The sequence below is a fragment of the Rattus norvegicus genome, chromosome 20 (assembly GCF_021556685.1).
Source record: "Rattus norvegicus strain SHRSP/BbbUtx chromosome 20, alternate assembly SHRSP_T2T, whole genome shotgun sequence".
NCBI classification, from domain to species: domain Eukaryota; kingdom Metazoa; phylum Chordata; class Mammalia; order Rodentia; family Muridae; genus Rattus; species Rattus norvegicus.
In genome coordinates, this window is record NC_141553.1 from 34,792,501 (window position 1) to 34,910,000 (window position 117,500).

Sequence of the window (117,500 nt, forward strand, 5' to 3'; positions counted from 1 at the left end):
TAATATTACATTGTATTTCTGACATTAAAGGAAGTGATTTCATTTTAATGGCCAATTTTTGGCACAATGCTTGACACGTGGTAGCTGGCTAATACTGTTTCTTACAAATATTAACAAATGAATTCAAAGGCATAAGAAGCCCAAGAATCAAGGTGTGAGATTGGAGCATTCACAGTGCTAAGATATAGTAGGTCCAAGCTAGCGACTGCTTGAGTTTGGGAAAAACTGTTGTGGAAACAAATTTATGGACAATAATGTTAAAAATGTGAGATTGTTGGATTATGAATTCAGGTTTAAGAAGTTTGGATCTAATCTTGTAAATGTAGACAATATTAAGCAGAGAGTAACAAGATTAGGAAAGTCTGACTATAGCAGACATAAAGACTGGAAGGGAGACACTGCAGAAGCATAGAGAGTCTTAAGAACGCTACTGCAGGAGCTCTGAGGAGAAATGATAGAATGATGGGAGTTTAAGTCAGGGCCCCACAACACTGTAAATGTCATTGAAATGGAAAGGATAAAATAAATTGAGAAGAAATTTTAGGATGAGGTTTTTAATGTTTATACTCTATCTCAATCATGGTTATACATAAAAAATTTCTATTGGAGCCTATAAGGTATCATGGGTTGAAATGGACTTTTCTTCCTTCAAGAGATATGTTTAAGTTTTACTTCCCAATGCTTCAGACTTGTTAAAGAGATAATCAGTCTTATTTTTGAAACACACCATGGCTGGCATCTTTACTGAACAGGGAAATGGAGACAGAGATAGATGTACAAAAGAGAAAGGTGGCTTGGATACACGGAGAAGAAAGATGACCATTTGATAGGATGCATGAGAAAGTAAAAGAATGTTCCTTGCCACACTGGAAGCTAGAGAAGAAAATGAAGCCTGCTTCTCCAGAGATAGCAGGAGCAGCCTGCTCTGTCAACCAACACCTTGGTCTTTGTCTTGTAGCCTGAAGAATAAAATAATAGATATTTGTGTGTGTGTGTGTGTGTGTGTGTGTGTGTGTGTGTGTGTGTGTGTGTGTGTGGTTGTGTGGTGTGTGTGTGTGGTTGTGTGGTTGTGTGGTTGTGTGGTGTGTGTGTGTGTGTGTGTGTGTGTGTGTGTGTGTGTTAAGCCACCTGGTGTTTGTTACTGTAGCCCTAGGAAACATATATAACATAAAGTATACAAAACATACTATTTCCTTATATGATAGGAAATATGGAAATATAGGAAATATAAGGAAATATTCCTTATATGATAAACTGTATGAGTATGCTCATAGTAATATGAGAAAGTATGAAAGAAAAGCTCTTAATACTAATTCCATGAAATGCTTACTAAAATATTTTACTCAGATTTTCAATTTTCTTTACACATTTTCCAAGGTGCAAATGAAAGTGCTACCTGTCTGGCATTGGCCACCATACCTTGTATTTACTTGGCTAACCCTTTGTATATACAAGTTCTAAATATTGTAGTGGCCACAATTCTCTTTCCTCTTCAGCCCTCACAATGCTATACTTTGGAGTGACTTAGTCTCAATATTCTAACATATTTCTTCTCAATGTTCTGGGAAATGTTTTCACAGTTTAATTTATAGCATATCACAATATGAATTGTGTCCTTTGAAATAAACATGAAATTACATTTATTTTCTCATTCCACAGAAGAAGCTTCAGAAACTCGTGCCTTAATATCTGTCATAATGTTTCACCAATAGATATAATCGGTTCCTTAATGACAAGTCTTCATGTTGTTTCTGGGTTTTATTTTTACTATTATTAAAAAAATGTGTAATAAATGCTCTTTTGTTTTACAGAAATGTGTTTATATTTCTGGTTATGTCCTTGGGGCATTTTCACTGAAGAGTAATTACTTGGAAAAGAGGAAATAAGCAATTATGAAACTCAATGCATATTGCCATTTATTACTTTCTGAGCTAGTTGTACCAATTTTTCCTCCTACAAGCAATGCATTAGGGACTCTAGCTCATTCAACATCATTGTAGGATTTCATTTAAAAGTCCTTAATTTGACAAGAAAAACAAAAACACATTATTTTATTATTGCTTTCATTTACCAATTCTCTTATTAATACTGAAAAATGTCTATTTTCTACGTCTTACTTAGATATTTGCTGCTTTAATTTGCTTGCATTCCTTGTATATTTATGCATTTCATTTTGAGTTTTTCTATCAATTCACTTTAATTTATTATATAATGTAAATTATCATAATCATATGTATAAATTATTTATGTTTATGTATAATTTATAAGTATACATTGTAGAGGAATTTTAAACACAGCTGGCTGCTCCACAAGAGATCCCCAAACCTTCCAGGTCTATGTCTTCTGGCTGGAATACATCCTTAGCACACACCCTTAATCCCTAACAACGAAGGCGAAGTTTGAAGAAGGAAGCAGCCATGTTTAAAAGTGATAGGTAGCAATGAATAGCCTAGTAAGAGCACCAGTGGAAGGGGAAGCCCTTGGTCCTGCCAAGACTGAACCCCCAGTGAACGTGATTGTTGCGGGGAGGGTGGTAATGGGGGGAGGATGGGGAGGGGAAGCCTATATAGAAGGGGAGGGGAGGGGTTAGGGGGATGTTGGCCCGGAAACCGGGAAGGGGAATAACAATCGAAATGTAAATAAGAAATACTCAAGTTAATAAAGAAAAAAAAAGTGATACACAATTGAGGGCAAAGTGATAAATCAGAGAAAGATTTGACAAAATGAGTCAGAGATAGGATACCCATGAAAGCAGAGGAGGAAGGAGAGGTGACTTAAGAGAGATCAATGCACAGAGAAAGGAGAGGAGACCGTTTCCCTAGGACAGTTTTACAGAAGCAGGTTGCAAGTAAAGACTGAATGGGCCAGAGGATGAGCAGCCAGAAGACGACAACAGCCTGCCAGAGTTAGTTTGAGGCCAAACAGAGTAAATCAGTAAGAAGCTAGAAAAACTAGTTTGCATCAGTCAGTTTAGAAGATTAGATTGTGTGGAGGCTAGAAGTTTCTAGGCATAGGCCTAGTGGTAGAACAGAGAAAGCGATGCTCTGGGCTCATTCTAAGCTTTGTATTTGCAGTTAGGAGAGGAGTTGTGAGCCAGAATGGCTGAGTTGAACCAGCCAGCCAGAGTTCAGGAAAAACTAGAAAGGGCGAACTGATACAGCAGCAAGCATCTGAGACGCTGAGATGGCAATTGCATCTGATGAATCAAAGTTACATTTATACTAAGAAATATAAAATTGAAACAATATATATGAAAACCTATATCTTCTGGTTAGTTTCGGTCAACTCACACATTCTGTGTGTGGGACATTTGATGAGCTGCTAAGTGGGCGAAATCAGCCAGTTCACTGTGGGTCCTATCAACCATGCCCAGGCAGCTTAATCATAGTAACAGAGAAGTGAGCTAGAACACCACTTTTTTGCAATATACTTCTACATGTGTGATATTTGAATCCTGTTACAATACAAAGACAAAGGGACCCATAGGTATAGAAAGAGATGGACATGTGTTCCTGGTTTAATGTGGTACAACCAGGAAGTCCAAACTGTAAGTGAAATCTATATTCTTTAAAGTATCATGACCTTTAGGGTCATGATATAGGAGGGAAGTGTTGACCAGCACATTCTATGAGCGCTGGCTGTCAACAATTCTGATTTCAGGTGAGGAAACAACATGGAGATTGAATGGAGTAGAGGTTCAGTTTGCACTTGAACATAAAAATTGAGACTCCCTGGTACTTTGGGGGAACAAATGTGTACTTTGGGGGAACATGTGATGTTTAGGAAAAACTAAGCAGGTTGCAAGAACCAGTTTCATACCCAGATGGAGAAGCTAATTTAGGGTTAAAAGTCCTCCCATTTTCCAGAAATCTGTTTTTGATTCGCTTCATTCTTTATTACCTTCTTGTCCTCCACTCCTCCTGACAATGCCCCTTCTCTTCCCAACTAGTCTTCCTTCTACCTTCAAGTCCCAGATTTGTGTGTTTTGTTTGCTTTTTGATTTTGTGACTCTGTTTCACCAGGGCTTTTGGAGGATCACAAGTGAGAATGGTTTTTACAGAAACATGACACATTTCTACTGACTACACTACTAAAATGACATCTCTAACTTTTCTTCTCTATGAACTGTTAACTATGCACAGATTATTAACCTCGAGGACTCAGAGAGTGTCTGTGGGCACACACACACTTGATCTTTCTATATTAGAGCCCAGAATTATTCAGGGGATCATAGCTGCCATGAATTAAGGAGTGCAATAGTCACACACCAATGTCAGTGTTCTGGAACTTTCTGGGTTTTTTTATATTCGTTCTGTCTCATATTCTGTAATGAATGTTCCTTGAGCTTTGGAGTAGGTAATATAGATATTTTATTTATGACTTGACATTCAACAGTCATTTATCCTCCGTACTTTGGCCAGTTGTAAGTCTCTGCAGTCAGAGCTGACTATTGAAAAGGATGCTTTTCTGACCAAAGTTGACAGTAGTACTATTCCATGGGCACAAATACAGTTATTTAGAAAGTCAGTTTGACAGCATATGAAGTACATTTCAAAACCAACAACAGTAACTTCCCCACCAAGGCTTATAAACTTCAAGCTGAGGGCTTTTAACTGGTTTTGTCGTAACAAAAATGATATCAAACTAATAAGAACACAAAATGGTTACTTCTATAACAAACTTGCCACTGTACACAAATAGAATCTTCTTGCCAAGGCAGTCAGAATTGCTGCACACAGGGTGGAGAGGTGAGTAAATGTATTGAGGACAGTTCTCTCCCTGTTGCATGCATGACACCTTTCACTACCTTATAGAGCAACCAACAAGGAGAACTCTTCCAGCCAGTTAACAGCTCGATTTCTCTGTCTTATAACAAAGTTCTGATGGGCAATCAATAGCTGTGACCATTGCTTGTATTTTTTTGGAGGTCCTCAGAAAACCCAATTACCAGTTACCCTAAGGGTGTAGTCCATCCCTGACACTGAGATTTTTTTTTTATTGTTGTTGTTTAATGACTTTTGGGTTCTGAGAACAACTTTATTTACTCACACTCTTTGTTACTCAAGCTCTTTGTTGTTGACTAGCTTACCAAGTATTTCTTATGGTTTTAAATCATAAAACATTAGTTTTACTTAGCATTCCCCTCTCGTGTTTTCCTCTTCCCAATCTACCTGCCTCCTCCTACGTAAATCTTTTGTCCCAGTTTTTTTCCCTTCTATTTTGTTATACTATGATCCCTCTTTCCCCACATGAAAAATCTTTTCTCCTCCACTCATGGTCCCTCTATAGTTTCCTGGGGCTCCACACATAAGTGCTCATATATATGAGAGGTACCAAGATCTGCTATGAGACAACATGTGGCTTTTGACTTTCTGAGGTAAATGAAGTATTTTTAAATTCCATCTATTTTCTTGAAATTTTAATAATCTCATTTTTCTCTACAGCCAAAAGGAAATCTATTGCATATATAATATATATATATATATATATATATATATATTACATATGCAATATGTTCACCAACTTTCTTTGTTCTTTGTTTACCAACTGGTGGACATCTAGGCTGGTTCTATATCCTTGATATTATGAACAGAGTTTTAAGAAACAGGGGTATGCAGACACCTCTGTGGTATGATATAGAGTTTTTGGGTGTATATATGCCGAGTGCAATATCACATGGAAGCTCTTTTTTTTTTTTTTATTTAGGTCTATGACAAATTTTCATCCTGATTTCCATCGTGTCTGGACTAACTTATAGTCTTAGCAGCAGTGAATACTGGCTCCCTTCCTGTTCTTATGAGGCCTTTTGAAAGTTCATTACCTGGACTTAGTCACTGATTACTTCTGAGAGTTCATAAAGAAAAGCACATTCTAGAGAAAGTTTAACTTTAAAGTTATAGGTAGATTCTCGCCACCATCTTTGTTCCTGCTCAACGGTGTGGTTCATACTGGGACCTAGAAGTTCAGTTAGAAGGAAGTTCCCAAGGAACTTTGAAATGTAAGTGATGTGGGTAAAAGTAAAACACATGAACGTAGAAGAAAAACCAGGGGTAGGGGCGGATAACATTTCTTCATAGATTTATGTAGTCTTTCTGTAGCATTCATTCTGTAACATTCATAGAAAAAAAAATAACTGTGAAATTCACAGAGCTTCCAAGTCTTAGTTTCATTTCCTAAGGATGTTTCAGCAGAAGGAACAGGAAGAAGCAGGTCGCAGTGGGCTGAGGGACCAATGTGAGGAGAACTCTAGATGTATAATTCACAGGTGAAAAGACAGGAACATTTTAGTCAAAATGGGATAGAGAGTCCCTGAGAGTCATTTAATTCTGGAGGGGGAAGGCATAAAAAGGGGAGGAATTATACTTATTAAGTGGCCAGGACTGAGCACTTGACATACGATATCTAATTTAATTCTTTCCTAAAACTTTTAAAGACATGGAGAAAACTTGCTAGAAGGTGTACCCAGGTTACAGACCTAGAAACTGATGTTGTATCTGGGAGGATATATTTATTTCAAAGGTCTCTCTGTGGATATAAAGGAAATTAGTGTATAAGAATGGTGGACTGCAGAGTGGAATCTGGGCCACACAAGTTTGCTATGCATGTGAACATCAAGAACTGAGTTTGATTTCTAGAACCAGCATAAAACTCCAGGTTCAACGGTATTTCTATAACTGCAGTTCAAGGGAGCAGAGATGGGAGGCTAGATGGAGTTTAATTGCCTGTTCAATTAAACCAATGAACCATTGGTTCCATAATAAATCTTAAATCTTAGAGCAATAACACAAAGAAATGATTGAACCATCAATGCAAACTTCTGGCCTCCTAATATACATACATACACACATATAAGTATGTAGATATGTATACACAAACAGTTAGGTGGCTAATTGATGGGAAGGAATACTGTAGCTTGTAGAAGAGGAGATCCTTCTATATGTAGGTGGCTCACAATTGAAAGAAATATACCATTTTTCTCTGACAAGCCAGGAGTAGAAGATGAGGGTAGAATTATATAAGAAAGAAGGAAATAAGGAAGAAGTTTGCAGAAATTGGTAGTGATGTCCTCTGATTTTCATTAGGATATTTCTTCTGTTTGTAGTCAGATTCTGGAAGCTATGGTATAGTGCTATGAGTTGTTCTACCAAGTTAACAGAATAACAATTCTGAATCTTAATTACTTATGAATAAATGCCTAGGCCATAAGCTTTGGCTCATTCCCCAAGTAATCAGTAACTTATATAGCTTGTTTTTTTTTTCTAGTTTATGTCTGCCACATGGCTACTTATCTTACCTCAGTTTCTTGCATGTGCTGGATGTCCCATCCTCCATTTCCTGCCTTGGCTAATAGGCCAACAACTCTTTACTGACAGGTGATGCATGTACACAGTACACGAGAGACTGTCTCTACAATGATAGGTGCTTTAAGAAAAGCTTAAAAGCTTGAAATAGCTCCATGGGGCATAGTATATACCACAGAGTAGTAAAAGTGATGAAACGCTCAGTTCTAGCAGAGACCCATTGAGGCTGGGAACTATGTTTAGATTAGTTTTAATTAGTTGTGTTTGGGATCATTCATCAGCCAGGTCAAGCAACCTGGGACTAAGAAGAGATACTTTGTTTCCTCCGTGTTGATGATCTACAAGAAAATAGCTTTAATTTATCCACCAGACATTTACTGAGTGTTAGTACCTGTCCTAAACTACTGTCATATAAGCACACATGATTTAAGAGTTCATCCTTTGTGAGTCCAAGCCCAATGGAGGGAAATAGACATTTGAAGATATCATTACAGTATCAGACATTGAGGACTATACTAGTGCTACAGTAGAGGTAGGAAATGACTTTAGAGATGGACTTAAAATGTCCTAGAATCCATTATAGTTGTGTCTCTATACCTCTACTGTTTTCTTGGATGACTCTCTCCCTGACCCTTGTAACAATTTATTAGTTCCAAGCAGCCTGACCATGCAAAGATCTTTAAAGTACACTTGGTCTTCAAAGATGAAGACTCCTTTCACACTCTGGTATCTTGAGAATTGCATTTACTGCTTATTGGAAAGCTCAAGTATTCCATTAAAATCTACCCCAGGCCATGGACGATCTAAACTGAACTACTAACTCGTTTTAAAAACTAGAGTGAAATAACTGAACACCCATAAATTATCCGGGAAACTAGAATGGCTCTTTGGATATTCTCCAGCTACATCTGTAACAGAAGGCCCTGCTGCCTAGAGAAAATGTGATGTCATAGTTCTCTGCCAATGAGCTGGAAGAGGAAAAGCAAACCTGCCTGAATGCTGGACAGCGAACATCTTCCCGTGTTTTTTATGGCCGTCTCTAAGTATGTTCCAGGGAGAAGCCATAGAAATGAGGATTGACATACCTTTCTAGGTCAGACAGGCAGAAAACATCCATTCTGTGTCATGATAACCAAACATCTTTAAAAGCTAGCCTTGAACTGATGGGAAGAAACACTGAGTTGAATAGCTGTTTCTCCTTTTCCTTAACTACAGGGCTAATATTCTTCCTAAAACTTTTTATGTTAATGCTTCAGGATATTCCCCTTCTCTCCTCTCCGAGAATGAGCATTTTCTAGGCTAAGCTTTAACGGGGGAAACTGACTTCAAGCTTCTCATTTGCATTGTTGTGCTATGCTCTTTCATAGCTTCATGAACAATAACCTCCCACTTCTCCACAGGCTGATAGGGTAATTTGCTCTGCTGAGGAGATGAAAACCAAAATGCAGAGAGGTATTTTTTAAAGACTGTTGTTCAATGGAAAGGCCTCCAGCCGTGCAGGCAGAGAAATTTTAGGTCTCTTAGATTATAGGCTGAAATAAAAAGGGCTTCCGGTAAGGAAGACTACATGCATACCATGTGATTGATATTTTAGGCTTAAAATAAAACAAACCCTTTAACAATATAGCTTCTCCCCCTCAGTGTCCTGGCAATGATGGTGGGATAGAGGAAGGAACATGCTTAGCAGGTCAATTGTGGTGCACTTGAGTTCTGAAAGCGTGGCTAGATCCCTTCTAATTTTACTGTTTATAAAGTCCTTTGTGGACTAGGGTTCTAATGATCAAGGTTTGCTCTTGAGAGGACCTGACAACTGCACTGGGTGGCCCGGTTGGTGGTGACAGAGAGCTGTAGCTACAGCATAATGATCACAGCATTCTCTCAATCCTACACCCAGCAGGTAGACATGGAACTTGTTGGTGTCCTGCCTGGATATATTGCCTGCGTTACCACGCAATGGATAGTTAGTAGAAGGATTTTGTTTTGTTTGACTTTTATATCTGAAGTGAATGAAGAACAGGTATGGGATCCATTGCCTTGTTGCTATACTTTAATGACTGCTGATAGGTAAGGAGAGTCTTGCTTTAGATTCTCTAACATGGTCGTTTACCTTCTCCTGAGAGAGAAAAAGTGACGAGTCCCGCTAGGATATTTTTATTAGGGCTGGGAAGAGAGTCTGAGACAGCCCTGGCAGAGTATAATACTAGGGAGAAGCAATAATGGATTATGCTTTATATTAACTTGGGGTGTTCAAGCTTTGTTTTGGTTCCGAGTGACTGATTCACAGGGGATTCTAATAGAAGCATTTTGTAATCATTACTGTTGTGCTTTCTGAAGGAAATGCCATAATCCTAACAGATGGCATTCATAGTCATGGAAATGCCCAATGCTATTTTTTAAGATTTGCTAAGTCCCATCGTGGTGCCAATAAACTCTACAGGCAAGCATGGGGAATAGCTTGCTGTCTTGCTTAATGTCTTTAGGCCCAGTTAGGGGACTCTGCCACAGGCAGGAAACAGATTTAGGAACATCCCCTGCTCACTTACTGGATTTTCTGACCCCATTTCTTTAGACCTGGGAGATTGTAGTGTTTCAACGGAGTCTCAGAGGGGTCAAAACTGAAGCTTCACACATGGCCTATTGTGGCAGGGATAGGGTAACTGCTTTTCTCTCCTCACCTATTGTCGAAGAGTAAAGTTTCATGTTTGTGTTTGTTTTCCGTGTTTGGTTGATCTTTTCTTGGTTGCATGCTAGAGAGAACAGATCTATTTATTTTTGCTTCCTTTGCATTTCTGGTGCTGGATCAAACCTAGGGCCTTACACATGTTAAACAAGTACATCCTCAACTGCTTTCGAGTTTCTTGTTGCCCCTTTGATTTTTTTCTGTTTGTCATTTTTGTGCTTAAGTGTATGAAGCAAAAGGGAAAACTTAAGAAATTCTATGTGATGTTGTTTAGAAGTTCTGATAGTCCCTAGCAGGCCTGTCCACTCTCATTTTATAGTGATACACACACACACACACACACACAGACACACACACACACACACACACACACACACACACACACACATTCTTTCTTGGAAGAGTTTTTTTTTTTTTTGCCCCACAACCAGAATAGTTGGGGGAATTATGTCACTTCCATCTTCCTGGAAGAGTTGTTTTTTGTTTGTTTGTTTGTTTTGTTTTTTGTTTTGTTTGTTTATTTGTTTTATTTTTGTTTTGTAAAAAGCAGTTAGTTCCTGTTTTTTATAACTTCTTCTGAAAGTATATTGCCTAAAAGGATCATATTTAATCCTTTTACATATAATGCAATGACTCACACAACCATGCATCTGTTGTTTTTCATTATTTGGGGGTTCAGTATTTGGGCATCCAACCATAGATAGAAGACAATTGGGAAAACGTTTGCAGAAAGTTCGAGAATGCAGGACATGAATTTTCCAAGTACCATGTTCTCAACTGCATCTGTATGACTGGAATCCTGAACAGATGTGCTTGGAGTCCACTTGTGATAACTGTGAACCTAAAACAACACAGATAAAAGCCCACAGTACCCCCAGCATCCTTATATATAATGATGTGGTATTTGCCTTTATAAGCCAAGCAATTTTCTTGTGCACTTTATTTCTCTACAACTAAGACATAATACAACGTAAATTATGAGTAAATTGTACTTACACTGTGATACATAGATACACTGTGGCAAGAACTGATACAGTCCTTGTAAACCTAATTTCATTTTGGTCCATGAATGGTTGAACTAATATATATGGTACACACACTTCAGAGGTCATTTGAATATACACCCCATTTGCCTATGAATTTCATGAAGTCATGGTTTTTGATAGCTGAATAGTATTCTGTTGTTTAGACATTCCACTTTTTCTGTATCCATTCCTCTGTTGAAGGGCATCTGCATTCTTTCCAGCTTCTGGCTATTATAAATAAGGCTGCTATGAACATAGTGGAGCACGTGTCTTTTTTATATGTTGGGGCATCTTTTGGGTATATGCCCAAGAGAGGTATAGCTGGATCCTCAGGTAGTTCAATGTCCAATTTTCTGAGGAACCTCTAGACTGATTTCCAGAGTGCTTGTACCAGTCTGCAATCCCACCAACAATGGAGGAGTGTTCTTCCTCCTCCTCATCCTCACCAGCATCTGCTGTCACCTGAGTTTTTTATCTTAGCCATTCTGACTGGTGTGAGGTGGAATCTCAGGGTTGTTTTGATTTGCATTTCCCTGATGACTAAGGATGTAGAACATTTCTTTAAGTGTTTCTCAGCCATTTGAAATTCCTGAACTGGGAATTCTTTGTTTAGCTCTGTACTCCATTTTTTTAACAGGGTTTTTTGGGTCCCTGGAGTCTGACTTTTTCAATTCTTTGTATATATTGGAGATTAGCCCTCTATCAGATGTAGGATTGTTAAAGATCCTTTCTCAATCTGTTGGTTGCTGTTTTGTCCTAATGACAGTGTCCTTTGCCTTACAGAAGTTTTGCAGTTTTATGATTTCCCATTTGTCGATTCTTGGTCTTAGAGCATAAGCCATTGGTGTTTTGTTGAGGAAATTTTTCCCAGTGCCCATGTGCTCAAAACTCTTCCCCACGTTTCCTTTTACTAGTTTGAGTATATCTGATTTGATGTGGAGGTCCTTGATCCACTTGAACTTAAGCTTTGTACCGAGTGATAAGAATGGATCAATTTTCATTCTTCTACATGCTGACTGTCATTTGAACCAGCACCATTTGTTGAAAATGCTATCTTTTTTCCAGTGGATGGTTTTAGCTCCTTTGTCAAAGATCAAGTGACTATAGGTGTGTGGGTTCATTTCTGGGCCTTCAATTCTATTCCACTGATCTACCTGGCTGTCTCTGTGCCAATACCACACAGTTTTTAATCACTATTGCTCTTTATTACTGCTTGAGGTCAGGGATAGTGATTCCCCTTGAAGTTCTTTTTTTGTTGAGAATAGTTTTCACTCTCCTAGGTTTTTTGTTATTCCAAATGAATTTGCAAATTGCTCTTTCTAACTATATGAAGAGTTGAGTTGGAATTTTGATGGGGATTTCATTGAATTTGTAGATTGCTTTGGCAAAATGGCCATTTTTACAATATTAATCCTGCCAATCCATGAGTATGTGAGATCTTTCCATCTTCTGAGATCTTCTTTCTTCTGAGACTTGAAGTTCTTGTCATACAGATCTTTCACTTGTTTGGTTAGAGTCACACTGAGGTATTTTATGTTATTTGGGACTATTGTGAAGGGTGTCATTTCCCTAATTTCTTTTTCAGTTTGTTTATCCTTTGAGTAGAGGAAGGCTCCTGATTTGCTTGGGTTAATTTTATATCAGCCACTTTGCTGAAATTGTTTACCAGCTATGGAAGATCTCTGGTGGAATTTTTGGGGTCATTTAAGTATACTATCATATGTGCAAATAGTCATAATTTGAGTTCTCCTTTTCCAATTTGTATCCCTTTAACCTCCTTTTGTTGTCTGATTGCTCTGGCTAGGACTTCGAGAGCTATATTGAATAGGTAGGGAGAGAGTGGGCAGCCTTGTCTGTTCCTGATTTTAGTGGGATTGCTTCAAGTTTGTCTCCATTTAGTTTGATGGTGGCTACTGGTTTGCTGTATATTACTTTTATCATGTTTAGGTAAGGGTCTTGAATTCCTGATCTTTCCAGGACTTTTAACATGAAGGGGTGTTGAATTTTGTCAAATGCTTTCTCAGCATCTAATGAGATGATCATGTGTCCCCCCCACTTTGGATTTTTGTATATTGAACCATTCTTGCATTCCTGGGATCTCTACTTGATCATGATGGATGATTGCTTTGATATGTTCTTGGATTTGCTTTAGAAGGATTTTATTGAGTAATTTTGTATTGATATTCATAAGGCAAATTGGACTGAAGTTTATTTGTTGGGTCTTTGTGTATTTAGGTATAAGTGTAATTGTAGCTTCATAGAAGGAATTGGCTAGTGCTCCATTTCTTTCTATTTTGTGGAATAGTTTGTACAGTATTGGTATCAGGTCTTTTATGGAGGTCTGATAGAATTCTCCACTAAACCCATCTGTTCCTTGACTCTTTTTGGTTGGGAGACTTTTAATAACTGTGTCTATTTCTTTTGTAGTTATGGGACTGATTAAATGTTTTATCTGATTCTGGTTTAACCTTGGTACCTGGTATCTGTCTAGAAAATTGTCCATTTCATCCAGATTTTCCAGTTTTGTTGAATATAGGCTGATAAGTTTTTTAATTTCTTCAGTTTCTGTTGTTATATCTCCCTTTTCATGTCTGATTTTGTTAATTTGGATACTCTCACTGTGTCTTAGGGTTAGTCCGGCTAAGGTTTTATCTATCGTGGTGATTTTCTCAAAGAACCAGCTCCTGGTTTTGGTGATTCTTTGTATAATTTGTTTTGTTTCTACTTGGTTGTTATCAATCCTGATTTTGATTATTTCCTGCCTCCTACTCCTCTTGTGTGTATTTGCTTCTTTTTGTTCTAGAGCTTTTAGATGTGTTGTCAAGCTGCTAGTTTATGCTCTCTCCATTTTCTTTTTGGAGGCACTCAGAAGTATGAGTTCTCCTCTTAGCACTGCTTGCATTTTTGTCTCATAATTTTGGGTATGCTCTGTCTTCATTTTCATTGAATTCTAAAAAGTCTTTAATTTCTTTCTTTTGCAAGTTATCACTGAGTAGAGCATTGTTCAGCTTCAATGTATATGTGGACTTTCTGTTGTTTGTGTCGTATGGACCATTCTTAGTCCATAGTGATCTGATAAGATGCATAGGATTCTTTCAATCTTCTTGTATCTGTTGAGACCTGTACTGGGAATGATTATATAGTCAATTTCAGAGAAGGTAACATGAGGTGCTTAGAAGAAGTTATATTCTTCTTTTTCTTTTTCTTTTTTTGGATGAAATATTCAGTAGATATCTTTGGTTCATAACTTCACTTAATTTCTCTGTGTCTTTGTTTAGTTTCTGTTTCCATGATCCGTCCATTGATGAAAGTGGGGTGTTGAAGTCGCCAAGTCCTTTTGTGTAAAATGTAATGTGTGCTTTGAGCTTAATAAGGTTTCTTTTATAAATTTATGTGCCTTTGCATTTGGAGTGTAGATATTCAGGATTGAGTGTGCATCTTGGTGCATTTTTCCTTTGATGAATAAGAAGTGTCCTTCCTTATCATGCTTGATAAATTTTGGTTGAAAGTGCATTTTATTAAAATGGCTACGGCAGCTTGTTTCTTGGGACCATTTCCTTGGAAAATTTTTTCTACCCTTTTACTCTGAGCTAGTATCTGTCTTTCCACTGAGGTGTGCTTCCTGTATGTAACATAATGCTAGGCCCTCTTTTCATATCCAGTCTGTTAATCTATGTCTTTTTATTAGGGAATTGAGTCCATTGATATTTAGAGGAATTAGGGGCCAATGATTGTTGTTTCCTGTTATTTTTGTTGTTAGAGGTGCAGTTATGTTTGTCTGTCCATCTTCTTTTGGGTTAGTTGAAAGAAGATTACTTTCTTCCTTTTGGTTGGGTGTAATTTCCCCCCTTTTGTTGGAGTTTTCCATCTATTATCCTTTGTAGGGCTGGATTTGTGGAAAGATACTGTGGAATTTTGATTTTGCCATGAAAAATCTTGGTTTCTCCATCTATGTTAATTGAGAGTTTTGCTGGATACAGTAACCTGGGCTGGGATTTGTGTTCACTTAGGGTCTGTATTACATCTGCCCAGTATCTGCTGGCTTTCATAGTCTCTGGTGTAATTCTGATAGGTCTGCCTTTGTATGTTACTTGACTTTTTTCTTTTGCTGCTTTTAATATTCTTTCTTTGTTTTGTGCTTTTGTTGTTCTGACTATTATGTGACAGGATGAATTTCCTTTCTGGTCCCATCTATATAGAGTTCTGTAGGCTTCTTGTATGTTATGGGCATCGCTTTCTTTAGGTTATGGAAATTTTCTTCTATTATTTTGATGAAGATATTTACTGACCCTTTGAGTTGGGAATCTTCACTCTCTTCTATATCTATTATCCTTAGGTTTGATCTTCCCATTGTGTCCTGGATATCTTGTATGTTTTTGGTTAGGAGCATTTTGCATTTTGCATTTTCTTTGAAGGTCATTTTCTCTGGTATCTTCTACCCCTGAGATTCTCTCTTCTATCTCTTCTATTCTGTTGGTGATGCTTGTGTCTATGACTCTTGATCTCTTTACTAGGTTTTCTATCTCCAGGATGGTCTCTCTTTGTGATTTCTTTATTTGTTTCTAGTTCCATGTTTAGATCCCTGATAGTTTTGTTGAATTTCTTCACCTTTTTGTTTGATTTTTGTGTTTTCTTTTTAAGTGCTTCTACCTGTTTACCTATGTTGTCCTCTATTTATTTAAGGTAGTTTTTTAGGGCTTTTTTAAAAGTCCTCTAACATCTCCATGAATTGTGATTTTAAAGCAAATTCTTGCTTTTCTGGTGTGTTGGGGTAACCAGGGCTTGCTGTGTTGGAGGAACTGGGTTCTGGTGGTGCCATGTGGCCTTGGTTTCTCTTGCTTAGTTTCTTGCACTTGCCTCTTTCCATTTGCATATTATTTTTAAAATAATATTTAAGATATTTAATGCATGAAGGAGACTCATTTCTTTTCAACAGAACTCTGTGCCACATACTCGACATTACAGGTCAGTTTTCATCAGTTCTATCTGAAGTATATTCCTGCTATTTTTTCCAGTACTTGAGGTTTATTTATTACCACTCCTGCCCTGGTTTACCAACTCCTTCTTTATGTAAAGCCTTCCAAAGCTAATGCAGTGACTTCTGTCTATTGCTTATTCCTGAAGCTGTGTTGTGCTATCCAAAGAACAAACACAGAGAGAGTAAATAAAAATGCCTCTCGATATACCTTTGACCCATATATATTATTTTGCCAATTACTGTCTTCCATAAGTTTATACTAATGTTGTTTAGTGCCTTTAAGAAATGATAACACTCACTAAAATATGTTATGATGCCATTTCTTTTAAAGACCAAAGTTAAAAGAGAAGGCTGAGTTGATTAAAATGTTAATTTGTAAATCTTTAAAGTGTGTCCACATTTAAACATGGGCATGTGTAAATTTTACTTCACTATAAGATTTTATGGCAGCATCAGACTTATTCAGAACCCTGACGTATGAGCCACTTAAACAGAACTTAACTGCTTATGGTAAAAACTTGATGTAACGTCTAAAAAGATGGCTTTTCAAAAGCCATTCATCACTTAATGCTCAAAGTTCATTCATCAGGAGTACTTTATGTCATTCTTAAAAAAAATAAAACTTTATCAGAGATTCAGATGTCTGTAGCGCATTGTGATGTGTCCATATGGCGCATTTTGTAACCAACAAAAGAAGGAAATAGCATCCTAATCTGTTCCGTTCATTCATCCGCTCTCTTTATTCCACTCAGGAGGGTTTTCAGCAGTGTGCTTCAGTGATGGCAGAAGCTGAAGGAGTGATGCTGGGAATGCTTTAGTGGATGCAAATTTCTGAGAAGGGAGATCAGCCTGAGTAATTCTTCTTGCTTTGCTCTGCATAGCTCAGCCTATATTGCTATTGAAAAAGTCTGAAGACCTTCTATAGAAAACAAAGGAAAGAAGGGGTGTGTGTGTGTGTGTGTGTGTGTGTGTGTGTGTGTGTGTGTGTGTGTTGTGTTATTTGCCAGTCAAGCTTCTGTTTAAAAGTATTGTAACAGTTCTGGAGTTATAGGTCAGTGGTAGAGAGCTTGTCTAGCATACATGAGACACTGAATTCAATCCTCAGTAAAATACCTACACGCCCCCCCACACAAACACACACACACACACACACACACACACACAGACAGAGACAGAGACAGAGAGAGACAGAGACTGAGACAGAGAGAGACAGAGACAGAGACAGAGACAGACACAGAGACACAGAGATGGAGACAGACAAAGAAAGCCGGAGAGATAAAGAGACAGAGGGAAAAGGAGAGAGACAAAGAGAGAGGAAAACAGAAAATATTGAGAGAGATGCAGATAGGGAGTGGGGAAGATGGAGAAGAGAAAGGGACAGAGGGAGACACAGAAAGAAAGTCAGATGGGGGAGGACTTCTAAAGTTATTTGATTACTTCAAATTGATTAATATTATATAATAGTTATAGAACACAACAAAAATAAGATAAATAAAAATATGGCTATCATGATGATTCAAAAGATCAAAATACTCGCTGTCAATCTTGGCAATCTGAGTTCCGTCCTCAGAATGAGATATGGCAGGGGAGATATGGTCCTTGTAAACTATCTGGGTTTATATGCACGCATACCAGCATGACACGTGTCCTTCCCCAGTGAAAAATTAAATGTAAAAAGATATAAGAAGTAAATGGGTGAATCTTTTATGTTTTACTTTATATTATATATCCAAAAGAGTATCATTTAGAAAATGTAAAGAATTCCACAATTTTAATGAGACATTATATATGTGAAATGTGTAAAAAAATTTTTCCCAGAATTGTCTAACTCACTTACTAATATTGAAAACACTGTTCTGCATTTAGACGCCATCACATAGACAACAGAGAACTTGAGTTGTTCTAGAAATTCGTTTTCTGTTAACTGAAATGAATATCAAGTCTATACATTAAATCTCCATGAAGGTTCTATAAAATTAGGATTACACTAGCCACATTTCATGTGTCTAAGGGCTTTGTGGAAAGCACAGGAAGAGTGAGATTTAAGAACTGAACTTTTATTTAGGGCATACGAGTGAGCTTTACGCCGATGTGACTGCTGATAACTCAGCAAACTAGTACAGTTTATATGAAATCCCATATTTTTTATAAATTACATAACAGTTTACTTTGTGATTTTTTTTATAGTGATCTGTCCTCGAGACCCAAAGTTCTATGGCTAATTTTGGCATGGGCACACAGGCAGCGATTGCTTGCTCTAGATTCGCTGTTTCCAGGCTTATCAGTGTCAGGACTCACAGTCAGCAATAACAAAGCAGAATCCAGGTTACAGGCTGCTCTGGGTCAGAGTCCTGGAGGTCAAGGTCCAGGTGGGGTGAGACCAAGGCAGTGAGGTTATAGAGGCAAGGGCTGGCCTTTTGTCTCTGGAGTTCCAAGGCTCTTGTTAACCCCTGCTGCCCATGTAGCCTCGTCTACTGCCGTATTGCATCCGAGCGAATGTCTGCCTTCCAGGCCAGTAACCAGCATTGCTCTCTAAAAAGCAATTGGTCAGATAAACAAAGCGATATACTTTGCCATCAAGGCTTTCTCTTAGAATTGACTGATCAAAGATCACAGCATGCAGTAGTTTTGAATGTCAAGAAGTAAATACACTTCCCCTGAAAATAGACAATTTCTTTAGCTCAGCTACTGAGCAGACCAGAAGAGAAGTTGCTATAGGGAGAACATGTTTAACTTTGTTATCACACAGCATTTCTTGCCTCTTCATCTATGTGGGCTGTGCTGCAGCGGGCGCCAATTTCTTCTCAGATAAGATCTGGCCATGGTGGAAGTGAATTGGGATTCCGTCAGCTACTGTGCTTTTGCTGAGCTTAAGAACACAGGAAGAACTACACTGCCAGTGTTGGTATTTACCCCCAAAACAGTTTGTAAACACCAGTCTTTTCTGTTTCTTGAACTGGCCTAAAACCTTGCATGTCTCTTCAGAACCCAGGCCAACCCATGTATTCATGCTCTGGTCTCTTGGTGACATTTCATAGACATAGCACGTAAGTTTTAAATGTTTCTCTTTTCATAATTGTAACTTTCCACTATAACAGGGTTTGTATGACGAGCTTAGAGAAAGACCTCGGGAAAGAAGTTTAATTGAAGAAGTTATTCATCTCATCACCTAGTAGAATGGACATTCAAAAGGCAAGTAAACTAAACTAAACTAATGCCATTTAGCCCCCCATCACCCCCGCAAAACCCATGTTTGAAAATCTTGTTTCTTATTTTGACACTATTGAAGTGTGTGTGAAAACTTTAAGAGAGGGGTCCAAGTAAGGTCGTTTGCCTCTTAAAGCAGGCCCACAAAAGGGAAAAAGTGGGATGGAGATTGAGGGCCACAGGATCCTGCAAATCCTTGAAGAGTACTCATCCGCTGCATACGATATTGATCTAAGATGGCTCGAGGCACACATAGACCAGTGAGTGAGATAGCAAAAAGGAACAAGGCAAGGTCTCTTTCCCAGTCTTCAAGGAAGTCGTCACAGGTGACAAGACTTCCCCCAACTTCTGCTGAGTTACTTTAGTAGGCAGGGCTTTCATTGGAGCATGGCAATAAGCTGGCAGCAAACGGTTGGCCAGGATTTAGGGGCTTGGGTTTGGGTCAAACATTGTATGTAAGCTTATGGGCTGGACAATAAACTCTGTGATTTCTGGATTTGGATTTCCCAGTGCTCTTTAGATGATTCCATTGTTTCTCACCCTCTTGGTCCTGTTCCCACAGATACCTTCCATAGTATCCAAGATCCTCCCTGACTCCTAGTTCTGGACTGTACATGAATTATAAATCCAAATCAACGGCCTGCAGGAGTCTTACCTTGTGACGCGCTATTTGCTATGCTGTTATGGATACAGGAGAGACATCTAATCTGCCCTTGTACATGACTCTGAAGGGGACATTGAAGAGGAAAAGTAGACTTCACTGAAAAGTTTTTTTTTTTTTTTTTGTGTGTGTGTGAAAGAGAACTCAGAATGTCCCAATTGCTCATTTAAAGGAAATCATTGCTACAGGGAGCTTGCAGATGAACTATTAACGAGTTTTTGAAAGGTTCTTATTGACTCTGAATTGTCCACCTCACAATCTGTACCTGGCAAGGGACACGTCTTTTTGGCAGTCCCAGTGAAATCAACATAACACCTAAACTGTAGTGAAAGCATCAAGCTGAACATATAACTCAGTTACAGAGTGATTTTTCTCTTTTCTAGAAATTATTTTCCTCCTTGTTCCTCCTGTACCTAACATAGAATTTGTAAAGCACACATAGCATCAGGGTGAGCACGAAAACAGAGAAAAGGATTTTTTTGAAGTGGCAGGAGTTGAAAAACCTCAGTTGTTTATTTGTCCAAAGCCAAGATGGTACAAGGTCTGGTTACACACTGCATCGTGAAAGAACACATATTTTATTAGTAAACCCCTAATGTTCTGATTTATATTTTTCAAATAATAAGTGAGAATTAAAAAATTAAATCATAATGGCCATATAATAATATGGGTCCTATTAAAGGGACAATATTTCTACCCATCCTGAACAGAAACTTGGAGATCACATGTTAAGATGACATTGGGTTTAACAATTTGAAAGAGAGGATATAGGGTATAATGACCAAGAGATTTTGAAAAATGAGACAGTGGAATTTGGAAAACAAGTGAGGGACTCTACTAAGGAAACAATGAAGATTTCAAGAGTTTTGCATTTACCTGGTCTGGCCACCATCTGCAACAAGGACGGCTGAGGCAGCAGAAAGCTTTTGAAGAGGGAATGTGGCTCAGTGACTTGGTCTATGGTAAGATAATTATGAAAATGCTTTTGGTTATCAAAGTGATTTGTGGATGAGGTTGGCAGTGGGGCTGGAAATTCCACACAGACACTCACTAGCTTATCAACAGTGAGCACATTAGTTAAGTCTCTTGTTGCTGTGGTAAAAATATTCCAACAAAGGTAACTTACAGAAGGAAAGGTTAATGTTGGCTCACAGCTCGAGAGTTCCATCTATCGTGGCAGGAGCTGGCCCACTGTATCCACAGTCAGGAGGCAGGATGTATTGAGTGCTGCCTTTCTTTCTTTTATATTAGATCTGGGAGCTAAGCCATAGCGCTGTGCCAACCACACTTAAGGTGGGGCTTTCCACCTCAGTTAATCTAATCTAGAAAAGCCTTAATAGACATCCTCAGATATTTGTTTCTATGATGACACTAAATCCTATCATGTTGACAATTCGGATTCACCATCACAGTGCAGAAGTTCTGAGCCCACATAAACCTTCCAAAAAAGTGAGGGTAGACAGGGAAGAAGGAGGGAAAGGCTCACAGGGGAAGGCATTCCAAGCTCTTACCTGTGTGGAAAGACCCAGTAAAGACGATGAAGGAGGAACAACTGTGAGAGGAGAGGGAATCCACACCCACCCAACCTCCTCTGCTCTATCATGTCTATGCCCTGGTGGGGCTGTCTGAATGACTTGAAGGAAGAATATTTCCTACAGGAAAAGAGGAGGAAAAATGGAGATATGTTGCCACCCCTTCCCTATTCCAAGTCTACACTGTCAATTTCTTGTAACTGTCTATGAAATCGGAGGCTCACTGTGTCTGTATAAAACCCTTAGGCCTCATTCAGCATCTGCTCTTAGCAGATCTGGTGCTTGCTCTCCTGCCTGACTTCTCCATGAATCACTGGAGTAATTTTCTGTAGAATGGCTGAGAGTTACCCATAATTCAATTGCAAAGGATGAATATTTCAATCTTCATCTTTTGAAATTGTTCTCTTCCTTCATTTCCAGAAAAAATTTGCAGCTCTACTTGAACTGTCTCTTGTCATGAAACTCTCTAAGTATCTCTTTCTGGAGGACGTGCGTTTGCTGTTTGTGTTAATTGGCTTTTGCCATAGTGACAGAAATACCTGAAAAAGGTCGCTTTAAGTGAAGACAGAGCTATTTGACTTATGTGATAAAGATTTCAGGCCATGATTTCCTCTGTCCTCCGCTTAGGACCTCTGGTGAGCTGCAGCCTCATAGCAGCAGGAGCAGTATGTATTTGCAACCAGATAACAGGGAGCAAAGAAAGAGAGGGAGAAAAAGAGGAAGAGACAGAAGCAGGAGATGAGGCTAGGAATCAGACAATGCCTTTGAGGGCAGGCTCTTGGTCTCCTAATAGCCCAGTCAATATGAATGTTTCAGTAGCTTAACCTATCAATGGAGTTAGTAACTCTCTACCTGCTAGGGACCAGGGTTTTAAGACATCAATATATGTGTTTGTTGGAAGGGCCTTTCATAGTCCAATGATAAAGCCATTCTTGATGTTTTTTCTACCTTGGGAATAAACAAACTGAAGTTAAGACAGGTAATGTTTCTCATTGCTTTCCCTTTGTAAGAACTTTTTGTTTGGCAACATTTGAATTCTCTATGTCAGCAGTCCCGGGGGAGGGGGGGGGAGTGTCATTAAGCCTCTCAGGTTAAGTATTGGATTTCAATATTTCAAAGAAATAAGATAGTTTGTTGAGGAAATAAATGGACAGGAATCATATCATTTAGTATATTAAGGAAGATAATTTTATCTTTCATTAAAGATCTATATCTGAATGAAAGAACATCTGTTCACATGGCTGTTTCATGAACTGTCAGAGTCATCAATGGCTTCCTGAGGTTAGGGAAACCTTAGCTTCCAGAGAACAGAACACTGTTCATTAGCTGGGGATAAGGTAAAAGCATCCTCTGAGTTTGTGATCCTATGGGTTTTTTCCATGGTCCTTCTTGACCTTTCTGACACCAGGGGAGTAGTAAACATGATAGCTGACATCATCTTATAGAATGGCATATTCATTTCTTCTTATGCAGAACTTTAGTGAGCCATATATTCAGAATTCAGAAGGCTGATCCTGAAAAAATAATTTTATGTTTTTCTTACTGTTTATGTGTATATGGTATAAGTTTGAGCCTCTACTGTGTACAAAAGTGTTATGGGTTATGAAAGGAAAATAGTTTCCTCTCTATGATTTATATAAGAATGAAGAGAAGCATTCTATTTGGACTGGATTAAGTACAACTTGGTGATGACATTATGCTTGAATCCATTAATAATACTTAATCTGCATTGAGTGATAATAGATATTTATATGTCACACAGAGAAGTTTGTCTCTTTTCATCATCATTTCTACACAAGTGAAAAATTTCTTTACCTTAAAAAATGTTTTCCGGTATTAGTTAAATCTTTGGCTGTATCTTATACACTGAGACAGAGTGCACAGTGCTGAGTCTGACCATTATGGTATTTGCCAAGCAGGAACAAAGGTTAATTGAAAATCTGTAATAGCTACAATAGTATACTGACAAAAATCCTCATAGCTATTTTCTTCATTTATAAAGGCTTGAGCCTGTCTTACCATTAATGTCAGAAGCACAAATGGTTCCTTTGAAAGGGATTTTCGAGCACATAGCCAGCCAACAGGAAAGAGTTGATGCATGTGGATTGCTTTCCGGGAGGTACGCGATTCCTTTCACATGCTTACTTTAAAATGCTTCTCTTCATCTACTTAGAACATGAATATAGTGGTGAACCTCGTCTGCAGGGGATAGCCCTGAGATCTCCAGGGGATGTTTAAGTGCTGAAGTGGTATTGACGCTGTGCCCTTTTCCCACACATACATACTACGATTAAGTTTAATTTATATATTAGGGACAGGGGGAGATTAGCAAACAACAATAATAAAGCAGAAAAATTACAGTAATATACTATAGCAAAAGTAACACGAATGTGCTCTCTAACAATATGTTGTTGAACTTTCATCTTTTCATTTAACAGAAACTATTTAAGGCCTCCGTTAGGCATACACACAGATTGCCAGCCTCACTGCCCTTACATTTTGAGCTACTAGTAAGTAAAATCAACGTCAGCTGGATATGGACATTGCGATAATGTGACCGTCAATTTGATGGCCTAGATTGCCACTGGTAAGGGACTCGCTTCATGGCTAATCTTGATTGTGTACTTGATGGGATTTGAAACCACCAAGGAGACAAACCTCTGGGAATGTCTGTGAGGGCGTTTCAATAAAGGTTCAGCAGAAGTGTGAAGATATTCCTTAAATTCTGGTGGTGCCTTCCCATAGGACTGTGGACTAGAATGAATGAAAAGATTCTTAAATTGAGGGTAGCACCAGAAGTCACTTTCTGCTTCCCGACTGCAGACACACAAGGTGATCTTCTGCCTCATACTTCTTGTGCAATAGCCACTCTCTCGTTTGCTTAGAATAGATGGGTTATACCCTTAAATTAGGAGTTAAAATAAGCCCTTCCTTTCTTAAGTTGTCAAGCATTTTGTCGCAATAAAAGTAACTAATACAGAGCATTAGGACTGCGTGGAGTGTTACTGTGAGAAAGCTGGTCATATGGTTCCTAAACCTGTGGAACAGGTTTATGTTTCAAGCCAGGGAAACCCAACAATTGTTTAAGCTGAGCTCATTGGGCCATTCCGATGGGAGTTCAAAGGACCAGGATGCCCAAAGAAACTCACAGCTGTAAGCAGGACCATGAGGTCTCATATGTAAAACTCTACCAAGAACCAGGCTAGATACCATAGGCATTATGGTCTGGCAAAGATGCTGACTGCATTCGCCCCACGTCCCGAAACCTTTAAGGAGACTGAATTTGAAAACGATTTTGCCTGATTGTTTTAGTGGAAGACTATTCAAGGCAACACAGCACACCCACTTTAATATATAATATGCAGTACAGTAAGGAAGGGATAAAAGTGTTAAGTTTTTTACCAGGATGGTTCAGACTGGTGGTTATCAACCGGTGGGTCATGACCCCTTCGAATTTGAACAATGCTTTCACAAGGCTCACATATAAGACATCCTGCATATCAGATATTTACATTAGGATTCACTATGGGAATAGGCCTGAGGAGTGGTGTGAGAAGTGATGTAGTCACATGACGAATCCCAGGAACCTGGAGACCAAAATCAGGTTGCAGATCTGTTCTTATTGCTTGGTGCACAAGCTTATATATAATGTTTGAACCAATCCCAAGCCCCTAAATCCTTGGATAACCATATTTTTGCCACACCCTCACTGTCTACTATGAAAACCCCCCTGAAGGGTTGCTCAGAAGGAGTGGGGGCAGGGTAGACATTGTCACCTATTAGGACTTCTGTGAAGACAGAAAGCAGCCAGTACCCTGGGCTGGGTATCCTGTTGCTGTCTTAGCTATGTGCTGGGAGCCATCTTAGATCTAATTCAGTGTACGGCAGATCAGGACTCTTTGAGAAGCCACAGGAACCTGTGGCACCTCGATCTCCATCCCACTTTTTCCTTCACAAGGTTGACTTCCACATACCCCACAATTGATAACACTAGGAAGTTACAATTATGAAGTAGCAATAAAAATAATTTTACGATCATAGGTCACCACAACATAAAGAATTGCACCATTAGGAAGATTTGAGAACCACTGGTTTAGACAAAACTTGTTATTCTTAAAGAGATTACTACAAAGAAACCCTCATACTCTTCACTGACAATGAGACCCCAGCTAGCCATAGTTCTATTTATAAAAGTGCAAGTTCATTTGAAAAGACAGAATGTGGTTTGAGGATACAGCTGAGGGATCCCCTGCTTAACAGCAGCTATGCAAGCAAAGGTTTTCTCAGTTTTGGCAGCTAAGGTAGACAGAAGCTAGTAGAGCTGAGACTGAAGAGGTCCAGACTGTATTTTGCGCTAGCAGCAGAATTTGGAGGTGTCATGCACATGGTTCTGCTTTTGAAAGCAAATAAAATGCAAGATTTTTGGGTTTTGGAGCCTTGCACCAAGTTTCAGAAAGCTACTGAGGTCAAGCAATGGATGTAGGGTCAGATTTCCTGAAGGAGTCTGGTTGTATCAGTCTCTAAAGCCATGTGTTACTAAAGTACGTTAGCATCCTGAGGAAGTTGGACATAGCAGTGTCTTGGGATGTCTGCCAGGGGAAGATATAGCTATAACATGGGCATATTTCAAGAAAGACACATATGTGCTGCAGTGGGTAGACCTGCAGTGGAATGACATGACCAGATGCCAATTGGGCGACAAAGAGTTTATTCACCTTTCACTTCCACATAGTAGTCCATTATTGAAGGAAGCCAGGACAGGAACTCCAACAGGGCAGGAACCTGGAGGCAGGAGCTAATACAGAGGCCATTGAAGGATGCTGCTTATTAGCTCCATGGCTTGCTCAGCCTGCTTTCTGATAGAACCCAGGGCCACCAGCCTAGGGATGGCACCACCCTCAATGGGCTGGGCCGTCCTCCATCTGTCACTAATTGAGAAGATGCCCCACTGGCTTTCCTAGAGCCTTCTCTTATGGAGGCATTTTTGTAATTGAATTTCCTTCCTCTCAGAAGACTAGCTTATGTCAGGTTGACATAGCACTAGCTAGTACAGTATCACTATCACACAGGTTGTGGTCCTTAGCTGAGTTAAAAGGAATAATAGATAGAATAATAGAAGTCGTCTCTTTCTGTTTCCTAACTACAGCCGCAATGTGACCAGCTGCCCCACGGTCCTGCTGTCACAGCTTGGTACAATTTCCATACTATACCTCCTCTGTACAGTATGAGCAACACAGTACCTCAATGTTATACCGCCTCTACATGCTTACTTCTTTAAGTTGCGTCTGTTAAGCATTTTGTATTAACAATAAGAAAAGCAATAAATACTTCAACAGATGGGTGACATAGATAGTATTATATAGCTAACAAAAAGGTGACACACATCCTGGTCAGGTTAGGTGAGGGAAGCATTCAGATTCATCCCTCTCCTCAGAATGATAAGCGAATTTGTCAATTATTTACTTAGGGAATTTATGATTTAGTATTAGCGTTTGAATAAGTATGGATAATAAAATCAGGAAAACAGTATCACGAATAAGGGAGACATCTATAGGAGCTGGCCACAGGCCCAGAGCAACTATCCTATGGATAGTATAAGGTATATCTGCATCAGACATGTATTAGTTTTCTTTTCTTTGTCTTCTCCAAATAACCATTTTTTAAAATTAGGCCTATCAATTGACACTATGAAAAAGTACTTTATTTCAGAACAAAGGTTCTCTATCCCTCCCTGACCCTCTCATGTGTGTGTGTGTGTGTGTGTGTGTGTGTGTGTGTGTGTGTGTGTGTGTGTACTGTGGAATACTAGAATGAGGTCTCACAGACCTCAATGCTGTTTACTTTCTCACACAATATCCAGAGAACTGACCCTCTGGCTGCGACTGTCAACTGAGAAGTGAAAGGCTCTGATTTTGAGATTGTTTACTTACTGACATCTGATCTTAACTAAATCTCAGCCGTGTCTCTGCTCCATTTTCTCCTCAGGTAGAGAAAGATGATCCTCGACACACTCTCAGCTCCTGAGAAGCTATTAGCATCTCATCGTTGAGGTGATATCGAGGAGAATTTTCGGCATCTTTAAAAGCTGATACTAAGCCCAAGCTTCTGGTTCTTAAAGTCATGGCTATGGCTTTCCTGAATACAAAGGAAAGATTCTTGTTAAGTCTATGCTGTTCTCCCTACTGCGTCCAATGCCACAGAATAATGATACTCCATCTGTTTTGCAAAGAACAGCTGATGCAGAAGATATGAAGTCAGGGAGAATTATTATTTGCTGCATCCCTGTAAGCTAATTTCATGAAATTTGGAAGGTATTTGCTTCCTTTCAAAGGTCTAGCTTCTTTCTGTCATCAATTTGAATTAGAGCCTTTAACATCACAGCAGAGAGCTTGTCATGTAAATATTTTAAGTCCTGAGGTCCCATCTTAAGCTAACAAGTGACTATGGGATCTCAAATACTGACATTGAAGGTACCTTTCCTTGCTGTTCTGACAGAAAGGTGGAAGACCTCAGTGGAAGCTATACTCACTTAGAAGAGGGACACAGGGCGATAACGCACTTCCGATTACTAATCTCAAGAGTTCTCAAGTCCTCACTGAGGACATCTGGTTCACCTTACAGTAGGAAGCCCCATCATACCTTTGTGTCATTGCTGCCAATTTTGAGTGTTTTCTAAGATTTCCTGTTCACCTTTCCTGCTGAGAATTGCTTTCTCCCCTGATACGAAGATTGTTTTTCATTGTGCTTTTCCTTACAGCTTCATAACTGTAGAATTTGTTCCCTTCAGCAGAAACTAGTTGCTTGCTCCTTTCCTCTTTCCCTCATTTCCAATATACCAGACAGGCAGGCAACCAGGAAAATGAAAGGCTAGCCGGATTCAGTATGTGTGAGAATTTCTATAGGAAAAGATTCTCTTTCAGTCACATTTTTTAATGGTGTCTGAGATGAGGACATGAAAGAAAAAAAATATAGGAAAAGGTACCAGCTCACAAGCGGGAGACTGAAATGGCCTCTTCCTTGAAGCACTAGCTAAGCTTGCTCGGAGGCTGCCTTGGGTTGGGGAGCGGGGCTCTTCTTGGTGTAAGCTGAGCTTAGAGGACAGAAGGCACCATATGGAACAGGAGCTGGAGCAATTACACCAATAAGAATTTGTAATAAAATGGCTTAGAAATAATAAACTCCACATTAACCTGATCCAGTTAACTGGATCTTTCTATTAGCCACATTTCAAGTTGGTTTTCTTTTAGAGGCAGAGCGGAGGAAAGACAGAATTAATACAGAAGGTTTAAAGTACATTTTGTTAATATTTTGATTAGTGATTGTTATCTATTTTCCTTCCTGATTTCAGCGCTCTGCCAACTATTTCTTATGAATGGCATAGTATGAAGAAGGAGACATCCAATACCTGAGTGTCAGAGACCAATGGAGCATGTGCCCGGTGCTAGAGTGCTAGAATGCCTGAGATCCTGGGTTCAATCCCAAGCACTGGAAATACATTGCAAGAATAAATCCAATCTGTCTACTTTTGCACAAATCCCAATGTGCTTGCTCCTTGGGTCACATCCTTCCTATGGATCTCTGTGTGCGACTTTATGGTGAGAGAACATGGGAACTGTTTCTTTTAAGGATAGATAGTGCCTGGACATCACTGTTCTTCCCAATGACCTTTCCAGGTATGATTTCTCCTTACAATTATTATAATATATTTTGCTCTAGGTTAATTGCATATCTTACCACAATTACAGAGATAAAAATAGCCCAGCATGGTTAGTTAGGTAACCAACCCAAGGCCATATTGCCAGCTAATAACAGCATAAGGCTGAGGACTTTTAACCTCCAGAGCTTCAATTTTTTTCTCTACTTCAATAGACATATCTGCAGGGCTCTGTTGAATTGAGGATTTTGAAGTAGGAAGCCATAGCTATAAGATGAAGAAAGGTCAGAAGTATGTATTAAAATTTCATAAATTTTGTCTGAATGCTGGGAATTACTGATAGGAGAAGAAAACATCTCAACATGGATCAAAGACAAAATACAACACATCAGACTATTAATTTGTCTTGGTTGTCAATAATGTTTAGATGGTTAGGCATCCAAAGGTATGCCATTGTTTCTGAGGAATTAGGAATACCTGTTTCACTGTTGCCTGGCAGAGTGCTAGAGAATCATAGCTAAAGCTAGTGACACATGAAGAATCATGCCCCTCCTCCTCTACAGACAGCCAAGAAACAGCTCTGAGAAATTTATGTTTATTGTTATTTTGTTGTGTTAACATATGAATTACAACTTGGAGAGAAATTCTCTCTTTGAGTAGACTTGCGTGGTAGAAAAAAGGGGATTGATTTAGGATAAGACTTTTGTTGCTGCTTTGTCTCCAAGAATGTTCTAAAACTACTTGCTGGCAACTACTGAAATTGAGGTATCTTACGTCTGACCGTCGGAATTCATATAGGCATGTTTTAGCAGCAGGAACAAATCCTTATCACATAGGAGCTGGTTTCCTGTCTTACTAAAAACATGAAAATAATACACTTTATGGTACTCTGAGTCACAGCCCCAGGGTAGGTCTCCAGACTGCTTATGGAATTCTTCCAATGAAGATTTAGCAATGTAAAATTACAAGGAAAGATGCCCACTTACGCCTGGAGACCCATGGCCTCTGCAAAATCCTGACAGGGAAAACAAACATCATCACCTATCTGACAAAAGTTGCACTTCGGGTTTTTGATCTTCACAGGCTTTGGCTTATTTCTCTGCTCAAACACAATTCTGAGAAACAATCTCATGTGCGTCATAGAAGAGTGGAGCAACTGTAGACCCTGGGGATGAAGCGCTCTCTGTGATTATAGTTGATAGTAGCGATTCTTTCTTCGTTTTCTTCCATGGAAAACACACACCATCCAATATGTTTCAAGAGGGGATTTTGACCACATCAGATTATTTGTTTCAGACCAGGAAGAGTTTGAGTAAAGTTTCAGCCTGGAGAAATGCCCATGACTCTAGAAATCTAGAAAGACATTTGAGGACAAGGCCACAATGTAATTTTCTACAAAATTGCACAAGTAAAAGTTACCTTAAAGATGGGAAAAAATATATATATATCCTCCAGCCTCCAGTTGAGCTTGGATATAAGTGTTTCATCAAGGTTCATATTTCAGAAAGAATTGGAAGTTTTGTCAGCCCTGGGGCAGACAGGCAGATTCTGGGTCTGCTTCCACCTGCCTATAAATTAGCATATTCTATTGTTTCTAAGGAATCACATTTTGCTGCCCCCATTGTCTAGCATTTCTAACTAGAAGTTCCCTGCTCTACTGTACAGGTTTTGCAGGCTTTCAAAAGGCATTTTGTGGTCTCTTCCCCTCCTTATTTGTGTTTTCAGCATCATTTTTTGACATTGCCTTTAGCAAAGTGAGCACTATGGAATGCTTACATACGGTGCTGTTAAAGCACTTATAGCAAGAGACTGCTCACTCTCTAAGCAGATCTGAAATGGCTGTTGGAATTAGGAGGTTTCAACTGAATCAAGAATTTTCAGAGGATGGGCTTTCGAGAGAAGGTGGACAGACTGGTTGGAAACCTGACCTAAGGTAGATTTGAGTAGGAACTGGAAATATTTGTTTAATTTACCAAAGATTACAAACTGAATTTGGAGCGATTGAGTTAAAATAACTAGTAATTGAGAAAATAAAGTCTGAAATGGCCAAAGTAAAACAGAAAGTGCAAGATTTGGGTAGAGATCAGACATCTGTGAGGGAAATGAACTTAATGGGGACTGAGAACTGGTCCTCAGTTATGACTCCCCTCTCAAAGGTTCCAGTGAAACGGAGATTAGTCAGTTTCTAGAAATTCTCAAACAGAGGGTAGCAGGGCTTTAATTGCAAACCTGGACGTTTAAAATACTGCTCTTTCATTATTGCCAAAGTGTTTTTGACTTTTACTACACAATGCCATTTTAATTTTAGACACAGTTTTACCCAGGATCATAGCTTCTTCATTTCCCTTCTTGCCAATGTAAAATTTCATCAGCTATTCAGGTCTGTAATTGTCCTTTAAATTTGAGCAGTATGTTGCCATATTTCTAGTTTCTGCCCTCCATGTACTACGAGAATACATGCTCACTGGCTGTGGTGAAATGCAGATCTTAAATTCTAATAAATCAGTTCAGGACTAACTTATGTCCTCCCCTTGCTCCTAAGGAAATTCTCTGGCTTTCTTTGTCCCTTGTTGGGAAGGTATAGGAATACTCTCCTTTCCCTTTGATGAGAAGATTATTACATAAAGTTACAATGGAAACAGACTTTGAATACCTTAAGGTGAAGGAAATAGCCTTATTGTTAGGTAGAAGGGAATAAATTGTTATTGAAGATTTTCATTTGTTTAGCAGTCTTCATGTGTAGGAGTATTGTTTAGTTTCCCTTAGAATACCCCTAAGGGCTCTCTCACCTTCTTAATCTATTTGTTTGATTGTGTTGACTTGGCAGGAAAAGGTATTTGAACGCATTAATGTTCAAATACTCTTGTTTGAAAAACAAGCTAGCAGAACAAACTATACCCCTCTTGTGGTGATACATTTGCAAATCCCCTTATTATGAAAGTCACAATATGTTCCCCACCAGTGCCCACTGATCTCACCCACTATAAGTTTTCAAGAGATTATAAAGGTTACTTTCTGATAGTTATAAGAGGGCCAACACTATTTTACTAATTTTTTTGTCACAAAATGAATAGTGTCTAAAGGAAATTGCTGACCAACAATGGGAATACATTGTCAGAACTGTTTTGCAGAAAGCAATTAGAAGGTCTGGAATATGTTAACAATGTACACACCACACACACACACACACACACACACACACACACACACACACACAGCCCAGTCTAAAAATAAGGAGAATATCCCTAACCTAAAGCCACAGCAGTATTAGCAGTATTAGGGTATTTAGAAGGGAAATACTTTAAAGGAAGTCCATGGTTGTGAGGATCCTTCTTTCTGTTTAGCATTCAGTGTGGCCTGAAGTAAGGCTAACAAGAAAGTAGAGAGCTGCATTTTCCTTAGCCTGAGCTTGGGCTCAGTGTACCAGTAAATATGAGATGAGACATTGAAAAGGAAAAAAACTCAAATGGAGCCTTCGGATCTAAATATAATTATTTTCAAATTCTTGGTTTATACAAAGAGAATCGTTTTAGGGGAAGCCAAAGAGCCAAGCAGACACCAGGAATGGAAACCACAAAGGCTTTTGAATAATTTTAGCAATCAGTTACACAAGTGAAAAACTTGTTGACGTCTGAGGCTCAACCAGAGAAAAGGCCTTGATAGAGCTGAATGAGTAACTATCCACATGTTCAAAGAGATAGGCAATTAATTCCACTGTCTCTTTGAATAATAGTCAATACTCTTGAAAGAAGAAAACATACAGAATTTCAAGCATTACCCAAACATGTCTATAAATAATATAAATCTGGAGAGCAAAATAGTGCTCACTGGCTGATGTGTTGTATTGACACCTTGGGATCCTTATGGTGGAAGAAAGGAAGTAACTCCTGCAAGTTATCCTCTTACGGCCACTCTCATGCTGTGGCACATGTGTGTATTTGTATGCACATATGCATGTATGACTAAATTAAAATAACGGTACCACAAATTATAAACCACACAGACATATATAATACATTTTCAAGAGGGAGAAGAGCCAACCACAAAATCAAGCTCTAAGATGTTCAAGGATTTGGTGGTAGGGGGCATATACGTTAACGTGGAAATATCTTGAAGACTTAAGAAAAATCAAGAGTGGAATAATTAAACAGGTAGACAAAATCAACCAGGGAAGTATAAGCACTAAAGCTAATCAAATGGATGTCTTAAAATAGAAGGGCACAATATCCGAAAGGAAAAGCTCACTAGATGAGTCCAACCACCGGTTATTAACTGTAGATCAGAGCGACATGAAGAAGGTGGGTGCACCTGCAGACAGACCCGCAGAACACCACAGTTTTGGAGCACTGAATAAGCCAAATCTGCTCTGAATTATTGGGTGTGATATTATCCCGTCCCACAGAATGGTCACTAAAGACCCAAAAGGCAGGCAGAAACTCTTCCTTAGACATTCTTCGTAAGAAGGCTTTTCCAGGACACATGCTTCTCTGGCCCCATGAACTGGAACCTAAACTGTGACCAAAGTTAGAAATTCAATTTTGTCAAGAATCCTGGAAAGTTTCCACAGAGAATAAATACAACAGGAGCCATATATAATAATCAAAATATGTAAACAAAGCAAATGTATTATCCTTATGCATTAAACAATATGAGCATCATTGGATTCTTAACCTAAGTGATGAAGATTAGAAATGAATGAGATAAAGTTTTTGATGTTCTTAAACTATGTCAATTCAATGCTCTTTATCCAGTAAATTGAACCAGAAAAGCTGAAATTAATATACTTCCAGATACATGAAGGCTCAGAAAACAGTCAAAAATGTCCATAAAGCAAATATGTGGAGTGAACACAAGCTACAGTTGATCTAGAGTAAAAATAAGAACACAACCAGAAAATAAATATTTACACATGTATGGAGACTATATTCTCTTTTTGAGGGATAACTGACCAGATAAAACAAAGCCCTTATGTTCTACTGTGGAACTGGTTACAATTATGTGACATAAAATAACAACTGGGTCAAGACAGAGATACACAATGTGTCACATTCTTTCCTTTTCCATACCATAGTATGACAACTCCGTGGAAACTACTGTGAATTTGGTGTCAGACTACATACTAGAACAGACATTGAAAAATGACACAAAAGAGATTGAGCTAATAAACTTGCAAAAATATGAAGAACATTTTAAAAGCCTATTCATTCAGAAGAGGTGGGAAAGAAAGAAAATGAAATAAATGGTTCACCACACAGAGAGAGAGAGACAGAGAGAGAGAGAGAGAGAGAGAGAGAGAGAGAGAGAGAGAGAGAGAGAGAGAGAGGAGAGGAGAGGAGAGGAGAGGAGAGAAGAGAAGAGAAGAGAAGAGAAGGGAACCATTAAGTTAAACATGTGAGACTCAGATGAGAACATCACTTAACCCCCATCATCATTGACACTTCTTTTTACAGTAGATGGTAATTAAAGAGATTTACAACTGCACAATATACTGAGAGCATGAGGCTTTGAAGAATTTTGTCCTAAATGGGATGCCTTTATCAGACTCTACCTGTTTTAGTCAATGTTCTATTGCTTGGAAGGAACACCAGGACCAAGACCTGGTTTCTTATGAAAGAAAGCATTCAATTGTGGGCTTGCTTAGAGTTTCAGACATTTAGTCAATCATTATCATGGTGGTGAGCATGGGGGTGGGGGTTCAGGCAGGGCTGGAGAAGTAGCTGAGAGCGAATTCCAATCCATAAACTGGGTATGATATGGGCTTTTGAAACATCAAAGCCTATCCCCAGAGATACACTACCTCCAAGAATGCCACACTTCCTAATCCTTCTCAAATATTTCTACTTTGTAATGCCTAAGCATGCATAATAAGCCTGTGGAGCTATTTTTGTTCAAACCACCATGCTATTTCCCTAGTCTCAGGGATCCATGAAGAGGAGAAGATAGAGTATAAAGAGCCAAAAGAGGTAGATGACGCCAAGGAAACAGCATCTTCCAGATACAACAGGGCTCATACACACGAACTCACAGTGAATAAGATGTGCATAGCTTTCAGCCAGGTTCAAGCTACACAAAATCTCAGCAATTTGCAATCGATACCTGATGAGAAAAATCAGTTTTCTCCAATGGAGCATCACTAAATATATCAACCATACCCCAGGACATGCCCCATGTCCAGTAGTAATTGGCCAATACAAAATGGACTCCATGTTTGTGGCTGTTGGGGTGTGTGTGTGTGTGTGTGTGTGTGTGTGTGTGTGTGTGTGTGTGTATGTATTTTATTTGGTATTGATTTTTTTGTCTTACTGATTTTCTTTTTCTTCTTTTTTTTAACTTATTTGTTTTGTTTTTCTTTTTGTTGATATTTTTCCTGTTTTTGTGATTGTTGTTTGTTTTGTTTGTGTTTGTGTTTTTGTTTATAGATAATTAGATGGATTATATATATATGTATATATATATATATATATATATACACAGACAGACAGACAGACAGAGCATGTTTTTAGGAGGATAAGAGGAAAATAGTGTGTGAGTGAAGAAGGGGATAATAATGTAATAAAATATTGTATAAAATGTTTTTACTAAAAATAAAAATATCTAAACATATGGATAAGTATTTAATGTGTAAAAAGTAAATGTTTGTAGTAAAAGTCTTTTAGTTAGAATTGATATAAGCCTAACCTAGTGCTTTGCTTTGTATACAAGACACAATATAAGTGCTCAAGCACATATAAATTTAAGGTAGAAAACTGAGATAGGGAATCTTAAGAAGTCGAGAACAGGTACAAGGTGGTTTTTCTTCTTGCCTGTCTAACTTTGTGTTTTATGGAATAACCACAGAGCAAATAAGGGACAAAAGACCCACAGCAGTGTATAAAAACCTGAAAACCAAAGAATGGCTACTGACACCCAGAATCCCAAGAATTTATTTTCAAACAAAATACTTGAACAAATAATGAAAACCTACAATAACTTGTGAATGAATTTAGCAAATTTTCAAGATATAAGGTGATATAAGCAATAAATTGTGCTATCATCTATTCCCCCAAAAATGTTTAAAATTGAATTAATTTTTAATTACTAGAAAATCAGTGAAAATGAAGAAGTGTAACAAAGGACATGTAATGTTCTTTTATACTTCTAAACATCCCTGAGGTAAAAACAGGGCACTCCAGATAAACTGGGGAGGGAGGACTTACCATCTTCATGGATTGAAAGTAACAGATTTGATGTGGTTTCTCTCCTCAGCTCTGTCAGGTTCCTAACCAGCAGGAGAGGGAACAACTTGTGTTTTCCCTAAATTGTTAGAAGGAGTTGAACACGCTGTGAATACTTTGGAAAACTGCTGAATTAACCTCTTTTGAAATGAACCCTATGACCGGGTATGCTGCAATTCCATACACAGAATGTCAAAAAGCAGCAGAACTAAGACAGGTTACAGGTCAGAGAAGTTGTTGGTTCTAGGCAAGAGGGACTGATAGAGAGTGCCTATAGAGGATTTCAGGGTCATAGAGATGCTCTTTACAGTAGTATATACTTTTCAAAACTAACTCTTTTGTACCCCGGAGTTCTGAGAATTTAAAAGATGAAATGGCTTCTCTATGTCTGAGCTACTCCAGGACCCCTGTTTGACTATCTGTGTTTTAAAACCCTCCTCTCACCTACTAGATGCGCATCACCATGCTCACTGATAAAGGATTCCTGTGGTGTACACATTCTGGGTTGATTTCACACAGTAGGTGCTGAGGAGAACTTGCTGGAGCCTGTTATCTAACTTGGGTCTATGTCAATGGATCTATTTCTAGAAGTAGCTTTGTTTTACTTGCTGCTACTTTATTGTCTTCAGAGAGCCAATCAGACACAATTTAGCTTTCCTTATTGGTTCAGTTCAAGGAATGTCAAACTCCATTTAAGGAGACTCCTCACTTGTGTGAGGACTTGCCACTGTCCAAATCACTTTATCTTGCTGTGCCTCATCCATTCTGTCTTAAATGAGAAAGAAACACATCTTTATGTGACTCTATGAATATATGGAGGAACACAGACACATGAAGAATTACGTGAATATTTGCAGAAATGGAATTTTGAATGTGTGCCTATACTGTCTGTAAATAAATGACCTAGTTCAGGCTCTTTAACAACAAACACAACTACGTTAATATAAAAGAAATATTTAGTAAAAGGAAGAAGACTATCTTACACTCCATTATTTGTCCCAAATTCAAAATAATTACATATTTACAGATTAAATCCTGATTGGGATGATTTCCGAGAGTCTAGTTCCTGAAAAATGATTGAAGAATGGAGAGAAACTCTTCATAAAGATGTCACTGAACAGCAGGACAGGTAGTTCCATATTAATGGCTTCTGATACACAGAAGAAAGTGGCAATTTTCCATCTATTGAGGGGGGAACAAGCAAGTGACATTACATTCGCCTGTGTCTAATCAGGAAACCAAAATAGGAAAACTTATATATGTGCTCATCAGGGAGGCTGTTGGGTGGTGTGGCTGGTGAGAGACAGATTGTGACTTTCAAAAGAGAAAAAAAAGTTTACAAATGTAGTAACACAAAGGTAGTGACAGATGCAGAACTGAAGAACAACGGGGTGGAAAGAGGCTTTTTAGCTGTTGCTTATTAAATCCTGTGTGGGAAGTGAGAAGCTTTTTGCTCTGCACCAACACATTCATCTAAGGATATTTATGTTTGTGAAATAAAAGAAGCAAACTTCTGTGATTCTTAAGATTTTCTACTAAAGTTCCCTGAGAAGAAATGAAGTTACACAGTTTCCCAGAATCACTGGTGAAGACAGAAGAGAGAAGAGGAGCTGTCACGGCGAGGGCTGTAGTCTAGCATGGTTCTATGTCAGAACATTTCCTGACTGTTTAACTTTAAGCTTATAAAAAATGGAGAATTGAGTTTGATAAAAGCTTCAAGGTGCATTTCTTAATCATGTGGATTACGACTCGTTTTTGTGTCTTCGATGGGAAACTAAGTGACTTGATTTTCTCGTTGAGTCCTCCCATAGTTCAAGAGAACTGTGTAAAGTTCCTGTTGTTGGAATCCTACTTTTCTCTTGATGTGCTCAATTTTGGACTGATGGTAGTGGTGATGGGTGTTAGTACTGCTGCTAGTGGCAGAAATGGTGGTGATAGAGGTGATGGGGGTAGTGGTGAGCATGGTGGTAGTGAGAATGGAGTGATAGTAGTGGTGATGGTGATGGTGCTAGTAGGGATGACCCTGGTATGGTAACATTAGTAAATGTTGGGAGAGCAATAAACTACAGAGAGGGTTGTAGGAGCTTAGCATATTTTTCCTTGGGTACCTCAATCGTGGCTAGTAGGCAGAAAGCCACAACATGAGACTATCACTTGGGGATTTGCTACTTAACAAGGAGGTCATCCCAATGCATCGGAAGGTACCCCAGATTGTCAATCTCAGGCCATTGTCTCTGACACCAAGCTCGCTTCAACCTTTTGCAATGGATTATGTTCTATTTTTGTGACACTGTTTTTTTCTTAGAAACAAGCTTCTTAAAGAGTTTTTGAGCTCATAATTCAAACTTATGCAAATCTACATTTTATTATTCCAATCTAAGTACCATAGGAATGGCTCCTAAGCACAGAAAATACAGCAGTGGTACACACAGCGTGGTTTTGCCTGCACCTGGCCTCTTGGTGACCATCCTCTCAAGATTCTTTTCCTTCCCATCAACTGTGATCCAGAAAATGAAAATCATTTGTCTCTTCTCATTACATCATCTCTTTGTTTGAACTCCTTCCCTCGTCAATGCCTATCTTGAGCTCTTCTCTTTTTCTCTACACTGTACCTCAAGATTGGCATCATTTGGAAAATGTTCCCCATGATTTGAAGTTTGATTCCTGAAATCTAACTGTATGCTTTGTCCTTCCAGCTGTATTTTCCTTGCTGATTGGTATTTATGTATAAGTCTTGCATAAATTACAGTGTTGGCAACAACAATAATAATAATAGTACTTTTTATTTCTGGGAGTTTTCAGGCAGCGTGTGTGCAGATATATTATCTTAGGAAAAGAAATGGGGAAAAATCATGGCCAATACATACCGAGTATTTGTTATAGGACAGACATTCATTATATATACTTATTTAACACTTAGAACTTTTTGAATTGACAGTAACTATATTTATGTTCTGTAGGAAAGGAAACAACCACAAAAGGCTTAGCAATTTGCAAAAGGTCAAGTTTTGCAGCAATAAACACAGTGCTGGGATTTCAAAGTCACGTTCATTCCATACCCTCTGCCATGTTTCCTTCCATCTTGCTTCTAAGAGCATTATTCCAGTGGCCAGCTTGATCAAGAGCTTTTATAAATCCTTAATAAACGGTCAACACTAGGTTTTGGTGTTCCTATAGATTTCTCATTGTACTGCACTAATTGAAAACTATAAATTACTATCAGGAACCTATTCATGCAAATAAACAAAACAACAGTAACAACAACAAAACCCAAAATGGGCAGACAGATTATTAGTTCAACCTTGGCTTGAGACTTTAAATAAGGGTATGTATATGTGTTCAGAGACTTCTGACTCTACTTAATACATTCTCGCAATAGCACTGATTTTTAAGCCTGAAGGGATTCTTCATAACAGTAATAACCATCACTATCTATGAGTTATTTCAAATGCTTTATATCCTGTGCCTTTTCCTAAGTTTATTATGTATGTCATTTATATTATTTAATTCTCAGGATGATACCATGAAGTAAACTACCATTTCATACTATGGTCCTTTCACAAGTGAGAAAATGGAGATGTTCCAGTTAGGGGACTTTCCTGAGTGCCAATTAAAAGAGAGGAGATTAGAATTTGGCAGAGACGCGCTATTGGACTCTATGTCATTTACTAAAGCATTTTAGACAAACACAATCTTACAAATGATAAAATTAATGTTCAGAGAAGTTGTTACTATTGTAACAGAAGGTGCCTGGAGTCCCTTTGCTTTACTCAGTGACTGTGGTAGCTCTGAGACAGATCCTTTGGTGCTGGCAATTCCCAGCCTTTGAAATGCCCAAGGCCTCGGGGCTGGACTGGCAGATCCAGAGTTTAGACAGTTTTGATGTCTGCGCTAGAAACCCGTTGCTGGAGGCTTTAGAACTGAGAAGCTTATAGCTCAATACACACAGTGTGGAAGCTTACTACTCTGGACTTTAATCATCAGTTGCCCCAGCACTTGGCTGTGTTTCTAATCCCCAAGTTCTGGCAGTGGTGAGCAACAACAGAATGCAGGGGCAGGTGCCGGTTCCTCCAATTCCAGCTCTTACAGACTTCAGACTTCCCAGAACTGGGACTCGCAGCTCTACGGTGCTGAGAATTACTGGTCTACTATGCTGTGACTCTCAAGTCCTTCAAGCAAGATACAGTTCCCAAGCCTAGGGCTGTTGGCTTCTTAGCAGTTTACAGTGGCTCTGTGTTAGCTCTCAGGCCTTGGGTTTCTGAGCCCCTTGGCTCTTTGTTAGTTTTCTGGAATGGTTCCAAAGACCAGGGTTGTTTCTGACATTTTGTGATTTTCATCTCTCTCTCTCTCTCTCTCTCTCTCTCTCTCTCTCTCTCTCTCACACACACACACACACACACACACATACACCATTGTGTGTGTGTGTGTGAGTGTGAGTGTGTGTGTGTATGCTGCAAGTGAGGATATATATATATATATATATATATATATATATAGAGAGAGAGAGAGAGAGAGAGAGAGACTGATGTTATAGTCATCTCCCATTGTTATTTTATCTTATTCAGAGACAGGGGTTCTCAATTACATTAGTCTGATTTTTGTAGAGGAACTGGAACTGATAAAATAAAAAAATGGTCTTTTTATTTTAGAGTAGCTTACAGAATGTGGCTCAGGTAGTGTAGCAAGAATTGGGTAGTTGCTTAATCAATGTAGTTGTTATTTCCAAAGTCTTTAAGGATTCATAGAGAGTTTCTGGTCTTCAGTCTTCATTGAGATCTTGAAGAAGTAGATTTTAACACTGTAAGAGAATGGCTCAGCCTTAGGATAGACTATCTAGTGAGAGTGAGGGCAAGCAGCTAGAAAGCAGAAGCTTCCTTTTTCCATGTCCTTTTATATGTGCCACAAAAAGGTAAGTCAGAAATTTAGTGTGAGTTCTCCTACATCAAAAAACCCAACTGAGACCGTAGCCCTTGGGGCTAGTCTACATAGGCAAGCCTTCTCCAGCTAATTTTTCTAGGTTGTTCCACGAAATTTCTTCAGAAATTGTAGAAGAGTCTTTTAGTCATGTCCTTACATGCTTTCAGAGAACTGTAAAGGGGAATGAGACAGCTCCTAAGAAGAGTAACTCAGCCCCCTTCATTCTTTCAACCCGAGAGATAATGTCAAAGGTATCTGTGATGGGTTGTACATGTTTGGCACTAATAAGAAGTGGCACTATTAGGAGGTGTGGCCTTGATGGAGTAGGTGTGGCCCTGTTGGAGTAGGTGAGTCACTGTGGGTGAGAGCCTTAAGACCCTCCTCCTAGCTGCTTGGAAGCTACTCTTTTCCACAATTTTCTTGACAAGCCAAGCAATAATACACTCTGAATGGGTGAAACAATAGATGTGTAAAATGGCAGCCTCCAAATTGGAAAAGGATCTTCACCAACCCTACATCCAACAGAAGGCTAGTATCCAAAATTTATAAATAACTCAAGACACCATCAATCCAAACAACCCAATTAAAAAATGAGGTACAATGCTGAACAGGAAGTTGTCAACTGAGGAGTCTCAGATGGCTGAGAGACACTTAAAAATGTTTAATGTCCTTAGTCACCAGGGAAATGTAAATCAAAATGACCGTGAGATTCCACCTTCCACCCATCAAAATGGCTAAGATCAATAACTTACATGCTGGAGGGATGTGGGTAAGTGGTTCATACTTCCACTGCAAGACGGAGTGGAAACTACTTTGGAAATCAATTTGATGCGTTTTGAGAAATCAATTTGGTGGGAATTGTTCTACTTCAAGACCCTATACCACTCCTGGGCATATACCCCAAAGATACTCCACTGTAACACAGGGACAGTTTCTCAACTATGTTCATACCAGCTTTATTTGTGTAAGAGCAAAAAACTGGAAACAACCTGGATGTTTCCTAACTGAAAAATGGATTAAGAAAATGTGGTACATCTACACATCAGAATACTATTCAGCTATTAAAAGCAAAGGCATCATGAATTTTGAAGGGAAATGGATGGAATTTGGGAATATCCTCCTGAGTGAAGTAACCCAGTCCCCAAAGGACATGTATGATATGTACTCACTTCTAAGTGGGTACTAGACATAAAATACAGGTAACCTGCTACACTTCAAAGACCCAAAGAAGCTAAACAAGAAGGAAGACCCAAGAAAGGAAGCTTGACTCCCTCTTAGGAGGGGTAATGAAGCAGTCATAGGATACAGATGGAAAGAAGGAACTGCATAGAGAGGATGGGGAGGGGAAGAGAGGCGTGGCTTCAGAATCAGGTGTGGGGAGAGACAGGAGAGCGGGCCAGAGGGCCAGAGGAATGAGTGCGAAGCTGTGGTTGGCTGGGCCGCGTTGTGGGGCATCTCTAAGATGTGACAGAGAACTGGGATGGCAGAGGCTCTCAGGAGTCAGTGGGGGTGATTTTAGCTGAGGCTTGTAGCTGTGGGAATGTAAAACTTGAGGCAACATCTTGTAGACAAGCAAGAACCCCAGTGAAGGGATAAGGACATCGACCCACTCACAAAACTTCCCATCCCGAATTTACCCTGTTAGGAACAAAGACGGAGCAGAGACTGAGGGAATGGGCAACCAATGACTTGCCCAACTTGAGACCCGTCCCATGGGCAAGCACCAGTCCCCAATGCTATTAATGATACTCTGCTATGCTTACAGACAGGAGCCTAGCATAGCTGTTCTCTCAGAGGCTTCACCCACCAGCTGACGGAAACAGATGTAGAGACTCACAGCCAAACATTGGAGCACTTGGAGATTCTTATGGGGAGGGTTGCAAAGGGGATAGATATTCAAGAGGAAAACCAACAGAGTCAAATAACCAGGACTCTTGGAGTCTCTCAGAGACTGAAGCACCAACCAAAGGGCATCCACAGGCTGGATCTAGGTCTCTCCCACATAAGTGGCTTGTGTGCAGTTTGGTATTCACATGGGTCCTTCAACAACTGGAGCGGGGCTGTCCCTAAAGCTTTTGCATGTCTGTGAAATGCATTCCCTAACTGGGATGCCTTCTCTGTCCTCAGTGAGAGAGGGTGCAGCTAGTCTTGCAGATAATTAATGTGCCATGATAGGGGGATACCTAGGAGACCTCCACCCTCTCAGAGGGAAAAGGAAGGCGGATGAGAGGAGGGATTGTATAATGGTGGGAGCTGGACTAGAAATAGTGTTCAGGATGTAAAGTGAACAAATGAATAAATTAATAGGAAATAAAAGAAAAATCCAACCAAGAAAACACCTCATTGGCATTTTCAGATGCTTTGCTTTTAGTTGGGTTCCAGATGTTGTCAGGTTCAGGGCTCTGACTTGGCTAGTCTTATCCTGGGAAATCCCCTTCAAGACAGGTGACATACTCATCAGACAAATTTAAGACTATGTTTAGGCCAATTAGGTTTTCTGCTTGCTCATCAAGGAAATACTTCCCATAGTGATATGGATAGAAATGATGTGTATTGTTCATTGGTCATCTGAGCTCACGGATGCTCTCAAGATAGCAAAAAGTCAAACAAATGCTGATGAAAACGGTCACTGGAATGATGCTTCTAGGAACCAGAGTTGAGCTTCAGGGACCAGTAGGCATGGTTGGGTGTAGCTTACTCATTGCGTGATCAAACTGTGAAAAGAAGCCTGCATTATCTTGAGACCAGTCCAGCTGGCTGCTTGGCTGACTGTCTTTCACTCTAGACATGGAGGGTTGTAATATCTATCAATTAGGGAGTCAAAACTGTCCCTAGCACCTAACATTCTAGCTTCTTTAATGAGAAAAACCTGAAAGGAAAAGGAATACTTCCATAAAGTCTTGTTAACATTAACACTGGTTTGATAATGGTTAAGAGTGCTGGGACAGTGCTTTTGAATGAGGCCTCTTCTCACTCAGGTTTAACGTTATGGCTGAGCTGTTTGTCAAATGACCCCACCCTCCAATCCACTCATGTGTTTAAACACTTGGATCTCAGTCATTAATGCTGCTGTGGAGAGATTCTTCATTGCAGGAACCTGGCCACTGGGTGGGAATTGGGGTGGGGCAGGTAGGTCTTTCATGTTAAGTTGCTTTCAGCCAAAACTCTCCATTCCAAGGTTTCCTGAGATATAGCCAGTCACATCGTGTAAGCATCCAGCACTACAGGTAGAGCTCTCTGTTGCCATTCCTGCTTAGGTGTGATATGGGGTTGATCCTGAATCCAAAAGCTAGAATAACCGCTTCTTCCTTTAGGTTTCATTAGCCAGGTATCTTATCATGGCAGCAAGAAAGACAGCTAATATGATCACAGTTCCATTCATTTCAGCTTCTTCTTCTTTCCTCGGTTTCACTTCTTACCACATTGTGTATTCCTTTTGCATTCGGTTCAAAATTGAGGCTCAAATCTGTGGAGGAGACCAGGTCTAAGGAAGGATACAAAACAAATATGCTCATTTTATAGCCTAATATGGAAGCGAGAAAGCATATAATCAAATAACTGTTTCAAAACAGAAGGCATATACTATATTAAAAGTAGAAATAAGGGAAGACAATATGTCTCCATGCATCCAGTGCTTACCCAGACTGGCAACGTAAATTGCATCTCAGAGGGGAAGGAGACAACCTACCCAGCACAGAGTTCCTCTGACCTGAGCCGTGGAAAACACATACCCACATACATTCACAGATGACACACAACATTCACACACACACACACACACACACACACACACACACTGACACACACATACATAATGAAACAAAAGGAAAAAGTATGTAAAACAGTGTGAGAGAAATACAAGCAGAATTTGTTGGTATTGTAAAGAATGTGTAACTTAAGCCTTGAAAAGAGTAGAGGAGTTGAATCTATGTTATTCTGTCAAGTTAATTATGTATTATAAATAGTCAGGTGCTACGCATGGCACAAAGGAGGTCCCAGAAATGATTTCTCATATGTTTCTACTTGACAGGGCAAAGCAAAAACAGGTAAAGAGAGTGATATATTAAAGAATTTTAGGGGATGGGAGACAAAGGAGTACGAGAAAGCTAGGGTATGTAGTGCAGGTACACAGAGAAAGCAGGGCCTGAACTCAATCTTGTTACCTTCAAATGCTAACACAACCCTTGGGGGAGGAACAAATCAGTGTAGTCAAGAGAAAGATTCCAGGTATAGCCGGGTGGGAATACATTACGGATTTGATGACTGAATGGGGAGACACACGTGTGTGTGTGACGGTGAGTAGACACATGTATACATGGTAATCAAAGAGTAATTCCATTGACAGAAGTGGGACAAGTGACCCCATGAAGAGGATAATACCATAAACAGACAAGGGATTCAATACAGTGTCCAAGAGAACACAGATAAGACCCAGAGCAAAACTTTGTTTACATAGCCCTGTGTGATAGCAGTTTGTGTGTCAATGCTGTAAGTGCCTGCTAGATGAAAATCATTTTCTTTATAGCCCTCTTCTCCAATATGAAGAACAAGTATGAGGCAATGCAGTACAAGTAATCTATTTTTAAGATTTTTTTCTTCTGACATGGAAATAATATTCCATATGTATACCAAATCTAAACAAACGTTGGGTTCTGTATTATTATTCATTGAACTGGTGTCTAATTTTCTCCCATGTCGTAAATTGGACCCATATTGATGAAACAGTTGAACTCTGAAGAACAAAAGTGGATAGATAGTAGAAGCAGCAGAAGAGTATCTAAGAGAGGTTAAGAATTTATCAGGAGGCAGAGAGCTGGCCATTGGTATCCACCACACTCTGGGACCCACATCTGTACTCTTGTTTGTCCAGACTCTTCTTGAGCTGCTAAAACCTGAGCATGGAGACATGAGTAGCAACTGGAAATATCTTTCTAATGAGAGCCTAACTTGTGAGTGAATTTGTATTGGAATGTTCCCAGTGGGCTTGCCAACACACCCACAAACTATACTGTCTTTGAGTCTTACACAGAAGAATAATTTTTCTTCATCATTTCCTATTGTACATATCATCAGTCTTGCATCTTGCTCTAAAGGCCTGGTCTGACTAATTCTTTTCTCTATTCATATTAGTACATCTCTTATACTTATTTTTTTCCTTTTTAGTTGATGTCAGATCTAATATTTTGTCTTTATCTAAGTCTATGAAATCAAATTATATAATGTAAATTAAAAAAAGAATCTTTGGGCCACCTATGATCTTTTGTATTTTTCTTCTTTTAGCCTTTTACAAAATAAAGCTCATGTTAAATTTGTGGGCTGAGTACCAGTCTTTGTCTTCTTAGCTCTACTCTGAGAATATAAGACATTTAGTTTGAAGCATTTATTTACTTTCTGCTTGTCTCCATTTTCTTATCTGCACAAAGAGGCTTCTCTCTGTCCAAGTTCCCCAAAACATTTGGGGTTTAGCAGTGACAGTGAATAATTCCAGTGCAGTTGCTACTAATAAAAACACACGGGTCTGGGACAGGTCAACGCTGATGGTGAGAGGAACTGACAGGAACAGGGTTAGCGAGAGTCTCAGAAGATCTCTCTTCTGTGTTGCATGCCAGGTGTGAGGACAGGGAGGGCAGGAAGGTGGAGAAAAAGCATGAATGAAGAGACAGGGATCTGGGCAAGGAAAGAGAACAGACTGTGAATTTGTTTCTTGTATTCTACAGAGAAACGATTAAGAAAAGAAAGAAAATGAAATCATGCAGCCTGTGGGAGTAGCGTGGATGAAAATCTTATAGAAGATTTTCTTATAGAAAATCTTATAGAAGAGAATGCTTACCTAGAAGTTATGCTTTTCACTGTACAGATGTAGCTTCAGTAAGAGAGCAATGTGCACTGGAACACTGACTGGAAAGCAATTGTACTAAAGTTGAGGAACACACTTTCAATGATTCAGATTTGATGTGGATGGTGGCTTTCAGAAAATTGGTATAAATTTAATGGCTGTACTACAAGCAAAGGGGGGAAATCCTTTAGAGGGACAACTCTATAGACGAGTTTTATTTATTTTCTCTATGGGAAAAATACATTTTAGGATGTTAAGAATCTTTGTTCTATATTAAATGTCCTATAAAAAGGAATGTTCTAGTGTGGTTTTCATCTAGAGAATATAAGGATAAAATTACACTAAAATGAAGGCATAGATGGGGTTTAGTAGCTGAGGCTCGTGCCTGCTGAGCTTAATCATGTTGTTTCCGGTTGCTCGGCACATCCTGATGCTAAGTTGGAGGAAGTCATGTGAGTCTGAGATAATGAGAGGAGAAATGCAGTGTCCCCTCAAATATTTCCCTGAATCCTCTACTGCTTTCTTCTTTTATAGTGACCTTGAAGAAAAATTATTAAATGCTTAAAGGAAGGTAGCCCAGCGCATGCTGCGATATGGTTGGGTGAGAATTAATGTAGATGATCTTTTGTTGTTATTTGCTCTTTTGCCAAGACCTAGCCTATCCTGCTGTAGGCATTCTATACTAGGGTATAGCCAGTGATTTGTTGCAACAAGAAAAGATCTGATTATTTGTTTGGTAAACTGATATGATTGGCTGTACATATAGGAGCTCAGGATAATTTATCTTACAGAGCAGGTTAATAGGAAACCAGATATTGCTGTATTCCTTTCAAGGACACAGAATATTCAGAAGGAGAAGAGGAAAGGAGGATGAAGTGAGAGGAAAAAAAGAGGAAGAGGAGGAGACTAATGAATGACAACTGGCCAGGTGAATTAAAGCAACCTCTAGGGCTTTCACAAAGTGGGAAGCTAATTATTTTGCATTGTGGAGATCAACACTGAGGCAGGATATTATTGTTATTGCTAGTAGGAGCTATTGGTTCTGATTGGCTGTAGTAACAAAATATAAGGACCAAAAATTACTAGATCTGGACATTTCTTTTGAAGATTATTGTTAAAACATACAGTAGATAACATATTGAAGCACAGGTATCTATGAAGTTGAAACAAAACAAAAGACAAACAAAAAACCCAACCCAACCAAATGACAACCACAACAACAAATGTCATTAAGCATTCATCTGAGACACAATTCTGATCTTTGCTAGTCCCTGCTTAAAACTCGACCAGCTCCTTCTGCCTCCTCCCTCAGGCACCATGCATGCTTGTCATACTGAATTATTTACTGTTTCCTAAATGAATCATCTGTTCATACACATCTCTGCCAATTCCTTCATCCTGAAATCATACTTCTTTTGTAAGGCCTAAAGAGATGGCACCTTAGAGCCTTATTGTAGCCTGCCTGCAGCCTCCTCCCAACGTAGCTCCATTCGCTGGGAGCACTGCATCTTGATAAGAACCCCAAGTCCTGCAAGCTTTCTCTCACTGCCCTTCTCAACTTTTTCTTCTAGCTCATATCCATCCCTTTCTTCTTTCTGCCAGGGAACATCAGTAGGCATGCTGGACTGAAATGCAGAAGACGAACTCTCAACTCGGGACCTCACTGCCACAATACTTCTCTAGGATACAGAGTAGTCAACAGAATCCTAAAAATAGGACACCCACTCCCAAAAGACAAGAATAGATATCTACAACAAAACCTACCCTGTTGTTCATAACTCAGAATGCCTAGATCCCAGAGCAAACACACAAATATAAATAACCAATGCAATATGGTCCCTCCAAAAGCATTTTTGCAATAGACCACAAAAAGTACAATTTAGCTAAAGCACAAGATAAGAACTTTAAAATGGTGTAATATGTTCACAAATTCACAAACCTTAGAAAGGATAGAAATAAATGCTTTGATGAAGATCATGAAAACACAGTTGAGTGAAATGATGAAAACATTTCAAGACACAGAAGAAATCATATCACGAAACCTATACCAACTGAAATAAAACTGAAAATGAAAACATTATGAAGTGTCATAAATGGATTACAAGATATGTGAGAAAAATTTCATGTCTTGAAGACAAGGTATGAGAAATGGATAGCTCTGACAAAGAAAATAAATCTAGAAATATTGGGGCACAGCAATTCATAAAATCTAAGAGATTATGAGAAGACTACATTTGTGAATAATAGAGATAGGAGAAGAAGACAAATCCAGGCCAAAGGCACAGCAAATATTTTAAACAAAATAATAGAAGAAAAATTTTTGTAATTTGAAGAAGAGGTATGTGTTATGGTACAAGACGTGTACATCCCGAGCAGCTCTCTGCTCCCAGACCCGGTGAGAGAGAGACCCAAGCGCCTGGTCAGGTGGGCACTCCTGAGGCTGCAGAGCGGAAGAGACCGCCAACACTGCTCACCCCTGCCCACATCCCTGGCCCAAGAGGAAACTGTATAAGGCCTCTGGGCTCCCGTAGGGGAGGGCCCAGGAGCGGCAGGACCCCTGCCACAGACACTGCCGGACCCTGAAGGAAACAGACCGGATAAACAGTTCTCTGTACCCAAATCCCGTGGGAGGGAGAGCTAAACCTTCAGAGAGGCAGACAGGCCTGGGAAACCAGAAGAGACTGCTCCCTGCACACACATCTCGGACGCCAGAGGAAAAAGCCAAAGACCATCTGGAACCCTGATGCACTGAAGCTCCCGGAAGGGGCGGCACAGGTCTTCCTGGTTGCTGCCGCTGCAGAGAGCCCCTGGGCAGCACCCCACGAGCGAACTTGAGCCTCGGGACCACAGGTAAGACCAAATTTTCTGCTGCAAGAAAGCTGCCTGGTGAGCTTGGGACACACGGAAGCAGAATTTCTCTAGAACCGGGCACGTTCTGTGTTTACCGGAAGTCCCACACCCGCGGATCCCGGCCCGCAGCAGCTCTCTGCTCCCAGACCCGGTGAGAGAGAGACCCAACCGCCTGGTCAGGTGGGCACTCCTGAGGCTGCAGAGCGGAAGAGACCACCAACACTGCTCACCCCTGCCCACATCCCTGGCCCAAGAGGAAACTGTATAAGGCCTCTGGGCTCCCGTGGGGGAGGGCCCAGGAGCGGCAGGACCCCTGCCGGAGACACCGCCGGACCCTGAAGGAAACAGACCGGATAAAAGTTCTCTGCACCCAAATCCCGTGGGAGGGAGAGCTAAACCTTCAGAGAGGCAGACAGGCCTGGGAAACCAGAAGAGACGGCTCCCTGCACACACATCTCGGACGCCAGAGGAAAAAGCCAAAGACCATCTGGAACCCTGGTGCACTGAAGCTCCCGGAAGGGGCGGCACAGGTCTTCCTGGTTGCTGCCGCTGCAGAGAGCCCCTGGACAGCACCCCACGAGCAAACCTGAGCCTCGGGACCACAGGTAAGACCAAATTTTCTGCTGCAAGAAAGCTGCCTGGTGAACTCAAGACACAGGCCCACAGGAACAGCTGAAGACCTGTAGAGAGGAAAAACTACACGCCCGAAAGCAGAACACTCTGTCCCCATAACTGACTGAAAGAGAGGAAAACAGGTCTACAGCACTCCTGACACACAGGCTTATAGGACAGTCTAGCCACTGTCAGAAATAGCAGAACAAAGTAACACTAGAGATAATCTGATGGCGAGAGGCAAGCGCAGGAACCCAAGCAACAGAAACCAAGACTACATGCCATCATCGGAGCCCAATTCTCCCACCAAAACAAACATGGAATATCCAAACACACCAGAAAAGCAAGATCTAGTTTCAAAATCATATTTGATCATGATGCTGGAGGACTTCAGGAAAGACCTGAACACACTTAGGGAAGCACAGGAAAACATTAATAAACAAGTAAAAGCCTACAGAGAGGAATCGCAAAAATCCCTGAAAGAATTCCAGGAAAACACAATCAAACAGTTGAAGGAATTAAAAATGGAAATAGAAGCAATCAAGAAAGAACACATGGAAACAACCCTGGATATAGAAAACCAAAAGAAGAGACAAGGAGCTGTAGATACAAGCTTCACCAACAGAATACAAGAGATGGAAGAGAGAATCTCAGGAGCAGAAGATTCCATAGAAATCATTGACTCAACTGTCAAAGATAATGTAAAGCGGAAAAAGCTACTGGTCCAAAACATACAGGAAATCCAGGACTCAATGAGAAGATCAAACCTAAGGATAATAGGTATAGAAGAGAGTGAAGACTCCCAGCTCAAAGGACCAGTAAATATCTTCAACAAAATCATAGAAGAAAACTTCCCTAACCTAAAAAAAGAGATACCCATAGACATACAGGAAGCCTACAGAACTCCAAATAGATTGGACCAGAAAAGAAACACCTCCCGTCACATAATTGTCAAAACACCAAACGCACAAAATAAAGAAAGAATATTAAAAGCAGTAAGGGAAAAAGGTCAAGTAACATATAAAGGGAGACCTATCAGAATCACACCAGACTTCTCGCCAGAAACTATGAAGGCCAGAAGATCCTGGACTGATGTTATACAGACCCTAAGAGAACACAAATGCCAGCCCAGATTACTGTATCCAGCAAAACTCTCAATTAACATTGATGGAGAAACCAAGATATTCCATGACAAAACCAAATTTACACAATATCTTTCTACAAATCCAGCACTACAAAGGATAATAAATGGTAAAGCCCAACATAAGGAGGCAAGCTATACCCTAGAAGAAGCAAGAAACTAATCGTCTTGGCAACAAAACAAAGAGAATGAAAGCACACAAACATAACCTCACATCAAATATGAATATAACGGGAAGCAATAATCACTATTCCTTAATATCTCTCAATATCAATGGCCTCAACTCCCCAATAAAAAGACATAGATTAACAAACTGGATACGCAACGAGGACCACGCATTCTGCTGCCTACAGGAAACACACCTCAGAGACAAAGACAGACACTACCTCAGAGTGAAAGGCTGGAAAACAACTTTCCAAGCAAATGGTCAGAAGAAGCAAGCTGGAGTAGCCATTCTAATATCAAATAAAATCAATTTCCAACTAAAAGTCATCAAAAAAGATAAGGAAGGACACTTCATATTCATCAAAGGAAAAATCAACCAAGATGAACTCTCAATCCTAAATATCTATGCCCCAAATACAAGGGCATCTACATATGTAAAAGAAACCTTACTAAAGCTCAAAACACACATTGCACCTCACACAATAATAGTGGGAGATTTCAACACCCCACTCTCATCAATGGACAGATCATGGAAACAGAAATTAAACAGTGATGTAGACAGACTAAGAGAAGTCATGAGCCAAATGGACTTAACGGATATTTATAGAACATTCTATGCTAAAGCAAAAGGATATACCTTCTTCTCAGCTCCTCATGGTACTTTCTCCAAAATTGACCATATAATTGGTCAAAAAACGGGCCTCAACAGGTACAGAAAGATAGAAATAATCCCATGCGTGCTATCGGACCACCACGGCCTAAAACTGGTCTTCAATAACAATAAGGGAAGAATGCCCACATATACGTGGAAATTGAACAATGCTCTACTCAATGATAACCTGGTCAAGGAAGAAATAAAGAAAGAAATTAAAAACTTTTTAGAATTTAATGAAAATGAAGATACAACATACTCAAACTTATGGGACACAATGAAAGCTGTGCTAAGAGGAAAACTCATAGCGCTGAGTGCCTGCAGAAAGAAACAGGAAAGAGCATATGTCAGCAGCTTGACAGCACACCTAAAAGCTCTAGAACAAAAAGAAGCAAATACACCCAGGAGGAGTAGAAGGCAGGAAATAATCAAACTCAGAGCTGAAATCAACCAAGTAGAAACAAAAAGGACCATAGAAAGAATCAACAGAACCAAAAGTTGGTTCTTTGAGAAAATCAACAAGATAGATAAACCCTTAGCCAGACTAACGAGAGGACACAGAGAGTGTGTCCAAATTAACAAAATCAGAAATGAAAAGGGAGACATAACTACAGATTCGGAGGAAATTCAAAAAATCATCAGATCTTACTATAAAAACCTATATTCAACAAAATTTGAAAATCTTCAGGAAATGGACAATTTCCTAGACAGATACCAGGTATCGAAGTTAAATCAGGAACAGATAAACCAGTTAAACAACCCCATAACTCCTAAGGAAATAGAAGCAGTCATTAAAGGTCTCCCAACCAAAAAGAGCCCAGGTCCAGACGGGTTTAGTGCAGAATTCTATCAAACCTTCATAGAAGACCTCATACCAATATTATCCAAACTATTCCACAAAATTGAAACAGATGGAGCCCTACCGAATTCCTTCTATGAAGCCACAATTACTCTTATACCTAAACCACACAAAGACACAACAAAGAAAGAGAACTTCAGACCAATTTCCCTTATGAATATCGACGCAAAAATACTCAATAAAATTCTGGCAAACCGAATTCAAGAGCACATCAAAACAGTCATCCACCATGATCAAGTAGGCTTCATCCCAGGCATGCAGGGATGGTTTAATATACGGAAAACCATCAACGTGATCCATTATATAAACAAACTGAAAGAACAGAACCACATGATCATTTCATTAGATGCTGAGAAAGCATTTGACAAAATTCAACACCCCTTCATGATAAAAGTCCTGGAAAGAATAGGAATTCAAGGCCCATACCTAAACATAGTAAAAGCCATATACAGCAAACCAGTTGCTAACATTAAACTAAATGGAGAGAAACTTGAAGCAATCCCACTAAAATCAGGGACTAGACAAGGCTGCCCACTCTCTCCCTACTTATTCAATATAGTTCTTGAAGTTCTAGCCAGAGCAATCAGACAACAAAAGGAGATCAAAGGGATACAGATCGGAAAAGAAGAGGTCAAAATATCACTATTTGCAGATGACATGATAGTATATTTAAGTGATCCCAAAAGTTCCACCAGAGAACTACTAAAGCTGATAAACAACTTCAGCAAAGTGGCTGGGTATAAAATTAACTCAAATAAATCAGTTGCCTTCCTCTATACCTAAGAGAAACAAGCCGAGAAAGACATTAGGGAAACGACACCCTTCATAATAGACCCAAATAATATAAAGTACCTCGGTGTGACTTTAACCAAGCAAGTAAAAGATCTGTACAATAAGAACTTCAAGACACTGAGGAAAGAAATTGAAGAAGACCTCAGAAGATGGAAAGATCTCCCATGCTCATGGATTGGCAGGATTAATATAGTAAAAATGGCCATTTTACCAAAAGCTATCTACAGATTCAATGCAATCCCCATCAAAATACCAATCCAATTCTTCAAAGAGTTAGACAGAACAATTTGCAAATTCATCTGGAATAACAAAAAACCCAGGATAGCTAAAGCTATCCTCAACAATAAAAGGACTTCAGGGGGAATCACTATCCCTGAACTCAAGCAGTATTACAGAGCAATAGTGATAAAAACTGCATGGTATTGGTACAGAGACAGACAGATAGACCAATGGAATAGAATTGAAGACCCAGAAATGAACCCACACACCTATGGTCACTTGATTTTTGACAAAGGAGCCAAAACCATCCAATGGAAAAAAGATAGTATTTTCAGCAAATGGTGCTGGTTTAACTGGAGGGCAACATGTAGAAGAATGCAGATCGATCCATCCTTATCACCCTGTACAAAGCTTAAGTCCAAGTGGATGAAGGACCTCCACATCAAACCAGACACACTCAAACTAATAGAAGAAAAACTAGGGAAGCATCTGGAACACATGGGCACTGGAAAAAATTTCCTGAACAAAACACCAATGGCTTATGCTCTAAGATCAAGAATCGACAAATGGGATCTCATAAAACTGCAAAGCTTCTGTAAGGCAAAGGACACTGTGGTTAGGACAAAACGGCAACCAACAGATTGGGAAAAGATCTTTACCAATCCTACAACAGATAGAGGCCTTATTTCCAAAATATACAAAGAACTCAAGAAGTTAGACCGCAGGGAAACAAATAACCCTATTAAAAAATGGGGTTCAGAGCTAAACAAAGAATTCACAGCTGAGGAATGCCGAATGGCTGAGAAACACCTAAAGAAATGTTCAACATCTTTAGTCATAAGGGAAATGCAAATCAAAACAACCCTGAGATTTCACCTCACACCAGTGCGATTGGCTAAGATCAAAAACTCAGGTGACAGCAGATGCTGGCGAGGATGTGGAGAAAGAGGAACACTCCTCCATTGTTGGTGGGATTGCAGACTGGTAAAACCATTCTGGAAATCAGTCTGGAGGTTCCTCAGAAAATTGGACATTGAACTGCCTGATGATCCAGCTATACCTCTCTTGGGCATATACCCAAAAGATGCCTCAACATATAAAAGAGACACGTGCTCCACTATGTTCATCGCAGCCTTATTTATAATAGCCAGAAACTGGAAAGAACCCAGATGCCCTTCAACAGAGGAATGGATACAGAAAATGTGGTACATCTACACAATGGAATATTACTCAGCTATCAAAAACAACGAGTTTATGAAATTCGTAGGCAAATGGTTGGAACTGGAAAATATCATCCTGAGTGAGCTAACCCAATCACAGAAAGACATACATGGTATGCACTCATTGATAAGTGGCTATTAGCCCAAATGCTTGAATTACCCTAGATCCCTAGAACAAACGAAACTCAAGACGGATGATCAAAATGTGAATGCTTCACTCCTTCTTTAAATGAGGAAAAAGAATACCCTTGGCAGGGAAGGGAGAGGCAAAGATTAAAACAGAGACTGAAGGAACACCCATTCAGAGCCTGCCCCACATGTGGCCCATACATATACAGCCACCCAATTAGACAAGATGGATGAAGCAAAGAAGTGCAGACCGACAGGAGCCGGATGTAGATCGCTCCTGAGAGACACAGCCAGAATACAGCAAATACAGAGGCGAATGCCAGCAGCAAACCACTGAACTGAGAATAGGTCCCCTATTGAAGGAATCAGAGAAAGAACTGGAAGAGCTTGAAGGGGCTCGAGACCCCAAAAGTACAACAATGCCAAGCAACCAGAGCTTCCAGGGACTAAGCCACTACCTAAAGACTATACATGGACTGACCCTGGACTCTGACCCCATAGGTAGCAATGAATATCCTAGTAAGAGCACCAGTGGAAGGGGAAGCCCTGGGTCCTGCTAAGACTGAACCCACAGTGAACTAGTCTATGGGGGGAGGGCGGCAATGGGGGGAGGGCTGGGAGGGGAACACCCATAAGGAAGGGGAGGGGGGAGGGGGATGTTTGCCCGGAAACCGGGAAAGGGAATAACACTCGAAATGTATATAAGAAATACTCAAGTTAATAAAAAAAAAAAAAAAAAGGGAAAAAAAAAGTTATATCCAATCCTCTTCAGTTTATGAAAAATGTATTTTCATACTCAAAATGTTACCTCTTTTGAATATAAAATGATGCTTTGAAACAAAAAAAAAAAAAAAGACGTGTACATCCCAATTACACTGGATCAGAGAAGAAATTTTCTATGACCAATAATAATCAAACCACTACATGTATAAAACAATCTAATTATATTCAAAACTCCAATAGAAAAATTACATAGAGATTACACCTATTAGAATAACAAAAAATTCATAGGGCCTAATGAATTCACTATAGAATTGTACCAAACCTTTAAACAAGAATTAACACTAATATTTCTCAAATATCCCAAAAAATAGAAACTGAAAGAACATTGCCCATTTCCTTTTCTGAAGCCATTTTGAGCTTCAGAAAATCACAATCAACAGATTTGGAAAAGATATTTACCAATTCTATAGCTGATAGAGTGCTAATATCCAATATATACAAAGAACCCAAGAAGTTAGCTTCCAGAGAATCAAGCAGTCCTAAAAAAATGGGGTACAGAGAGAAACAAAGAATTCTCAACTGAGGAACATCAAATGGCTGAAAAGTACCTAAAGAAATGTTCAACATCCTTAGTCATCAGGGAAATGCAAGTCAAAACAACTCTGAGATTCCACCTCACACAAGTCAGAATGGCTAAGATCAAAAAGTCAGGTGACAACAGATGCTGGTGAAGATGTGGAGAAAGAGCAACACTCTTCCACTGCTGGCAAGATTTGAAGCTGGTACAATCACTCCGGAAATAAGTCTAGAGGTTCCTCAGAAAATTGGACATAGTACCACATTTTCTGTATCCATTCCTCTGTTGAAGGACATTTGGGTTCTTTCCAGCTTCTGGGTATTATAAATAAGGCTACTATGAACATAGTGGGGCATGTGTCCTTGTTCTATGTTGTAGCATCGTTTGGGTCTATGCCCAGGAGTGGTATAGCTGGGTCCTGAGGTAGTACTGTGTCCAGTTTTCTGAGGAACCTCCAGACAGATTTCCAGAGTGGTTCTACCAGTTTGTAATCCCACGACCAATAGAGGAGTGTTCCTCGCCAGCATCTGCTGTCACCTGAGTTTTTGACCTTAGCCATTCTGACTGGTGTGAGGTAGAATTTCAGGATTATTTTGATTTGCATTTCCCGGATGACTAAGGATAGTGAACATTTGTTTGGGTGCTTCTCAGCTATTCTTTAGCTGAGAATTTTAATGGGGCTATTTGATCCTCTGGAGTCTAACTTCTTGAGTTCTTTGTATATATTGGATATTAGCTCTCTATCAGATGTAGGAATGCTAAAGATCTTTTCTCAATCTGTTGGTTGCCATTTTGTCCTAATGACAGTGTCCTTTGACCTACAGAAGCTTTGCAATTTTATAAGGTCCCATTTGTCAATTCTTGGTCTTACAGTATAAGCCATTGCTGTTCTATTCAGGAAATTTTCCACAGTTCCTACGTGTTCATGTTCTTCCCCACTTTTTCATCTATTAGTTTGAGTGTATCTGGTTTTGTGTGGAAGTCCTTGATGCACTTGAACTTTAACATTGTATAGGGTGATAAGAATGGATTGATGTGCATTCTTCTACATGCTGACCCCCCAGTTAAGCCAGCACTATTTGTTGAAAATGCTCTCATTTTTCCACTGAATGGTTTTAGCTCCTTTGTCAAAGATCATGTGACCATAGGTGTGTACGTTCATTTCTGGGACTTCAATTCTATTCCATTGATCTACCTGCCTGTCTCTGTACTAATACAATACCGGTCTTATCACTATTGCTCTGTAATATAGAACAATACAGCTTGAGGTCAGGCATGGTGATTCCCCCAAAAGTTCGTTTATTGTTGATGATAATTTTTGCTATCCTAGGCTTTATTTTTTTATTCAAAATGAATTTGAAAATTGCTTTTTCTAACTCTAGGAAGAATTCAGTTGGTAGTTTGTTGGACATTGCATTGAATTTATAGATTGCTTTTGGCAAGATTGTCATTTTTACTGTATTAATTCTGCTAATCAGTGAGCTTGGGAAATCTTTCCATCTTCTGAGATCTTCTTCAATTTCATTCTTCAGAGACTTGATGTTCTTTTCATATCAGATTTTTCACTTGCTTGGTTAGAGTGACACCAAGTTATTTTATATCATTTGTGACTCTTGTGAAGTGCATTGTTTCCCGAATTTCTTTCTCAGTCTGTTTATCCTTTAAGTAGAGGAAGGCTACTGATTTGTTTGAGTTAATTTTATATCCAGCCACTTTACTGAAGTTGTTTATCAGGTTTAGTATTTTTTTGGTGCAAGTTTTGGGGTCACTTGAGTATACTATCATATCATCTGCATATAGTGATGTTTTGACTTCTTTTCAAATTTGCATCTCTTTGACCTCCTTTTGTTGTCTGATTTAGAGTTTTGTAGTCTTCTTGTATGTTTATGTCCATCTCTTTTGTTATGTTAGGAAAGTTTTCTTCTGTAATTTTGTTGAAGATATTTACTGGTTCTTTAAGTTGGGTATCTTCCCTTTCTTCTATATGTATTTCCTTAGGTTTGACCTCCTCATTGTGTCCTAGATTTCCTGGCTATGAGCTTTTTGTGCTTTACATTTCTTTGCTGGTTGTGTCAATGTTTTCTCTGATATCTTCTGTCCCTGAGATTATCTCTTCTATCTCTTGTATTCTGTTGGTAATTCTTGCATCTATGACACCTGATCTCTTTCCTAGGTTATCTATCTCCAGGGTTGTCTCCCTTTGTGCTTTCTTTATTGTTTCTATTTCCATTTTTGGATTCTGGATGGTTTTGTTCAATTCCTTCACCTGCTTGTGTTTTCCTGTAATTCTTGAAGGGGTTTTTGTTTTTCCTCCTTAAGGGCTTCTATCTATTTACCTGTGTTGTCCTGTATTTCTTTAAGGGAGTTATTTAGGGCCTCCTTAACATACTCTATCATCATCATGATATGTGATTTTAAATCCAAATCTTGCTTTTCTGGTGTGGTGGGATATCCATTATTTGCTTCAGTGGGAGAACTGGACTCTGATGATGCCAAGTAGTCTTGGTTTCTGTTGCTTAGGTTCCTGTGCTTGCATTTTGCCATGTGTTTTTTTCTGGTGTTAGCTTGCCTTACTGTCTCTGACAGTGGCTTGACCCCCCTGAAATAGTGTGTGACCCCCCTGAATAGTGGAGATTGGCTTTTTCCCAGTAGGATCTAGGTACAGAGAGCTGTGTCACAGGGTCAGCTCCCAGTGTGGGCAGAAACCTGAAGAATCCTGTCCCTGACTGCTCCTAGGTTCCTGTGTCCAGACAGTTCTTGACAGGTTCCTCTTGGGCCAGAAATGTGAACAGAAGTGGTGGTTTCCCCTGAGCTCTCAGGATTGCCTGTACTTCTGAGTGTCCAGCTCTCTCTCCCATGGGATTTGGGTACAGAGATTTGTGGGACTGGGTCAACTCCCGTAGCAGGAAGAAACTGGGACACATCTCTCAAGTTTCTTTACCAGGGTACTTAGTGCTATGAATTTTCCTCTTAGCACTGCTTTCATTGTATTTCATAAATTTGGACATGGTCTATCAACATTTTTATTAAATTCCAGGAAGTTTTTAATTTCTTTCTTTATTTCTTCCCTGACCAAATTATCATTGAGTAGAGAGTTGTTGAGTTTTCACATGTATGTGAGCTTTTTATTGTTTTTGCTATTATTGAAGACTGCCCTTTGTCCCTGGGAACATGATCTGTTATTGGGTGGGGAAAAAAGGACTGAATCCCTGAGCTCCAGCCAAAAGAATGGAAACAGGCAACCTCAGGAGGTAGGAAGTTGGGCAGACCCTCCAGAATGTACCAGAGACCTGAGAGTTAAGAGATTTCAGTACTCAAACGAGGGGCAACCGTAGATGAAATGCCTTACAGTGGAGAGAGGGAACTTGTAGAGCCCTTTCCAACAGAAAAGAAAGCATCAAGTGAGGCATGGGGTTGCTACCCCACAGTCAAAACTCTGTCTCAATTTCTGCCCATAACTGTTATTGTCTGAAAGAACTACAGGGATGGAAATGGAGAAGAGCTTGAAGAAAAGAAGGTCCAGCAACAGCCCCAAGGGGAAATTCAGCTCAAGGGGAGGCCCCAAGGCCTGATGCTATTACTGAGGCTATGAAGTGCTCACATATAGGGACCTATCATGACTGCCCTCCAAAAGACCCAACAAGCAGCTGAAAGAGTCAGATACAGATATGTACATCCAACCAATGAGCAGAAGCTGCTGACCCCTGTGTTTGAGTTAGGGAAAAGCTGGAGGAAGCTGAGCAGGAAGGCAACCTTTTAAGAGGGCCAGCATTCTCAATTAACCTGGACTCCTGAGATCTCTCAGATACTGGATCACCAACCAGGTGATCCAGCTCATTAGACCCCAAACACATATACAGAAGAGGACTACCAGGACTGCGTTCCATTAGAGAAGATTCACCTAACCCTCAAGAGACTGGAGGCCCCTGGGAGTTTAGAGTTCTGGTGGAGTGGGTGGGGTGGGGACATCCTCAAGGAAACAGGGGTTGCAGGGAGGAGGTACGGAATGTTGAACAGTCAGTGGGTGGACTGATAGGCTAATAAAATTTGAAGTGTAAAAATAAATAAATAAGCAAGAAATTAAAAAAACCCACAGAATTACAGACCCATATTGCTTAGAAACATAGATATGTTTCTAATAAAATGTTTGCAAAGTGAATCCAACCACAACAAACATATAAACATTCATCATGATCAATTTTGCTTCACCTCAGAGTTGCAGGGACAGTTTAATATACATAAATCAAAAAACATAATCCACCCCATAAAGAGGATAGAAGACAAAAACCATGTGATCATCTCATTAGATATAGAAAATGTGCTTAACAAAATCTATCATTCCTTTTTAAAAAATTTCTGGAGAGACTAGGGATACAAGCGACATACCTGAACATAATAAAGGCAATTTATAGAGAGTTTACAGCCAACATAGACCTAAATGGAGAGAAACTGGAAGCATTTCCAGTAGAATTGGAAACATGATAATATTATCTCTTCTTTCCATTATATATTCAATTATTACATGAGTCTTAGAACAATAAGACGATGGAAGGAGATAAAGGGGAAAGGATGAAGTGAAAGTATCTATATTTGTAGATGACATAATTATGTAAATAAATCACCTAAAAAGCTCCAAGAGGAAACTCCCACATGTGATAAACACTTTTCACAGTGTAGCAGGACACAAAACTCAGTAACCTTCCTATCTAACAAAGAACAAACATACTTAGAAAGAAATCATGGAAACAATATCTTTCACAATAGCCTCAAAAATTTCTTGGGATATCTCTAACAAAGCAAGCTAGACTTATATAATAAAAACTTAAAACATTGATGAAAGATATTGAAGCAGACACCAGAATATGAGAAGGTCTCTCCTGGTGATGGATCGGTAGAATTAATATAGTAAAAATGTTCATCCTACCAAAAGTAATCTACCTATTCAATGCAACTGCCATCCAAATTTCAACACGGTTCTTTATTAAAGTGGCAAGATGACCTTCAACTTCATATAGAAACACCCAAAATCCAGGATTGCTAAAGCTATATTGAATAATAATAGAGCTGTTGGGTATAATGTTGATCCAAATTTCAAGTTGTCTTATGGAACTATAGTAATAAAAAACAATGAGCTGTTGGCATAAAATCAGACAGGCTGGAAGCCAGCCAGATCCTTATGGACATATGACTTTTGAAAAGAAGCCAAAAACAGAAACTGAAGAGAAAAACATCTTTAAGAAATAGTGCTTCTCAAACAGGATGACTGCATGTAGAAGAATGCACATAGGTTTATATTTCTCATCCTTCATAAAACTCAACTCCAAATGGATCAAGACCTTAGCATAAGACCATATACCCTAAATCTGACAGAAAAGAAATTAGCCTAGGTGATTGAACATATTGGCACAGAAAGGCAAAAGCAAAAGAGAACATGGATGACATTGGCACTAAGTACAACATTGATAGATGGGAGCTTATGAAGCTGAAAGTCTTCTGTTATGGCAAAGGACACCATCATTTGGGCAAAGCAGCAGCCTACAGAATGGAAAATGATTTTTACCAATTTTATATCTGATAGAGGGTCAGTGTGGGACTGTGAAAGGCACTGTAGTTCCTGGTTGAACTGAGGCTAGAAACCCTGGTGACCCTGAAGGGAAAGTAGGCAATTTGCCTGACTCCTAGGGAACCAGGCCCATCACTAGCTGTAGACCTCCATAGATTTGCAGCCATCAGTCATTTAAGGGCAATGCCCCAAGCCCCTCCACAGGTAGAGGATGTGACAGTCATTATAATGAGGTAACTAAAGGCCTGAAGGCTTAGTCAATAACCTTTTCTTCTAAGACACCCCTCCTTGCAAAAGGTATTGAACCTCAGGCCCACCCTGAGAAAGGGGGGATAGTTCTATAAATTTACTTTCCACAATGTAAATAAATGCCTTAAAACCACGGACTACCCCTTTCATTGGGACTCACTGTGGGAAGCCATGGAGAAGGCCTTCACCTACAGAGAAGCTGTCTAATCTCCTGTGAAGAAGGTTTCTCTACGCTCCTAGCCAAGGCTACCACCAAGCCTACAGCCTGCTACCTTCAACCCAAAGACTCTCCTTTAGGGATCATCCAGTCCTCCTCTCTTTCCCCATTGGCTAAATCCAGCCTGTGGCCCCCACTCTGTTCTCAGCTCTTCTGAGGCTCCCAGCAGCTCTGAGATGCCTGCGAGTCTGACAACCACATGGCCCCATCCTCGATGAAGGCTCTGGGTCCCTAGAACCTCAGACTGTGCTTGCCTAACTCCACTGTGGTGTCCTGGGGCTTCCCTAGAGTCCATCATCTGCACGGGTGATGGCGTGGGGTAAATGCTGTCAAACTTCTCAAGTCCTGCTTCCCCTAGCAGCTGAGCCCTTTGGCAAAACGGATGCCCGACACGATAACCCTTATAGGTCAGGATATGAGGAACTAAGTAAAACTAAACTTCAAGAAAATAAAAACGCAACTAAAATGGTGTACAAATCTAAGCGGAGTTCTTAGGCGATGCAACAAGAAATAGCTACAAAAGACCTAGAGAAAACTTCTGTATCCTTGCTCCTGAGGGAAATACAAAATCAAACTACTTTGAGATTTCATCTTATCACAGTTAAAATTGCCAAGGCAATCAAAGCAGTGACATCATACACTGTCAAGGATGCAGGGAAAGTCAGAGTATAAACTTTTTTACAGCTGCTGGGAAAATCAATGGTTCTTCAGGAGTCTGGAAATAGATCTACCTCAAAATTCATTTATTTCACTTGTGTGTGGACACACACACACACACCCTATATCTTCCTATAGAGTCACTTGTTCATCCATGTTCACAGAATTCTCTGTTCATAATAGAAACTGGAAATGGTCTAGCTGTTCAGCAATTCAAGAATGGATAATAAAAACATGATAAATTTATGATATATTACTCAGAAGTTAAAAGTGAAATTCTGAAATTGTAAGGAAATGGCTGAAGCTAGGAACAACCCCATGCTTACTCAGACCTACAAAAGATAAACATTGTATGTTTTCTTTCTTATGTGGATGATAGCTTTGATGTTCTAAAAATTTGGACTGCCGGAAAGGAGAGGATGTCCAAGGAACATACAATAGAATATTTTTTATGGAGACTCAGAGACACTTGAATGACAATATTAAATATGAATGGGATAGGAGAGCTCCGTAAAGGAGAAAATGAAGTCAACCAATACCAAAGGCAATTTGAAGAACTGTATGGAAACCTATTACTGTATTAAGATGCCTAATATATGTATATATACAGAGTGAATCTAAACAGAGTCACCAAATACGGGAGACAGTGCACCATCTAAATATCTTATACCACCAAGTAAAACTGCCTGTGCCAGCAACGGATTATATCTTGTTCAATCATTGGCCAAAGCTGTCCCATGGAGCACACCAAATATAACGGTATTTCTAAGGTTATTGGTTGCTCTCCACAACCTGATGGTAAGACACTAATGCTAGAGAAGGCTTACTTATGTCATCAAATATGGAGAAGTCAAGATGCTTCATCCTACTGACTAGCATTCATGGTTCTAGAGGACATTGTGCAAACTACTGGAGAAGAATGGTACTAATGAAAACGACTCAGCTAGAAAGTCTGAGAGATATCCCAGTGTAGGAGTTGCGCAATATTATGGAACTAAGCAAACATTCTTTTTTATTTAACCTTCATTTTATGAGGAAACTGATAAAACAGCCAAGAACCTGATATGGTGGGCTTAGTGGAGAGAGCCCTAGTACTGAAGTATTTTACTGAAGGAGAATACCAATAAAATACCAATAAAATAATGCTGTATGCATAAATGAGTGCTTCATTTACCCGTATCAAAGTTGTGCCTGAGAGAAAGCTGTTTCTTGCAGTAGATGGTAATTATCACAGAGATCCATAACTGGACAGTGTTCGGAGATTGAGAAACTTTGAAGCACTCCCGTATGAATGGGGTATGTCCATTAAAACCTTCTCTCAAGGTTCAGAGATCTGTTCAATAGGAAGAGGCAGAAAGATATCAAAACCCAGAGGTAATAGATAACTCCAAAGAATTAGGTGTCTTCCAGATACAATAGAACTGGTAAAATATATGAATTTACAATGTCTATGTCAGCATACCCAAAACTTGGAGAAATTCAAGCTAGACATAATCCTAGAATTGAAATATAGGGTCCTAGAAGTAGATATAAGTCCCTAGTTCTAACCAAGAAGCTTTCAATTTGTAACTGGCACCCAGTGGATAAGTAAACTCAGTTTCTTCAATGGTGTCTCTCAATACTGTTTTTTGTTTGTTTGTTTGTTTTGTTGTTGTTGTTGCTTGTTTGTTGTTTTGTGAACTTTTCAGTTCCTGTTGCTTTGTTTTGGAATTTTTTTTGTCTTAATTGGTCTTTAGTTGTTTTGAGTTTTACTTTTGTGTTCTATCATATTTCTTGTTTTTTGAAAGAGAGGAGAGGGAGAGAGATAACCTTGTAATATAGGCTTTCTAGGGTAGAATATACTATGACTATTTTGCAAAATCATACTGTTGCAAGGTGTATTCTATTGGATAGTTTTAATTAATTTACATTTCAAGTGTTATGCCCTTTCCTAGTTTCCTGTCCATAAAGACCCCTATACCATCTCCCCTCCCCCTTCTTCTATGAGTGTGTTCCTCCACCCATTCACTAACCTCTTCCCACCATCCCGCCCTGACATTGCCCTACACTGGGGGTAGGGTTGAACCTTCCCTTTCCATTGGTGCCCAACATGTCTTATGGGGTTGCAAACCTCTTCAGTTCTTTAAATCCCTTCTCTAATTCCTCCAATGGGGTCACCGCTCTCAGTTCAATGGTTGGCTGGGAGCATGCACCTCTGTATTTGTCATGCTCTCCCACAGCTTCTCAGGAGACAGCTATATCAGGCCCCTCTCAGCATATACTTCTTGGCATCAGCAACGCTGTCTGGGTTAGGTGGCTGTATGTACATGGGCTGAATCTCAAGGTGGGGCAGTCTCTAGATGACCTTTCCTTCAATCTTTGCTCCACACATTGTCTCTGTATTTCCTTCTATGAATATTTTTGTTCCACTATCTAAGAAGGACTCCATACTTTGGTTGTCCAATTCTTGAGCTTCATGTGGTCTGTGGATTGCCTTGGGTAATCCAAGCTTTTGGGCTAATATCTACTTATCAGTGATTGCATACCATATGTGGTTTTTTGTGATTTGATTACCTCACTCAGAATATTTTCTAGTTCCACCCATTTGCCTATAAATTTCATGAAGTCATTGTTTTAACAGCTGAGTAGTACTACATTCTATAAATGTACCACATTTTCTGTATCCATTCTTTGGTTGAGAGACATCTGGGCTCTTTCCAGCTTTTGGCTATTAGAAATAAAATGGCTAGAAACAAAGTGGAGCACGTGTCTTTGTTGTACGTTGGAGTATCTTTTGGGTCTATGCCCAGGAGTGGTACAGCTGGGTACTCAGTTAGTACTATGTCAAATTTTCTAAGGAACCTCCAGACTGATTTCCAGAGTGGTTGTACCAGCTTGTAATACCACCAAAAATGGAAGAGTGTTGCTCTTTCTTCACATCCTTGCCAGCATCTGTTGTCCCCTGAATTTTTGAACTTAGCTATTCTGACTGGTATGAGTTAGAATCTCAGGTTTGTTTTGATTTGCATTTCCCTGATGACTAAGGATGTTGAACATTTCTTTAGGTGCTTCTCGTTCATTTGATATTCCTCAGCTGAGAATTCTTTGTTTAGCTCTGTACCCCATTTTAAATAGGGTTATTTGATTTTCTGGAGTCTAACTTCTTGAATTCCTTGTATATTTTGGATATTAGCCCTCTATTGGATGTAGAAATATTAAAGATCTTTTCCCAATCTGTTGGTTGCCACTTCGTCCTAATGATTGTGTCCATTGCCTTACATAGCTTTGCAATTTTATGAAGTCCCATTTGTTTATTCTTGGTCTTAGAGCATAAGCCATTGGTATTCTGTACAGGAAATGTTTCCTAGTAATCACATGTTTGAGGCTCTCCTTCACTTTTTCTTCTATTAGTTTGAGTGTATCTGGTTGTATGTGGAGGTCCTTGATACATTTGGACTTAAGCTTTGTACAGAGCAATAAGGATAGATCAATTTTGATTCTTCTACATGCTGACCACCAGTTAAACCAGCACAATTTGTGGAAAATGCTCTCTTCTTTTTCACTGGATGGTTTTAGCTTCTTGGTCAAAGATCAAGTGACCATAGGTGTGTTGGTTCATTTCTGTGTCTTCAATTTTTTCCCCACTGATCTAACGACCTGTCTCGATACCAATACCATACGGTTTTTAGTCACTATTGCTCTGTAATACTGCTTGAGGTCAGGGATGGCGATTCCCTCAGAATTTCTTTTATTGTTGAGGATAGTTTTCACTATCCTGAGTTTTTGGTTATTCCAAATGAATTTGCAAATTGCTCTTTCTAACTCTAGGAAGAATTGAGTTGGGATTTTGATGGGGATTGTATTGAATGTGTAGACTGCCTTTGGCAAAATGGACATATTTACTATATTAATCCTGACAGTCCATGAGCATGGAAGGTATTTCCATCTTCTGAGATCTTCAATTTCTTTCTTCAGAGACGTGAAGTTCTTATCATATAGATTTTCACTTCCTTGGTTAGAGTCACAAGGTATTTTATGTTATTTGTGACTATTGTGAAGGGTGTCATCTCCCTAATTTCCTTTCTCAGCCTGTTTATCTTTTGAGTAGAGAAAGGTTAATGATTTGTGTGAGTTAATTTTGTACCCAACCACTTTGCTGAAGTTGTTTATTAGCTGTAGGATATCTCTGGGGGAAATTTGTGTGATCACTTAAGTAAGCTATCATATCATCTACAAATAGTGATATTTTGACTTCTTCCTTTCCAATTTGCATCCCTTTGACATTCTTCTGATTGCTCTGGCTGTGACTCCAAGTACTACATTGAATAAGTAGGGAGAGAGTGGGAAGCCTTGTCTAGTCTCTATTTTAGTGGAATTGCTTCAAATTTCTTTCCATTTAGTTTGATGTTGGCTACTGGTTTGCCGTATATTGCTTTTATTATGTTTAGATATGGGCCTTGAATTCCTGATTTTCCAAGACTTTGTCAAATGTGTTCTCATTGTCTAATGATATGATCATGTGGTTTTTCTCTTTGGCATTGATTACTTAGTGGATTATGATGATGGAATCTGTATATTGCACCATCCCTGTATTCCTGGGATGAACCCTTCTTGATCCTGATGGATGCTTGTTTTGATGTGTACTTGGATTTGGTTTGCAAGAATTTTATTATTTTTACATTGATATTCATAAGGGAAATTGGTCTAAAGTTGTCTTTCTTTGTTGGGTCTTTGTGTGCTTTAGTTATAAGCATAATTTTGTCTTCAGAGAAGGAATTGGGTAGTATTCCTTCTGTTTCTATTCTGTGGAATAGTTTGGACAGTATTGGTATTAGGTCTTCTATGAAGGTCTAATAGAATTCTGCACTAAACCCATCTGGTCCTGCACTTTTTTTTTTTTTTTTGGTTAGAAACTTTTAATGATTTCTTCTATTACTTAAGGAGTTTTGGGACCATTTAGACAGTTTTTCTGATCCTGATTTAACTTTGGTACCTGGTATCTGTCTAGAAAATTTCATCCAGATTTTCCACTTTTTTTTTGAGTATAGGCTTTTGTAGTAGAATCTGATAATTTTTTTTAATTTCTGCATTTTCTGTTATGTCTTCCTTTTCCTTTCTGATTCTGTAAATTGGGATACTCTCACTGTGTCCTCTGGTAAGTCTGGCTAAGGGTTTATCCCTCTTATTGATATTCTCAAAGAACCAACTCTTGGTTTTGTTGATAGGTTTTATAGTTCTTTTTTTTTTTTCGGAGCTGGGGACCGAACCCAGGGCCTTGCGCTTGCTAGGCAAGTGCTCTACCACTGAGCTCAATCCCCAACCCTGGTTTTATAGTTCTTTTTGTTTCTACTTGGTTGATTTCAACCCTGAATTTGACTATTTCCTGCCTTCTACTCCTCTTGGGCATTTTTCCTTCTTTATGTTCTAGAGCTTTTAAGAGTGCTGTCAAGCTGCTAGTCTATGCTCTCTCCAGTTCCTTTTTGGAGGCACTCATTGCTGAATTTTCCTCTTAGCACTGCTTTCATTGTGTCTCATACGTTTGGGTATGCTGTGCTTTCATTTTATTGAAATTCTAAAAAAGGCTTTAATTTCTTTCGTTATTTCTTACTCGATCAAGCTATTATTGAGTAGAGCACTATTCACCTTCCATGTGTCATTTTTGTTGTTATTAAGGACAAGCCTTTGTCCATGGTGATCTGCTAGGATACATGGGGTCATTTCAATCTTCTTGATCTGTTGAGGCCTGTTTTGTGACCAAGTATATGGTCAGTTTTGGAGAACATACCATGAGGTGCTGAGAAGAAAGTATTATTCTTTTGTTTTAGGATGAAATGTTCTATAGATATCTGTTAAATCCATTTGGTTCATGACTTCTGTTTAGTTTCTGTTTCCATGATCTTTCCATTGCTGTGAGTGGGGTGTTGAAGTCTCACACTATTATTGTGTGAGATACAATGTGTGCTTTGAGCTTTAGTAAGGTTTCTTTTATGATTCTAGGTGCCCTTGTATTTTGAGCATATTCAGGATTGAGAGTTCATCTTGGTGAATTTTTCCTTTGATGAATATGAAGTGTCCTTCCTTACGTTTCTGATAACTTTTGGTTGAAAGTCAATTTTATTCGATATTAGAATGGCTACTCCAGCTTTTCTCTTGGGACCATGTGCTTGGAAAATTGTTTTCCAGCCTTTTACTCTAAGATAGTATCTATCTTTGTCACTGAGGTGTGTTTCCTGTATCCAGTCTGTTAGTCTATGTCTCTTTATTGGAGAATTGAGTCCATTGATGTTGAGAGATATTAGAGATCAATGACCGCTTTCTTTCCTGTTAGTTTTGTTGTTAGAGGTAGACTTATGTTTGTGTGGCTACTTCCTTTGGCTTAGTTGAAATTAGGTTACTTTGTTGCTTTTTCTAGGGTGTAATTTCCCTCCTTGTGTTGGAGTTTTCCATCTATTATCCTTTGTAGGGCTGGATTTGTGGAAAGATATTGTGTAAATTTGGTTTTCTCATGGAATATCTTGGTTTCTCCATCTATGTTAATTGAGAGTTTTGCTGGATATAGTAACCTGGGCTGGTATTTGTGTTCTCTTAGTGTTTGTATGACATCTGCTCAGGATCTTCTGGCTTTTATAATCTCTGGTGAGAAGTCTGGTGTAATTCTGATAGATCTGCCTTTATATGTTACTTGAGCTTTTTCCCTTACTGCTTTTAATATTCTTTCTCTTCTTGTTTTGTGCATTTGTTGTTTTGACTATTATGTGACAGGAGTAATTTCTTTTCTGGACCAATCTATTTGGAGTTCTGTAGTCTTCTTGTATATTTATGGGCATCTTTTTCTTTAGATTAGGGAAATTTTCTTCTGGGATTTTGTTGAAGATGTTTACTGACCCTTTAATTTGGGAATATTCACAGTCTTCTATACCTATTTTCCTTAGGTTTGATCTTTTCATTGTGCCCTGGAATTCCTGCATGTTTTGGGTTAGGAACTTTTTGCATTTGACATTTCTTTGATGGTTGTTATCAATGTTTTCTCTGGTATTTTCTGTCACTGAGATTCTCTCTTCTTTCTTTTGTATTCTGTTGGTAATTCTTGCATCTATGACTCCTGGTCTCTTTCCTAGGTTTTCTATCCCCAGGGTTGTCTCTCCTTGTGATTTCTTTATTCTTTCTCTTTCCAATTTTTGATCATAGATGGTTTTGTTCTATTCTGTTGCCTGTTTGTCTTTTTCTATAATTCTTTAAGGGATTTTTTTCTGTGTTTTCTCTTTAAGTGCTTCTACTTGTTTACCTTTGTTGTCCTGTGTTTCTTTAAGGGAGTTACTTATGTCCTTCAAGTACTCTAACATCATCCTGAGTTGTGAATTTAGATCAAAATCTTGCTTTTCTGGTGTGTTGAGGTATTCAGGGCTTGCTGTGTGCTGGAACTGGGTTCTGATAATTCCAAGTGGCCTTGGTTTCTATTGCTTAGGTTCTTGTCCTTGCCTCTTTCCATTTGTTTATCTCTGGTGTTAGCTGGGCTTGTGCTTGCTGTCTCTGACAGTGGCTTTCCCCCCTGTAAGAGTGTGTTTCAGCACTCCTGGAGACTGCGTACAGAGAGAAATTGGACTGAGTCAGCTCCGTGTGCAGGTGAAAACCAAAATTGTCCTGTCCCAGATTGCTCCTTGGTTCCTGTGTCCAAGGGTTCCAGGTGGATTCCTCTTGGACCAGGAATGTGAGCAGAAGTGGTAGTCTAACCTGTGCACTTGGAATTGTCTGCACTTCTGAGAATTAAGCTCTCTCCCCATGGGATCTGCGCTCTCAGATTTGTTCTCACGTTTGAAAATCCAGCTCTCTCTCCACAGGCTCTAGGTACAGAGAGCTATGTCATAGGGTCAGCTCCAGGTGCAGGCACAAACCTGAAGCACAAGGTGTATTCTATGTCTATATTTGTACCCATAATTCTTTGCTGCTTCCAACCTTGGTCAGAGAAACTTCTTACTATAGTAAACAGTTGGTGTAGATATATAAATGATCAAGATACTGAGACGGTATGACTCTAAGTAGTCATCACTCTTCCTAGAACTCCCTTCCTTTTAAGGCTCAGGGGACATTGTAGAAGAAGAGATAGAGAGAATGTTAGATCTGTAGAATAGAATGGGATGCTTTGAGATTGTCTTTGGACATATTGTGGCTATTGCATTCATGAACTTGTAGCAGCTGTGATTACTTCACAAGATGTATACAAAATTAGAAACCTCCAAATTCTAATTTTTTTCTAGATGAAAAAGGTAGTCTTCATGTCCTCCTCCTCAATGGGAGCAGTTTGCAGTTGACAGACACTTGAAAAGAGTGATTCTTTTTTTTTTTTTTGAACCTGTGTCCACTGGTAGGCTTGCCATGCTCCAGTGAATGGCCTTATACTCACATACATATGGGCAGAACTAACTAGACCTTGGGACTTATTAGGAAAAGAAGACATAAAATTCAGAGGGGGACATGTTGTAGGATTTTAAGGGAGATTTGGATGTGAAAACTGGGAGGTGGGTATTATCACATTTGCTTGTACATGTAGGAAACGCTTGAAAAAGAAAATGTAGAAAAAATTTCATTCAAGTACTGAAAATAATTTTTAGAACTTAAAACATGACTTACTTATGATTTTATTTTGGCTCAAACCATTGGCTGCATACCTATGTAAAATGTCACAGGAAAAATAAAAGTCGAAATGTTTACTTTATGTTTCTGATGTTCAAAAATTGAGAAAACTGGTTGGTGACTTAGTCCCTGGGAGCTCTGGGTAGTCTGATTAGTTGATATTGTTCTTCCTATGGGGTTGCAGTCCCCTTCAGCTCCTTTAGTTCTTCCCCTAGCTCTTCCGTTGGGGTTCCTGGGCTCAGTCTGATGGTTGGCTGTGATTATCTTCATCTACTAACTAAAGACTATACATGGAAAGATCCATAGCTCCAGAAACATATGTAGTAGTAGATGGCCTTATTTGTCATCAAGGGGTGGGGAAGCCCTTGGTCCTGTGAAGGCTTGATGCCCAGCATAAGGGGATGATAGAGCAGTGAGGTGGGAGTGGGTGAGTGGGTGGAGGAGCACCCTCATAAAATCAAAGGTGAGGGGTAGAGGGGAAAATGGATTGGAAGGTTGTGGAGGGGAAACTGGGAAGGGGAATATCATTTGAAATGTAAACCAATACAAAAAATGAGAAAGCAAGATGATTAACAGCAATGTGTACAAAACAAAATTTGATGAATTTAAATCTGAAGAGGGTATTTACTGCAACTCAATAGAATTAGCTCAGAACTCCAGGGCTACAAACACGAGGTTCTGTTACACTCCTACATCCAAGTGGCAATAGGATGAAACCTTGCAGAACCAGATAATGGTAGCTGTGTAGAGCCCATCTCCTGGGATGGCCATGGGGACCATAAGGAAGAAGGAACCAATAACAATGTCCTGCTTTATCTGACTCTTGGGCCAAGTTCCTGTAGCTGTTCTTCCATGGGCATTCCAACTAGAAGCCCGTGGCAGGTAACTAATGATGCAGATTAACCCCAATCCCAGAGGAGAGGAGAGGGCAGATCCTAATCTGCAGGACAGCAAAGAAGTTCAGGGAAGAAGCATCCAGCGTGGAGTATCTTGAAATACCCTGTACCTAGGAACTTTGGGTTATAGTTAATGCTTGACTTAAGGATAGACTCACTCAAGCCCATTCAAGGAGCTTTGCCAGATACAGATTACATAGATTTTAGAGAGTTATTGCCAACAGCATGCAGGAAAGCAAAATAGGCTGTTTGTGATGAATAGGCAATGTATGAGGTCTCATTAAAACAGAAGCAAACAAGAAAGAATCACCAATAAAAAGTAAAAGTCCCCTGGAATAACAGAAAAAAAGAGCAGCTTACATATAAATGTGTATGGAGGTCAGGGAGAGAACCACAAAGGTCAGACAATTAGAGCAGTCACAGTAAGGAGAGGTTGATAATTGGAGAGATCGTAATGCTGGAGAGATTTACATAGAACACACCCCTTTCAGTATTTGTTTTTTATCATGCAAAAGAATATAAAAGTGGAAGCTTGGTTGAAATCTGTTATACTTTTGTCATTTGAACTAACCTAAAGGCAAATTGAATAATTTTCCTTTCATTTTTTTTTTCTGCCTGCTTCATTGAGTGTTAATTTTCAGTGCGGCTGAATCCACTTGATACATATTTTTTGTGCCTTACTTAGGAATGAGGTCGTGTTTTAAAAAAGAGGACTGTGGTAGTTTGCCAAAGTTTTTGGGTAATTGTTTTAAGTGGTCACAGCATGACCCTTGGCAAGTAAGATGTGCCTGTTTGGAAAAGATAGCATTTCCTTTCAAAGGTTAAAAAGATACTGACAGCCCCGAGACAGACTTAGCAGAAATTCATCTTTCAGATAAGGCCCACATAAATATTTTAGATATTTCCTGATGGCAGAGAGATAAATGGTTGTCACAAAGTGGGAAAGGCTCATTTTCTAAGTCTGAGTGGCAATTTTCCTATAATTCTGCCACATGTATAAGTCTGCTCTGCAGCCGGCTGCCTGAGTGAAAGGAAGGAATGGCCAAGATTAATGAGATAAGCAAACATAATATTTATTTCTGAGGCAGTCTATTACCATCTCAGAGTGGGCCTGCCAGAGCTTTGCTCCCAATGCTGTGATGTGGATGAGAGAGTTGGGGCATTTATTAAGTTAATAGAGGTGAAAAATATGGCAACCTTGCAAAACCATCTAGGCAAAAATGCAAAACTCTCTTGCAAGTCTGCACATGTCTGATGCTCTTCTCTGGATATCATCCCCACGGGTTGGAGATCTGCTCACTTCTTTCCCTTTTATGGAGCCTGATGAAGAGAACTTTAACATGTTGTGTGTCAATTGTAACTTCTAAGAATAAAGATAAGACAAGGCTTAGCAAAAACAAGAATTCTGCTAAAAAAAAAAACTTGCTGATATCAGAAGGAGACACAAAGACATACATGCACACACATGCAAACCAGCATTGTGCCTATGAGCATAAACACACATGTGTGCATGCATGTGCTCTCTCTCTCTCTCTCTCTCTCTCTCTCTCTCTCTCTCTCACACACACACACACACACACACACACACACACACACACTATACATGTTGGGACCTAAAATATACACAGAACTTTTATTAAGCTAAGTCTGTGCATGTTGCATGTCTTAATTCTTGTTCTTTATCTTATTCCTTATCCATTGCAGTATCTACTCATATTTAACCGAGTGTTCTCTAGGTATTCATGAAAGGGATGCTTAAGGAAATTGGAAATATGTGATAGCTTTGTAAATAGAGTACACTTACCCTAAATGCTAACCCATTAAGAATATGTGAGGCCATTTAGGGTATTGTATGATGAGATTATATTTTGATATTTAAAGCTAAATAATGCACAATGCACAAGAAAGTGGCCAGCAGAATAGGGATGTGTGTGGGGGGAACTAAACCAGACTTCAATTTGTGTGTGTTCTATATGATCAAACACACTGTAATCTGCTCTAAACACACTGTAATGTGTCATATGATAAGTCAATATGCAGCAAGGTCTGGTATTTTTGTCATTTTCCTCCTCAGTGTTGAGGATTGACTTTAGGACCTATTGAATGCTAGACAAGTGTTCTACTCCTGGGACATATATATGCCCATCTCCCTCGTTGTTGGATATTTTGTAGTGGCTACTATGAGTAGATCTTAATTTACATTAAATTTTTTATACCGGTGAAATTTTAGCTCATTTGAAATTTATTAATGAAATAAGAGCCCTGTAATTTCACAAGTATTTTTAGTTTATTTCTATAGGAAAAACCCAAAATGTGGACGTTGTGGGTTGATGTACATTTAGGTTGTGGCAAACACCACAGCATAGACATTTAGCAAGCTTACTCTTGTTTATATTCTGAAATGATGATTCCTTTATCCCTACATTAACCAGCATCAGAATATACCACTCTATACAAAAGTGGAGAAATTATAGGTAACTTGATTGTTTCGTTACATTTGTTACATTTTAATTAGTAGAAAGTGTTGATTCAAGCTACCTTTGAAAAGTTGAATCTATAATGGGAAAGGCCGTTTCCGTGAATACAAGTTTTTTTGTGTGTACCGAGTTGAGGACCCTGTATGTTTGTCAGTGTCTTTCCCATAATGCAGTGACGCAGTGGCCTGAGTTACAGGCTCTCCTTAGAACTGTGTGGCCCCATTCTGACTGGAAGTAACTAAGAAGAAATGTTCTGTCTTCTGATGAGATAGACATTAACTCCACTGTGACTCACCAGTCTTAGCGGTGATAATTTTCAGAGTGTTATAAATAAATTCCACTTAACTGTATCTGTTATTTATAACATTTTTCTCCTGAGCAGGTTATTTTATATAGCTGTGTGTATGGTTGTGATTTCTGTTTATGTGAATTTCAACTGGAACACAGCCATCATGTCCAAAATCAACAGTCATTCGATATTGGTAGCTTAAGTTTCTACCAGATGCATTATTTCTCTGTGTGTTCGAACCAGGATTTCACAGTAGTAATAGCAGGCTCCTCTCATTCCAAGGTTATAAGGATAGAAATTACACCAAACTTACAAATATAGTGAAAGAGACGTGTTTAAGATTTAAAGCCATGCGTATTAACATTTCTACTTTATAATGGTACACATTGTTGTAGGAATAATATACTTTCTCTCACTTTGTATGAGGTTAGTATTGTGATTTGATATTTTGTAGTTTCCCAGGAAGAATTGATAAGAAATGGAACTGTGAGTAAATGGTTATTCCTGAGACCACAGAGTTATGCTTATCTAAACTGAGACTGTTGAATTCTTATCACACAAATGTTTCTAAGAGTCCAACAGTCTCACATGTTAGTAATTTAGCCTCTTGGCACAGGGTTATTTAATCTAATAATTGCTGATCATAATGTTATTTCCGTTCCACATAAAAAACAGCATTTTTGTAGTTTATAAATCTATGTTTCAGATAAAATTATGTGCATGCTTTTTAACATTCTTGTCATTATATAAATCCTATATTCTTGTGGATTGTGAAAAATCAGGAATTTTAAATGGCTGCTCTTGATAATTTATGTTAATTGCACAAATGGATCCAAATAACTAGTCTAAAGGTCTCTCTCTCTCAGTCTCTCTCAGTCTCTCTTTCCCTCTCTCTCTCTCCCTATCTCTCTCTCCCTCTTTCTCTGTGAATGACTTATTTAGAGAGAAATGAACATGATTGAGAGACCAAAGGCCATGAAAATATACCCTATAAATATTTCCATATTTCTTTTTGGTCTTCTTTGTCACAATGGGTTTTGAATATTTATTCAAATGTGTATTTTAAGGTGGTATCTAAGAATCTGTATGAAACACAAACGGAACTTTTTTTTTTGAAACTTTACAGGTGATAACACTGAATCGCAGAAAGAATGATTAAAAGTTGAAAGGCTGCAATGGAGCCTGTTACTTCTTGGTTCCCCAGAATTGTCTAAAAGGGGCATCGTGAGCCATTTGTGTTCACTCACCTGAATTGCATACCATTTGTATCGCCTGAGAGCCAGCTTGACGCAGGGGGAAAACGTTGTATTAAATTGTAGCTATCAGAAGTTCTTGGTCAACTTCCAAGCCTATTAACGGCTCTGAGATTTCAAGTTCTGGCTTAAGTTTGCCTGATCTTTCATTTCATACTCTAGGGAGTGTGAAACATTTCAAACTCTGAAACTGGTTAGTCTCCTCTGCAATGATTGCCTCTCTAAAGAGAACTTGGAGAACAGTAGTTCATGGAAGGAAGTAGGCTTAGTCAATTTTGACTCTGCAGAAGATGGGAGAGACCTTTTTTGTTTCAGATCTACATCTATCTTCAAGAGTTAAGGGGGTGAAATGGCCATTATAGAATATGAAGCTTTATCATGAGACAAGGGACAAAAAATGACCATGCTGTGGGTCTGACCTAGGTCCTCTTCATATGTTAAGGTTCTGTAGCTTGGTGTTCTTGTGGGACTTCTGACAGTGCAAGTGGAGGGTGTCTTTGACTCTTTTGCCTACCTTGGGGGCTCCTTTTCTCCTACTGGGTTGCCTCTTTCAGCCTTAGTACAAAGGGAGGTGCTAAGTCTACTGTAAATTGGAATGCCATCTTTGGTTGATATCCTTGGTAGGCCTGTCCTTTTCTGAAGGGAAACCAAGGAAGAGTTGATCTGGGGAGAGGAGAGATGGGGCTCACATGGGAATAGAGACAGGGGAGGACACTGTGGTTGGGATGTATTATATGAGAGAAAATATGAGCATGCTGCTTTGAGTTTTCCTTTCTACAGCATGCCTCCCTCTTCTTTTAATTATTAGTTCTTGTCTTGTGAAATGTGATCTCATAAATCCATTGGCTTTTAAGTCACAACGTAGTTAAGGATGGTGTTGACTGCTTGATTGTCTTGACTCAACTACACGAGGACTCAAATTACCTGTATGTGCCATGAATCCTGGCTTAACACACTACTTTTCCACACATCAATTTCTATGAACATGAGAAGGCAAAGGAGTCTTGCCCAGAACACTATAGGAGAAAGGATGGATCCTTAAAGGAGTGGGGAAAAGATTAAGAGATAAAAGCGAAAGTCCACTTCTGCGTTATATTTCTTGCTGTCAGTCTTCCATTTCTTAATGCTTCTGGGCCAAGCCAGTTGTTTGGGCTGTTTTTGCAGAACAGAAGTCAAGCTGGGGTTTTTGAAGTATTTTTGGCATGGGACGATATCAGGTGCAGGTCCAGGCAGGCTTTGAAAAGGGGCCTGAGAAGTCCTGCTCCAATGGGAACATCACAATGGACTATGGCTTCAGACAGCCAGTTAACTGTACATCAAGACAAGAAGATGAAGAAGAACCAAGACCAGGAAACACGTGACCATTTCAAATTAATCACTTAGTATACTATTCATGCTTCCTTCATAGAGATTTGAGGTTTATAATGGATTATATAATTCTATGAAAATTTCATTATGTTTGTTTCATTTTTATTACAGTCATGTTTGTCATTTTTTCCCACTATTTTTTAACTGAAAATATATACTCATCTAATATATTCTGATTATGGTTTCCCATTTCTCAGTTCTTCCTTATCTTTCCTACCTCCCTACTTACCTAAGTCCACATTCTTTCTTTGTCTTTCTCATAAAAAAACAGGTATCTGCAAAGAAATAAAATAAAATAAAAATAATAAGATAAAGATTAACCAAAATAGGACAAACAATGACAGAAAAGTAAAGGTCCAAGGAAAAAGCACATGAAACAAATATGGAGAAAGTGATGTTCACATTGGCAAGCACATAAATAGAATAAAAACGCAAAACTGGAAACTATCGCATGTAAGAAAAGAGCAATGGTATAAGAGTGCCCAGATAAAGCATTATGAGACACTGAAACTTCTAAAAACACCATTGAGTTCATTTTGTATCAGTCACCTACTGCAGGGTTTGCATCCTGGCCTTTAAAGTGGTTTGCCTCTCCAGGAGACTGTGTTGGAAAAACTAGAAAACTTCATCATCTTTCATTGAAGGTTTTAAAAAAAATCTTTTTCTCTAAAAGTATTTCTTTTGCTTTTGGAGGTTATAATATAATTATATCATGTGCTCCGTCATTTATTGAAGAATTTATTATTTCATTTTTCCTTTATGATTAGGTGTATGTTCCACTTTGGTTGATGGTGTGAACAAGGCTGAAATGCTGTGTTTAACAGGTTCTTTCAATTGCTTTTCCCTGTCATTGTTCTTTCTAATTTTTGCTTGCAAACTGGCCAGTTCTTTTTTTGAGCTCATCTCTTTTTCATAAATTAGTACCAAACAGAGTCAAGAGTAGCCCACATACCATATTAACAAAGCTCTGTCTGTTAAGAGATAAAAACTGCAAAGTCCTTGCAGCAACAGGAGCTCCTCAAAACATAAAAGTGACTTAGATGAAGGGCGTAGTCCTAAATTCCTTTGTTAAAAGATCTTCCAATTGCCAGAGATAACACCCACTAGATTCTATGAGTAAGATGACATTTCTCAGGGAGAAGGCATTAAAATCATGGTTGTTTCAAGAATGGAGATAGGTTTTGATCGGTTGCTACTCTTCTTGGCATATGACACTGAATGAAGTCACATGCTATCATCCTCTGGCCTCTGTAGTTTTCCTTCCCTTGGTATATTTCCATGCAACTGTGGTCCCAAAATATTAAGTGGAAAAATTCTAGAAATAAATAATTCATCCTTTTAAAACCATATGCATTTTAAATGATGCAGCATTATACTGTCAGTTCTCCAGGGAGCTTGAGATAAGAATTGTATATTTATTTGTTCAGCATGCATGGGCCACCCAGAGCTCTTCAGTGTCTCTGTTACTTCTTTGATTGGGTATCAAGTTATCACACTGGATGTTAAGAAATCCTCATTTTATTTAATACGCCTTCAAAATGGAATAGTAATCATTTTACAGTGGGTAGTGTTCTACTGTAGCAAATATGAAAATGTCTCTTACATTCCAAGGGAGTGGAACTTTTGCTGGACTTCATAGCCTAAGTTAATAGGACCGTTAAGACTTAAAAGTGATACCCTACCCCACACTCAGCCTGTTTGTTTAACCTGCCCTTTAGAGAACAATCTAATGACTAACTTAATTTTTCTTAGATTTCCCAGCTACTCTGGTTTTACAACCTAAGTTAATGTATAGCTTTAATCTCAAATGTACTCTTCCATTCCTAGCCAAGAGAGTAATGCCTGCGTGTATGTATGTTTTGAAAATGGCAAATAATTTGAAAGCAACCTTTTAAAAGAAATGCACATCATAACCTTTGGAAGCAACATAGACCTTGTAAATCTGTTGGTAGTACTGTTGGTTTTCTGGGTCATTTAGGGTCAGTCAGAGCCATGACACTTTCAATACCTTTGTAAAACCTTGTTAAAGACTTCTGGAAACATCCTGAATCCTTCTTCATGTGATGCTTTCTTTTCTGCTCAATACATACAGAACAATGGACTTTGTTAGGTACAGAGACAAAGAGAAAGATGTACAAGACAGATTCAGGTAGACAAAGATTCACTCGTACTACAGGCAGATTACAGATAGGAGAGACAATGGAAAACCCAAGGAGAGAGAAATAGAGAAATCAAATCTTGGGTCACGCTTGGTTAAACTACTCCTCTGGAAAATGCTATAGTTTATTTTTCTTAATGTGACACCCAATGTACCTTGGATATTCTTAGTTTATCACTAATATTTTCAAACTGATGGAGTCTACATGTTAATTTCTTAGTATGCTCCTTGAAGCTGTGCTTCAGTCTGATTGTTAACTTTAGACATCTTCTAGGACTTTACAGATAACTACTGTAGTTACAAAAATCTTTGTAGACTACTATTGTGAGCCGAGACTTGACAATTTTTAAAGGACTTAATTTTTAGAACATACTATGCCTGCTGGACCTATATTATGAGAAGGAAACAGGATATGAAATTTGTTCCATTTCCAAGGTCACATACTCCTATGTCCTCCCAAAGAGGGAAAGGAAGATTATGCTAAAAGAACTTCCACTTCCACGGGGCAGAGCCAAGGGCTACAGAGAACAATGGAATAGAGAAACTTCCAGAGACAGAAGCAGGGTAAGAAGAGCTGTTTGCCACCTTTCTGCTAAAGCTGCCATTGATGCCAAAATCACAAAACAAAGAAAAGGAATATATACACCTTTTTCGCCAGTTCTATAGGGTAGGTATCTGAAATCATGATGTACCCAGGTGATTTTCCAGTGAGTGCTTTTGTCCTAGCTTGAAGTCATCGGTTTTCTTAAATGTGCTCATCAGGCCTTTCCTGTGTACTGTCTGTCTGTCTGTCTGTCTGTGTCTGTCTGTCTGTCTGTCCATCCCTCCCTCTGATTCTGTCTCTGTCTCTTTTGTGTGTGTGTGTGTGTGTGTGTGTGTGTGTGTGTGTGTGTGTGTGACAGTCAGATGAGAGGGTGGCATAGTTGGGAGCAAAGTTTTCTTGTCTCCTTCATAAGGCCACTAGCCATATCAGACAAGACCCTTTGCCTTATGTCCTCATTAACCTTAATTACTCCCTTAACAGTATGATCCCCAAATACAGCCACACAGAGGATTCTGTTTTCAATTTATTAATTTTGCAGCAACTAATAAAATGACAAAACATTCAGTTGTCTATAAGTGCCTTCAGGGTAGATACTTGTAATGTGTGTAGAATACATGTGAACAATGGCTGCTATTGTTCCCCAATCCTTTGTTTTCGAATGTGAGCACTCACTCTGTTGGAGAGTGGGGAAGGACAGATGAAACCTTCATTGTTTTTCTTGACCTGTGGCTCAAAATGAGGCACACATACATCTCATGTTATGCGCACATAAAATTTCAGCTCTGTCTTATTTTGACCATCAGTATATTTTATATACAAAAGGACTGGAGAGATGGCTCAGCCAAATATTTTCAAGAAGCAGCCTAGGATACATTGATAGCATGCTTTTATTATTTTTCTGCTCTCCATGCCTTGTCGTTTCTTGATATATTTGTCCCTTTTGGTGCAGGGATTATGTATTTAAATCCCATTGACCTCACACATGGCAGTGTGACTCTAATTGTTGGGCCATGAACATTGTGAACAAAAGTGATGCCTGTCACATTCATGTGCCAATGCTAAGCCAAAGTCAGCTTCACATGAAGTGGACAACATTCAACACCACAATGACCTTGCCAGCTTGAATGCTGGTAAGCAGATAAAACTGGGCAGTACTTCAATTGTCTGTGGTATGGATGAGAGAAAAAGCTGAACAGAACAAAGTGTTCACAGCCCTGAGCCACTGAGCTTTGAGAATATTTATCTCATTTTACCATAGCATAATCAAACTGATTGGATCACTCTGTATATATGGAATTCATGTTATATTTAGTGTATAAGATATATGGTGGTTAGTGCACAAGTTGTATGGTGGATAGTATTTATTTGACACAAATTAGAGTGAGCTGAGAATAAAGAAACTCAATTGAGGAACTGTTTCCATCAAATTGGTCTGTAGAGGCATTTTTAATTGCTAATTGATGAGGGAGAGCCCAGCTGGTTGTGCCATCCCTAGCCAGGTGGTTCTGAGCTGTTTAAGAGAAGTAACCAAGGAAGCCTTCAGAAGAGTATCATTCCTCCAAAGCCTCTGCTTCATCTCCTGTCTCCAGGTTCATAGATTAAGCTTCTGCTTCCATGGATGATGGACCGGACCTGTAAGTCATGTAGCTTTTCCTCCCAAGTTGCTTTCGGTCATGTTGTTTGTCACACTAAGAGAAAATCAAACTATGGCAGAAGCCTTGTATATTACTACACATCAGACTTGCTCATGTTGCTCTGGAGAGTAAGGTAGAAGATTGGTGAACTTTGTACTGGAAAGGTCATTGAGTGCTCAGAGCAGAATGAGACATTTTGGAAACTTAGAATATCACGGTGAGAGAAATGCATGTGACTACAGTCTCCTTTGTGAAGTTTCAGAGGGGAAATTTGATTGTTCCCTGAAGACTCTATTAGAGCTATTGATGTGATGTTTTGAATTGGGAGTCAGTTGTGTTTAACAAGAAATCAGCATCACTTGAGTGAAATCATTGCTTTCCTGGGATGGCGGATGTTGGCTAGCTGGTGATGAAATTCAGTTGAAGTTATTAAGAGTTCAGCATCATTTAGGGGAAATCTTCTGGGAAGCATTTCCTCAGTGCCAGGATACAGATGTTTTGGTCCATAGGAGGCCAAACCTTCATCCCAAGCTGGAAACCAATATTGACAAGGTATAAGAATGTCCCATGTGGTGCTAGTTTTGAAGGTAAAAAAACACTCATAAAGAGCAGTGAGGCTTGGTACTGTGAGAGGCCAAGAGAGGCCACTGGTTCATAGACTGTTGTGACAAATACACCTTCTCTCCATCAGATTAATTTTGCTTGGTGAGTTTTATCACAGCAACAGAAAAGCAAATTAGACCAAGTTATATTTAATTTATATAAGCAGGTCAAAACATTGTTGCAGACACTATTTTGTTTCCTTTACAGTGGTGTCGAGGCTAAGACTGAATTACATGGATAAGTGCAACTCTTTTTCATATTAAGGACTAGTCTAACCAAGGAAGACTTAAGGACCTAGCTTAACTTTGCTAATAGTATCATAAGATCCATTAAAAGGTTCTTGGTATAAATTTGGAATACTGCTTTAATGGGAAGAGTCAAGATTTGGGAAAATAATTAGCCTGCTTGGCGAATGTCCCATAGATCTGTCTAGTTTCTATAGTTTGGTCGGGGAGAAAGCGCTATCTACTCCCACAGAGAACAAACATGCTGAGTCAGCAACTCTTTTTCATTGTAATACATTTAGGATGACTTCAGCAGCACTTTTCTATGAACTGGCCAAAGCTATTAAGAGTCTAGCTCTGCGGCTTCCTAATTTAAATTCAGTTGATGCTCCAGCTTGTGATCTCTAGCTTATCTGGTCTTCATTAAGAGCCTGTTAAATCAGAAAAAGTAATACATTTTGGATATAAGAGACATTACATATAATATTAATTGCCACAATGTGCTAATTGGCTAATTAGAATAAGTGATGCATATATGTGTATATATATTATATAATATATATTACAGACTTTAGAGTTTGCATTCTGAATAACACGAAGAGGGAAATTTTTAAGAAGACTTTACTGTTAAAATGGAAAGGGTGACCTATGTATTCCATGACCATTAATATTCTTCCCAAATTTGTACCAACTGAAGTTTGTGATAATTATGATGGTCTTAGCATTACAGATCGCATCAATTGTCTCCTAGGCAACACACACTTGATGTACTCTCCTACTTTACTAGCATGTAGGCACTATATGGGTACTACTATATGGGCACATCAGAGGGCCACAGACTATAGCCATTTAGATTTACCAACAGAATGTGCTGTTGTTGGTTGGGTTGTCTGTCCATTCACCTTACGGCTCAAGATTATTTGTGGCATGGTTTTTTAATTTAATATATCAGTAATCCCAAAGTTATAGTTCCTCTCTTAATTTAAACAATGTGAACACAGCCAGTAGAAATACTTGATGTTGTGGCTGTATATTATCAATACGCACTGAAAACTCATAGAAATGAGAAAGAAAAAGATTATTTTGCTGCTACTGCAGAATAATTCCAGTTTCTCCTATTTCTGTAGCAGAGTATAATAAAATCACTAATTATCCCAAATCAGGGAGATCTTGGAACTGAGCAAGCTCAGTGTTCTGGAAAGCAGACATCCTCATATGAGAACTTCTGCAAACAGGTGACTCTGTAACACCAGATGGATAAAGCTATTGTAACATCAGTTATGTTTTATTGAATATCTTTTATAGACTATTTACCTGGTTATTGCCATTAGAAGTTTTGATGATTCTTATGCAAATTTACAGACTCTATTCAAATGGACGTCTGCTTTGCTATTTAGCTAGTTTTGTGCTTTATATTATTTTAATAAGTTTATGCTCTCCAAATATGCAGAGGAGGTAAATCCTATTGTCAAGGCCTCCTGCAAAATAACAAGGATGATTTAATATTCTTCTTCATATGTATTCAATACCTGGTGTGCTGTAAGTGTTTATTCAATTTTAACAATCGGCTTATGTGTTGGCCAAAGATTCCTATTGATCACTTGCTTGAGTAATTTCTTATACAAAGGCAAGGCGGGGGCTTGTATTTATCTTGCTGCTCATTTTCAGTGTTGACATCCCTGCTGTATAAATAAGACCACTGTTAAAGAAGATTATAATTTTTCATAAGTATGTGGGAAGAGAGCCTAAGTATTTACTGTTGGGGAAAACCATTAGGGGTGATTAACCAAAAATTGGATAGTCCGGAGCTTAGGGAGATTGCACAGTGGTTAATCTACTTGCTGTGCAAGCATAATGATTAGAGTTTGAATCCCCAGAAGCAGTGTAAATGAAAGATGGGTATGGCAGCCCACCTGTAATTTCGGGGGTTGGAAAGTGGAGACAGGATTCTTATAGCAAGTTGTCTAGACAGAATGCCCAAATTAGTAAGCCCCATGTTTAAGTGCCTGAAAGAATAGGCGGGGCATGATGGGGGAAGACTCACAGTATCAAATTTAGTTTTCTCCATGTATACACATATGTACCATCCACCCACGGGCTCATATGAGTGCACATACTTGTTAAAACAGACACACATGCATGCATATTACAAAAAACACAGGCATAAGAGGCGAAAAGCCTTTGTTGGAATTCTAGTGAAGAGTATGATATAAATGGGAATGTACTGAGAAGCAGGAATCAAATATGAAGATATTTCAGGGCGTTTTTAACTCTGCTCATAAAGAACTGAGGATATTCAATAAGATTAGAGGTGGTGACATAGGTAAACTAAAGCACTGAAATCACTCTCAGCAAACACTTAGGTCAGTCCCTAAAGTTGTACATAAGGATGCGGTCCTAGCCTTATGCAATGCTATATATAAGGAGTGAGAGGTTGAAGCATAGAAGAAAGGGCTCTCTGACGAATCAATATCCTTTATGTCTACAGAAATCATAGCATAGTGGATTGGTTAATTTTTGTGTGTATACATGTTTTAGTATATGGTCAGAGTGTAGATGAGTAAATACTCGGGTGTGCAAGTACATGCGTGTTTATAGATATGAAGACCCAAACCTCAGACATCATCCTTTGCAGGTCATCCGTATTGCTTTTGGAGAAAGATTCTCTCACTGAAACTTGAGGATGGCTGATTAAATTGGGAGAGTCACACAAGCACCCCCTAGATGCTCCTTTTACTACTTTACTGGTATTGGGATGGCCAGCATGTAACATTATGCCCAATGTTTTAATGTGGATTTTGAGGATCGAATTCATATCCTCCTGCTTTGTGAGGCAAGTGTTTTGCCTTTCAGAAGTTCAGTGTTGGATAGTGGACATGTCAGGCTGCCATCACTGTGCCTATGGCAGAGCAGATGGCCATTGTTTAGCATCATTACCCAGTGAGATAGCGATTGTCCCTGGATCAAATTTTGTTCATTTAAAAATTTATTTATTTATGTCTACATACACATACACATGTATGTGCTTGTGGTGTGTGTCTGTGATATATATCGAGAGAGAGAGAGAGACAGACAGATAGAGAGAGAGAGGAAGAGAGAGAGAGAGAGAGAGAGAGAGAGAGAGAGAGAGGGAGAGAGAGACAGAGGCAGAGACAGAGACAGAGAGACAGAGAGGGACAGACAGACAGATGGAGTCAGAGAGACAAACAGATAGAGAAGCTAAGACTGCATTCAGATGCCCATAGAAGCTAAAAGAGAGTTGGAACTTAGGATTCTCTGGAGCTAGAGACATAGACAGTTGTGAGGATGTGAGTTGGGAATCAAGCTTGAATTCTTTGGAAAATTAGCAGGCATGCCTTAACAGTGAGGCATCTCTCCAGTGTCAGCTTCAACTATTTTGTTTTTAAATCCAAGCTTCAGATCAAATTAGTAGAAACTAAGAAAATTGTATTTAATATTTCAAAAATAGCTATGATTTTCTAAACTAACTTTCAGTGTTTTTATGTGGCCCTAAGCACTCTTCTCCGTGTGTGTGTGTGTGTGTGTGTGTGTGTGTGTGTGCGCGCGCGCGCGTGTGTGTGTGCGTGCGTGTGTGTGCGTGCGTGTGTGTGTGTGTGTGTGCGTGTGTATGTGGTGTATGTATTAACTGAACTGTAAATTTGAATAAAAAATCTTGGAGCTGGGGAGAAAAATCAACTTCGAGTAATGTGCTTGCTGTGCAAACATTAGGACCTGAAGTTGGATTCCTAGCACCCATGTAAAAAGCTGTGTATGATGCTTACACCTATAGCACTGGGAGAGAGACATAGGAAGGTCCTCAGCACTTGCTGATAAGCCAGTTTATCCTGTGAGGTTAGTTACAGGATCATCAAGATACCCTAAGCTGTCTCTGATAAATGGTGAAAGCTCTACTTATCTGTGAGTATAAGAATACTTTTTAGAATGCAGTTAGAACTGATGCTGGTCTAGTAACGTGTCAGTAATAGACTCTCCTGTATGGTTCATGATGTAGGCTTCTTTTTGTAGCAGATGGTGACCATTACAACAAACTAAAACTGAACACAATGCAGAGATCAACTGATCAAAGTGTGTAGAGTACCAACAGATATATCAAAGGCTTGGAAACATCAGGAAATGAGTCACAGAAAGATTAGAAGTGCCAGAGGACCAGGAAATCTGCTGTAAGATTATGACTCTAAGAAATGAAAGGAAGCTGTACCCATGATACATAAATATTCTGACTACTGCAACCAGACCCATGTGCATGGTGGAAATCTTCCTGTGCCTTACCCCTAGATGAAGAACTGGTGGCAAATAATGACTGCTGAAAAAAGAGGATGACCCCTAGTTGCTTATTCAACACCACCTAGTCAGCCCTGAAATTGTGTACAAATAAGCAAACCTAAACATGCTCAAAAGATTATACTTGTATAACAAGATAACAAGAAAACATGATAACAAGAAAAGAAAAAGAGGCCATCAATTAGGGAGGGGTGGGATGGATTCATGGAGGGCATGTGAGAAGGATTGGAGGGTGGAAGGGAAGCAGAGAAATTATATAATTGTATTTTAATTAAGATAAGACATGGGGGAGAGGAAGGAGAGGAGAGGGAAAGGGAGAAGAGGGACGGAGGGAAAGAGGGAGAGAGAGAGAGGGAGAGAGGGAAAAAGAGAGAGGGAGAGAGAGAGAGGGAGAGAGGGAGAAAGAGAGAGGGAGAGAGAGAGAGAGAGAGAGAGAGAGAGAGAGAGAGAGAGAGAGAGAGAGAGGATCCTATCTGAAAAATATACTGTCAGGACAACTTGAGGAAGACAGTCAGGTCAGCCGTAGCCTCTGGTCTCCACGGGGATGTTCACAGGATTGAATATAGAGACACAGACACACAGACACAGACACCACACACACACACACACACACACACACACACACACACACACACACACACACACACACACACACAGTGGGAGAGGCAGAGACCTAGGATACACTATAACTTTTCAAACTCACCAAAGATGGCTATTGAAGCTGACTGGCTGAGGGATTTTAACCCTTTCTACTCACAACCCTTGAAGGATAATGTTAGCCGTACACCTGCCACTTGCTGAACTGGACGTAGCACTCAGGGTTGAGGTACATTGGCAGGATTGTTTCATTTTACTTCCAGTTTTATTTACACAGGCACATTGTGTTTTGTGCCAATTCAATTTTACTCCATACCTTCTTACCCTTGTCCCTCCTGCTCCCGTTAGTTTCCTTTGCCCCACAGTTTTGCTTCTGCTTTCATATAATATATATGTAGCACTTCAGTTCGCAAAGCAGAATAAAAAAACACAGCCTAAATATATGTTATCGAACTATGTCACCATTGCATGAGCCTTACTAAGTGTATTCATACAAGCCTGGCAGGTGTATGTCAGGTGCTTGACCTACACTCTTGATACAATCAAGTGACATGCATGATAAGCATAAGAGGTATGATGCTGATGTTGATATGTCATAGTGTTTCATAGCAAACTGCATTAAAAATACAAGCTTTCTGTATAATAATGATAAAATTTTTGCATAGTTAATGCAAAATAACAGATAGTTGTTTGATGCCATTATCAACTATTGTGTACTCTCCGTAGTTGTTCTGTAATATACTTTTATATAGTGAGTGTGTGGTACATTTGTTTCCAAGAGTATCATTATGCATATCTGCATAACACATTGTTTCAATCTTACGGTAAGGATTTTCATCTCTGCTTTACTCTTGAGAGCGTTGTTATACACAGAATCTTTTACTAACCAAACTGTTGTTGCACCATGCATAATTGTACTTAGCAAGTTTAAATGAGGATAAAGTCAGAGTCAATGTCAGTTAAAGACAAAAGCAAAAAACCCCTGCACATCTGCTGTACTGAGAGGAGTTTGAACAGGTTGCTGCTTGATGAACTGAGGGAAAATGATTACGTTCAGGGTAACGTAAGCCTTCTGCTCAGGAGAGCTTAGCTCTAGTCTATCAGCTCTAGTCTATCAGCTTCAGATGTCCCAGGAACTGATTCAGGTGATGCTAATGTTAAGAAAAGTGGCTGATCAGAAGAGAGAGCCAATGGACTGAGAGAGAAATGTTTCGGCAGAGCAGTCCCTGTCCAATGGGGGAGAAGGTTCCAAAATGAAAGTTTCATTTCCCTTAAAGATTAATTCTAAAACAGTGGTTCACCATTGTGGGTTGCAACCACTTTGAGACCCTTTTATCGGGCTGCCTAAGACAGATATGTACATTTCAACACACATATTTACATTAAGATTCATAACAGTAGCAAATTACAGTTACAAGATAGCATCAAAAATAGGTTTGTTCTTGGGGGATCACCACAACATGAGGGAGTGTATTAAAGGGTCGCAGCATTAGGGAGGTTGAAAGCCACTGATCTAAAACAACAAGAAATAAGGTCTTGACTCTCTGCTGATGAATCAGGCCATCAATGAACTAGAAGGAACAGAAATACTGCCTTCAAATAAGCTGATGCAATTGAGTGACATATGCAGGGAGAGAGACATTATAATACTAACCCCTCTCTTGAGGGTATATATCAAAGTTAATGATTTGAAGTGACTATTTGTGAAGAATTTGATATTTCTTTCTTTCCTTCTTCCTTCCTTCCTTCCTTCCTTCCTTCCTTTCTTTCCTTCTTCCTTCCTTCCTTCCTTCCTTCCTTCCTTCCTTCCTTCCTTTCTTCCTTCCTTCCTTCCTTCCTTCCTTCCTTCCTTTCTTTCTTTCTTTCTTTCTTTCTTTCTTTCTTTCTTTCTTTCTTTCTTTCTTTTTTTGGTTCTGCACTAAGGCCTTGTTGGGCATTGAGATCAACATTCACTTGACCCCAGGTCCTAGTGACTTTGGCTTCTGTCTATTGATAAAATCGGAAAGATTTTGTGTAATTTTGGTCAACATTAACTGAACTATAAACTGAAATTAAGCTGTGTCCCAGAGCTAATGATGGAAACTGTTAGTGTTTCCTGGAACTCTGTTATAATTTTAATGCTATCAACTGATATATAAACTTTTTCTTATAGCATGCCATTATTTTCTTCTAGAACAGAAATCACATGTAAAAGGTAGTAGGTGGTTTTATCCCATTACATTTTATCAACATTGAGAACAATTGCAAAGCTCTCTGATCTTTAGGAGCCTTGGAAAGGGTAAAACATCTTGTGGCAGCCTCCCTATTTTCTTCCTTGAAATGATATGACGAAGTCACATTGAACATTCAGGTGCAACAACTGCTTCCCATGGGAGTGAAAGCCCCATACAGTCATGTTTTCACAGTTTCTTCAACTTCAGGGTCCACATTGCTTCTTGTTTTCTTCCCAAAGCTCTCTAAAATATTTGTAAGTCCAGTGGCATTATTCTCATAAACATTCAGAGAACAAAAACAAAATAGCTAGGATAGCCTTGACAAGTTTACTCTTATCTATCCTAGCAACTCTATATCAGTTTCAGCCATTTAAAATGACCGTGAATTGCAAACCATTAGAATCTCCTTCATACTGGGGTGGTGGGAAGTGGAGAAGAATGTGAAATTAAGTTCCTGATTGGTTGCTGTTCTTGGTATAACATCAGATCTGCTGTCGATGTTTTGTACCTGTACTTAGTTTCTAAAGAGCTATCCATGTTGTCTTTTGGATCCCTACCTGTTATGAGAATACTATGATCCATTAGTTTTTCTTTGAGACCTAACCAAGCTATGTTGCTTTGCAGACTTTCATCATTCAATCTTACTGTCAATGATTAAATTCAGTGGCTATGTATAAACATAGTGTAGTCAAGCTGCTACTCAGACTCTCTGATAGCAACTTTTATTTTTCTTTTGCTTATGAACTACCAAAATATCAACTTGATGCTCTGCTTCATTCATGGGGTACACTATATATATACATATATATGTATATACATATATATAATTTTGTTTTGTTTTACAAGCACAAACAGATATTTACAAGTGTAAAATAATCAGCATTTCCCTAAAATCTCTCTTTCAAAGGGGACTTATATTCAGCACTTCTGTATAAAAACTACCATGAATTTAAGAGCTTCCACTCAGTGCTACAGGACTGTGGTTGATAGAAATGGGTAGAATCTGGTAAATCTAGCTATCTTGCCAATTTGCTTGATTTGCCTACCCTACACGGGAACAAAACAAATAGCGGCATATTTGATGAGACACAATTTGTAAGGGGAGTGAACATGTTGAACAGCAAGGAACAAACGTTTCAAGAAAATTCATGGCAGGTGCTTCCAACGTCAGACTATATAAGGATTGTGAACACGGGGTCTAGTTTTGTTCCTCTTTGAATTTTCAGCTGAGACACCCATGTGGACAGGAAGTCTAACTGATAGATAGATCAATATAAATTCAGTGTGCTAGAAGCTAAGCAACTACTTAGATTTCTATGAATAGATAAGCACAGTGGGAAAACATCATGTCCCAAAGATCTCCCAGTAAAACGTAGTTTCCTTCAGATGGCATAGAAATAGTGGAGAAACCTGCTAATGATTGAAGTAATAGAAATCCTCTTTAATTTATGACTATTTCAATTATTTATGGAGGCTCAGTTAGGGCAAACCTTGAAGGCTGCCCTAGCTGATCTATGAAGAAAATAAATTGAAAGGTGCTAACATTTACAATAAAGAGTAATTTAAGTTACTACATTGAATAATTTAATGTTGCAAAGCCAAACGACTTTAAAATCTGGAGTAATTCTTTTAACAATATAAAGTAATGCTAAACTTGATACTCAAAATCACATTTATTGATTAGACTAAGTACTTTGATCATGATACATCTTATAATAATAGAGAAGTTGCTTCACTAGTTTTTTAGCTACAGCATATATTCCCCTTGGGTACAGAATACATACAAAGCTGCAAACAGCCCCAGTGGGAAGCTCCCTCCTCACTTGAGAATTTACTGATTTCAAGATTTCAAGTGAACTGCATCACACTCACTCGGTTGCTTCAAGAAATTTCTTTTATTTCTCTTTTTATTATTTTAGTTAAAAAGAAATTGGTTGCAATCCATTAAATTAATTAAATGACTCATTAATAGATAGTAATCCAACAGTTTGAAATTTCCTGCAGTATAGCAACTCAAAGGACACGACATTAAATTCATATTAAAAGTTTGATTTTTTTGTTTAAAGTGGTGCTCATAAGTATCTTGGCACATGCTTATTCTAGAATGGCTTCCCTGGGGAATATTACCTTATCACCAATGACAAGGCTCTCTGGCCAGGCAATGTTCTAAGATGGTACTCAGGATTCCCCCTATCCCATGTTCTTGCCTCATATGCATTCCTGGAAAGCAAACAGCATGAGTCTTCCTCTCAGGTTAAATTATTTTATATGGCTCACTTGATTTTTCAGAATTTCGTATAGTGATCTGACATAACCACATGACCCATGTAAATGGGTAAAGTTCTCTTTGGAAGCTGCTGTAATGGAAGTCAAAGACTCAAATCATGAGAATTGGATGTCCTAAGTTTTACTTTAGCATGGATTGGTCCACCAAGCAATGGGTGAGGATATTCTCTAAGAAGCTAAGAGTGGCCCAAAGATAGAAATGAAACTGGGACACTGTCCTTAAAAATCAAGTTGTTTAATTCCACCAACAATGACAACAGTCGTAAAAGTATAGTCTTTCAAGTCTCCATGAAAGAACTCACCCATATCCGACATCCTGATTTCAAACTGTGACTTGCGAGACCTCAGTTATTCCAGGATTGACTTCGGATGGGTGTACATGAAGGTAATATTGTTGTTCTCAAGATGCATAGAGTTTTCTTGAAGTGATAGATAAGTTAACATGGCAACTGTGGTTCTCTTGTCTTCTTCAGAATTAGAAAATGCTTTTATTTGGCATGTCTTTCTTTTTACTTTTTAATTTTTTATTAGATATATTTCTTTACTTACATTTCAAATGGTATTCCCTTTCCCATTTTCCTGTCGATAAGCCCGCATCCTCACCCCTGCCCCATATGGGTGTTCCCCCAGCTACCTCCTTGCTGCACCCTCCCCCGACATTCCCCTGTACTGGGGGGGTCCAACCTTGGCAGAACTAAGGGCTTTCCCTTCCACTGGTGCCCCAACAAGGCTATTCTCTGCTACATGTGCAGTTGGAGTCCAGGGTCAGTCCATGTAGAGTCTTTGGGTAGTGGTTTAGTCCCTGGAAGCTCTGGTTGGTTGACATTGTTGTTCTTATGAGGTTGCAATATGAGGTTGCAAGCGCCTTCAACTCTTTCAATACTTCCTCTAATTCCCTCAAGGGGGTCTTGCATGTCCTTTTTATAGGAGACTGGAGAATGTCTAAACCATTTCAGAACAGTGCTCAATTATAAAGTACAGATTTAGATGAAGAAGACCTCATTCATTCTTAAATCATTTTTGTTAATGGGGCATTGTTTTATTAATCCTTCTGTCATATTACACCCTATACACACACACACACACACACACACACAAACACACACACACACACACACACACACACACACACACATATATATATATATGTCACACAAAACGAATAAACCATACAACAGCTTGTTAAAATTTGTAGAACATACACTGGCCTCATTTTAAAAATTCAAATGAAATGCAAAGAAGTTGAAACTTTCTCAGAGTAGCAAACCCAAGACATTGTAGATCTGGCTAAAGCACAGATATTAGCTCATTCACTTACTTGGTGCCATTTATTGTAAAATATTGTCCTGGGTCCAGAGACTGATAAGGCAGTGAAAATATTAAAACTTAGTTCTTTACAAATATTTTTGAGATAGTTTCATATTTCTGTGTATACTTGAATTTGTTATGATGCTGAGGTTAACTTTCAACTGTGAAACTCTGGTCTCCAGCTCCCAGACTGGGATTACAGGCATGTGCTACCACTCCATCAAAAAGCACTGCTTTAAAATAGAGTCCATGTGTGGGAATTAGGAGATAGTTTCTGTCTCATAGCACTTAAGAAACTCTGCTGTAGCTGTAGTGTTAGGGACTGGAGAAGGAAAGAACTTCTTCTTCTTCTTCTTCTTCTTCTTCTTCTTCTTCTTCTTCTTCTTCTTCTTCTTCTTCTTCTTCTTCTTCTTCTTCTTCTTCTTCTTCTTCTTTTCTCCTTCTTCTTCTTCTTCTTCTTCTTCTTCTTCTTCTTCTTCTTCTTCTTCTTCTTCTTCTTCTTCTTCTTCTTCTTCTTCTTCTTCTTCTTCTTCTTCTTTTTCCTTCTTCTCATCTTCCCCGTTCTTTTTAAATTCTGGAAGAGTTGTGTATGAAGAGTAGGGAGAGTTGAACTGGGAAAGAAGTTAGGAATTCAGGAGCTGAGATTTGGTAAAAGGACAGACAGGTCCTTCAGATTTTGGGAGGTCAGCAGGAGCTACTGTATTTCTCTGTTGGGCTTGTATGTACAGTACTAGCAAAACATAGTATGTAGCTAATGCTTCTGGGACTGGAGACTTGCTCTTAATCACTAACTCCTCCCTACAGTGATGTTTCCTTGACTTTTCTAGTTACTCCATTTTATGTTTTTGTGTTTATTGTGGAACTGTTCTTTCATGAATATTATTACTTTTATTTTTTTAAAGCTTCCGAAATAATAAAAGCTTATGACATGTATTCTTCTGTGCCTGTCATACATCCATCTGAAATATTTGTGAGATTTAACATTTTATTTTTGTTGCTGTTCTGAATTTATATAAATACACTCATTTGTTTTTCTGTGTGTTATAGATGATCTGCAGATTGTTTACTGTCTTCAGATATAAATATTCTGGTTTGTGTTCTCTCTATGTTTTTGTAGCATTTCTGCCTGTTACATGCTTGTGAGAAGAAATGTTGGGTCATAGGCTATGGGCTCAATTTAGTGAACATTACAAATGTGCTTCCCTACATAGTTTGGTGGACAGATTGTTTAGTAACCTCCAATAACTTCTACTTTCTGTCAGCCATGTTTCGTATCGCCCTTCCTCCCTTGAGTGTAAATAGACCTTGTGGCCTAGATCTAATTAAAAAAAGGTGACAAGTATGGTGGACAAGGAACTGAAGTAGTTTACTTTATACAGCAGAAGTAGCAGAACATCCTTTTCACAATACATTATCTTATACATTTCTCTGTCTTACATGACTCCACTAGTCAACCTCTTTACTGATTTCCAAGGAGCTTGCTGCTATGCTTGAAGAAGACCAGTAGACACAGCTAGGAGGCAGGATACTTTGAGATGTCTGAATGAGCTTCTACAGTACCTCATGGACTGATAGAAATACCAATGACCTCAATCTGTGAGGAAATTTGTTTTTCCAGTGTTTTGAGTGAATATGTTTGTAAGCATATTCTTCAGTGTGTAATTTTGAGAATATAGACAGGTATACAGAAACCAGGCTCACCTTTGCCTCTAAGACTGAGAGATGACATAACATTTGGTCAGAACTACAGAAACTATAAACTATGTTACTTGGCTTTTATAAACTCAGAAATGATAGCTTTTTGTTTATTAAGATGCTGATTTTAGGCACTTTGCAAAGAAGTAAGTTAAGCTATTTCTATTTCTATGAACAATGTCTGAGTACAACTGATGCTGCTTGGTCCACACGTTTGGATGCATGTAGCATAGTTGGAGTTTTAATTTTAGCTATTGTACTAAGTACACAGAACTGCCCTGATGAACTTTTAATTTGTACTTCCCTATATTTAAGCTGAGAAGCATGTTATGAGCCTCTTAGCCATTTGGATTCTAAAATGCCTATTAAGATACCTTACCCATTTTTCTTGAGTAACTTCTTTCTGTTGATTTATGAGTCCTGTATTATTTCTAGACATGAAGCCGATGTTGCTTAATTTGGTGCAGCTAACAAATGACCTGCCTTTTCTTTTTGCTTAATATGTCTTTTGATGAAAAGAAGTTCAATTTTTTATAACTTTCATGATTTATAGTTTTTGTGACTTTCCCTATCTGATATCACAATATATTATATGTTTTATAATGTTCTTATTTTAGCCTTTGGATTTATATTTACAGTCTAACTCTAATTGGTTTTATGTCAAGTGTGTGGTAGAGAATTATTGTTATTTGAGGTATACCTACACAATTATCTATATTGTTCATATCTGGTTAACTTTTTGAAGAGATCTTTTAAAATCGATCAACTATAAACAGTTAACTGTGCTCTTTGGCTTCCTGTTCCACTGGTACAAATATTAATTGTTGATGAAACTTATCTTGTTGTAATTAATTGATATGCAATTTTTTTACTCAATATATTAAGTTCTTCATATTGTTCTTTTTACTTGAAGGGTGTTTTGACTTTCCTGATACTTCTACTTAATATTTCAATTCAAAATGTCAAGACCATTAAATACAAAAGAAATGGGCTGAGATATGAATTTTAACTTGAACCTAATTGATTTCCTAGATGGATCAATTTTTAGAATTTATCTGTATATATCCAAATGCCACCTAAATAATGATAGTTTTATAATTATAATATTTATTTTTCTTGCTATAGTCTATTGGTTAGTAATTCCAATACAATGCAAGAGATGAAGTGATACCATACAACAATTTTATTGCTCAGGAAGTAATATACTAATACAATTTTAACTAATAGAAAACAAATGGATTTCTTATATATTAATGTTTATCATTCCCATAAATCGGTACTGAATTTTATCAAAAGTCATTTTAGTATTCCTTAATAAAGGCATGTTAGCTGTCGTTGGCTTTGGTAATGAGGTGGAATACACTAACATTAGAATGAGAAATACTTCACATTTGGGGAAACAGCTTAATGGATTAAATGTTTTCCGTGTAAACATGAGGCCCAGAGTTCGACTCCTCAGAACTCATGCAAAGCTATATGATTTAGTGCACATTTGCACTTTCAGCATGTTGACAGTGAGACTGGAGGAGTAGACAGGAGAACCTCCTGAAACTGTTGGTCCAGATAACTTCTCCTGTGACTCTACCTCAAAAACAATGTGGAAATCAAGGACTGACACCCAAATTCTGACCACCTTACACATGCTGTAGCCTGTATATAATTTCTCATTCTCTTCTTTCATCATATATATGTATATATGCATATCATATGTTTTTTATTGAAACATTTGTTTATTGGATATATTTAGGTATTTATGTAGCTCTGAAGGTGCCATGGGGTTTCCATATCCATATCTATGTTTGAGGACTCAGAGAAGCACAGTCTACAATGATTAGAAAAACGTATTTGAAGTAAATATGTTTATACTTTGTCTTTTTATTAATACCTATAATATAATATGGCCACTGTTTACATAGAAATTGTCATGGATTCATTGTTGGAAGTTATTTAATAATGATTACAGTTCATAAAGGATGAGTAAAAGTCATAAGAAAATCATATATCATCCACATGAGCCTTGAACACATACAAGTTTTAGTATCTCAAGAGTATATATTTGAAAGAAATCCAGTTGGACTGGAATGGAGAGAGCTGGACTCTCAGAAGTGCAGACAATCCTGAGAGCTCAGAGGAAACAACTACTTCTGCTCACATTTCTGGCCAAAGAGGAACTCACCTAGTGCCCTCTGAGCCCTCTGGGCATAGGAAACTAGGAGCAGTCAGTGCAGGACCCTTCCAGTTTCTGCCTGTGCCCAGAGCTGGAAGGCAGTTGCCAGGAGCACTGACACACCTGAGAGTAAAGGTAAGACAAGACAAATTCTTTGACTACAAGTGATCTGCCTGGAGGTGTCAGAGACAGCTAGACAAGCTAACACCAGAGTCAACATGATTGCGAGAGGCAAGCACAGAAACCTAAGCAACAGAAAAGAAGATTAGTTGGCACCATCAGAGTCCAGTTCTTCCACAAAAGCAAATAGTGGATATCCAAACACATGGAAAAAGCAAGATTTGAATTTACATTTACATCTATGAAGATGATAGAAGATTTTCAGAAGGACATAAATAACTCCCTTAAAGAAATACAGAACAACACAGGTAAACAAGTAGAAGCCCTTAAAGAGGAAATACAAAAATCCCTTAGAGAATTACAGGAAAACACAAACAAACAGGTGAAAGAATTGAAGAAAACTACCCAGGATTTAAAAATGGAAGTAGAAATAATAAAGAAACCATAAAAGGGAGACAAACCTAGACATAGAAAACCTAAGAAAAAGATCAGGAGACATAGACTCAAGCATCAACAACAGAATACAAGACATAGAAGAGAGAATCTCAGGGGCAGAAGATACCATAGAAAACATCAACACAACCATTGAAGATAATGTATAAGGCAAAAAGCTCCTAACACAAAATATACAGGAAATCCAGGATACAATGAGAAGATCAAACCTAAGGTTAATAGGTATAGACGAGAGCAAAGACTCCCAAATTAAAGGGCCAGGACATATCTCCAACAAACTTATAGAGGAAAACTTCCCTAACTTAAGTAAGGAGATTCTATAAACATACAAGAAGCCTACAGAACTCCAAATAGATTGGACCAGAAAAGATATTTCTCCCTTCACAAAATAGTCAAAACAACAAACGCTCAAAACAAAGAAAGAATATTAAAAGTAGTAAGAAAAAAGGTCAAGTAACATGTAGAGACAGACCCATCAGAATTACACCAGTCTTCTCACCAGAGACTATGAAAGTCAGAAGATTCTAGGGAGATGTCATACAGACACTAAGAGAACACAAATACCAAGCCAGGTTACTATATTCAGCAAAATTCTCGATAACATAGATGGAGAAAACAAGATATTCCAGGAAACAAACAAATTTAAGAGTACCTTTCCACAAATCCAGCACTGCAAAGGATGATAGGTGGAAAACTCCAAAGAAGAGATGGAAACTACACCCTAGAAAAGGAAAGAAAGTAATCTCATTGCAACAAACCCAAAAGAAGAAAGCCACACAAACATAATTCTATCTCTAACAAAAAAATAACAGGACACAGCAACCACTATTCCTTATTATATCTTAACATCTACAGACTCAATTCCCCAATAAAGAGACTGTATAAGTGAAGAGAATCCAGCATTTTGCTGCAATCAGGAAAAATGCCTCACTGACAAAGACAGACACTACCTCAGAGTAAAAAGCTGGAAAGTTTTTTTCCAAGGAAATGGTTCTAAGAAACAGCTAGAGTAGAAATTCTAATATCGAATAAAATCAAAATTCAACTGAGTTATCAAAAAATATAAGGAAGGACACTTCATATTCATCAAAGGAAAAATCCAACAGGATGAACTCTCAATCCTGAATATGTAGGTTCCAATGCAAGGGCAACTACATTAATAAAAGAAACCTTACTACAGAACAAAACACACATTCCACCTTATAGAATAATTGTGGGAGACTTCAAAACACCACAATTATCAGTGGACAGACCATGGGAACAGAAACTACACAGAGACACAGGGAAACTAACAAAATTTATGAACCAAATGGATTTAATAGGTGTCTCTAGAACATTTCATCCTAAAACAAAAGAATATACCTTCTTCTCAGCACCTTATGGTACCTTCTCCAAAATTGACCATATAATCAGTTACAAAACAGGACTCAACAGACACAAGAAGATTGAAATAAACCCATGCATCCTATCAGGTGACCACAGACTAAGGCTGGTCTTCAATAACAACAAAAACAACAGAACGCCCACAAATATGTGGAAGTTGAACAACACTCTACTCAATGATAACTTGGTCAAGTAAGAAATAAAGAAAGAAATTAAAGCCTCTTTACAATTTAATGAAAATGAAGGCACAACTTACCCAAACATGTGGGACACAAGGGAAACAGTGCTAAGAGGAAAACTCATAACTTGGAGTGCCTCCAAAAAAGAAACTGGACAGAGCAAACATTAGCAGCTTGACAGCACATCTAAAAACTCTAGAACAAAAAGAAGCAAATACATGAAAGAGGAGTAGAAAGCAGGAAATAATCAAATTCAGGGCTGAAACTAACCAAGTAGAAACAAAGAAACAAACAAAAAACTATACAAAAAAGTCAATGAAATCAGGAGCTGGTTCTTTGAGAAAATCAACAAATAGATAGACCCTTAACCAGACAAATCAGAGTGTATAAAGAGTGTATCCAAATTAACAAAATCAGAAATGAAAAACGAGACATAAAATAATCTGAAGAAACTCCAAAATCATCAGATCCTACTACAAAAGTCTATATTCAACATAACTGGAAAATCTGGAAGAAATGGACAATTTTCTAGACAAATACCAGGTACCAAAGTCAAATCAGGATCAGATAAAGCATCTAAACAACCCCGTAACTCCTAAAGAAATAGAAGCAGTTATTAAAAGTCTCCCAAATGAAAGAAAAAAGCGTAGGACTAGATGGTTTTGTGCAGAATTCTATCAGACCTTCATTGAAGACCTAATACCAATAGTCTCCAAACTATTCCACAAATAGAAACAGAAGGAACACTACCCAAATCCTTCCATAAATTCAATTACACTTATACCAAAACCATGCAAAGACCCAACAAAGAAAGAGATTTCAGGCCAATTTTCCTTATGAATACTGATGCAAAAATACTCAATAAAATTCTTGCAAACTGAATCCAAGAGCACATCAGAAAGATCATCCCCCATGATCAAGTAGGCTTCATCCCAGGGATGTAGGGATGGTTTCAATATATAGAAATCCATCAACATAATCCACTGTATAAACAAACTCCAAGACAAAAACCACATGATCATTACATTAGATGCTGACAACGCATTTGACAAAGTTCAACACACCTTCATGCTAAAAGTCTAGGAAAGATCAGGAATTAAAGGCCCATACCTAAACATAGTAAAAGCCATATACAGCAAACCAGTAGCTACCATCAAACTAAATGGAGAGAATCTTCAATCTCACTAAAATCAGGGACTAGACAAGGCTGCCCCCTCTTTCCCTACCTATTCAATATAGTTCTCGAAGTCCTAGCCAGAGCAGTTGGACAACAAAAGGAGGTCAAAGGGATACAAATTGTAAAGGAAGAAGTCAAAATATCACTATTTGCAGATGATATGATGGTATATTTAAGTGACCCCAAAAGTTCCACCAGGAAATTACTAAGGCCAATAAATAACTTCAGAAAATTGGCTGGGTATAAAATTAACTCAAACAAATCAGTAGCCTTCCTCTACTCAAAGGATAAGCAGACTGAGGAAGAAATTACACAAATGTCACTCTTTACAATTGTCACTAATAACATAAAGTAACTTGGAGTGACTCAAGTCAAACAAGGGAAAGATCTGTATGACAAGAACTTCAAGTGTCTGAAGAAAGAAGTTGAAGATCTCAGAAGATGGAAAGGTCTTCCATTCTCATGGATTGGCAGGATTAATATAGTAAAAAAGCAATCTACAGATTCAATGCAATCCCCATCAAAATTACAACTCAATTCTTCATAGACTTAAAAAGAACAATTTGTAAATTCATGTGGAATAACAGCAACAACAACAAAAACAAAAAAACAAAAACCAGGATAGCAAAAACTATCCTCAACAATATTCAAATTTCTGAGGGATTCACTATCCCTGACCTCAAGCTGCATTGCGGAGCAATAGTGATTAAAACAAAAACAAAAACAAAAACAAAAAAACCCCTGCATGTTATTGGTACAAAATCAGGCAGTCATAGAAGGAACTATGGAGACATAGTTTAGAGCAGAAACTGAAGTGAAGACCATCCAGGGACTGGGGATCCAGCCCACATACATAGAGCCAGCACACAGACAATATCACTGATGCCAAGAAGTTCATCCTGACAGGAGCTTGAAATAGCTGCATAATGAGAGTCTCTGGAAGAGCATGACAAATACAGAGGCAGATGTTTGTAGTCAACCATTGAACTAAGAACAGAGTCCCCATTGGAGGAGTTAGAGAAAGAATTAAAGGAGCTGAAGGGGTTTACAACCCCAGAAGAACAACATTACCAACCAAACATAGCTCCCAACATCCAAAGGGTACACATCGATAGATCCATGACTCCAGCTGCATTGCTGGTCACCAATGGAAGAGAAGCCCTTGTTCCTGCCAAGGCTGGAACCCTCTGTGTAGGGGAATATTGAGGTTGGGAGGAGTGAAGAGAGAGCAGTTGGGGAGGGGAAACACCCTTATAGAAGCAGAGGGAGTAGCATGGGCTAGGGGCCTTATGGATGTTAAACCAGGAAAGAGAATAGCATTTGAAATGTAAATAAAAAGTCCAATTAAACAAAAATAAAAAAGAGTATACATTTGTTTCTAGTTTGCTTTTGCCCACCTAGGTCTAGCCCTTTAGACTTGTCATCCCCAGAATGTTTGGGTCATTGAAAACTCCCTTTTGGTGAATCCAGTTTTTTATTCACTGCTTCTCTAGTCTTACAAGGCCACCTCACATTTTATGCAGCCTCTTAGTAGCTCAGCCACTTCTTTGATAACCAATGATCCTAGAGAGACAAACATGAGGCATCACTATTTAGTGTCTCTATATTCCCCTGATTTTTATTTTAGAAATCTTCTATTTTTTATATTCTTTCAAACAGATGAAAATAACATATTGCACTCAACTTACTTTCCATTGGAAACTTGATTCATTATATATAAGCCATTATCAGGCTAGATGTTTTCAAAACCAATAGCTTATTGTGATGATTTTACAAATGGATTCTCATGACAAAAGCTTTATATGAATAGTGAGATTTATGTTGCTATACATTGTTGAATATTGGCCTTAACTAAAAGTATTCAATTATTCTTCTCCAGAAATATTCTCTTTTAGGTGGTCACTGCATTTTCTCCCCTCAGTTGAAGGGAACATAGTTGGCTGGTGTTGTAATACAACTTTTACACCCCGTACTTATGTGGTTCTCTTGTTTTGTTGCAGAATATCACTGTACTGAAAGCTGTCTGAAAGTTCACTGACCTTGTTTTTGTCCTTGACAACATCCTGTACACTCTGTTGTTTTTTGACATATACATGCTAACGTTTTGTTTTTCCTTCTTTACAAAACTGAAAATACATAACAGAAAATAGCGTGCAATTTTTCTGAGGCATGAATTTGCCTTATGAGATCTTAGAACCTGATATGGTAGTGATTAGGCAAACGGCACAGAACGAACCAGAACATAACTGGTTCCCCAGCATCCCACACCCTACTCATATAGGCTGCTTTCTGTACAGGTCTAGGAGTCTCTATGGCAATATTTAAAAATGTGCGGATTGTGAAAAGTTGCAGGAGCTGTCTGAAATGACTGTCAAGGGCCTACTGTGTTCCATTGTAATTAGTGGAAAGAATGTGTTTTCCTCAGTTTTAGAATCTTACCACAGCATTTGCAAAATAAGAACTGGAGCACTGAAGAGATAAAACATCTCGATGAAAAGAGTTTGTTAGTTGAAATTTTTATGAGGATCCCTATGCTAATTAGCTTTGCCAGCCAATCACGTGAGACTGTGTGGGAAGATACAGGATCTCATCTCATACTATCATGGCATTCTCTACTATATCAAGATAAATGGTTCTGTGTCTTTCTCGATATGCAGAATGGCATCAAGAAGATCAAAAAACATTCTATTCTTATGCTTAAATCTAAATTAATAAATATTTATATAATTTTGTGAAAAGTTATTAGAGTGATATAAAATTTTTGCCAAGTTATTGAGATATTTTATTTTATTTTATTCTTTGTTTCTTACTTTACTTTTTATTAAAACTGAAGAGATTAGGGAATAAGAGAACTGAGATTTCTGATTAATTAATTAATGCTAACAGAAACTTTTGAAGCATATAGAAAAAAACATAGATCCATTTTGCTATTTTATAATAGGTGTAATTGAATCTCCTTTTTGATTATAACACAATATGACTCATAGTGACAATACGTAACATCATAGTGTCTTGCATTGTTTAGGAAAGCAAAGTCAGTATAAATGGTTCTCTCAAATCATGTGGCATAAGCATATTTTCTTATCGTTTGGTTTTGTCCCTTAGGGTTGTAGAATAGATAATGGAATCCCTCCCAGCCAAAGGTTAATGAAGACAGTACTTCTAAGTGTTTGGAATAGAATATTCAGTACAATTTGGGGGCGTAAAATACTTACTTTGTAGACAACGATAAGAGTTTTAAGCAAAGGCATATCTAAACTTACCAAAACAATATTTATGTCATAGGTTATATTAGTGTAAACCTGGCAATGTCTTTGGCTTGCTAAATGATTGATCCTCTGTATGTAATTGGAGAAGCTACAGCAGCAATTTCCTGTAATAGCTTCAAAGCTGGATCTAATTTCTCCTTGGGGGAGAATTTTAATTGTGTATTACTCCCCAAATATGGCCAAATTCAACTCCAAGCTCTTTCTTTGAATTTGGAATTTATCCTTTTGGTAAGCTTGCAGGTTTCATGCATTTATTAAAAACATTTCTGATACGAAGAAATAACTAAGTTTTTTGATATTTTCACAACCAGAAATTAATGTCTGTGTTTAAGAAAAAAACTATGACAAATATAAGATAAATTGCTCTGTTTGAAGTCTGGAACATCAGCTTTCTATGCTAACGGTCACAGTAATAACCATAATTATGAATAAAGAGCTCCCGATGGCTGGCTTTTCTGTTATGTGTCAGGAGGTGTGATAAAGAGACCTATCACCAGAGTGAGGAGCATGGTAACTCTTATTGTCTTGAGTTTGTTTTCATTAAAGAATGATACCGTTTTATATACTCATATGCATGTGATTTATTTCCTTTAAAAATTATACTTAGAAATTGATTAGATCCTCAGGAGCTTGAAAGTTGCAAATTGAAAGTTTTAAACTTTCAAAGATTTTTTTTTATTATGCCACAGGGATGGTGTCCATTGGTCACTTGAAAATGGTTGATTTTCTCATAGAGGTTGTCGCATAAGATAAGTAAGGAGACAGCAAGGCTCACTTTTATTCACATGTTTTAGTGCAGTATATTGGCTAAGCACCCACGCTGGGATGCTGTCTTAATTCAATCAGACTCTTACGACATTTGTAACGACTTGGGTCCTCCTTCAGCACAACTACACTGATTGTCAGTGCTGAACTTGTGGGTCTAGTACTCAACTATTCCTTACATGGTTTACCAGATCAAATTGTTTATCAGCTGACTGACTCAGGAACTTTTCATTAAAAAATTAAACCTTTTTTCCTGTGCAAACTAATAAAAAGGATTTCAATATGATATTAATAAGTTTTAAGAATTTTATGACATATTTCAACAGAAAGACTTTGTGAAGGTTCATTAAGAAAACAGTCAAACCAGATTCTGTTCAGAAACCCCAACATGACAAAGAATGAAGTTCGTGGAGACAAAGAAGGTAAGAAGTTGAAACCTTGTTCAGGTCTATGAAAATTGAAGTAGAATTTAAATTACAAACCATGGGCTGTAATTGTGTAGTTTTTCCAGCATGGTAAAGACTGCTTACCTGAATGGGACAGCTAGTACCACCCAGCCCCATTTAAACTAGTCTTTGTCATTTTTTTAGTGCCTTTATTTGTGACTATGGGTTTTGGTTGGTTTATCTTTTTGCCTAGCATTTTATTCTCCCATCCCGACAGAGGTGAAGTCTTCCACGTCTAGCCCAGCTTTTCAAATCCCGGGCACCCAAGTTATCTTGCTATCTTATTCAAATACAAATTCTCTCTTTTTCTCCTTGCTTTTTTGAAAGCTTTTTGTTGCTGTTGTTGGGTATTTTGTTTGTTTGTTTGTCAGTAGATCTGGAACAGAGCACAAGATTTTGCTTTTCGAGTCCATCTCTATGTCATGCTGATACCACAGTTCTGAGACCACGCTTGGACCAGTAAGTTTCCCTTCAGCTTCTTCTTCTCACCATCCCTACAATCTAAATTGACCTCCATATTCTACTACTACACCGTTGCCTTGCGACACATTGCACTGCATTTATGGGAGCGGGCGTTGATGATGTACCTGACCCTCTGTAAAAATCAAGTTGAATCCACCTTAGATAACTTTCAAGGGGACATAAGAAGGACAGTCTCTGACGTCTCGGGCTGCTGTAGAAATACAAGATCGTTAAAAGTCCCAGCTTTTACGACTTTTATGCAAATAAACTCAGAGTTCCTTAGCAACTGGCCATATATCTTTGAAATCAAATAAAGTACTATTCATTTAAAATGTGCTAGTCATTCTATTAGATGTGAATACTATAGTCAACATGGAACGGTTGTTTGAGAAGCTGTGATTTCTCAAAATATGGAAAGCCTAAAGAAAAGGACCCCTAAAATCTGATGAGGTTCTGAGCAAGCTGATTTTCCTGTGGACCGTCATAGGAGAAGGTTGTGAGCATGTGGGGTTAGTATCTTATTTTTATTTTTCTAAATTACTTGACAAAAGAAAAGGATACTCTATTGTCACTATTCTGGATTCTAGAAATTATATTTTCCGTAGTAAAGTATACAAATTCATAATTCAAATCACGATTTCAATTGCATACTTGCCTAAGTTTTCACAAAGAATGCTTAAAAATGTATTACTGGTTTACAGTACGTTCTTAACTTTCTGTTTTTTTACATGAGCTATTTTTGTTTTTAATTTCCATACTATATGGCAGTGTGTATAAGTTCAGGTGTTAATTAAATGATTCATGGACTCAAATACATTCTATATGTCACTATCCCAACTTATGCCACCTTGTGCATCTAGTTTACATATTTTAATAAAACAAAAGGAATCAAGCAATATTGGGGAAAGGCCTGTTTTTGCAGTATTGTTTTTATACAATTATTGACCTTCACAAACAATTTTAATCCACATGGAAAAGACAAAAGTGCAACTTAGACTTTAATCTTGCTTCATGTATAGCAGTTAGACTACCACAAGCCAATTGCACTGTATATAAATTTATTATCTGACCCATGGAGCTGGCTTTTTGGACTGCTGCTTATTTCTTAGGCATTCCATTTGCAAGGAAGTAATATAAAAACTGCTTCAAAGCATTTGTTGGAGGAGAAAAGGCTGTGTGTTTCACATCAGTTCCTCTGGCAAGGGTTATTTAGCTACCTGTGTGTGAGGTGATTATACAATTGCTCTCTGTCTTTTTATGTAGTAATCAATTGAGAAGCTTTAGATGCTTATTTGAATTTATGGCGGGCGCCTGGCTCTCCTCGGGCTTTAGATCATGCTACGCAAACAGGTGAAGTCACCCATGCAGGCTTACTTTTTGACAGCTCATTGGGATTTGCAGCCATTGTTGTCGATTCTGCCTCCAGTCACTGTGTATAAAGACACTGGTTGGCAACGTGACACGGTTTATCTGTTCTCTGGAACTTCCAATCAGTGTATTTGGAGTTGATCTCTTTAGAACTCTATAGACCCTAGACAGGCTATGTTCTGGAACCAGCTTCTCATTCACAGGAGTGGTAATTTGTAATATATTTAAAAACAATGCAGCCTGAGGGCTTAGAATCAAGCTTGTTGTTCCTACATAGGTAAAATTTATTATTTAAATTAGTCTAAACCCTGGATTTTTCTTTGTTCTCTCTCATATTCTAAAGAGGTATCAGAATCAGAAAACAAATATCGTTTATTTTGCACACAAAAGTACTAATGTTTAATTTAAGAAATAACCATATAAATATACTTGCCATTTCTGTTACTAGAAGAAAGAAAGTGTAAGAACAATTCCATTGACAGGCTCATTTTGTTAAACTATGAGACTGAGCCCATCAAGGAAATGGGATCTGCGTTTCTAAGGTCTTTAATCAGGAACCCATAGAAAGGTCATGGCTAAGCATTGAAACAAGTACAGAAATTAAGAGGTAATGCCATAGTTCCTGCCTTGGGTCATTCTTCAAAGAAAGGCATGTCCATTAGCAGGTGTGAATTGGACAAATGACTTAAATCTCATTCATTTGAGCTCTATCCAGTAAAATGTATATTTTCCAAAGTCTAGACTGGGAGCATCACATCTCAGGTCACTCAATATTTTCTTAGACAATACTTCTCCCACTATATATCTGAGGAGACCTAATTATATAACCACAGCAGAACCAATAGAATACACATGCACACGTGCACATGCACACACACACACACACACACACACACACACACACACACACACGGTTTACTGTCTTACAATCAGTATTTGTCTCACACGAGAAAGACTAAGAATTGGGTAGTTGCTTAGTACACAGGGTTGGCTATTTTAATAATTCCAGTCTAAAAGACTGAGGATTCCTGAGGAATTGCCAGTCTTCAGTCTAAGGTAGACTCCCAAGGAATTGGTTCTAACACCAAGAAAGAAGCGCATTAGCAACAGGATATATGTGCTTGTCACTGAGAATGGGAGCAAATAGGTCAAAAAAGCAGTTTCCTCTTTCTCTATCCTTTGTCTCAACTGACACCAGAAGGTCCCACCTATAATCATAATACATCGACTTACTTCAAATACTCTGATCAAGAAAATCCTTCCCAGGACTGCCAAGTAGCTTTTGTTTTCATAGATTCCAGATACAATTAAGTTGACAATCAAGAATAACTATCAGAGCTAGTAAGGGACCCATTATACCAAAAGTAAAATATCAGACTAAGAAGTTAACTTAACGCTGCAACTCTGCAGATTGTGTTAAGTGCTGGAGATATATATGCATATATATATATATGCATTTTATCATCTTTCATCAATATCCACCATCAAAATAAATGGGGAGAAACTTGAAGCGATCCCACTAAAATCTGGGACTGGAAAAGGCTGCCCACTCTCTCCCTCCCTATTCAATATAGTACTCAAAGTCCTAGTCAGAGCAATCAGACAACAAAAGGAGGTCAAAGGTATACAAATTGGAAAGGAAGAAGTCAAAATATCACTATTTGCGATGATATGATAGTATATTTAAGTGACCCCAAAAGTTCAACAAGAGAAATACTAAGCCTGATAAAAAAATTCAACAAAATGGCTGGGTGTAAAATTAACTCAAACTAATCAGTAGCCTTCTTCTACTCTAAGAATAAACAAGCTGAAAGAAATTAGGGAAATAACACCATTCACAATAGTCCCAAATATCATAAAATACCTTGGTGTGACTCTAACCAAGCAAGTGAAAGATCTGTATGACAAGAACTTCAAGTCTCTGAAGGAAGAAATTGAAGAAGATCTCAGAAGATGGAATGATCTCCCATGCTCATGGATTGGCAGGATTAATATAGTAAAAATGGCCATTTTGCCAAAACGAATCTCCAGATTCAATGCAATCCTCATCAAAATGCCAACTCAATTTGTCAATTCATTTGGAATAACAAAAACCCAGGATAGCAGAAACTATTCTCAATAATGCAAGAACTTCTGGTAGAATCACTATTACTGATCTTAAGCTGTATTGCAAAGCAATCATGCTAAAACCTGTATGGTATTGGTACAGAGTCAGGCAAGTGGATCAATGAAATAGAATTGAAGACCCAGAAATTAACACATACACCTATGGTCACTTGATTTTTGACAAAGGAGCTAAAACCATCCACTGGAAAAAAGAGCATTTTCAATAAATGGTGCAGGTTCAACTGGCAGTCAGCATGTAAAAGAATGCAAATTGACCCATTTTTATCGCCCTGTACAAAGCTTAAGTCCAAGTGGATCAAGGACCTCCACATAAAACTAGATACACTCAAACTAATAGAAGAGTAAGCAGGGAAGAGCCTAAAACACATGGGCACTGGGAAAAATTTCCTGAACAGAACATTAATGACTTATGCTCTAAGATCAAGAATCAACAAATGAGACTTCATAAAATTACAAAGCTTCTGTAAGGCAAAGGACACTGTGGTTAGGACAAAACGGCAACCAACAGATTGGGAAAAGATCTTCACCAATCCTACAACAGATAGAGGCCTTATATCCAAAATATACAAAGAACTCAAGAAGTTAGACCGCAGAGAAACAAATATCCCTATTAAAAAATGGGGTTCAGATCTAAACAAAGAATTCACAGTTGAGGAATGCCGAATGGCTGAGAAACACCTAAAGAAATGTTCAACATCTTTAGTCATAAGGGAAATGCAAATCAAAACAACCCTGAGATTTCACCTCACACCAGTGAGAATGGCTAAGATCAAAAACTCAGGTGACAACAAATGCTGGCGAGGATGTGGAGAAAGAGGAACACTCCTCCATTTTTCGTGGAATTGCAAGCTGGTACAACTACTCTGGAAATCAGTTTGGAGGTTCCTCAGAAATTAGAGATAGTTCTACTGAGGACCCAGCTATACCACCACTCCTGGGCATATACCCAAAAGATGCCCCAACATATCACAAGGACACATGGTCCACTGTGTTCTTACCAGCCTTATTTATAATAGTCAGAAGCTGGAAAGAACCCAGATGTCCCTCAACCGAAGAATGGATACAGAAAATGTGGTACATATAGGCAATGTATCACTACTCAGCTATTAAAAACAATGACTTCATGAAATCCACAGGCAAATGGATGGAACTAGAAAATATCATCCTGAGTGAAGCAACCCAATCACAACAAAACACACATGGTATGCACTCACCGATAAGTGGATATTAGCCCCAAACAAGATAAAATCCACAGACCACATGAAGCTCAAGAAAAAGGATGACCAAATTGCAGATGCTTCAGTCCTTCTTAGAAGGGGGAACAAAAGTATTAATAGGAGGAAATACAGAGATAAAGTTTGGAGCAGTGCCTGAAGGAAAGACCATCCAGAGATTGCCCCAATTGGGATACAGCCCATATACAGCCACCAAACCCTGAAAATATTGCTTATACCATGAGGTGCATGAGGACATGAGCTCAATGTAGCTGTCTTTTGAGAGGCTCTGCCAGAGCATGACAAATACAGAGATGGATGCTTACAGCCATCCATTGAACTGAGAACAGGGTCCCCAGTGGAGGAGTTAGAGAAAGGACTGAAGGAGCTGAAGGGGTTTGCAACCCCATAAGAGCAATAATACCAACCAACCAGAGCTCCCAGGGACTAAACCACCATCCAAAGAGTACACATGGACAGACTCATGGTTCCAGCTGCATATGTAACTGAGGATGGTCTTGTTGGTCACCAATGGGAGGGGAATCCCTTTGTCCTCCCAAGGCTCACCCCCCCTGTGTAGGGGAATGTCAGGGTGGGAGGCAGGAAGAGGTAGGCTGATGGGTAGGGGAGCACCCTCATAGAAGCATGGGGAGCGGGGATGGGATTGGGAATTTATGGACTGGAAAGTGGATAACATTTGAAATGTAAATAAAAGTAGCCAATAAAAAAGAAATTATATTTTGAGATAAAATATCATAGTCTCTCTTTATTAATATACGTTTTTAAGACAAAGTCTATACAAGCAAATCTAGCCTCAAACTTACTACTTTATGGAGCACAGGATGGCTTAAAACTTAAGAGCTCTCATATCTCACCTCCCTAATAATGACAAAGCAACCTGGTGTCTAACATTGTGCCTGGCCTTGTTAGAAGTGTTATTGCATATACATTTCTGAAGTTTTCTCATAATTATAGTATAGATTGATTATGGAAAGAAATAGAATATTGGCGATTTCCCTTGGAGTGCTGTCATGATGTTTCTTTCTGTATTCTATCCTCCTCCTCCTTGTCTTCCTCCTTCTCCTCTTCCTCTTCTTCTTTCTCCTCCTTTTTCTCCTCTTTCTCCTTCTCCTCTTTCATTGTTTTTCTATTGATGGTCTTATGTCAAAAAGATATTTTCTAAGAAACAAGAACGAGATTTTTCAACTGGCTGGTTCAAGGAGAAGGGCTAGTTTGATTGCTTTACTACATGACATTGTAAGTTACCATGGATACTCTCTCCCTAACTTTAATCTAACACTAATTCTGGTCGTAGCACCCTGGTGTTTGTGGGATGAGACTGTGGCTGTAAAATTATAAAAAATGTTGACTTTTACCCTGCAATAGGTCCAGCACCAAAGTGCCCCATGATATCTGGTAGATATCTTTGTCTCAGTCAGAAAAGCCTCTCACCTGCTCTCCTCCATCCCATAAAGCATTGCTGAGTGCCTGAGCCTGGCAACAACCTTTCTACTCATCTAGTTCCCAAGGCAGGTTGCTACCACGCCAGACATACACATCTCAAATTCTGCGATGGCCCAATGCATACAGCCACCACATACTCTCTTGAATTAAATTAAATTGCTACATGAAAGAACAAACAACACAATAATCTATGATCCAGGTGATAATATATAATTACCAATTAGACATACAAAGTCCTGTATACATCCATCCCTTAATAATATTCATAACAACCTGTAAATATGCAGAGAGGAATCTTAACATCTACCTCCACATTCTTTCTGCTGCTTCCTTTCTTCTCCTTGGTTCCACTCTCCTCCTCTCTAAAACTTTTCTTCTGCCCATCCTTCCTTCTCATCCAATGGCAGGCCTCATTCTATCTTGTACCCGCCTTCACCTCATAATGACTCACCTACATCTCCTACATGAGAGTTACTGGATGACTGATTCTTCCAGAACCAAGTACCGGAGAATATAGCTTTTCTCTCCAGTAGAGCTTTGAGACGGCTGTGCATTATTACAAATGTCATCACAACAAGGAAGGTAGAATGCTACGGTAAGGCTAAATGTTTGCTAAGGGCCTGTTAAAGTTCTCGAACCCAGATAATGGTGCTGTTGAGAGGAACCTTAAACCATGGCACATGCAGAGAAATGTCTAGGTAAATGAAGAAATACTTTGGAAGGTGCTATTTGGATCTGGGTAGCATCTAGAAGGTAAGAAACATAGCTCCATTCTACCACACGGTTGCTGGCAGAGTGTTGTTTCTACCCATGGGCAACAGGGCCAACCGACACAAGCTAAATTTTCGGAATCTATGAGGCAAAAACAAACATTTCCTCTTTATAAATTGATTAACTTGGATACTTGTCAGGGATCAAAAGCTAACCAATCCATCAGGGTCTATGAATATGGTGGGTTAAGTATCTTTATAGGTCATTTTTCACTTTTATTTAGATACCGATGTCAACTCTATGCTCTACTGGGATCTATAATAAACCCTGAATACAAGAACTCTGAAATGTTTATAAAAATCTATGCTCTCCTTTGTGGACTCATAAATTAGCATTTCATTGCCAAATGAACCAAATCTACATTCTTCTTCTATAACTTCTTAATGCATACTTGCCATGTGAGTAAATATATTCACTACACTGCTTATTTTGGACTATTTTTTGAGCATGCCCCCCTTTTTTTATTAGTAAAGCCCTACTAATGAAGAGTGATATGCCACACCTATATGGGCAATATTTTAAGGACTGAGACTAATATGATGTGTACATTTTGATGAGAATGGAAAAGCACATGTATATCTTCAACTGAGGTAAATGTGAGAAGTTTCAAATGTCCTGACACCGTAAAGGGAGGGGAGCTGGACTTCCTGAGTAGAAAATGAAAAGCTGCTAACAACCATGGGGACCTTCATCTTTACTAAGAATGAATGAGAAAATGAGAGCGGGGGGAGAAAGCAACCTCAAATCTTCTATGATCTATCTAGAGAAGTGTTTGAGAAATATCTGAGGAACTTAGTATATCCCAATAGAAGGAACCTATTTGAATTTCTACCACTACAAAAGAGATCAAAGTCTCTGTCTCTTTTGCACTCCAATGGAAGATGAAAACTTATTTATGCAAAGCGCAGGGTTTGCCATTTCCAGGATGGGATGGCCATGGCCTTTGAAGAATATTTTGAAATTCAAAGGAAATAAAACCTTTTAAAAATCTTCTTGGGACAGCGGCTCCCACTGGGACACTACTGATGCTAGTCTTGGGAGATAATGTTTCTGTATGTTTTTGTTTCTTTTCTTTTTTTTTTTCACTATGCGATGAACTAGAATACATATCAAAGAGGGCAGAATAAGAAATATTTAGGGATGTGGAAAACTAACAAAAGAAAGAAAAGACATCTATGTATCTCTTTTCCACTGTAGAATTCCAACCTGCAGCAGGCTTAAATTGAGCAGAGTCACTGGAGCTTTATCTGGGAAACCATACAGTTTTAAGTGACTGAGGACAGGTTGTTAACACTGAGAGTGAGGCATCAAGACTGTGCACAGTGACGTCTCTGACTTCACTGGAGTTCCTCACACAGGGTCTGTGGGTTGATATAACACAGGAAATACTGGAGGCTTTTAAGATAGGAGGTGTTACAGTCTGAGTTATATTTATAAAACTACCCTGCTGTAACAGAGGGAGGGATGGTTGAAGGCAACACAAGGAGAAACAGCATCAACCCAAGTGTTTTCTTTAAAGGTCAGGGTTCAGATGGTCACAAACTGGATGGAAGAAGTCACAATAGAGGCTGAGGGGGAAGCTGGACTTCAGGATGAACTAGAAATGGTAGTGAATTGCAACAATGCCTTGAATGTGGAGGTGAGGATTGTGCCTGAACAAGAAGACTTACGTTGTTGGTGCAGCCATCTGTCAGTCTGATGGAGACTGTTGACATGCTTGTACTTGACTTTTAAAGTGTGGATGCTTCAGTCCTTCTTAAAAGGGGGAATAAAAATATTAATAGGGGGAAGTACGAAGACATAGTTTAGAGCAGAGGCTGAAGGAAAGGCCATCCAGATACTGGGGATCCAGCCCATGTACATACCGCCACCAAACCCTGACAATGTAGCTGATGCCAAGAAGTCATGCTGACCGACTCTGTCCTGAGAGGCTCTGCAACAGCATGACAAATACAGAGGCAGATGCTTGCAGTCAGCCATTGAACTGAGAACTGGGTCCCCATTGGAGGAGTTAGAGAAAGGATTAAAGGAGCTAAAGGGGTTTGCAACCCCTTAAAAACAATAATACCAACCAGCTAACCATAGCTCCTAGGGACTAAACCAACATCCAAAGAGTACACATGGACAGACCCATGACTCTAGCTGCATATGTAGCAGAAGATGGCCTTGTTGGGCACCAATGGGATGAGAAGCCCTTGGTCCTGCCAAGGCTCGACCCCTGCAGTGTAGGGGAATGTCAGGGCAGGGAGGCAGGAAGGGGTGGGCGGATGGGTGGGGGAACACCCTCATAGAAGCAGGGGGATGGGAGATGGGATAGGGGATTCATGGATGGGAAACCTGGAAAGGGTATAACATTTAAACTGTAAATAAAAAAATACCCAAAAAACATAAAGAAAAAAATAATCAAGGAAAAGAAAAAGAAATAGGATTACAATAGAAGATTGAACAAAGTTAAAAAGAAATTTACCATGGCAGTTAATAAAGTCATTATGCAATCAAAAGTTCTTAGAGAAGTGCCATAGCAGTCCCACTGTTGGTAGTATGTTTGGTTACAAAGGTTACTGGTTTCAGTTGACCAGGTAATATTGCAAATAGTAGAGTGGGTCATGGGAGTCATGGAGTTAGTGAACATGGTAATTCACGTATCAGACATGATGTGGACATTGGTTTTCAGTGCCAGGAAAAGTAGCTCAATGAGAAGTACCCATGGCTTATGCTATTTTTGATGGTGGCCTTGAAGAAACAGAACTTTCACTGTTGATGTTGGTCACAAAGCATAAAAGCAACAAAGATCTAAAACTGGGGTAGTGATGAGGAGAATTGATTATGTCTTGGTTTGCATGTGAGAAATTCTGTGCTTCTGCCTAGAACATTTTCCAAGAAACTTGGAAGATGCTTATGTTCTCAAAGAATGAGTGGGAGAGGAAGAGAAACATTTGTTTTGTGGTTATATGCTTGTATAGCCTGCAAAAACATGTCTCAGCTCTTAAAAGGGATAAAGCACATAAACGTGAATCTATGTCAAAGCACTACAGAACAATATGAATGGTTTCTTAGGTTGCTTACCTTCGACACTCAAGCTCTTAGCTACACAAAGATTAAGTAGTGGCACACAGAGACACCATATGAAGTCTTATAGGTGGGAGTGAGCGAGTTATTCTAGTTGCAGTGGAGTTTTTAGCTGTGAATTGTAATCTGAATGTCTTATCCTTCTGGAACAGGGACTTTTGAAATGTTTCAAGGGCTTCCTGCTTCTATGGAGTATTTCACGGCAATAACTCAACATAAAATGGATGCTTGGAGCCAGATTCAGATCGTGAGGACTGAGGAAATATAGCTCTAGAGCAAGTCAAGGTATTCCTAATGTATGATTTAGGGCATAACATTGGCTATAGCATTGTTTTCTGGGACAGAGTCTATTCCAAGCAGGGCTATGACTCAACCTTCCAACTAAACAAATGGAGGGTTAGCCAGATGATTCAATAAAAAATGTAGCTTTTCATGGACTTTAGGGGGATTCAAGAGTCCATGGTGTTTCCTATATGGTTTTGGCCAACAGCAAGTGGACTGAATTACTCCTTTTTCATGCTCATTAGAAGATTTCTGTTTCTCCTCCTTCCCAAATTTTCTTATATTCCTGAAGGGTTTACATTTCTTTGGCAAAACTGTATGTGTGGTATTTTGAGAAATGCTTTAGAATGAAGTACTATCTATCAATCAAAAACACTACTAGGAGATTTATTTGTTGTTTGCCGGTTCCTCCCGCCCCTCTCACCTCTTTGATTCCCAACACATTTTTCTTCAATTTCCATTTTTCTTCCCTGTGCAGCAGAGAAAGGCTGCCTACAGTTTTTCCCCAGAGCCATCCAGCACAACGTTCTTAAAGAGGAGTTAATGTCTTCAGTGTCTCCCCTGACAGGCACTAGAACATTTTTTTTTAACTCTCATATCGCTGATCTTTGTTTCCAATTATCTTCCTCTTTTCTGTGCTCCAGATACAAGATTCTTATTGATAGTGAATGGGTAGATCAAAGGTGAGCTACTCAAG

The 117,500-nt window shown here is 38.8% G+C and overlaps 1 long non-coding RNA gene across 1 annotated transcript; it reads right to left on the bottom strand.

Moving 5' to 3' along the window:
* Nucleotides 1-40,873: 40,873 nt before the first annotated feature.
* LOC147998653 (uncharacterized) lies at nt 40,874-99,548 on the bottom strand. The gene is made up of 4 exons (XR_015645220.1): nt 99,480-99,548; nt 78,753-78,798; nt 64,805-64,963; nt 40,874-44,653 (listed from the first exon to the last, which is right to left on the bottom strand). It is a non-coding gene; the product is annotated as an uncharacterized LOC147998653 (long non-coding RNA).
* Between the last annotated feature and the right edge of the window lie 17,952 nt (nt 99,549-117,500).